The sequence below is a fragment of the Lynx canadensis genome, chromosome C1, assembly GCF_007474595.2.
Source record: "Lynx canadensis isolate LIC74 chromosome C1, mLynCan4.pri.v2, whole genome shotgun sequence".
Classification (NCBI taxonomy): domain Eukaryota; kingdom Metazoa; phylum Chordata; class Mammalia; order Carnivora; family Felidae; genus Lynx; species Lynx canadensis.
Genome location: NC_044310.1, coordinates 217,735,032 through 217,874,953, shown reverse-complemented (window position 1 = coordinate 217,874,953; position 139,922 = coordinate 217,735,032). Strand labels below are relative to the sequence as shown.

At 55.2% G+C, this 139,922-nt stretch overlaps 3 protein-coding genes and 1 long non-coding RNA gene across 6 annotated transcripts; 2 read left to right on the top strand and 2 right to left on the bottom strand.

Annotated features, from left to right (window-relative positions):
* Positions 1-20,992: 20,992 nt before the first annotated feature.
* Positions 20,993-50,274, top strand: RAB17 (RAB17, member RAS oncogene family). 2 transcript variants are annotated; one of them, XM_030326391.1, is made up of 6 exons: positions 20,993-21,329; positions 40,365-40,524; positions 46,192-46,343; positions 47,445-47,570; positions 49,175-49,268; positions 49,529-50,274. In XM_030326391.1, exons 2-6 carry the CDS (start codon positions 40,368-40,370, stop codon positions 49,639-49,641), a joined length of 642 nt encoding a protein of 213 aa, XP_030182251.1. In that variant the 5' UTR covers positions 20,993-21,329; positions 40,365-40,367; the 3' UTR covers positions 49,642-50,274. The 2 variants fall into 2 exon arrangements, with proteins under 2 accessions (XP_030182251.1, XP_030182250.1); XM_030326390.1 differs by lacking the exon at positions 20,993-21,329 and adding an exon at positions 33,336-33,553.
* A 6,297-nt stretch (positions 50,275-56,571) lies between these two features.
* PRLH (prolactin releasing hormone) lies at positions 56,572-57,202 on the bottom strand. The gene is made up of 2 exons (XM_030323790.1): positions 57,103-57,202; positions 56,572-56,702 (listed from the first exon to the last, which is right to left on the bottom strand). Exons 1-2 carry the CDS (start codon positions 57,200-57,202, stop codon positions 56,572-56,574), a joined length of 231 nt encoding a protein of 76 aa, XP_030179650.1.
* Positions 57,203-67,512: 10,310 nt separating this feature from the next.
* On the bottom strand, positions 67,513-112,873 carry MLPH (melanophilin). 2 transcript variants are annotated; one of them, XM_030326656.1, is made up of 16 exons: positions 112,730-112,873; positions 108,402-108,532; positions 93,584-93,805; positions 93,344-93,456; positions 90,694-90,732; positions 89,180-89,283; positions 87,891-88,007; positions 86,552-86,753; positions 84,338-84,480; positions 80,284-80,469; positions 79,851-80,006; positions 78,323-78,415; positions 77,707-77,784; positions 76,096-76,153; positions 73,941-74,041; positions 67,513-68,609 (listed from the first exon to the last, which is right to left on the bottom strand). In XM_030326656.1, exons 2-16 carry the CDS (start codon positions 108,509-108,511, stop codon positions 68,583-68,585), a joined length of 1,749 nt encoding a protein of 582 aa, XP_030182516.1. In that variant the 5' UTR covers positions 108,512-108,532; positions 112,730-112,873; the 3' UTR covers positions 67,513-68,582. The 2 variants fall into 2 exon arrangements, with proteins under 2 accessions (XP_030182516.1, XP_030182517.1); XM_030326657.1 differs by lacking the exon at positions 90,694-90,732.
* Positions 112,874-113,227: 354 nt separating this feature from the next.
* On the top strand, positions 113,228-135,492 carry LOC115521432. Its single transcript, XR_003971065.2, has 4 exons — positions 113,228-113,362; positions 116,054-116,104; positions 133,949-134,123; positions 134,783-135,492. It is a non-coding gene; the product is annotated as an uncharacterized LOC115521432 (long non-coding RNA).
* The last annotated feature ends 4,430 nt before the right edge of the window (positions 135,493-139,922 follow it).

Sequence of the window (139,922 nt, the reverse complement as noted above, 5' to 3'; positions counted from 1 at the left end):
ATGTCACCTCCTGGCCTTTGCCCAAATTGTTCTCATAATGTTTTAGTGCCTCATTCTCTGAGTGGATAGCCAAGGATCACCACACATCTGCAAGAGGCTTTAAGATAAAAGAGGCTGCAACAAAGGACAAAAAGAAACAGACCATAACGCAGCGGACAAAAAGAAGAAAAAAAGTTTTGGAGAAAACAACAATAACAAATTAATATCCTCAGAATGACAAGAAAAGGTGCTACATTTGAGAATCAGAGACAATGCCATAAAAAGGGAACCAAGAATAACAGCCAAAAAAAAAAAAAACCCACCTTTTTGAAATGAAATATAGAATAGATAAGTCTAGTAGAAGGAGTGGAAGAATACAGTTGAGTAATCTCCCACAAAGTATCACCAAGAGAAAAAAGCTAGAGAATGGGAATGAAAAGGAAGTTATTCTCAACAAAGGAGCTGCTGTAAAAGAGACAGAGGAAACGATGGAGAAGGGAAAATTCAGAACATTCCCCAGAATTTTAGGATACATGTTTTTCAGATCCAACGAACCCAATGAATGCTCAATATATGGGGGGCGGGGGGATCCAGAACGCTAAAGATCAAGAGAAGGTTCTAAAAGCTTCTAGAGAGTAAAAGCAGAGACCATACAAGATACTGAAAATACACAACGCATCAAAATTCTCAAAGCAATCCTGAAAGCTGGAATAAAATGGGAAAAAATTCTTAAATTATGGTAGAAAATAGCTTTTAATTTTACTTTCTTAGGAACTATTAGTTTATTTCATTGAAGAGGCAAGGCAGTCACATGGTTCCATGTCCAAAGTGTATGAAAAGTTACACTTGATAAATCTGCTTCCACTCACATCCACACTCCATTTGCTCTGCAGGCTTTGTTCACCCAAATGCGGAGAAATCCCCACCCTTCTCACATAAGGGACTGCGTGCTATTTTCGCTTTCTGCACATTGCTTCTTTCAGTTAACAATGCATGCTGGAAATAATTTCAAAGAATACATAGAGATCTTTGTCATTCTTTGGAGAATTATTTTTAACCTAGAACTCTACAGTCAGCCAAACTATCAGTCAAGTATGAGGGTAGAATAGTCCTTTTCGGACACGCGGACGCTTAGGAAGGGCCACCAAAGGACAAAGGACGCGTTCCAGCAAAATGAGATAGTAATGCAAGGAAGAAGACGATATAGAATCTGGCAAAGAGGGATCCAACAACAACTGAACAGCGGCAAGAGAAACGCAAAGAGTCGTGGTCAAGGGACATGACCAACGAGTCCTGAGAGCGCCCGGAGCAGACTAGGGGAGTGGACAGACATCTGGGGGAGGGGGTCGAGTCCCAGAAGAGAGAATGAAGGGGAAATGGTAGATGGTCTGGTTTGTTGAATCACACAGGAAATAGTATTGTGAGGGGCTCTGTCGAAAAGGTGTTGAAGAACTGGCTATGACAGACACGTAGATAGAAACGCAATTGAAAAAACCAAAAAAACAAATCATTAACTCCAGAAAAGGCAGAAAGCTGTCCAAGGACAGAAACGTTACAGCACCACACGGTGCGTGACATCACCGTCACCACCAGCCTCTCCTGCACCCGGGGCTCGTGCTGAGTGAGGTCTTCTCATGAAATAGCTCCTTTGCCCTCATAAACCCCTTGCGGGAGGTGCACTCGAAACTTTCCCACCTTATGTGCGGGGCACCTGGGCCACAAGGTGAAGTAACCACGGAGCACGTGGCAGGGCCAGGACTTGAGCCCAGGAATCTGACCCCAGTCGCATTATCCTCTTTAGCAGTCCGTTGTCCTACGACATAACCCCGAACACGACATGACTGTGGTGTGACAATGTGGAGGGAGGAGAGCGGGGCCCAACCCCCCTCTCCCCCCCAGCCAGGAAGCCGGCACTTAGTGTCCACGCTTGGAAAATCGATAGAGTGCACACGTGTATTATTTATAGACACGGAGCTAATCGCCAGATCATTCAGGGTCTTGTCAGGCCATTGAGAACTTGGCCTTGATGGGGTGATATGAGAAGCCGTTGGAGAGTTTTAATTAGAGAAGTGACATGATCTGACATATTTGAAAAGGATCACCCAGCTGCTGTGTGGAGAATGGCCTGAGAATGTGGGACACGGGTAAAACATAGATTACCTTCAATAAACACGACGGTTTAGGAGTCGAGACAATGCAAAAGGACAATGCAAAAGGAGGGGTAGCCGGGGGAGAAGAGTACCGACCCTCCCATGAAATGTCACGCCTGGTGGCCAGAGGTCAGCTGGGGACAAGAGTCCCAGAGATGGGAAGCGAGTGGGTGTGACTTCAGGACACCATGGGCAACGGGGCCTTGGCTGGAGCCAAGACATCGATCCAGGAAGTGGGGGCAGCCTGGGGGTCGAACTGGCACCTTCCTGGTTACCTTGGGCCGGTCCCTTAGCACCTCTGAGTCTGTCTCTGTCAAACAGAGACATACTCTAAACTCCGCTCCTGGGGTTTGATGTAACGATGGGGGAAGCTTCTGGGAGCATCTGGCAGCCCGCAGGCCTCACAAGCCACCTCCGCTCCCACCTCCGCCCTTCCCAATCCTGTTCCCTGACGAGGCGCACAATCCACAGCCTCGGCTGGAACCCGGGTCCCCTGGTTTCCCACCCGCCGGGCCATCTCTGTGTGTCACCCACATACAAGTCGCAGCCCCTAAGCGGGACGCCGGTGAATCACGAGAGTCGCCCAGAAAAGGGAGAGGGAGACAGCTGGCTCTCTGACAGAAATAGCTGTGGGGCGGGGCCCGCGAGCCATCGGGGACCCGCAGGCCCGTCCACAGCTGAGTTCCTGATCCCACGTCCGACCGGAACCACCTCGTTGGGACTCACCGAGACAGGCCACGGTCACGGGCTCAGTGTGTGCACCCCCTGACGGCCCAGACTTGGTGATGAAAATCCCCCCGGACGCCTGTCTTGTCACATTCCTGATGCCCTCTGCTGACAACCGGGGATGTGCGTGTCTGTCTCAGGAAGAGAAGCCCCGGAAGGGCCTGGGGTTACTCCTCAGCGGCCGCGTTAGAATTGGGGGTTCTTCCCGCGGGACAGCCTGTGCCGTGCCGGGCATCCGACCCCCTCGCCCCTTCCCACCCCCTGGAAGAAGGGGGCACGACAATGTCACCTGGGAAAAAGGCATGAGGGGGACAGTTCAAACGACAGGAAACAGGCTGTAGCAACAAGACCACGTTCGGGTAAACGCTGGGCTCGGTGTGGTCTCACCTGAGGGCAGGGGAGCGGAGCAAGGGGCCAGGGGTGTGTGTCAGGCCCGCTGGGCTCACTCCCGGACGGCACGGGCCCAGAGGAGCCAGAGGGAGGTGAGGCCCCAAACTGAGCCCGATTTCCAGGACCGTTCTGGAAAAGAACTTGTGTGCCCAACCCCCAGCTTGGCTTGAGGCTGGAGGAGAAAAGAGACAGGGTCCCTCAAGACAAGCGGACTTAGGAAGGCTATTTGGGGAAGCAAGGGGTGAGGGGGGCTGGGCAGCAAACTGAAAGGAGGATTTAGGATGAGAATATCCTGCATTTACAGAACTACCCAGAATGAAGCCCGGGGTTGTCCTAAGTTGGGGTCCCCGGAAGCAGAGCCTGAGACAGGGATTTGCATGTATCCACAGGCAGCAGAAGAGGGGTGAGGGGAGCTGCGGGGCAGGGGCAGGAGGAGGCCTCCGCGGGAGTGTGCCCTCAGCCCCGTCCCACGGGGAGCTCTGGAAGAGTTAGCTCCACCTTGAAGCAAGGGGAGGGGACACTGACACCCTCGGTCAACAGCTGCAGCTGCCCCAGGGGTGGGGGATGTCATACCCCCACCCTCACAGTGACTCCTATGTGGTCAGGGGCACCTTTCTAGTGAAGGGGCAGCTGTGAACCCCCAGGAGCCACACTCACAGGCCAGGGAGTCAACACCCCCCCCCCCCGATAAGAGGGATCTGAGCCCCTGTAGGCATCATGTGCCCAAGGGTCAGTCTCAGAGAAGAGGCTCTGGGGACAGTCAAGGAGAGGGCACCGTGCTGTGAGTGAGGAAGAGAAGGGGACAAGGGTCTGTGTGGCCGCAGGGGATGGCTCATTCACCGCCTTGGTGAAAGGGCCCCCAAGTCCATTTCTCATACAGCTTGCCTGTGATTTTTAAAAACCTTTCTTTCAGTGTTTATTTATTTTTGAGAGACAGAGAGAGGGAGAGACAGAGACAGAGACAGAGCTTGAGCGGGGGAGGGCAGAGAGAGAGGGAGACCCAGAATCCGAAGCAGGCTCCAGGCTCCGAGCCGTCAGCACAGAGCCCGACGTGGGGCTTGAACTCGTGAACCACGAGATCACGACCCGAGCCGAAGTCGGACACTCAGCCGGCTGAGCCCCGCAGGCGCCCCGATTTCCTTTTTCAATTTTTCTGTTGCTGTTATTCTCCTTTCGAGAGGATACTCTGAATTGCCCCAGGCACCTGGAGAGCAGTATCCTCTCCCTCAGCGGCAGGGCGCTGGGTGAGAATTTGGGATGCTACCAAAAGCCTTGAGCAGAATGTGAAACGCGGTAGGAGAGAAAAACAGAACTGCTTTCAAAACACCTTTCCCCAGGGTGTGAGAAGCACTGCTCCCGCCCTCAGTGGCGACGAGTGTCTCAAAGTGCTTCCTGGACCTTTTTCCTGACAACATCTTGCCCGAGGTCCACGTCAGGGACAAGCTAGTCGCGCTAATGCATCCACAGTGTTCAAAAGCTACAACTCCATTTACTAGCAACCCGCCTCGGCCGAAACCATAATGCATCTGAAACAGGAGTATGTCAACTGGCCCTGTGTCGGGTCACTGCTTCCGGCACGTACCCAGGAGGGTCCCAGCCCCTCGGCCGACCGGGCCCTGCCTGCCCGCTCTCCTTCCCGCACGGTGACCCTGCCAGTGGGCCTCAGGTCACCTCGGCCCAGAGCGCTCCTTTTTCTCCAGAGGGCACGTTCCTGGACACCCGGCCCACGTCCACCCACCCCCTGCCACCCGCTTAAACCCTCTCCAGTGTTCACTCAGGCCCCCTCGCCTCCCCAAGTGCCTCAGAGGCAGCCAACGTCCCCCGTTGCCAGGATGGGCCTGACGGGTCCTAAGGGAGGACTCCCCCCGCCCCCGCCCCACACACCCACGCACAGAGACTAGCGTGGGCTGCTGAGTCAACGGTCCTGGTCACACTTTGGCTCAGGAGCAGTCAGGAGGCCACGTGGAGATGTGTCACGGAAGATGCTTCTAGATCTCAAGAGAGAGACAGGGTGCGCGCTCACGGGGGGTGGGGGGGAAGTCTGGGAACACGGCAGCCAGTCCGCCAGGAGCAAGAGCCTGGAGATGAGGCCATCCGGAAGAGGACAGCCCAGCCTCAAGGTGCTGTGGAGACAAGGGGCCACTGGTGGGGCTGGCCAGGAGTCCGCACCGCAGCCGGCATGTTTCTTCTCGCGGAGGCCCGTCCAGGTCAGGGTTTCTGTCACTTCCAGAAAAACCTCAAAGTGCCATTTCCTCCGGGAAGCCGCCTCTGATTGCCATCCCCAGTCCCATCAGTAAACTGGAACTCTCATTTCCAGACTTTCAGTGCACAATATCCATGCCCTTGTAACGTCAGCTCTCTTCCTGTCTTCTGTTAGAGTTATTGCTCTACAGGTCAGGCCCCTTTCTGACCCAATTCTTTTTTTCTTTTTTTTTTTTAACGTTTTATCTATTTTTGAGACAGAGAGAGACAGAGCATGAACGGGGGCGGGGCAGAGAGAGGGGGAGACACAGAATCGGAAGCAGGCGCCAGGCTCCGAGCCGTCAGCCCAGAGCCCGACGCGGGGCTCGAACTCGCGGACCGCGAGATCGTGACCTGGCTGAAGTCGGACGCCCAACCGACCGCGCCACCCAGGCGCCCCATCTGACCCAATTCTTCGAGGGCAATTCCCTTCAGGTCATCCTTGAGTCCTACTCTCCCTGGGACAGAAGTCTGGAGAGCATGGCACGTATCTGCTGAATCGATGAGCAAATAAGAAGGAGCCAAACTTACGACACTTTTGTTAACTTTTAGCGCAAGTCTCAAGAACTCCGTGGTGAATAGATACTCGCCATTTGAATCCCGGTTTTAATTTCCACAGTTGGGCCCTTGAATTCAATTTGTAGCAAAACAGAAAACGTAGCACCTGCTTCTCCCAACATTACAGATACATGCCACTCGGCACTTGTAACAGCCCCATCTGTGGCTTTAATGGGAGGATAGGTGGGAAGATCTCACATTGACCTAGTTCCTCACCGACAGCCAAAGCGGACTTCTCCCCATTTCAGAGACGAGAAGACAGAGGCTGAAAGGGGTTGAGTAACTCACTTCCCTGGGATCACATAGCTCCTCCGGGGGGGAGGTGTGTGCGGTTTCACAGCCCAGGTCTGACGCCCAGGCCTGAACCTGTCACTGCCACCTGCGTCTCCCCGGCTGGGGGGCAGGACCACGGGTTCCCGGTCCTCAGGACCTCAAGGGTGTCAACGCAGGGGGCGTCCCCAGCTTTTCCTTCCAAACCAAAGCAGCAGATACCAGGCAGACCTGGCGAGCGCTCAGTCTTCTGTTCCTTTGTCCACAAGCAGCCGCGGAAAGACAAGGCCGAGACCACCAGTCCCCCCGGCCTCCCAGAGAACACTTGCTTGGTCTTTCGGTCAAACACACACATAAGTGACACTCCTCACAGCAGTGGGGATTATATTCAGGCTACTACTTTTGGCTAACGTCTTTATTTAGCCGAACGTACTTTAAGCTCCTGGTACCTCTTTTGTTTGTTAATTAATGCAACACACTCAGGAGCTTGTACCACACGCCTGACTCTGTGCGGAGCTCTGGGGATACAAAAGGGAGTGAGATACGGCCTGCCTGTGTGTCACCTCCTACAGGGAGAACAAATTATGCCGAGGCGAAGTGACCACCACACCAGGTGCAGGGAGGCAAGAGTGACAGGAGCCTGGGGGAGGCAGGGAGACTTCTGCCTGCCGTGATCTGGGTGGGCTCACAGAGGACACAAATCTCCAGTGGGTTTTCAGGCATGAAGAGGAGTTTGCCCGGAAAGCCCTTTTCCTTTTCACACAGAGGAAAACCAAAGTCTTTATCCATTTCGGTATTCAACCAACACCGCTGGATAGCCACGTGCGTATCAACGCCAAATCAGGTATTTGCAAACCGAAAACACCTAAGAACGGGTCATAGAGCCGACCTCAGTGAACAGCTGACAGAGGCAACCAGAGCCCGCAGCCTGAGTGGCTTGGGAGTTCTTCCACGTGAGGCCAGTGCTGTGCAGACTAAGTCCACATCCTAACAGAACCCTTGGGAGGGAGTACATGAGGGGGGGATGAACTGTACCTGCATATACAGTCTTCGTAGTTAGCATTTACACGGGACACAATCCCCAGGTAGCAAGTTTCTTTGTCACCGGGGCCCAGGGAACGGGCCCCCTTCCCCAGGGAGCTGCCGCCCGCCCATCTGCCCTGCAACTTTCCAGTGTCATTGGTTAGTTTAACCTAAAGGTTGGACCCTTGGGGGGAACGGCGCAGACGGGGACAGGCACACAGCGTCCCTTCATTTGCCACGCTTGAAGTTCATCACCAGCCGTTCCAATAAACTGCCCAGGAAACTTGGAGGAAAACCTCTCCCTGCGCCTGGACCCGCTTTCGGGCTCGATCCAGAGACAAGATTCACAGAGACCACGCTCATGCCCGAGCTGCACCTGCGTGTCAATCGACGGCCAGTGGTCGCGGACATGAACCAGGCCGTTTCGCCAGGGCCATGTGGCCTCCGGGGACCGTCCACCGGCCTCCGGGGTCGGCCCGCTCCACCCCCACGAGGCCGCGCGACCGAGCGGGGCGCTCGCTCCCCGACCCCGCGGGCCCGGGCGGTGGGGAGGGTCCTGAGCCGCCGGCCCCAGCGCCGCTCCCCGAGGGGGACCGCGGCCCCGGGCGTGGGGGAGGGGTCGGCGTCGCCGGTTCGTCCCCGGGGCCGGAGGACCCGCGCCCGGCCCGCGCCGCCGCGGACGGACCGAGCGACCCACCGACCCGGGCGCGACCGCCGCGGAGGCGCCCCCGGCCGCCCCCGGCCGCCCCCCGGCCCCCGGCCCCCGGCCCCCCCGGCCGCCTACCTCGCGCGCGATCTGGTTCAGCGCGTCGTCCTCCGCCGTCAGCCGCTCCCGGTTGGGGAGCCGCTTGCGCCCCGAGCCCTGCGTGCCCATGTCCATCGGCCGCGCCGCCCGCTGCCGCCGCTCGCGCCCCTCTCGGGCCGGCCCCGCTCCGCCCCTCCCTCCGCCGCGGCGTCATGGCGTCAGCGGGCGCGGGCCGGGGACGCGGGGACACGCCGGAGGGGGGCACACGGGGGCCGGGGGCGCGGGGACACGCCGGAGGAGGGGGGGGACACGCCGGAGGGGAGGGACACGGGGGGCCGGGGGCGCGGGGACACGCCGGAGGGGAGGGACACGGGGGCGCGGGGACACGCCGGAGGGGGGGACACGCCGGAGGGGAGGGACACGGGGGCTGGGGGAGCGGGGACACGCCGGAGGAGGGGGGGGACACGCCGGAGGGGAGGGACACGGGGGCCGGGGGCGCGGGGACACGCCGGAGGAGGGGGGACACGCCGGAGGGGAGGGACACGGGGGCTGGGGGAGCGGGGACACGCCGGAGGAGGGGGGGGACACGCCGGAGGGGAGGGACACGGGGGCCGGGGGCGCGGGGACACGCCGGACTGGATGGGGGGGCAGGCGGGGGCCGGGGTCGCGGGGACAGGGGCGCGGGAACCTGGCACGGGGTCTTGTGGGGACGCCATGTAGGACGGGGCCGGGGACGCTCCGGGATGGCGAGCATGGAGACAAACGGCAGTCCGGAATGGATGGCTGGGGTTACCCCGCGCAAGGACGCGGAGGTGACAGGGCTGGGGGCGGCGGCGGCGGGTAGAGGGGGCGAGGGACCAAGAAGGGTTCAGAGGCGCCGGGAGGCCCAGGGCCCCAGGCGGCACTGGAAGGTGAGCCCTGCTGGTGGTCGCGAGCGGCCCACTCCAGGGCAGTGGCTCCCGGTGGAGTTGGGACCTCTGCAGGGCTACTCCAGGGCGCGGAGGAACGCGGTTGCAGAGAAGGGTTTGGTGGCAGAGGAGTGCAGGGACCCGGGGTGGGGCGGTGGGAGGGGGCTCAGACAGGCCCCCCCCCCCATGAACTGGAGTCAGGCAGTCACAGATGGGGTAACAGGCAGGCTCTGGGGTCAGGTCCAGGGGTCCGGATCCAGCTCGCAGCTACCAGGCGGTGACTTTGGCCGGCCTCCTGGGCTTTGCAGCACATCCAGAATCATGGAGTTGATGTATAGGGTTCCTTCTGTGACCGCCCACTTCACTCCTGGGTCCCCAGCTGTTGACAAAGGGGTGAACTTACCTGAGCCTTACCTTCCACACTCTAAAAGTGGATTTTATTTTATTTTTTTTTTATTTTATTTTTTTTTTAATTTTTTTTCAACGTTTTTATTTATTTTTGGGACAGAGAGAGACAGAGCATGAACGGGGGAGGGGCAGAGAGAGAGGGAGACACAGAATCGGAAGCAGGCTCCAGGCTCCGAGCCATCCGCCCAGAGCCTGACGCGGGGCTCGAACTCACGGACCGCGAGATCGTGACCTGGCTGAAGTCGGACGCTTAACCACCTGCGCCACCCAGGCGCCCCTAAAAGTGGATTTTAAAATAAACTGGAGAATCAGAGAAGGTTTACAGAGCCGTTGCCTTTTTGTCTATGGTAACGATGCAAGTAACTGTTAGCTGTCGGTCCTGACTTAGCGAGTCCAAAAGTTACTGGTGTTTGCCTGTTTGGGTGTGGGGAGATCGTCAATGGGGCTAGGGAAGAATGGGAGGGAGGGGGCCGTATTGAAGTCACTTGTGTCCCTCCCCCAGCCAGAGCCCCACAGATAAGGACAGTTAACATTTTCGTATATGTCTCACCAGGTGACTGTGACCAGGTTGGTTTGGGTTCTTGAAGTACCATGGAAGCTGGACGGAGCAGGGAACGGAAAGGGGGTTCTGCAGTCCCAGGAAAGTCGATGAGGTTGTATCGCTGGGAAAAGCCAGTGAGGGGAGGACACAGGACAAGTGGGGACCGGCCCCAGGTGCTCAGGACACCTGAGTGGGCATGGGCGGGGTGAGCGCACAAGGCAGGCAAGGCAGGCGTTAGGGCTGTGACCTTGTTCTTTACTCGTATTCCCGGAGCTTGTGCACGCCTGACACGTCATAGGCACTGAAGAAGCGTCTGTTGATTGACTTTCCGGTGCCGTATTCCACCGCTTAGGACCCCATACTCCTTGGGTGACATGAACCCTGTTGGAGGAAACTATCTCTTGCTGTGCCCTGAGCCTTGCTGGAGGTGGCTCACCACTCCCCTCGCCCGTGACGCATTGCGATGACTCTGTGTCTTTGCTCAGCCTGGTTTTCAGCCCCATCTCTTTGCTCATTCGTTCGCCCACACCCGCTACCCGGCAGGTGCTGTGCTGGAGGCTGGAGCATAACTGTCAAGGACACAGACATGGACCCAGACATGTGCCGGAGGTACCCGGAAGTCCTTATCCCAAGCCACATTAAAGCCTCCTATGTCTCCTTTCTAGAGGAAGTCGTCCCAAGTTCCCAAGGCTGCCCCTACTTCCCTCACCATTCTTCATCAGAACTTTGAGCCGCTTTTTATTCCAGCACTTAAATTCTTCCGGAACGGTCTGTTGACCACGAGGAGGGCAGGCACAGACGGAGTCTCACTCACCTTTCTGTCCACACTGGGGATTGGATGTGCTGCTGGTTCAGTCATACTGGGAGCGTGTGGCTGAACTCCGGGAACTGAGTCTAGTTCCCAACACTCCTACTTCATTGTCCCAATTGGCTTTTTCCCAGAGACAGAGGACTCACTACCTTGCACTGGCCAAGAGGTGTTTCTGAACAGTCCCAGTCCCTGGACAGTGTTCTTAGACTCTGGGGTGAATTTTGTCCCCACTGCTCCTCCTCACCCCCGCCCAACCCCCACTCCTGAAAAGAACCACCTTTTGGAAATCTTCTGAACCAATGTTGTTGATCCTCGTCCAATGATGTCATAACTTCCAGACCTAGTCCAATGATGCCATGACCTCCCAGACCTTGTCCTATGATGTCATGACCTCCCAGCCCTACTCCTATGATGTCATGACCTCCCAGCCCTAGTCCTATGATGTCATGACCCCCCCAGCCCCAATCCTATGATGCCATGACCTCCCAGCCCCAGTCCTATGATGTCATGACCTGCCAGCCCTAGTCCTATGATGTTATGACCCCCAGACCGTGTCCTATGATGTCATGACTTCCCAGCCCTAGTCCTATGATGTCATGACCCCCCAGCCCTAGTCCTATGATGTCATGACCCCCCAGCCCTAGTCCTATGATGTCATGACCCCCCAGCCCTAGTCCTATGATGTCATGACCCCCCAGCCCTAGTCCTATGATGTCATGACCTCCCAGCCCTAGTCCTATGATGTCATGCCCTCCCAGACCTAGTCCATGTGCTTTTTCCAACTCTCTCTGGCGATGTGCTCCCAGACTGGCTGGTTGTCACTTTAGAATCAGTTTTTTTTTGTTGTTTTTTTTTTACCTTTAAGTGGAAATGCTACTACCTGCTTTGTCACGGTGGGAGCAGTCCATGTAAAGAGGTGTTTCAGGGTTTGACACACAGACAATCGATAAATAGTCCCTTCAGCTCCTGGGTCTGTATGAATGTTGGGCAGTAGTTTGTGCCAGGCGCGGCGGGGCAGGGGCAGGGACATTAGGCAGCTTTAAGGGTCTCCCCTGTTCTCTGGTGCCCCCTCAGAAGGAGATAGACTGCTACATGATCTCATCCAATCACGCTGAGCCCCAGGCTCGCTGAGAAGCTGGGACTCTCTCAGCCCTGGACCCTCGGCCTCTCCCGCGTGGTCATCCGGGAGCCTATTTCTACCGAGAAGATGAATTCTCCGTGGTTGTGCCACGACAGCCACCAAACCCTCCCCTGCAGCCCTTTTCCTACGTTCCTGCTCCGGGCGTTTGCACTACCCACGAGGGGTTGTCTCAGAGCAGGAGACAGAGAGCACCCATCACAGCTCCGGCGTCCAGGCCGAGAGAAGCAGTGTGGGCCGCCTGGAGGAAGAAGTTAACGAGCACTCTGGAGGCGGCCTCCAGCCCGCAGGGCCCTCCATGGGAGCTCATGTGGGCCAAGAGGTGACTCACTCCGCTCCGCTGGGCAAGACCTGCTTGTGGTTCTGCCCCAAATTTCTTTCACTCGTCCTCCGGCCTTGCCCCTCCAATGAACATGGGCCGGAGTGACCTCATGGCTAGAGAAAGGCTGCAGAGAATTCCAGCCCCTGACAGGGATGGCTTGAAAAACAGCGGACACAGCATGGAGCTGAAATCATGCTCGGAAGAGAGGCTGGCTGAGGTCAACTCGGGAGGTCAGCTGGCTGGTCTCCAGGGGCCGCTGGCCTTGATCTGTGTCTCTGCATCTCGTACACAGCATATCCCAGGTAGAACATTGGACCCGAACCCGCTTCCAACCCAGTTTTGCCATTTCCAGTTACTTTTTCATGTCTCTTGGACTCCTTCTTCTCCCCTAAGCTCAGGTTTACCCTTTCCTTCATCTCTGATGGTTTCTACCCCCCTTCTGCACCTGTGCTGACACTCCGTGGTCTGTCTGTACGAGGCTCATCTTATCTTTTTTTTAAAAATTTTTTTTTTTTTTTAACGTTTATTTATTTTTGGGACAGAGAGAGACAGAGCATGAACGGGGGAGGGGCAGAGAGAGAGGGAGACACAGAATCGGAAGCAGGCTCCAGGCTCTGAGCCATCAGCCCAGAGCCCGACGCGGGGCTCGAACTCACGGACCGCGAGATCGTGACCTGGCTGAAGTCGGACGCTTAACCGACTGCGCCACCCAGGCGCCCCAAGGCTCATCTTATCTTACGTGGGGATTACCTGCAGTGAATCGTTTCTAGGACTTGGGTGGGGCACACAAGACAGTCCATTGAGGTACAGGAAGAATATACTAGAACTTGTATAAATATGTATTTTTTATGTTTATTTATTTATTTTTGAGAGCGCGCGCGCGAGAGAGAGGGAAAATATGAGCAGGGGAGAGGCAGAGAGAGAGAGAGAGAGAGGGAGACAGAGAATCAGAGGATCCCGAACAGGCTCCATGCTGTTGGTGCAAAGCCCGACGTGGGGCTCAGTCCCATAAACCTGTGAGATCATGACCTGAGCCAAAATCAAGAGTCGGACACTTAACCAACTGAGCCACGCAGGTGCCCCTATGAATATGTACTTTCAACTAAAAATAAAAACGTGATATATCCAATATTAATTTGATTTTATGGCTCAACTGAACGAAGAGCCCCTATAGATTAATATTTGATACATAACCTCCCTTGAAGTGGCCACATGCCGTGTCACAGTGATATACAGGTGTCCCCAGGTGCTGGTGGTGACCTTCTCTCTACACAGGATCATTTTCAGAGTACTTTGATGTATTTGCGTTAGCAAGGTGAGATGGGTTTATGGATTACACAACCTAGTTTTAACCAAAACTCAAAGAGTAGATCAATGACTTCAAAGGATTTACGAGATGCCTCAAAAAATGATTCCCCCAAATCACAAACAAATAAGAAAATGAGATACACGTTTCTTACGCCAAGTGGGAGCTGTTCATTGACTTCAGTATAAGGGTCTTAAGATAGGATGAGAATCGGAAACAATGTGAAACGTGAATTTCCATTTCCTATCATTAATAATTTGCTTCATTTTTAAGTGATATTCTTCCTTGATTTACAAACTAATCGTGACAGATTATGAACAGAATTTAGACGTTAAAATATATAAATATTTATGGGGGTATTTAAAAACATTTAATGATTGAGTTCATGGTGAAAAAAAAAGTCTCGGTTCTAGACCAGTAAGTCTTGAATTTGGGGGGATCGTGAACTCCTTTGAGAATCTGATGACAGCTGGATTCCTACCCTCCCCACCAAAAGGCATGTGAATAGGAAATTTGAATACGATTTCAAGGCTGATACTTTGAAGCCGTCCTTGGCCATCTGACCCCCATTCCATCCTGTCCCCATTCAAGCCTTTTCTACGTACTAAAGCAGAATAATCTTCCGAAATACCCTTTTGTCATGTTGTATAACGCACATTCCAGAACAGCTCCCTAGGGGAGCTATTGCAGAAGGTCTGGAGTGTCCCGGTAGGTGTGAGGTTTCTCACTGCTAACGTATGACCACTGATAGCGGAAATGCCGAAGTTCATGAAAGTATTTGCTCTAAGTGATGTTACCATTGTAATATCATCCTCACTGAGTGCTACCCAGTGGCAGGAAGTTTGCACAAATGAGCACCTTGGTAGGAGGATGTCACGCCTGGGATAATTACATGCTGTGTGTCTCTGGGGAGAAAGCTGAGGGTGGCTGTCCTCCTGCACACAGCACCGGCTCCTTGGCCAGCCCTTCGAGCTCTGCCAGGAGAGCATTCCTGAGACCTGGGACCAAGGTGGCCTTTTCATAGCCGAGAGCCTTGTCCAGGGTCAGGGACCCATGGGTGCTCAGAAAATGTCTGTGGCTCGATGGTATAAAGAACCCTTGCATAAGGTGCCATATAAAAGAGGATGAGAAGACCGATTTCCTTTCTTCTTGTGGAAGAGCAGTACTGCAGGTGCTTACTGATGTGCGATGGAATCCATTTTCTCCTAGCATGGGATTTATTAGCTGTAATTCAGTTGGTTTTAAAAATAGGTGTCAGAGGGCTTTTGGCTTCTAGCAATGGAGATGAAGCTTATATCAAACCGACCTTCCTGCCGACAACAATTATAAACCTCAAACAAAATATAACATCAGTCATTCTCAGGCACTGGAGAGTAATCAAAGCAGGTAGAGACTGGAAAGGCTACAACCCTTGAAGCGAGGGAAGTCAGAGCAGTGACATTACTCCCCCAGAGGACATTCCCAGGCTTCGGGGTGCCCTGGGGATAGAACTGAGGACCGACGGCACTGAGGAATGAGATGTCAGAGGCGGGGGCTGCAAGTGCAGTGGGGAGTCGAGTGAGGAAGCCCCATAGAAGGGGGCTGCGTAGAGGACTGAGCCTCAGGATCTGCATGCTAACTTAATCAGAACCTGTGGCTGGGCCCTGAAGTAGGTGTGTGAAGTGAGACTCCGATACACCCCGAAGAAAGAAAGAACTGAAAGCCTGAGTTGAGGAGACATTCCTGCAGCTGCCTAGTGCTGGGGAGGTGAAGCAGGAATTCGAATCCTACAGAGATAGAGGGACGTGGCGATCACCCAGAGCCTTTCGCTGCAACTCCAGAGGGACTTACCTTAACAGTAAGACCACATACAAGGACTAAGGGATATGACAGGAAAATGAAAATAGACATCTCGGAACAAAGCCTAGAACTGAGTCTCAGCACATCAAGGCCATGTGTGGGATCAAGGCTAACTGTCTGCTCGAACCAAATCCAGTGCTCTTCAGAAGAAGATACTAGAATCCAGAGTCATGAGCACTGTCTCCAGCGCAAATGAAAAATTACTAGATACAAGAGGAAGCAAGAAAATGAGACTCATAGTCAAGAGGAAAGATAACCAGTCAGAAGGGACTCAAAGGTGCCCCCAATGATGAAATTAGCAGATGAGTCACATAAAATAACTATGAAGAACATGGATATAATGGATGAAGCAAGAGAGAATTTTAGGAAGGATTTGGGAATTCTAAAAATGGATCAGATAGAAATTGTAGGACTGGAAAATATAATATTTGCCACGAAAGATTCACTAAATAGTATTCAGAATAGATTGGCTAATGTAGAAGAAAGGATATGGAACTGGAGAAATGGTCAATAAAATTACCCAAACTGAGGAACAGAAAGAAAAAATATGAAAAAACGGATCCCAAGGTCAGGTCGCCACAGTGGTCAGCTGATTTTTAACAAAAGCACCAAGATAATTCAATGAAGACAGGAAAGTCTTTTTTTTAGTAACTGGGGCTGGAACCCCTGGATATCTAGAGGCAAAATAAAGCTTGACTCTTGCCTCACAATACACTCAATAATCAAATCCTAGTAGATTTCCAACCTAACCTTAAAAGCCAAATCTATAAACATTTTAGGAGAAAAATGGAAGAGAGAGAAACATTTGAGACCTTGGGGTAGGCAAACATTTCTTAGGTGGTATACAAAAGGCACTGATCATCGAATACAAGATTGATAGATGGGATTTCATCAAAAATTAAATATTTCTGCTTATTTAAAAATTCAATTATGAAAACGAAGAACATGGGCCAATCTGGGAGAAAATGTCCACAATCCACAGATGTGACAGAGTACTTCTATCTAGAACATATAAAGATTTCCTGCAAATCAGTAAGAAAGATATAAGTGGGTCCTTTAAATAATGGGGAAGAATTGTAGGAGACTGTACGGAGTTTTCTCAAAAAACTAAAAATAGAACTACTCTATGATCTAGTGGCTGCACTACTAGGCATTTACCCAAAGAATACAAAAACACTCATTTGAAAGCTACATGCACCCCTATGTTTATTGCAGCATTATTTACAACAGCCCAACTATGGAAAGAGCCTAAATGTCCACTGACTGATGAATGGATAAAGAAGTGGGGGCAGTTGGGTGGCTCAGTCGGATGAGCGTCTGACCTTGGCTCAGGTCATGATCTTGCAGTCCGTGAGTTCGAGCCCCACGTCGGTCTCTGTGCTGACAGCTCAGAGCCTGGAGCCTGCTTGGGATTCTGTGACTCCCTCTCTCTCTGCCCCTCCCCTGCTTGTGCTCTCTCTCTCTCTCTCCCCCTCTCAAATAAATAAATAAGCAAACAAATTTCTTGTCTAGTCCTACGCTAGTGTTTAAAAAAAAAAAGAAGTGGTATATATACACAATGGAATATTACTCGGTGATCGAAAAGAACGAAATCTTGCCTTTTGCAACAACATGGATGGAGCTGGAGAGTATTATGAGAAGTGAAGTAAGTCAGTTGGGAGAAAGATAAATACCGCGTGATCTCATTCCTGAGTGGAATTTTCAGAAACAAGACAAACGAGTGAGGAAAAAAGGAGAGAGAGGGGCAAACCAAGAAGCAGACTCTTAACTATAGAGAATAAATGGAGTACACTTTCGTGACGAAAAAAAGAAAATAAAATGATTTAAAACAACAAATAATGGGCAAGAGATTTGTAGATTGGCACAGACCCCTCCTTTAAGATCACGTACAAATGACCAAAAACCAGCGAGGGAGGTGCTCGGCTTCCTTATCTCCAAGGACATGCAAAATAAAGCCAAGTAATGTACCACTTTGCACACACTGGAAGGTCCACAGTGGAAAGGTCCGGCAAGCGTGCGTGTGGGTGAGGATGTTGAGTCCAGGGAAGTCTCGGACGCTGTCGGTGGGAGTGTAGAGTTCTACAGCCACTTTGGAGCGCTGTTCTTAGAAACATAGCCTGCCTGCCCTGTGATCCAGTCGTCACTCTCAGTGTTCGCCCAAGGGAGGTGGAAACGTGTCCACAAAAAGATGTGTACCAGAATATTCCTAACAGTCAAGAGCTGAAAACCAACCCAGTGCCCATCGGCAGGTGAATGGATAAGCCCGTTGAGGTTCCAGAGGTGACACCACTCAGCAGTGAAAAGTAACAAACCACATAGGCAGTAACGTGGGTGAGTCGCCAACACATTACGTTGAGTGAAAGAAGCCAGACTGGTCCCATTTCTGTGAAACATTGAAATGGTCCCATTTCAATGGGAAAACTTTGGTCCCATTTCTGTGAAATTCTAGAACAGCAACACTGAGCTGTGGGGATAGAAGTGAGAACAGTGACTGCTATCTGAGGTGGGGGATGGATTGACTACCAAGCGGCCCAAGGGGACCTTTTGGGGGAGATGGCCATGTCAGATACCTCCAGTGAGGCGGTTGCTACAAAGGGTGACCACCCCCCGCCAACCCTGTCCAGGTCACCTGGGAGGAGGGGCTTCCTGAGATGTCCGACTTTCAGTTTTAAAACAGGGATAGTCCCGGAAAAACTGAAACCAGATGGTCACCCCCCACCCCCGCCACGACATGCACCTATACATTTGTCATCCAACTTTTGCATGCACGTGGAAACACATCTACGCTTAAAATCCGTGCATCTTATTATGTGTAAGTTATACTTTAATCTGAAAAAAGAGTGTCTTAAAAGGGAAAACCACCAAACCAACGAACACAGAAGCTGGCAACAGAAGAGAGCGTTTGCCCTTTAGACATCAGGTCAAACTCAGTTTTAGTGCAATGACTTTGAAGGGACCACAACTTAAGGAGCTGCCCAGCACATCATCCATACGCATCACTTCCTCCAGGACACAGGGATGCTGGATGAACAAAGGGACCGTTGGTGTTCCGCCGAGGTGACACCGTCCCGGGGAGAGTTTAGGATCTTGGGTAGTCCCATCTGTTTCCTTCCTACCATTAGTTGTGGGGTCTCATCCCCCACGCGGTTTTCCTGCAGAAGGACCACTGGGAACATCAGGATGCCAAGAGAAGCAGGTGATTCGCCCACAGTGTCGGCTGGCTTGTTTAACCTGCCGTGAAATGAGTCTTGGAGCTCCCGCCACAACCCCCCCACCCCGCAACCGATTAGCCAATTAATCCCTGTTAGCGTTTGCACACCCAGGCAGAGCCGGGGTGTTCCGGGCTGTGTTTGGATTTGCCGTCGTCGTCCGTTTGGCGCGACTGTCTGGGCGATCTTAGGTGCGGGCTGGTTCCTGCGCAGTCTGGCGGGCCGTCCGTGCCCGCACATCTGGGGAGGCGTTTTGAGGGCGGAGTCGCCGTGCCCCTCCACTACGTCCGGGTTCCAGTTAGCTCATGCGGCCTTTCCCCTCCAAGGATCACTGTATTCCTGAGCAAAACACCGTCCTTATCAATTGCTCACCCCCGAGCCTCCAGAAGCGGAAATTGAGCACAGCTGTTTCAGATCTTTTTCATTATCACTAGAAGATGACTGCCATATTTTTGGCAGTGGCTTTAAAAGCACTCCGTGTCCTCAATTGGCCAATTTTTAAACCGTACAAACATCTCACCAAGTTTAGGTGATGCTGAATAATGCTCTGAGGACTTTCTCCTGGGTGGGGGGGGGGGGAAGTCAGTGGAAATTTCTGCACTTGAAGATGACAGTGACCAATCGAGAACACTCTGGAGGAGTCTTGCTCTGCCTGGTCCCGCTCTCAGCTGTAACAGCGCTCAGGGCTCCGGGCCAAGGCGAGGCCTCCCCGTCGGCACCCGATCTATTTTAGGAACATGAGAGAAAAATAGTTTGCCACTGACTCATTTGCATCCTGTGCTCAAGGTGAATTCTTTACATCCATTTCCCCCAAAGAACAGCCGATAAAATTCGGCTTTGTTTCGAGCAGAACAAAGATGATACGGTTTTCTTCCTAGGAAACGTTTTCCTGACTCCTAGTAAAATGCAATCCACAGCGCGAGACAGGGGCCTCGGAACAATGATCGCCAAAGTGGCCAGCCCTGCAGACTGTCCGGGGGAGTCCAGGGCCCATGACGCAGGTGCAGCAGAGAACCTACTGTGTGCACGGGAGAGAAGAGAAACGAGTGAGACCCAGTCCCTGTCCTCAGTGCCTCTCAAGGCAGCAAAAGGAGTTGAGGCATGAGTCGAGTACGTCGCCACCCTGCTCCAACGCAGCTTCTCACTGGACCATCAGGAAGGGACTCCTGCTTTGTGGATGGGTGTGATTTACTCCCACGGGAAGAAGCTGAAGCCAAGGAAGACCCAGGCGGGGAAGCTGTGCGTGGCTGCCTTGCTGTGACCTGGGCCTCACGGCCCCGATTTCCCCGCCCTAAGGACAAGAGCGTCAGGCTGTGAAGGGTAGCAACTTCTGCCATCCCCCAAATGCCTCTTTGGCATGAGGGTTATTCTGAGCCGATTATTTTAAGAAACAGTAGACACAGGAGAAGCGCAGAAAACAGGGTAGCAGTTGCTCCTTTGTAAGAGAAATTTGCATGTACACAGGACAGCTCTGGGTGTGGGGGTGGCTCCCTCTCTACCAGAAAGAGAAGAGACTCTAAACCACAAGAAACTCTGATCAGGGGACAAGGCGTCACTCAAATCTGCACAAGCTTATCCTGGTTTACTGTGCTTTTCCTGGTAACCTCCCCGTAACTGGACCCCCCGCGCCTTTCTGCCTTTTGTCTCTAGCTGAAGATGGCATTTCAGCCAGTGGCTTGAGCCACTCTTTTCTGGGTGTCTCCCGTGGATGCGTCTTAATCAACTTCCGTTTGCGTTTCTCTTGTCATTCTGTCTTGCATTGCAGGGCTCTCAGCCAAGGAATGCAGAAGGGTAGAGGGAAAATTCTTGTTTCTCCCCCACAACCATCTCTGTCCTCTCCGGAAACACCAGGCCTGTCACTCTGAGAAGGGGACTCAGGATCCTGGCTCAGCACCAGACCTTAGCTATTGACCAAGGCCCCTGGCTGCCCTGATGGGGCAGAAATGAGACACAGCTCCCAAGAGGAAGGAGGGGCCCTGGTCTTGGGGAGGAGAGGCGGGGTGAGAAGGGCAGGGACTGGGCCGAGGGACCGGCCAGAGCTGATCCCAGGAAGGAGGACCACCCTCCAGAACAGGCCCAGAGCCATGTCAGTGCCCGAGAGAGGCGAGCGAGAAAGAGACAACTCAGGTTGTCCTTCATTAGGTAAGCTGGTGTGAACCCCCGTGGGTGTGTGTGTGCACACGCGTGTGCAAGCAGGATACATCAATAACTTTCTGCTTCCCAGTCTTGGGCAAGAGCTTGCTTTTGCCTTTCTGGGTGGTCGATGAGTGCATTGTGGGGGAAACCATCAGCAGGCCGGGACTCAAATTATTTCAGTTCCTGAAGGACACGTGTCTTTCATTCATTCACTCACATGGCTGTTTAACTCTGCTAGGTCTTTTTCTTTTTTTTTCCTATTTACCCACCATGCACCTGTTCACTGACCAGTTCAATAACTATGTTCTGAAGGTCGTCCGGGAATGAGGCAGAGGGGTGGCCTCCTTTGGTGGAGTCCCAAGGGAAGCAAAGCCTTTCCCGGCATCCTTGAAGACCATCTTTGTCACTGTGGATGGTGGTGCCTCCTGTGGTTATTGGGGCTTTTACAGTTACCAGTCCTGGTGTAATCACAGAGCCTCCTGCTGTGGAATCTTACCCCAGCCTCTGTTTCCAGTTCTGCCCCCTGGGATGGGGTCTTCTGCATCCTGCCGTGTTCTGGGCCGCGGTCCTTAGGAGAAGACTTCTTCACAGCAAACCTGGAGAGGAAGAAAGGCCTGGAAGGGGATCAGGTACCTGCCTTCCCTTGCCTGGCTTCCAAACAGCGTTTCTTCCAGCGCATCCTGCGCTTCTGGCCCGGGGTGGGGGGGGGGGTGGGCCCTGAGTGCTCTGGGCGACTCTGACTGCCCTTCATGCTCTCAGGGGCTCACCATCTACTGTTATGGCAACATTCCTTGCATTGCTGTTGCGAGTGATGGAATTTATATTATGATTTACTTCTGCGAAGTTTCCTTTGGCCTTTTCAATCCACAGTAGGCTCCTCGAGGGCATTTCTGTGTGGCTGCAGGGCTCTCTGGCACAGTTCCGGGGGGCACGGGAAGGTTTTTGATAAATACTTAATGAAGGACAAGTTTGCAGATCTCTTGCGCAAAAGAACTGACGTGCTCACTCCATTCTGTGTTGGTCAGACTGCTCTTGGGGGTTTGGTCTCGTTCTGGGAGTACATTTATGTGGGCCATCGACAGAGTGTCCAGAAGGGCAAGTGGGGGAGGGGGCTTGGTGATGCGAAAAAGCTGAGTGGCGTGGCTGCTGGGAGGGCAGCAGGCATGGGTGCAGGGCACTCGTGCAGCACGAGCAAGGACGTTTTTAGCGCTGGGGCCTAAGGGGCACAAGGAGCCTCAGGGAGGGATACATGTCCAGGAGCACCTCAAGGAGGCCCTGGCACCAGGTCGGGTGGGTTCCCCCCACATGTGCTTCCTTACCACTAGTCCCGGGGCACATAATAGGCAGTTCACGAAAGATGCACTTAGGGTCCAGTAACTTTGGGAAATGCGGGTCGAAGTAAAGGTGAATGGGGAGGGGGGTGGTGCACAGCTCCCCCAGGGGACTCCTCGGGCAAATGGGATGGTTCACCGACTCCCCAAGAAGGGACTGCAGGGAGCGGTCCTTCCAAACGCAGCTGGCCGTGCAACACTGGTCCTAGGATCATATCACACGGGTCTAGAATTCACGGAGCCCGCTTTCGGAGCTAACAGAGCCCAGGGTCTGTTGGACAAGACGTGGGTCAAGGGCCCTGCCTGCCCGGCAAGGCTGCCACAGAGTGACTCAGCCCCCACGCCGGGTGCCCCACCTGGAGCTTTCTGTGGCTGTCTTAGTCCCTTCGGGCTGCTATAGCAGAGCAGCACCTTCATTTCCCACAGATCTGGAAGCTATGGAGTCCAAGATCAAGGTGCTGGCGGATTCCGTGTCTGGTGGAGGCCTGCTTCCCGGTTCAGGGACTTGCTGTGTCCTCAGTGGTGCAAGGGGCGGGGGAGTCTCTCCGGGGTTTCTTTTCCAAGGGCACTAATCCTATTCGCCAGGACTCGCCCTCACGCTCGTGCCTAATCTGCCCCCAAGGGCCCTGCTTCTGAATGCCATCAGATGGTGGGGGTGGGGAGGGATGGGGGCGCGGGGTTTCAACCCGTGGAATTTGCAGGGACGTATGAGCCGCTTCCGGAACAGCCACGGGTGTCTTTCCTGTCTGGGATCAGAATGCATTTTAGGTACATTTGCCCTGAGAAGTTGAAACAATATAAAACCAGACTGGTTGTCGTGTTTTGGAGTTTGTAGGCTGTGCACCGCACGAGTAATAATAATTACGTGATAATCATTTGAGTAACAGCCTTCGCTCAGTCTTTTGCTCAGACATTTGTTCACGTTCCCCACACCCCATCTGCCTCCCCTAGCGTCCCCCACCGTCGATGGCTCATGGGGATGGGAGTTTGGGGAGTTTGCGGGGTGATTGGCAGCCGGGCAGGGCTGGTCTCTCGTCCATCCCAGATCTGAGGGCTGCTGCGAGCACAGAGGGGCAGAGATGTCCCTGCTCTGGGCTTTGATGAGCAACCTCAGTAGATGTCTAATAAAATCCCTTCTATTCCTGGTAGCTTCAGTTAACTTCGTAACTTGCAGCCAAAAGAATGTTTTCAAAATACATTGGAGACAGTGGGGAAGCATCGGTCCCCTGCCCCTCCCTGGCTTCTGGTGGAATCCTTGGCGTCCTCTGGCTTCTAGAAGCATTTCCTCCATCTCGGCCTAACTTTCCCTTTTTGTAAGGACACCTGTTGTACTGGGCTAGGTCCCACTGTGATGACCTCACTTTAACCCGATTGCCGCTCTTTGGCCTCTATGTCCAAATGAGGTCTCATACGGAGGTACTGGGCATGAGCTTCAGCGTATGAATTCTGGGAGAGACGCAGTCCAACTCGTAACACCGTGGGCGTCATAAATCTTCACGAGAAGCTCGGCCAACATGCTTTTGGGGAGGTCTTTCTCTGCGAAAAGCGAACTGGGCGTTTGTTCAGGCCCAGTCCTTCGGGGGTTCCTGAACCAAGAGGAGGTCTTTGGACACTAAGTGTTAGTACTAGGTTGACGAGCATCCCCCAAATTTGTGTCCTAGGAGAACCAGGGGTTGCCAGGAACCACCAGAAACTAGGAGAGAAGCGTGGAACAGATTCCCTCTCAGAGCTTCTGGAAGGAACCAGTCTTATGGACACCTTGATTTCCGGGCCTCCAGGATTGTGGGGCAACACATTTCTCTTGTTTTAAGCCCTCAGTCCATGGTGATTTGTTACATCAGCCCCAGGAAACTAGTGCAGAGCTGAACCCAATGAGGGGTCTCTGAGAGGATAATCACCCGACATGGAACAGCGGACCGAGCCCAAGTCCTTCAGAGCTTGGCCCCGCGTGCTGCACGGATCATGCTGGGAGGCACCCCCATCTCTCCTGGGCCCCAGCTGACAGGGGCACGGAGTTTACCCCACAGAGATAACGGTTGTAACATGAGCACACACTCACTATGTCACTCGTTAGTTCCACGTGACTAACTAGGATGATCATGTTCTCTTGTGGGCACTTGGCCACAAGAGCAGAGACCAAGAAAGTGGACAGAAAGAAGGAACAGAAGGACAGCGGTGGGACTCTAGAGGGGCAGCAGATTATAATTTGGTCCCTGGAGGTGCAGCAAGTCCTGAATCACTTCAGCCCAGCCCCCATGAGACCTACTGCCAGGATCCCCCCCATCACTGAAATCCCTGTCAGTCTTTACGGCCGAAGAGCTGACAACATGGCGGCCTTGTGCCTACCCCTGGGCAGGGACTGGGGACCCTGCAGCCGGGGAAGGAGGGGCTAAGCTGGTGGTATAGAGTCTCCAGAGCGACGGCCACACCAGCGCCAGACGGGGGCCCCGATCTGGACGTCGCCTCCCCAGCCAGCAGCTGGTCCAGGGTTCCTCACCTCCCAGCAGCTCCCTCCTCCTGCTTTGCTGATAGGACAAGTTTGGCGGAAGCACCCGGAGGGATGGGCTCTCACCTCTCACCCCTGCAGCTGGGACGTCCAGCACTACTCTCTGTAGAGGGCCCGCCTGGCCCCTGCCTTGCCCTCCCTGACGGAGAGAAGAAAGTGCCGGTCAACCAGCACAGAGGGAGGGTCAGGCCATGGCCTTGGCATCTGACAGATGTGAGTTCGGAGACTGCTCTGTCCTTTGCAGGTTGTGGGACCCGCAGTAGGTCATTGACTTCTCTGAGCCTCGGTTCCTACATCTGTAAAAGATGAATAAAGCTGGGTCCAGAGCACGGGAGGTTGTGAGCAGTGAAGGACTGGGAATGTGCAAGACCCAGCACAGAGCCTGCCGTGGGATGAAGAAGTGGAGGTGACTTGGCCCTTGAAGGAAGGGACCTGTTCTGCATGAGATCGTGTTGATACGACTTCCCTCTGAGGGCCTCCCCACGTGCTCAGGGCAGGGCAACTAGAACTTACAGGTCTGAAGAGTCAAAGAATGCAGTTCAGGCTGCCAAGAATGGCTAGAAAATAAGGGGGAAAATCTTAGTGTACTGAGAGTCTTTGTCACGAAAGGGTGTTGGGTTTTGTAAATGCTTTTCTGCATCTACCGACTCGACCCTGTGATTTTTCTGTTTCAGCCTCTAAATGTAATGGATCACATTAACTGATTTTTGAATGTTAAACTAGCCTTGCATATGCGGGTTAAATCCCACTTAGTCGTCATGAATAATTCTTTTTATACATTGTTGAATTTGATTTGACAATATTTGTTGAGGACTTTTGTATCTGTTCATGAGAGATATTGATCTCTAGTTTTCTTTTTTTTTTAATGTTTATTTATTTTTGGGAGAGAGAGAGAGAGAGCGGAGGAGGGCAGAGAGAGAGGGAGACACAGAATGCAAAGCAGGCTCCAGGCTCTGAGCTGTCAGTGCAGAGCCTGATGCAGGGCTCGAACTCATGAACCGCGAGATCATGACCCAAGCCGAAGTTGGACGCTTAACCAACTGAACCACCCTCTAGTTTTCTTTTCTTGTAATGTCTTTGTCTGGTTTTGGTATTAAGGTAATGCTGGCCTCATAGAATGAGTTAAGAAGTATTCCCTCTACTTCTGTCCTCTGGAGGAGATTGTAGAGAACTGGTTTGATCTCTTCTTTCAATGTTTGGTAGAATTCACCAGTGAACGCATCCAGACCTGGTGCTTTCTGTTTTAGAAGGTTATTAATTACTGATTCAATTTCTTTGATAGACATAAGCCTATTCAGATGATTTCTTCTTGCGTGAGTTTTGGCGGATTGTGTCTTTCCAGGAACTGGTCCGTGTCATCCAGGTTATCACGTTGTGGGTATGGAGTTGCTCACAGTATTCCTTCATTATCCTTTTATTGTCCATGAGCCTGTAGTGATGTCCTCTTTCATTTCCAGTATTAATAATTTGTTTCCTCCCTCCTTTTTTTTTCTTAGCCTGGCTAGTGGCTTATTAATTTATTGATCTTCTCAAAGAACCGGTTTTTGGTTTCTTTGATTTTCTCTGTTGATTTCCTGTTTTCAGTTACATTGACATCTCCTCTAATTCTTATTCTTTCTTTTCTTCTGCTTACTTTGGAGTTAACTTGTTCTTCTTTTTCTAGTTTCCCAGGGTGGAGGCTTGGATGATTGATTTTAGATCTTTCTTCTTTTCTACTATGTGCGTTCACTGCTATCTATTTCCCTCTGAGTGCTGCTTTTGCTGCATCTAACAAATTTCGATAAGTTGTATTTTCATTTTCATTTAGTTCAAAACATTTTAAAGTTTCCTGTTAGATTTCTTCTTTGCCTCCTGCGTTATTTGGAAGTATGTTGTTGAATCTCCATGTATTTGGGGATTTTCCAGTTATCTTTCTATTACTGATTTCTAGGTTAATTTTGTTGAACTGAGAGCAGACACTGTATGACTTCTATTCTTTTAGGTTTGTGAAAGTGTGTTTGATGACTCAGGACGTGGTCTATCTTGGTGAGTGTTCCACGGGAGCTTGAGGAGAACATGTATTCTGCTGTTGTTGGGGAGAGGGATGAAATCTTAAAGAGAAGGGGGCCACAGAGGAGAGAGCCCCCAAATACTGCATCTTGATTGTCCTGAAATCCTTAGCTGATGTCTCAATGGTGCACACACACAGGTAAGACTGCAAGAAGCTTGGTGGCAAGTGTCACCTGTAGGGCGTGAAGAGCTGACAGGTCCTCAGCTCCTGCCCACTGTAGGGGAGACAGAGTGTGGAGTTCATGTTCTGCCACATAGAAGAGCTTGGTAGACGCCTTAGGCTTTCCATTGAGACCCCAGAAGGGCCTCAGTTTAGGAGCCAAGGCTATGTGCCAGGACTAATATTCACCCTAGGATCCATGGCAAATCAAAATAGGTCCCACCCCAACCAGGTGTGAAGCAAAATTCCCACAGGTTCGTGGTGATCCACCAATAATTGAACTGGCTGCTGAAAACAGGTCAACACTCTTCAAGGGTAAAGGAAATGAGACCCATGGTTAAGAGAAAAACAAAATAAAACAACCAATCAATAGAGACAGACCCACAAACAAACCAGATGTTGGAATTTGTGCACAAGAAGTTTAAAACACTCTGACAAATATGGTCAAGAATCCGTATGGAAAGAGAGATCATATAATAGGCAAAGAAGTGTGAATTTCAGAAGAGATACAGAAATTATAAAAAAAAGTACCCAATGGAAATCAGATAACTTACAATTATAATATAATATACTTTTTAAAAATGTTTATTCATTTTTGAGAGACAGAGCATGAGCAGGGGAGGAGCAGAGAGAGAGGGAGACACAGAATCTGAAGCAGGCTCCAGGCTCTGAGATGTCAGCCCAGAGCCCGATGTGGGGCTCAAACTCAATGACCGCAAGATCATGACCTCAGCCGAAGTCGGATGCTTAATTGACTGAGCCACCCAGGCACCTCTATAATATAATATACTTAAGAAATCAGTAAAAGAGAGAGAATGGAATACGACAAGTGCTTGATGCACTCCACAGAGATGGAAAAAAAGAACAAAGGAACAAAGAAGAGAGGGAACAAATGGAAAATGAACATCAAAATGGTAGACTGAAATAGAACCATATCATTAATTACATTAAAGCTAAATGGACCAGATACTCTAAATTAGAAGGCAGAGAGGAGAAAAATGTTAAGACTCAACTCTGTCTACTGTTTTCAGTACATGCACATGAAACATGAACATGCAGACAGGCTTGCCCACTTTGTTCTTGGGGGTCTGTACCCCCTTTACCTCTTCTCCAGCTCTATCCCTCTTCACTTGCACTCCCAAGTCAGCCCCCTAAGGCTGGGAATCAGACAGCCAGGAGAAAAAGTCCCGTGGAAGGCAGGGACTGGGGACCAAGCAGAGAAAGCGAAGCCAGAATCCCTTTTAGAAGGTGTGTGGTGGGGGGGGGGGGGCGCCTGGGTGGCTCAGTCGGTTAAGTGTCCGACTTCAGCGTGGGTCATGATCTCGTGATTTGTGAGTTCAAGCCCTGCGTCGGGCTCTGTGCTGACAGCTCGGAGCTTGGAGCCTGTTTCAGATTCTGTGTCTCCCTCTCTCTCTGACCCTCCTCCCGTTCATGCTCTGTCTCTCTCTGTCTCAAAAATTAACGTTAAAAAAAAAAAATTTAGAAGGTGTGTGGTGGGAAGGATGGGGAATGTGTTCATGCTAATGAGTTTTCCCCCATCATGGACTGTGCTCAGAACGTTTATTTATAAGTGGTGTGCTTGAAAGTTAAAACATGTTATTCCACTGAGACAAGACATGAGGCATAGGTTCTTAAGCCAGCCTACAACAGTCGATGTTTGACAGGCAGATTGCTCTATGCTTTCATCAAGCATGCCAAGGAAATGGTAGCTCATGTTGGATTAAATTAAGCTGGGTTAGAGGAAGTGTCAACGTCATGATGCTCAATCTCTGGGAACGTATGGAGTGTCTTCACGTATCCGGTCTTCTGTGTCTCTCATCAATTAATGTTTGGTAGTTTAATTCATTTTTATCTGGTTACTTTCTAAAAGTCTATCCTTAATAATATTATAGCCGATGTCCTTTTGGATTTTCTAAGTATAAAATTATCCATAAATAATGACATCCATCCTTCTTTCTTATGTTAATTATTTCTTTCTGTCTTGTTTTGTGTGTGTGTGTGTGTGTGTGTGTGTGTGGTGTTTTGGTTTTACTACCATAATGTGTGACCAAGGGAATTTAATGTCATGGAAAATAATAATAAAAGGAAAATTAATACAGGGGATACTTGTTCGGTCTTCTGTATTTAATTAAAATACTCCTACTGCTTTTCCATTAAGTGTGATGTTAGTTTTGACTTTAAAGGTAGGTCTTCCTGTCTTCAGAAATCCTTCCTTCTAATCAAGGAATTCTTCATATTAGGTTCATGGATGAACGGGTTTGATCCAGGAGTCTCCTGAAATCGTGGGTACAGAATTTTCTCTAAACGCTTACATGCAAAGATTGGTTCAACCAACACTTACCTGGTGACTGTTATGTGCCAGGCTTGTGCTAGGCCCTGAAGTTACAACAGTGAACAGAGCGGTTAAAAAATCCTGCCCTTAGGAATTTACAGTGTAGTCAGGGAGACAGCAATAGACAATAAGGAAAATATAAAACATGTGAGCCGCTGTGTCATGGAGAAAAATACCGCAAGGCCGAGGGGCAGGGAGTGCTTGGGTAGGTCGGTCAGAGAAAGAGTTGTGGGGAGGGGGCTATGAGAGCAGGCCCTGTTGTGGGCTGAATTGTGTGGTCCCCTGAAAGATGTGCCCACGTCTTAACCTATGGTACACGTGACTGTGACACTATTTGGCAAAAGAGTTTTTGCAGATGTCATTGAGTTAGGGATCTGGAGATGAGGTCATCCTGGATTAAGCGGTGGGTCCTAAATCCAAGGCCGGTGTCTTCGTGAGAAAAGGAGGCCCACAGAGGAGGCCCTGTGAGGACGAGGCAGGGACGGGCCTGATGCAGCCAAGGGACCCCGAGGGCTGCCAGCAGCCACCGCAAGTCAGGAGAAAGGCCGGGGACAGATCCTCCCTCAGAGGCTCTGGGAGGAAACACCTCTGCGAACTCCTTAATTTCGACTTCTAAGCTCCAGAACTATAAAAGAGTTAAGTCTGTGTTGTTTTAAGCCACCCAGTTTATGGTCGTTTGTTACAACGGCCACAGGAAGCGAACATGGCCTGAAGTGTGTCCGTCTGGGAGGAGAAATTTCCAGGTGGAAGGAACAGCAGCGCTAAAGGCCCTGGGAGCGTTTAGCCAGTGGAGAGCAGTAGAATGAGGGGAGGGGTCACGGACTAGGGAGGGGGACGGCATCCGTCGCTACCCAACTGCTCCCCGTCAGAAGGCCCTTCCTCTTCTTGCCGTTGGGCGAGTTTCTGGTCCCTCTTCGGTGAGTCCGGTGTTACCTCCCCGAAGGGTCTATCTTGACCCTTCCCCTTCCGTCTGGCCGGGGGAGCCTGCCTCTTCCGCTCGCACCCACTGCTCTGTTAGCACCTTGTCTGAACCTGGGGAGGCCGCCTCTCACCGGGCAGGCCCCTGTCCCGGCCTGTGGGGTCCTGGGTGCCTCGGGCCGGACTTTGCTTCTTTGCTCCTCTCTGCTCGGCCCAGCCTGGAAGTGAGCCAAGCACCGAACTGATTGCTGAGCTGAGGAATTTCACTCGGTGTTCAGAAATCCCTGCCGGAATTTTCCATTGAGATAAGCAAGGGTGAAGGTTTGGAGGCAAGGCAGACGGCCGTTTCTGCTTATCTCAGAGGCCTTAGGAGATAAGAACATTCTGGAAGACCCGTACCTCAGCCATCTAGCACACTGGGTCTGATCCTTAACTACAGGAAGCCCAAGAAGGAAGGGGACGCACCTCTTCCCCACAAACCCCCACGGCGGGGTCACTGGGCGCGTCTCCTGGAGAGATGTGGTAACAGTCTGGGCCACACCGGTGGCCTCTACACGAGGATTGGGGGCGGGGTGGGGGGTGCTGGGCAGGTCATTGGCAGTGTCTGCGACGAGCCCTGATAAGTGCTTCCAAAATCTCAGAGATGTTTCTGTGGCGGTGGGTCAGGCGTTCGCCACGTGACCCCAGGAAGGCAAACTGGTGGGACGTTACAGAAGGCTGGTTTGGATGCGAAAGAACCCACATGCAGGGGCTGCCTTGGGAAGCAGAAAATCCCCGGTCACTGCAGATGGCCGAGCAGAGTCTGAAGAATCGGTTGGCGGGGGTGTTACAGACGGTCTTCAGACACTAGCGGGGGGTTCAGACCAGATAATCTCCAGGGGCCCTTCCAGCTTCCAGATTCTATGATTTTGTATTTCTTTCCAAAGGGGAACACAGTAAGACCTCGGACTGCAAATTACCTGTTCTGTAAGACTTCCGCAGGACGGGCAAACGTTTCTAATAAATTTTAACCTGATAAACGAGTGGTCTTGCGACCCGAGCGGTACGTGATGCCGAACCCACATGATCACCCCTGAGCCAATGGTTCTTGAAATTCGCTTTGAAATACGAGTGCTTTGGATGACAAGTGTGTTTCCGGAACGAATTATGCTCGTAAACCAAGGTTTTACTGTATATGCCTGCGAATGTGGATGCTTGTACGTACGTACGTACGGCCCGATTCCGCGGCATGGCAAAGATTCCCTCTGCTGATGCGCGTGCACGAAAGTTGATAAAATGCCAAGAGAGAGAGCTCACAAGTTATACAGCTCCATCAAGATGATATTAACGGTGTCACAGAAGTGAATGACTTTGCCGTTTTTGCCTGATTTCCCACGGTCCGCCAGCAGTGTGCTAATGGGTAGATTTACTCTGGGTCAGTTGGGCAAGGTGTGCCCCCCTGTGTGGGCCTTAGCTCAGGCACTGGGGTAGGCAGGATTCTAGACTATCGGCCCATGGTGTCCACACCCCATGTAATCCCTTCCCCCTGAGGATGCCCAGGGCTGTCGATAGGATGGATGTCCCTCCTGAGTTAGGTGATGTTACATGGCAAATATGAAGGGTTTTTTGCAGATGCGATTAAGATCCCTTATCAGTTGACTTTGTGTTAACAAAAAGGAAGGTGTGCCTGGTGGGCCTTACCTAATCAGGCAAACCCTTTAAAAGAGGGTCTGGAAGTCAGAGAGACTCTCCTGCTGCCCTGGCAAAAGCAAGCTGGCATGTGTGACAGGGCCTGGGAGGGGGCCACATGACCAGGGCCAGCAGGTGGACCGTAAGAGCTGAGACGGGTCCTGGCTGACCGCCAGCAGGAACACGGGGCCTCAGTCCCGCAACAGCAAGGAGCTGAGTTCTGCCCACAACTGGCTCGGAAAGGACCTCGGGCTCCAGAAAGCCTGCGGCTGAGCCGACACCGTGACTGCAGCCTGGGAGACCCTCAGCAGAGGACCCAGTCGGCTGTGCGCACACCCCGGACCCGCGGAAACCGAGAGATGATAACCATGCTGGTGGCCGTCTGTCACAGAGCCTGGGACGAAGACACGGGCCCTGAGCCGGCCACTTGGGGCCCTCAGTAACAGAACCTCCGGGCAGCTGGATAGTCACATGGGGGCTGAACGGATTCCAAAAACCTCTTCTGTGGTGAGGGCCTGGCTTTGAAATCTATTGTCAGACCTCAGGCACAAGACTCCCTTTTTGGAGGTCGGATGCTGGTGATCAATGACCTTGTCTCTGCATTCCTGCCGTAAAACTGGGATTTACAACGCTCTCTCATTCTGTGCCCCCTTCCCCCCACCTGCAGGAAGGTGGACACTTCACCGTAAATGGGGACAAGCCCATCCCTGTTAAAAAAGAGAAGAAAAGCATCGTCATCAGTTTCAAAACTGGACCCTCCCCCGTATGGTTATATAGGCGGAACGGCACATCCTCCCCCGGACCTTTGGTTACTGGTCTGCAGGGGTGTGTGGGGGGGCGTGAAGGTGCCATTCACAGGCAGGGAGAGCTCCTGGGTCTCCAAAGTGGCAGGGCCCAGCCACGCTTGTTGGTGGGATCCAGGGAGGTGGCCACATCCCCAAGGAAATGATTGTGTGGAGGAAGGATCCCCCTGCCCCAGGGGCGGTGTGGGCACACCAGAAAGAAGCTGGTCCTGAAGGGGCGGTGTGAGGGGCTGACAGCAGGAGCCTGGCATAGTCGAACCCCCCCAACACAAGATCCCAGCACCCCGCGGGGCGTGGGGAATGTCTCCCGGCAGCTTACTGGGATGGGAGCCCCCTTCCATCCGTCCCTCCCGTTGCCGGGTCTTCTCGTCCTCTGGGAGGAGCAGTAGGGCTGAAGGGTGACAAAGCTGGGAGGGGGCGTTAGAGAAACACAGCCCCTCACCGCCCCCTACCCCCACCCGTAGCACCAGGATCTGGTTGTCTGACCCCAGGACCAGCCCCCCCTGGCTTGCCTCTGGTTCGGGGGCAGGGCCCCACAAGAGCTGGCTTCCAGCTGTTTGTGGCAGGAATAAGTTCATTGGACCAAAATACAGCCCTTTATTCCCTGAGCTTGAACTTTTGAGAGCAACAGAGAACCTGCAGCCCCCAGGAAGGACCAGGGGATCCTCAGCACTGAAAGGAGGGACAGAGAACAAAGCCTAGAGCTTCCCCCAGCTCCCCTGCGTTGAATGACAGCTCACACCTGCAGAGGCTTTATATCTGGCCCGCCCTGCCCCCACCCCAGGTGACACGGACCCTGGTGGACTTTGCCCTGGGATCCTCCCGGGAAGGGAGGAGGAAGGTTGACTTTGGAGCTGGAGGCGGGGTGGGGCTGGGCCCCGGGCTGCTGTTCTGACCTGTTTTCTGTTGGAGCAGGACCTCCGCCCCTCCCGGCCCTCCCACCTCCCACCGTCCCAGCCGCCTGGTGAGGGAAGCAAACCTTTCCCCAGGCCAGAGGACTGAGAGAGGGGAGGCAGGCAGAGGCCCTGCGGGACTGGTGATGACAAGCCGTCAGGCTTCCCGGGGGTGACCAGGCCCGGGGCACACGTGAGTCATTGTTTTCACTTCTGTGTGCTTTGTAGAGTGTGAGTGTGTGTGTGCGTGCGTGTGCAATGCTTGTCTCTGTGTGTGAGTGTCCGTGTGTCTGTGAGTGTCTGTGGGTCTGTGTATTTCGGTGTGTGTTTGTGTGTGCACACGTATGCACGTGTGTGAGTGTGTCTGTGACTTTGTCCTCGGGCACGTATCCAAAGGGCAAAGTGCCAGGTGACGAGTTTGTTCTTCTGACGACCAGAGGTGTTTGGATCCCCGTGGCCGGCGAGGTCAGGCTCCCAGAAGGGGCCTCCTGTCTAAATAGGGGCCCTTTGAGGGGCGCCTGGATGGCTCAGTTGGTTGAGCGTCTGACTCTGGCTCAGGTCATGATCTCACAGTTCGTGAGTTCGAGCCCCGCGTCCGGCTCTGTGCCGACAGCTCGGAGCCTGGAGCCTGCTTCGCATTCTGTGTCTCCCTCTCTCTCTGCTTCTCCCCTGCTCACAGTCTGTCTCTCAAAAATAAATAAAGACTAAAAAAATTAAATAGTGGCTCTTTGGGAAAATCCTAGACAGGCGTTCATCAGAAACTGCTGATGAGAGGAGCCCGTGAAGGGACCCATTTCAGATGACCTAGGTGCCCAGTTAGCACAGACTGGCGTCGGCATAACCAGCACGAAATCCCTGTGTTTTTTACACGCTGGGGCAGGGATGACACACACGGTGACGTCCTGCACGACAGACTCAGCAAATCAGACCCTTCCCCCAAATGCCCTCTCCCACCCCGAAAAAGGACTAGCTTGGGTTTGCAACCCTTTCTTTTTCCCTTTTGTGGAAAGGAGACAAGCGTAGAGAGTGTCTCTTCACCCTAATCATGAATATTTCATTCCTGAGAACATCTTTGTGTTTAGGAGGACTTCAAATAACCCCATCTTGATTAAATTCTAAAGGCTGGGTCAGAAGTCATAGTTTTAATTTTCTACGGAAATGTAGACACGAAAGTGCTTTCTGCAGCCTTATTCGTTACAGAGAAAACACTTCTGCCCAAGAAAAAGATCTCGCAGTTGGGAAATGGTTCAGCCAAGTGGAAAAGCTGTGAGAGTGTTCTGTGGGTCATTAAATGTCTGTATGCTGAATGCATGTAGAACATATGCAGCAATGTGAAAAGCTTCTTTTAATACATATTGCTTTGTTTAAGGGGAGGATACATGATTTCGTGTTAAAACTATGGGTTTTGGGGGGCGCCTGGGTGGCACAGTCGGTTAAGCGTCCGACTTCAGCCAGGTCACGATCTCGCGGTCCGGGAGTTCGAGCCCCGCGTCGGGCTCTGGGCTGATGGCTCAGAGCCTGGAGCCTGTTTCCGATTCTGTGTCTCCCTCTCTCTCTGCCCCTCCCCCGTTCATGCTCTGTCTCTCTCTGTCCCAAAAACAAATAAACGTTGAAAAAAAAATTAAAAAAAAAAAAAAAACTATGGGTTTTGGTTGGCTTGTCTTTAAGATTTGTAGAAAAGAAAGACAAGAAGACAATAGGCAAATGGCACTCCTGGTTATATTTAAGGATGTAGGATTACGGGGGATTTAATTTTTTTCCTATTGACAACGATGTGTTTATATTGATGGTGAAATACTATTTTATTTATTTTTTATTTTTTAAGTTTTTATTTATTTTGATAGGGAGAGCGAGCAGGGGAGGGGCAGAGAGAGAGAGAGAGAGAGAGAGAGAATCCCAATCACTACCCAATGGGGGGCTCCAACTCATGAACCATGAGATCATGATCTGAGCCGAAACCAAGAGTCAGACGCTGAACCAACTGAGTCACCCAGGCGCCCCGTGAAATACTATTTTTAAACAAAGCGATGTATCACCACCAAAGGAGTAAGATGCTGGAACGTGATATCGTGGTAATGGTGTATTCATTCATATTCCACCTGTTTTGATTCATGAGGACATGTTTGGGGCTGAAGATTTTCTAGACTTAAGAGCTTTATTAATCTGAGCGCATAAATAGCAAGGCAAACTTGAAGGGGTATCTTTACATACTCGAGAAGGCGTTGCCGTAGGTGTGTTAGAACTTTCTCCGTGCAGAATTCCAGTACAAATCAATGGGAGACCTGCTTCTAAGCAGGAGCCTTAAGTCCTTCCGGTTAGAAGCGAGGTGTTAGCTGGGGGGTGATGCAGAAAGCTTGGAAGTTGCATCCTTAAAAGTGTGTCTTTTTTCCAGCTTTGTTGGGGTGTAATTGACATCTGACACCTTGTGGGTTTAAGGCGGGCACCCCGTTAATTTGATACGTTTATGGATTGCGACAGGATGCCCAGCACGGTGTTAGCTGCCATCTCGTCCTGTCTCACAATTACTGTTTCTTTTTGGCACTGAGAACAGTGAAGATCTACCCTCTTGGGGACTTGCGAGTATACGATACAGTATCAGTAGCTAGGACCTCCGAGCGGTACATCGGATGCCCAGCCCTTGCTAACCTTGTAGCCGGAAGTTCGTACCCTTAGACTGACATCTTCCCATTGCCCGCCCCCAGCCCTTGGTGACCACCGTCCTGCTCTGTTTTTCAGAGGGTTTGCTATTGAGCTGACTGTCCTCAGCTACTGTCCTCAGTGAGTCCGGGCTGGTGGCTCCCTTGGGCAGGCTCAGTGCACCACCGTTTTGTTTTTTTTGTTAATGTTATTTTATTTATTTGAGAGAGGGAGTGAGCGGGGAAGGGGCAGAGCGAGAAGGAGAGAGAGAGGGAGAGAGAGAGAGCTCCAAGCAGTTCCACACTGTCAGTGCAGAGCCCGGTGCGGGGCTCGAACTCACAGACGGTGAGATCATGACCTGAGCCGAAACCAAGAGTCGGATGCTTAACCAACTGAACCACCCCCCCTCCCCCTGCCCCGGGCGCCCCTGCACCACTGTTCTCGAAGTGGGAAGCACGTGCTGGCACCCTCTGCAAGTGGCTGACACCACACCAGTGCCCAGGGAACCCAGGGTGAGTGTGAACACGGCCCGCTCCGGCTTCGAATTCTGTGTCTCTGTCTTAGAAAAGCTGCTGGGCCTCTCTGTAAGGTGGGGGTGACGCCAGGACCCCCCCGAGGCTTCCGGCTCAGCTTCAGTGGGACGCTCTATGCAGCCTGAGCCGGTCAGGGGCGTGTGGGCACGTCCGCCCTGCCCCTCCGTGGAGCTGGCCTCTTCGTTAGGCTTGGCTGCTCCTCCTATCACAGCCTCGTCCGAGTACCTGTGCAGGGTGACCGTGAAGCAAGGAACGGTCAGCTTTTCTTGGCCCCTCGGGGCTGAGCCCCCCGTATGGATCTTTTTCTACCTTTTTGTAGATACCCCAGGTCACCGCTTGGCAGGCTGCCTGGGGTTTGGCCGGCCGAGCAAACCGTGCAGTGTAAACAGCGCGTCTGTCCAATACGGCTTCTTGCCAAACCCTTCCTACGCGTGTCCATGAGGTATTTATTGAGCACCTACTATACGATCAACGAACACAGTCCTTGCTCTCATGAGAGGTTACAGCCTGGCGCATGCGAAAAGGTATTAATAAAATAATTATATCAAGTGCATCTCGGAAGTTCCAGTCCACTAGGGCGCCTGGGTGGCTCAGTTGGTTAAGTGTCTGACTCCGGCCCAGGTCATGATCTCGCAGTTCACGAGTTCGAGCCCCGTGTCGGGCTCTGTGCTGACAGCTCAGGGCCTGGAGCCTGCTTCGGATTCTGTGTCTCCCTCTCTCTCTGCCCCTCTCCTGCTTGTGCTCTGTCTCTCTCTCAAAAATAAATAAAAACATTAAAAATTTTTTTAAAGAATTAAAAAAAAAAAAGAAGTTCTAGTCCAGCAAGAGAGTGAAGTTGTTAAAAAATAATTCTTTGGGGCGCCTGGGTGGCGCAGTCGGTTAAGCGCCCGACTTCAACCAGGTCACGATCTCGCGGTCCGGGAGTTCGAGCCCCGCGTCAGGCTCTGGGCTGATGGCTCAGAGCCTGGAGACTGTTTCCGATTCTGTGTCTCCCTCTCTCTCTGCCCCTCTCCCGTTCATGCTCTGTCTCTCTCTGTCCCAAAAATAAATAAACGTTGAAAAAAAAATTAAAAAAAAAAATAATAATTCTTTGAGTTAAGGCAGAGTTACAAACTGAGATTAATTCAAGCTAGAAAAGGGACGGGGGACTGCAGGCCACATGATGGAAGAGACTTTTATCTGTTTTATTTACCTGCTGTTGGTGGGGACCGGATGTGATCAGGGGTGGCCGCTGAGGCAGGACAGAGGTCTGCTTCAGCTGGGACAGCGAGCCCTGAGCAGATGTAGTGGCTTTACCAGAAGCAAAGCCCCCAGTTTATCTGACAGCAGAGTGGATGCATAGTCAGTCTCCGGAAATATCTGAACTTTGAGACAATATCATTTTGTTACCTTTCGTGGTGATTCCATTCAGGATCCTGGGCTCTGATTTGCCACGTGGCTTGCAGAGTTGGAATCAAGCTACAGATTTTACTCCTGGGGGGCCCGGCTGACGTTTCAGCATCTCTCCTATTTTGTTCATGTTTATTTTGCGTTGGCTTTGAGTTTAGTCTTCGACTGATGGGTTTAGACCTAATGGGCTTAGGCTAACTGAGTTTAGACCGGTGGGTCAGAAATCTGCGGAAGGAACTGCATGGGTGGAGGGCTCTCGGAGAGGAGGACGGACCCTCCCGGGACCCTCGAGGGGCTGCCGTGTGTCTGGGTGTGAGGCGGCAGGAGTGGGCGGGGCTGGGCTGCCGTCCAGGCCGCTGTACCCCGAACCCACCCCCGGCTGATTCTCCACGGAGAGCCTGCTCCCGGCCAAGTCGCTCGCGTCCTGCCTCAAGTCCTAAGAAATTGTGCTCAGTCGAGGCGGGCATTTCGAAACACTGGTGCTTCGATGGGTCATTTGCCCCTTCCTGTGTGTTTGGATGGTACACGGCTACTCATTCCTCGGGTGTTCATGAAGCACCTACTGCGCGTGCTGCCCTGCCCCCAGCCCCGAAGAGAAAAGATAAAAACGACAGCAGCGGTTCTCAGCCTTGGCAGACACCGGGATCACTTGGGGAGCTTAAAAAAACAAAAACAAAAACAAAAACAAAAACACAAAAACCATGGGTGGAAAACTTGAAACGCTTTATTTTTCTAAACCTCCTCTGAAACGTCCTACGTTGACCCTGTAAGCATCATACTTGATGGAGAAACTCGTGAGTCCCATAGAAGATGGCACCTCACATGCCTCCCACGGTCCCCTGTCCCCAAGGGGCAGGAGCACCAGTGAACCCTTCTCTCCAGACCCGTAACCGCCCCCCCCACCCCCGTCACTTCTGCTTAGAACAGCCTTGTTAGTATTTCAGACCCAGCCCGGTTTGTGCTGAGACTTTGACATGCTTTTCCTCTTCTTCAAAATTCCTTCCCTTCCTCCCTTCCCATAACCCTTGGGGGTCTCCCTCCTCCCTACCATGTTAAGGAGGGAGCAGAGATGTTCCTAAGACTGCCTGCCAGGGGTGGCGGTCGATATTTTTTTTAGAAGAAGGTTTCTTCCTAGAAGCGCCCCGGATAATACACGGAGACAAAGTGGTGACCTTGGAATGCCACCAGTCTGTAGCTCCTCGTGAAACAGAGGGTCTGGCAACGTCTTCAGTGACCCCTAACATCACCGCGACAGCGCTTGGCCACTACTTGCCTTCTGAGGAAATGCAAGACTCACTCACGAAGCATCCTGGCCAAGAGATGGCCTGTATCTGATCAGATCTCTGTTCGGAAGCACCCAGCTCTAGGAAACACAGCATTCACGGGACACACTCAGTAACCACAGCGGAAGCAAACAGCCAAACCCAGACTGGAAAGTCGCAGGACAATCTGATCTCTTGAACAAATGAATTACAAAGAGAAAAAGATTCCCCGTACATGTACTGAGATTTGCGGATGAAACAACGAGGCGTCTGGGATTGGCTTCGGACCAATCTTTGGCGGGAGGGGGTTTGGGGACGTGAGTGAAGCAAGACTGGCCACAGCTCAGTGTGCAAATGCAGCACGGTGCGCGAGGACGGTCTCCATTCTACTGTGGCAGGTGCCCGAAGCTTTCTATACGGAAAAGATACACGTGGTTTGCCCAAATTTGTTTTGATCACAGAGCTGTTTTTCCTCCACGGCATATCTCTCTGGGTGCTGAGGCTTTAGACACAGTGGGAAGGACCAAAACGTCGAGGTCCTTGAGACACCAACTTTTTCTTTAGGTGGATAATTCTGAAACACCAACTTGAACCCGTGAGTCACAGAGACAGTACGTTGCCTCTCGGGTGTTTCAGATACTTTTTGGAATAAGTAATGGGTCTTTAAAAATTATTTATTATTTTTGTTAAAATTTTTTTTTAATGTTTATTTTTGAGAGAGAGAGAGAGAGAGAGAGCGAGAGCAGGGGAAGGGCAGAGAAAGAGGGAGACACAGAATCTGAAGCAGCTCCAGGCTCTGAGTGGTCAGCACAGAGCCCCACGCGGGGTTCGAACTGACGGACTGTGAGATCATGACCTGAGTCGAAGTCGGATGCTTAACCAACTGAGCCACCCGGGCGCCCCTAAGTAATGTTTTTTTTTTTTTTAAGTGAGAAGAATGGATTGAGGACAGTAAGCCCCTATGATAACTAGCCCCTATGATAACTATGGGTCCTGCTGGGCACTACCTGTACCCTTCCCAAACACGACCCCCAGCTAGTTCCTCACAACAGACCTGTCACCCGGGTACTGCTCACCCCACTCTACAGATGGGGAGACGGGGTTGCAGAGTGGGGCAGGGGTATCGACCCAGGCTGCCTCCGACTCATTCATTCGACCTCCTGCAAATGCTGTCTCTTTGCAGGGCATGGCGCAGGCGGGAGGTGTCCCCTGCCCCGGGGCTGCCCCGGGCCAGCCCCTCGTGTTCAAGCTGGTCCTCTTGGGAAGTAGCTCTGTGGGCAAGTCCAGCTTGGCTCTGCGGTACGTGAAGAATGACTTCAAGAGCATCCTGCCCACCGTGGGATGTAAGTGACATGGGACAGCACGCCCTTCCTTAGTCTGCTAGAGAAGCCAGGGCCGATGGCTCGGGTGCGGGCACTTCCCACGTTCCCCCCAGAGCCCCGGGTCGTGCCCAGCACCGCAGGGAGGGGACGAGGCCTGTGCTGGTCAGACACATGTGGAATCCAGAAGGCGGTCGGGTTTCAGCAAAGCAGGAGTCTGCAGGGGGTGGAGATTCGGGGTCAGGGCCTCGGGTCCCCAGGGGTTGGTGAGCGGGATTGTACCTGGTGGAGGGGGGAGCCCAGAGGAAGGCCCCCTAGGCCCTGCCACACACCCACCGGACGAGCTGGTCTCTCACCCTGCCTGGGTTCCCTCCTGCTGACGCTGTCCCCCTGGGGTGGCTTACAGGAGAATGGCTCCCTTTCGGCCCAGACTCGGTTTACCAGCCTGGCCTGGGTTGTGGGGGTGGGGGGCAGGGGGCGGGGTGGCAGGGGGGGAAGACCCTCTCACTGCACTTCTTGAAGAGGTGACATAGGTTACCCTACCTCTCAAGGGTAGGGGGCTTTGGAGCACCTGCCGGGCTGTCGGCCTCCTTCGCATCCTGCGAAGCATAGTCACTACGCTGTTATAATTACTGCATCAAAAGTCGATATTCCCACTTTTCAGACGAGGAGGTGGAGACGATCCTTCCTGTGGTGTACGTAAATGCAGTCCGTGTTGTACAAAATCCTTCTGAAGGCAGGGGCTTGCCTTTAACAAGAGAACTGGCTTTTGTTCTGGAGAGGGTGCGGGAGGAGCAGAGCCCCAGGGCGAGAGTGAGGGGCTCTCCTCCTCCGGGGCAGGTAGCTGGGACAATGACAGAGGTAGTGTGTGCTGGGGGGGGGGGGGGGGGGGATTGGCCTGCAGAAAACTTTCAATAAGTCTGACCTGAGTGACCAACACGTGGGTAAACGGCTTGTTGTCTCGTCTTGACATCATCTGTGCGGGGGGGGGGGGGGGGATATAAACGCCCCCCTGTGGTGGGCTCTCCCTGCAAGGCGGGCTTAAGGCTGTCTAAAGGCACCGATCACCATCTTGTGACTAAGGTCATCACCCACGCCCGCACTGCAGAGAGCAGAGTGGGACCAGGGGCTGGCTTGTCCAGGGTGCTGCTGCCTTCCGAGCATGCTGGCTTCAAGATACTTTACTCCAGGAGGGCCGGGGTCCCTGGGCCCCCCCCAGGGGTCTGGATCTGTTGGCGATCGCGTGCAGTGACCTGGCCGCAGAGGATGGCACAGGCTCTGGGTACCGCCCTCCGGAAAGGTGCCTGAGTCAGGACGGTGTTCTAGCTGTCTCACGGCAAGACCCCCATCCTTCCAACCAGGGGATTCTGGAGCCAGAGCGGTAACTGGGACAGACAGACTCATGTCCCCGAAGCAGAGCCAGAGTGGGAATCCCAAGTGAGCATAGTCTCCTGGGGGGGGGGGGCAGCCTGCTGAGGGGAGACCAGAAAAGCCCTGGTTCTCCTGGCCACCCCAGCCACCCCCAGCCACCTACCTGCGAGGCCCGGGTCCCACTTCAGGAGAGAGCTTAGTGGGGGAGGTGGAGGCTCCAAGTGGGAGTGTTGTGGCTGGGGGGCTTGAACCACAGAGAGCTCCCGAAGACCCCACCGGGGTCCCCACAGAGCGATCCCTCATCCTGGAGTCCCAACTGGCCGCAGCCTGGGGATTCTGGCCCATTTCCCCAGCCTGCACAGAGTGACATCTTTTGGAGAAATGCTGACATCTAGTGGTTGTGGGCGTATTCGCCCGCGGGTAGCAGTGCCTCTCGCGGGAAGGGAAAGGCGGCACGCATTCCCCACTGTCGCTGCTGAACCCTGGTGGCCCCGAGAAGGCATCCATTTCTCCTTCAACCGGGGCTCCGATGATGATGTTTATGAAAAAGGCAAACGCCACGAAGAGGCTCAGAGGAGTGAGTCAGCTGTTTGTTGACATTAGAAGGAGAGCGAGCACAACCACGTCCCTTATGTCAACGTTTGTAGAGACGCTTTTTAATCTGGGGCGATACCTTACAAGCCGGGCGCGCAGATGCGGGCAGTTCAGGGCACCAGCTTCCGGGAGCCTCCCCCCCCCCAGAGGGCGTGCAGCTGAGGCTGGGGCGTGGCCGAGGGGCGTGGCCGGAATCGTCCTTGGCTCTGGGGCACCTGTGTTGAGGTCTTGGGTGGGACCAGCCGTGGAGGAGGAGGTGGGGGAGGGGGGGTGGGGGAGGGGGAGGAGGCCTGGATTGTGCCCTGACGGGGCCACGATACGACACTGCGCAGGCGCCCCCGGCTCAGTCCATCCAAGGCCCGTGAAAATGTGCCAGTGTGTTCGAGAAACTGAAAATCCCCTGGGTTTTGGCCTGATCCCCCCCACCCCGCCACCTTGTTGCTAATATCATTTCAGGCAAAATCTCCAAGTCGGTCTGGATTCCCTGGAAGTTTACTTTTCAATCACTTTTTGGCTTTAGCTGTGATAATATAGACAATGCGGTCCGTGGGTTTCTGAACAAGTGATTAATGTGGGCTCTTCCTGGTTGGAACCCAGGGGTCCCTGGGGCCCAGGACTGGCAGGTTGCTCTGGATTCCATTCCTGGGGCCCCGAGGGAGCTTGTGTCTCTCTCCGGGGCAGATAAGGTTCTGGTCTCTGCAAGTATCCGGTTATTCGTGCCTGGTCATCACTTGGACTGAAACCCTCCTTGCAAATTGGTTGGGGTTGCACATGGATTTAAGCTCAACCGGGAGCCATCTTTTACAAAGTGGAGAAGGAAGGGGCGCCTGGGGGGCCCAGTCGGTCTAGCGTCCGACTTCGGCTCAGGTCACGATCTCACGGTTTGTGAGTTCGAGCCCCGCGTCGGGCTCTGTGCTCACAGCTCGGAGCCTGGAGCCTGCTTCGGATTCTGTGTCTCCCTCTCTCTCTGCCCCTCCCCCGCTCGTGCTCTGTCTCTCTCTCTCTCCTTCAAAAACAAATAAACATTCAAAAAACAAACAAAGTGGAGAAGGAAAAGATAAGGAGCTAGGCCTGCTGAAGAGTAGGCAGATCCGAGAGGCCCCTGGGGAAGCTGGCAGTGGGGTCTGCTTACATCACGCTCCATCCTGGCAATAGCCCCGTGAGGGCTGGGAGCCCTTCGTCCTACTATGGAAATAGGCTGCAGCTTTGTTCCACCCAGAGCTGTAGCCGCTCAGGCTGCCATAACAAACACCACCCACGGGGTGGCTTACACAGCAGCGATTTATTCTCACTGTCCTGGAGGCTGGCGTCTGAGGTCAGCGTGTAGGCCGGTAGGTTCTGTTTTGGAGCCTCTTCTCTGGGCTTGTGGGCACCTGCCGTCTGGCTGCTATCTTGCTGTGCGCTCATGTAGCCTTTCTTTGTGCTTGCATAGGAGGGAGGGAGAGGAGAGGGAGAGAGGGAGGGAAGGGAGAGGGAGAAAAGGAGAGAGAGGGAAGGTAGGGGGGAGAGGGAGGGAGGGAGGAAGGGGAGAGAAGGGGAGAGAGGGATGGTGGGGGGAGAGAGAGAGGGAGGGAGGGAGAGAGAGAGGGAGAGGGGGAAGGAGGGAGAGATCAAGCCTTCTGGATCTCTTCTCACAAGGTCATGATCCTACCATGGGGGCCCCACCCTCATGACCTGTTCTAGCCCTGACCACCTCTCAAAGGCCCTACCTCCTAACACCGTCTCTTTGTGGGTTAGGACTTCACCTATGAATTTTGGGAGGGGACACAAACATCCAGGCACAACACCTCGGAAGTTGATCTGACTTCCGGTTTGTGGACACGCAGGGCAATGCAGGCTGTGCGGGCAGAGGACGCCCGTTGGTGGGTTCTGTTAGGAGCCACCCCAAACTAGGTTCTCGTGTGAGAGAACTCTACCCGCGCTGCACTGAAAACCTCAGCCCAGACTCATCCCTTTTCCGGTGTCCGTAGCGGGTTGCATTGTCCCCCAAAAGATAAATCCACATCCCAATCCCCAGGGCCTGTGATTGTGGCCTTGTTTGGAAAAAGGGTGTTTGCAGCCGTGATTAGTTAAGGATGTTGGGATGGGATCATCCTGGATTTGGGGCCGGCCCTGAATCGGTGACAGATGTGCTCATAAGAACAGGAGAGAGAGAGAACAGGAGAGAGGGAGCGAGCACAGAGTCACAGAGGGAGGGCCCTGTGGAGACACAGGCAGAGATGGGGTGACGTGTCTCCAAGCTGGGGAATGCCAGCAGGTGCCAGAAGCCGGGAGAGAGGCAAGGAAACAAGTCTCGGAGATTCCAGAAGGGGCCAACCCCGGTGCCAGCTTGATTTTAGACCTCTGGCCTCCAGGGCGGGAAGAACGAACGTCTGTTGTTCTGAGCTACCCAGTTAGCGGTAATTATTATGGCAGCTCCGGGAACGGACGCACTTGGCCTGGCAGTGACAGTTTTAATATCAAACACGCGGTTGTGTTTGCCAGTATCCCCTAACGGGTCCGAAACCCGGCCTGGGGTCTGGGCAGGCCAGCAGTTCCGCCTAGAGCCTCCTCCCTGCTCTGGACACGGCCTCCCCGGCCCCTCCCAGCCCCTCCCTCCAGTTCTGGAGAGGACACAGCAGCACACCTTGGTGTCACCAATTTTATTTACTTACTTATAAAGTTTATTTATTTCGTGAGGGGCGGGGGGAGAATCCCAAGCAGGCTCCGTGCTGTCAGCACAGAGCCTGATGTGGGGCTCGATCCCACGAGCCCTGAGACCACAAACGGAGCCGAAATCAAGAGGCGGACGCTTAACTGACTGAGCCACCCCGCTGAACAACTATTTTCAGACCTCACCGCTTCGGCAAGTAAAGCTCAGAGTTAAAAGTCCAACGGGAGGCAGATTTCCCAGTGTGTAGAATGAAGGGTTTGGGGCAGGTAGGTCCTTCGCTGCATGTAACTATCAAGCAGGGATGGGAATGAATACGGGTCCCTGTTCACTGGCTCCAGGGCGACAGGTGAGAACACAGAAGTCCACCTGTGCCACCAGGGGTGTGTGTGTGTGTGAGGAGCACAGGTTGGCTGCTAGAGACCCGTCCTCGGGAAGGGGGGGGGCACTCAGCAGAAGCCCTTGAAGGCTGATTGTTGCCTGAAGACCTCGGCAGACACCCGGGCGGCCAGAGGAACGACGCCCAGCGGGGCCCTCAGGGAAGGGAGGTCGGCAGGGAGGGGCGTCGACGAGGCCAGAAGGTCAGCGGGAGGCAGGAGGGACTTGGGGGACGACTGATGTGGTCGTGAGCACCTCTCGGCCAGGTTGGTCTGGTCACTGAGCGGCCGGTGGGGCGGGGGTGCGGACGGTTCTAGAGGTCCCCGGGGCTCAGCTGCATCGCTGGAAGCCCACTGGGACGTGCCGGACCCCTGGTTGTCAGAGGTCCCCAGATGTGGGGAGGCCCAGGCCCAGAGGTCCTTCCACGTCACGCCGTCCGGAGGACTTTGTCTTTGGGCCCCGAGAGCCCATCTTCCCGCCCGGAGCCTCTGCGGAATCTGCGAAGGGTCCACGGCAACTTGTAACGCTTTTCCTTTCGTGGAAGCCGCCGTCTTCCGGGAGAGGGGGTCGCTCGGCCTTCCCGACGGTGACTCGGCCAGCTGTCTCTCTGGTCCCAGGGCTCGCGACGGCCCGGCCCGAGCTGGGTGTGGGGGGAGACCCCGTCCTGTGGGCGAAGCTGTCCCGGGCTTCTGTTCCAGGCGCGTTCTTCACGAAGGAGCTGGAGTCGGGCGCCGTGGCTGTGAAGCTGGAGATCTGGGACACGGCCGGCCAGGAGAAGTACCACAGCGTCTGCCGCTTGTACTTCAGGGGCGCCAGTGGGGCCATCTTGGTGTACGACATCACCAGGAGGGTGAGGCTCCCCCCGGGCGCGTCCCCACCCGCCTTCGCGAGGCACCTGCTTCCTTGTGCTCCCGGGCACGGGGACGCTAGCTTCTGAGGGCTTTCTGTGACCGGCCCGCGCTGGTGCTTTATGGTAAAACCACCACAGCCGGTAGAAAACGCTTAATGAAAGTCTGTCCCTTCCTCCAGGAAGCCCTCACTGATAACCCCTGCTCCTCCTGCATGGTTGAGTTTGTGCCCCTCCGTGGTCCTCTCAGAACCCCACACAGAGCACCCCCGTCTACTGCTCATGGTTCCTTGGGTGCCCGCCGAATTGGTGAGGGGTGTTGTTGCGGAAATAGTATGCGGCCCCTGGCTGTACGTCCCCCACAGTGTCATCTCGGTGGCTACTAAGTACGTGAGCAGGTGCTTAGAGCAGGAGGAGGGAAGGGAGCTGAGAGGAGGGGCACCTGACTCAGCCTGGGGTTGGGAGACTTCCTGCAGGGAGGGAGGGAAAAGTGGGGATTAGCCTGTTGGGGGTGAGGCTGGGCACGGGGGTGCAGTGGGCGGGTGAGCAGGAAGGGAAGACGGTCCTTAGTGAGAGAGCAGAGACCCAGAGACCGTGGGGTGAGGGCGGGGAGGGAGACGGGTCGGGCTGGGGAACGGGAGGCCGCCCACCTGAGCAGCTCAGCGGCAGGGAGGGGAGAGGGGCAGCGTGGGGCCCAGGGCAGGCCCCCCCCACCCCCAGGCCTGGTCTCCGGGGTCCCGAAGTTAGGATCAGGTGATAGCCACGCCCCCAAACTCTCCTGCACGGAGTGGTCCCGGAGGGCACCCAGGAGTGAGGGGCCCGAGGCCTGACCCCGAACAGCCCGCAGCCTCCAGACTCGGGCCCTGTGGGGAGAGGAAGGAGCTGTGGTATGACCCGGGCCCCGAAGCCAGAAGACCGGGCCGCCCCGCCTCAGGGGACAGAGCAGCCCTCCGGGGGGTCTGTCGTCTGGCCGACTGGACGGTGGGTGCTTCCACGCAGCGTGGCCGTGGACATCTGCATTGCCACACCCGCATGTCTCTGCTGGGAGAGCCGATGAAGAGCACCCGTGAGATTTGTGTGGCGTCCATGTTTTTTCTTCGTTAGGATTCCTTCTGCAAAGCCCAGCAGTGGCTGCAGGACCTCGAGAGGGAGGCGCCCCCGGGGGAGGTCGTGGTGATGCTGGTTGGCAACAAGACGGACGTCGGCGAGCGGCGGGAGGTGACGTTCCAGGTAGCGCTTGGGACTGGGTTGTGTCACTCCCCAAGGTGGACACGACCACTCGCGACCCAGTCTCCCATCCACCCGCGTGCACACCACACCTGCACGCACGTCACAGACACTCATATATACTTCCTACTTGAATGTCCCTTTTGGGCAAAGATTTCTGATCTTTCCTGGAAAAGTCAGGCCTAGCGATGGTTGTTCGCTACATGTGGGGAGGCCCAGGCCAGCCCTTCTGGAAGGGGGTGGGGGGACCCGTGTGGCCGGCCTCCAAGGACCCCGGCCGGGTTAGCCAGGCTCACGAAGAAACCGTGGCCTTTCCTGCCCCTTCATCCCGGGCTGAGTTATGTGGGTGTTCGATCAATGATTGAAAAAGAGATAAGTGAAAAAATCCAGATTTCCTTGCTAGGAACCGAGCAAGGGCTAGAAACTAAAGACAGCCATAGTTGGGGTGCCTGGGAGGCTTAGTCAGTTAAGCGTCCGACTTCAGCTCAGATCATGATCTCGGCATTCCTGGGTTCAAGCCCCACGTTGGGCTCTGTGCCGACAGCAGAGAGCCTGATGTGGGGCTTGAACTCACGAACCACAAGATCATGACCTGAGCCCAAGTCAAACACTTAACCGACTGAGCAACCCAGGCGCCCCCAATTTTCATTTGAGAGAGAGAGAGAGAGAGAGATTGTGAGTGGGGGAGAGGGGCAGAGGGAGAGAGAGAGAGTGGGGTTCGATGCATCCCACAACCCTGGGATCATGACCTGAGCCAAAATCGAGAGTCAGATGCTCAACTGACTGAGCCATCCAGGTGCCCCTGGCTTTCATTTTAAAATAATTCCAGGATTACAAAAAAGTGGTGCAGAAGTACCACAAAAAGTTCCTGTCTGCCCTTCGCCCAGCCTTCCCGAACACTAACGTCTCGCAAAAACACAGAGCAGTGAGCAAATCAGGAAATGGACATTCACGCAATACTAAGTCCACACCTTGCTCACATTGTATCAGTGCCCCCCTAACACCCTGATGCGTCGCTCCCCGCAGTACTCACCCGTGTGGAGAGTGAGGGGGGACCCCCAGAAGGAGGGCTCAGCTCGGCTCGGCTTCCACATTTCCTGCCTTCTCACTTGCCTGGCCCTACATCAGAGCCCACGGGTGCAGGAGAGACGTGTGGGCAGGGAGCCGCCAGCTTCCCCTGGTGGCTCAGGCTCTGCTGGGAGGGGAGCCCTCCCCCTGCGAGGGCCTCCCCGCCTCCCCGCCTCCCCGGCCCTGGGCCCCCGCAGGAGAGAACCGAAACACAGAATTGGAAGTCACTGGTCTTGGGTCTTAGAAGGCAACTGAGTATTCCTAGGGAAGAGACTTTCTTTTCCTTAAAAAAATTATTTTTAAGTTTATTTCTGTATTTTGAAAAGGAGAGCATGAGCAGGGGAGGGGTCGAGAGAGAGGGAGAGAGAGAATCCCGAGCAGGCTCCACGCCGTCAGCGCGGAGCCTGATGTGGGGCTTGATCTCAAGAACTATGAGATCATGACTTGAGAAAAAAATCAAGAGTTGGGCGCTCCACGGACTGAGCCACCCCGGTGCCCCGGGGAAAGTCTTTTTGTAAATTTGCGGCCACTTCCCTCAGGAAGGGAAAGAGTTTGCGGAGAGCAAGAAGTTGCTGTTCATGGAGGCCTCGGCCAAACTGAACCACCAGGTGACTGAGGTCTTTAGCACCATAGGTGAGTGGTGGGGCCCCCAGGAGAGCAGGGGTGGTGGTGATGGTGGGGGAGGGGAGTCATCACTGCCTCTGCTTTCTGGCGTCCTGGGACCCGACAGAATGTCTCCGGGGGCTGGAGGGTGAGCAGGATTGCCAGGGGCCTGGACTTCATGGCTCTGGGTAACCGTCAGGGAGGACGGGGTCCCGGGACTGCCCCGCGTGCAGGGTGCATGCCAGGCCGCGGGCCTCCGCTCCCAGACCACCCTCCTCTGTCCTTCACAGCCCGAGAGCTGCTGCAGAGAGAAGACAGGAAGAAGGCCCAGCCGCAGAGGGGAGATGCAGGGCTGGCTCTGAAGGGGGCACCTGCCGGGCAGGCCGGATGCTGTGCCCACTAACAGCAGCCGCGCCAGGAAGCCCGGCTCCGGCTGCCCCTTGGGGTGAGCCACTGCCACGGCCACGTACTCTGATTCCCCCTGAAGCGGGCGTGTTGCCGAGTCCTAGAGGTTCTGGAAGCCGGCATCCTTGAGCCTTACCACTTCTCAAAGCCGGCGGGAATCATTCAGGAGAGGAGCCAGTGACAACGGGCTCCCAGGGGTGATGAGGGAAATTGTCCCCTTTTAGGGTTTGTGGGCCTTGGCACGGGGAAGCTGGACTTTAACATTTACCAAGGGACGAAAACGTTTCAAAGCAGTCGCTCTGTTTCTGCCCCCAGCACACTTTGTACATCCGCTTCGTTAAAAACAAAACAAAACAAAACAAAACAAAAAAACCAACAAGGAACTTTCCAAACATAAAGATGAGAAAAAGAAAAAAACACCTCCCTGGTTCCCGTAAGATGAAAGTCATACAGCCTCGCAAATACTTAAAACATAAGATAAAAATCTGTAACTTCCTGGAATGTTCTTTGCCGTGATGACTCGTAATTCTTTATGTAAAGGCGTATATGACTCTGCTCTTCCTTGTGAGGATCGTGTGTCCCGGGCAGATGTCCTCACTCGGGTTCCAATAAAACTCTTTTCTCTTTAAAATTTTTGGCCCCGTGTTGATGGGGTGGGGGTGGGGGTGTCAGCTCTGCCTCAGCAGACGGTGATTCCAGATTCCCTGGGACAGGTGCACCCGCCCCTCCCTGAATTCTCGTCCCCTCAGCTGCCTCGCTACCCAGCGTAGGGTGAAGCAGGCCAGGGGACGACAAGGACTGGAAACCCCGGGCTGGACGGGGCGCTGTCCGGGGCTGGGCCCGCCTGGTTTGGGGAGCTGTGAGAGGAGGGGGCAGGCCCGGACAGGGGTGGCGGTGCTGGGAGGAGATGGGGTGTGGACTATGGGGCTGCGTCCACGTCCTGCCTCTCAGGGCCGTGGCCCAGGGAGGGACAGAACCCAAGGGTGGGGTTGGGGCCCCAGGCCCCTCCCCCTCTCTTTTCCCGGCTCTGAGTTTCACCAGGTGATGCTTGTGCCCTGTGAGCCTGACTCTCGGCCTGTGGTGTAAGTTTTGCAGCTTATATGTCTTCAAACATGGAACCGCGTTCTCTAACCTGGCGGTTAGAGAGTTTGCAAGTTGGGGTTTGTCATGGCACGTGGACAGGAGGTGGTGCGTGAATGAGGAGGCGGGCCCATGCACAGGCTGTGACGGAGGAGGCCCAGGACACCTCTCCGGTGGTGACACATCACGTGTTCACCTCCTTACTGCCCGCCTTCAGGGGGAGGCCCCGATGGCCCTTCTGGGAGCTCAACCCTGATGTCAAGGTGGCTATTTTACTGTGGGGGGGAGGGGTGGTGTTGGTTTCATCCTTGTCCCTGGGACTGTGATTAGCTAGTCTGAAATTTTAAGTATTAAGACACTGTTGTCCCCCTGGAAAGGGTGGCCTTGCTGTATTGACTATGAGGGTCAACAGCAGGACCAAGGTCACGCTGACTCTGAATTCGTGACATCTGCAAAGGGTGTGGCAGCATTTCTAGGGGCTTCTCTGGAATTGCTCTCATCCACCTGCATGGGGACGTCCTCCCAGCCCCAGGCCCGGACCTCTGTGGGGGCCCAGTGCATAAGGAACCCCGGCAGCAGACTGACCAGGACACGGAGCCAGGCACTGGCTGGGACCCGTCCACATGAGGTCACCTCAGCCTGGCAGTATCCTGCCAAGGGTCAGGGCTCCCCACGAGGATCCCTTCTAGGTTCTGGCGGCTGGTCCCGCCCTCATCCAGCAGGCCTGGGACCCCCTGCATTCCAACCTCGTGATCCTAACTGGAAGGAGCTGGGCCCAGGCAGACCCAGCATCTGTTCTGGGGAGGTGGGGACAGCCCAGGTGTCCCACGGATTCAGGCCTTCCTGATGTACATTCTCCAAGAGCTTCTCATGGATCTTTCTAGACTAAAGCAGATTTCACAAGGCTTCCCTTGTCATGATCTTTGAGAAAAGCTAAAAGGCAAATACAGAAAACAATAGCCTTGGAGAGGGCCTGCTTCCTTGATTTCCACTCACGTTATTTTTTTTTCTTGAATAATTTCATCCGTGACAGTGTCTGTGGTCAAGTTGCCCGGTTTCTCATGATTATTCCCGCGTAGATGAAACATGTAAAGTGTGAGTCCCTGGGGTGCCAGTCCCTGGGGTCCCCTTCCCCCTCTGCTCCCCCCATCTTCCCTGCTGTAGCAGGGCTGGGGACCCCTGTGCCAACCTGACCAGATCCCCCTTGGAGGCCACAGGAGGCCGAGGTCACCCCTGGCCACTAGATGGCATTCCAGCATCGCTTAAGGCAGACCCCGCTGCTCGAGGGCACAGGGTCTGGGTATTCGCTGCTAAATGCCAGGCTTTCAGAGACATTTCTCATGAGTTGATTGATGCGATGGGAAGTGGCAAAATGAAGGAGATATTTGTAGGATACCCATGTGTCTATACCTATTCCCTCCTGTTTTGTCTAGTGAGTATCACTGTGCTAGAATTTATTATTAAAACGTATCCTTGGACTTCTTTCCACCAAGCATCCTTCCATGGTGTCCTAGGCTGGATGAGGTGCATTGTGGTCCTGGAGCTCAGCTCCCCATCACCCAGGATGTGACTGCACCTTTCCCTCTCCTTTGCCCCACTAGGCGGGTGGCTCAACCCTGCTATGGAATGACCTGGGAGCCTCCACAAGCAGCAGCCCTTGCCCCCCGCAGGCTCTGGTTAAATCGGTCTGTGGTGCAGCTTGGGCCCTGGTTCCCGGGAGATTTGAGCCTCCCAGGCGAACCTAATATTCTGGCAAGCTGGAGAACCGCCCGAGGGCAGAGGTTCTAGCCGTCCTTTTCCTATGGGGCGCTCGGTGCCTGGTACAACATCTGACACCCTCCAGGCGCTCAACAAACGTGTGCCCGGCAAGAGGATAGAGATGGGTTTTCCCCCGAGATCTAAAGGAAAGACAGGCTTTCCAAAACCAGCTTCCACCACAATGACGGGTGGAAGGGCTCTGTATCTGTGCTCCGCCCACCTGATCTCAGCCCCATCCTGAAACCTGAGACTGGGGTGGGGGGCAATGTACGCAGGGAGATGCACCCATGGGGTCGGCAGGCATCCCCGGCGGAGTCCCAGGAATACCAGTTCCCTTGTGCGATGGCTTCTGGTCCTGACAATGTGGGAACAAAGGCAAATGAAAAGTTGAATTTCCTTACTGCCTACAGCCCACTGACAAGTCCTTGAGACAGGCAGTGACCTTCCTCTGGGGGCTTTGCCCGGATGATGACACTTTGCTATGGGCAAAAGGCAAATTTAGCTTAACGTTATCCTTACCCACCCCGTCCCCGCCCCCAGGATCCCGTGAGTCTATATTAACATATAAAAATTCCTTTAGAAACTTCCTTTATCTCTGCCTCCCGAGATATATGTTGGCAATCATCCTCCAAGCTTCTGGCCCTTGATAGCCATCTGAAGGGTCTCCTGACAGTTTGTACTCAACGGCAATAAATGACGTTTCCCTAGCAAGAGCCAGCCCCTCAAAGTCCTGGACACCTTGCTTCCAAAATACCTTAGAGACTTGCGCTGTCCCTAACCCCCTCCCAAGCTGAAGGTGTATAATCAGTGACCTGCCACAACCCCAAGGCAGCTGTTTCTGCCCACAGTTCCTGTCCCTTTTGCACCAAAGATGTCTCAAGAATTCTTTCTTGACCGTCAGCTCCGGACCCCTACTGCTCTCAAACCCCATCACTGAGGGATGCCGGCCTGTGAGCCCACTGTCCTGCTTGTAGCCTGGGAAGCTGCTCCCGCCCCACTTAGCCTGAGTTTGGACCTGGGTCCTCTCTGGAGCCTGTATGTGTGCACGCCTACGGTGATGGAGGCAGGAGACTCAGAGGGTTGGTAAGTGGCCTCCCCTTACCGCTGTCCTGCCCCTGAAGGTACCCTTTCCCTGTCTTCTGTTTCCTCGGGATGCATCTCCTCCAACCCCACTGGAAGAGTTCCCCGGGCCCTGTTAACAAGACAACCACAAGGCCATAATGGAACCACTGAAGGCCCTGTTAATACTTAACCCAACCGCGGTTTCCACTCCCTCTGGAATGTAACCTTTAACCTGCCAAATTGGAATTTCCTGGAGGCCATCCTCTGCAAGACCCCTTCCCCCTTAGGAGGGCGACCTTGCCTAAACAATGCTAATAAATCCCTTAAAAAAAAAAAAAAGAACCTTCTCTCTGTCCTTAAAATCTTTCCTTTTCTGCACCTGGGCAGAGCATGTCTACCGGCTGGACTGAATGCTGCCCGATTCAGGGGTTGCTTAAGAAAGCCAATTAGGTCTTCAAATGTTTGAATTTTGTCTTTTAACAGCCCAGAGGGGTCGACTCAGGGACTTCTTCTTTCTTTAAAAATTATTCCTTTCTTGGGGTTCCCACTGGGCCAAACTGAGACAATTGAAGCATCTAATATTATTTGTAAGGTGTTGAACAAAAAGAGAGAGGGAGAGAGAGAGAGAGAGACCTCCTTTAGAAGAATCCAGCTAATAAATGTGGAAGGAATTGGAGAATCTCCATTGTGTGACCCACCGGTGAGGTCATTTGCTTCCCAGCAGGGATGTTCAGTGGGTGTATAAATCACTGGTGGGGGCGGGGGGGGGGGCGGTGCTGGGCACACAGGGCTGGTATGTCAGGCACACGGTGAGCAGGGGGGAGACCCCTTACGGTGGAGATCCCCGCCTCTAGGCCAGGGTCACACGGAGGGACACAGCAGGAGGAGGGACATAGTGCTGGTGCCCACAGCAAGTGACTGAATCCAGCTGAGGCGCTCGATCTGCCTCTCAGACCACAGGAAATTCAGGGACAGAACAAGGGAACACACCTCAACAAACCAGATCATTCTACAGGATGACGCATCTGGGCTCTTGAGAGACTCAGTGTCAAGACAAAATAAGAAGGCCAGGGGCTAACAAGCAATACCTAACTATGACAGTGAATTTAGATCGCAGCCTGCTTTCAACAAAAAGAAAGAAAAAAGGACAGCAAGACTTTCTGGCCATACTTGGGGATTTTTGACTATGGACTGAAAACCAGGTGATATTATGGAGTTAGTAGAAAATGTTTTAGGCACGGTCGTTTTGTGGTTATGCAGGATACTGTCCTCATTTTGAGGAGCAACGTGCTGAAATATCTAGGGGAAATGTCACGATGTTTACAACTTACTTCCAGATGGTGGGCGGGGAGAGAGAGAGAGAGAGAGAGGAAGAGAAAGCAAATACATAAAATAAAAAGTGTTGATTCTAAGAGAGGGTGTGTGGGATGCTCCTTAGATTACCTTTTGAACTTTCCTGTGTGTTTAAAAACTTTCATAAAAAGTTGCAGGAAGCATAATCTCCCGCCTCTCCATCCCTCTGGGCACAGAAGGTGTGTTAGTGGCCCAGGGCTGCCCTACCGGAGCACCGCAGTCTGGAGCCCATGGGCACACCGCTGTGTTTCCGTGCAAACTCTTTTTTTTTTTTTTTTTTAAAGGGTGTAATTTAGCGGCGTGAGCACATTTACAGGGTCTGCAAGCAGGCCCTCGGTCCAGCTCCAAGACGTTTTCATGTCTGTCAAGCAGTTACCCTGGCAACCGGCAGTCTGCTCTCTGTCTCCCTTCCGCACATTTCATAGAAATCTGATCATACGCTACGTGGACTTTCGCGCCTTCCACTTGGCGTCTCGTTTTCGAGGACCCGAGCTGTGGCATCGGCAGAACCCCGGTCCTTTTTATGGCTGAGTCCTAACGTGCTGTGTGGATCGACTGCACTTCATCTGTTCGTGTGTCACTTTCTGAGCATCTGCTGGGACCTGCTTTCCTGACTGCGCCCCGTCCCAGGCCTGGTCCAGCACCTGTTCCGGGGAGCGGTCCTGGCCCTGCCTCCTCCCTGTGTCTGGTGAGCCCTGGACCTCCCTCCCTCGAAATGGAGCAGGGACGGCTGGGGTCTGGGGGCCTGCGGGCCTGCTCTGCGGCCTCCTGGGTGTGGACGGATGGAAATCTGGCAGTCAAGGTGGGCTCCCGAGACCCTGAAAGGGTGCAGACGGCGGCCCGCGTGCTCTGGGTTTGGAAGTGGCTGCCTGTTAAGCCCGTCCCCACCACCCTCCTCCCTGCACGCCGGGGTGGGGTGGGCCTTGGGGAAGGGGTTTACACCGAACACCACACCGTGTTGGCCTGCAAGCAGGTGCTGTGACTACCTGAGCTGTGGAGTGAGGTGGGTGTTCCTGTCCAGGGGTATTCAGATGGGGACACTGAGGCTCAGAGTTAAGGGCTGGGCTCAGTTGCCCAGTTCGTGGGGGTGTGGCTCTGGCACCGAGGCAAGCTCCTCTGAGGCAGGACGTAGGACATCTTGGCGCGATTTGGCACGGGCAGCAAAGGGACGCGGTGCAGTTCATTTAGGTTCTAACCACACTGGTGGTTAGAAACAAGCAGCTCACGCTTGTCTTTCTCCTCTGAGTGCAAGCAAACAAGGGAGGTGAAAGCGACTGGGCTCAGAGAAGACGGGTCACGGGGAGGGGCTGTGCCGCCCGCCCCTGGGGGCCTCCTGCACCGCGTGGTGCAGTGTGCAGCCTGGACAGCCACTCAGAGACGCTCGGGTGGAGGGCGCTATGGGCCGCAGGTGACCCCGGAAGGTCCCAGCTCCCCTACCCAGTGCTGGGTGCCTTCAGGCGAGTCACGGAGCCTCTGGGCTGCTGGACTCCGAGCGTCCTTCTAGGCTACTGTCCCTCGAGGGAAGACAGCTTCCAGTTTGCCACCACAAAGATGCAACTAAACAAGGCCAGCTGCTTTTATTAGGATTGAAGGGAAAGGAGCCATGGAGGGGGGTGGGGGGAGGCTCCTGGAATCATGTCTTCCTGCGCCGGGCTGTCCCCCATCCCCAGAGGGCTCAGCGCCTCCTTTCAGGGGGGAGCAGCCTGGCCGGTTCACGACATCCCGGGGGGGCTGCTGTCCTCCGGCCGAAGCGGCCCACGGGCCTGATCCTGCGGCCCGCGTACCAGGCGGGATCGATGTCAGGGTCTGGGAAGGAGAGAGCGAGAGCTTGTGCGCGGGCGTCCGCGGTGCGTCCCCTGGCACGTGCGTGCCGTCTGTCCCCGCAGTTGGCAGGCCAGGTCACTTCTGGGTAGTGGGCAGCTTTGGGAAATGGGAACTCAAGCTACGCAGCCACCCCTTCCTCCCCCCCCCCCCCCACAGGGTCTCGTGCCAGGGGCGGGGAAAGCCAATGAGCCCCTCAACTGTGTGCTGCGCGCGGCGGCAGGGGCGCTGGGAAGCAGGTGACCGGGCCACTCCCTGGAAAGGCCTGGCGAGCAACAGGCCGCACGCCTCCCAGGGCAGGGGCACTCGTGGTGAGCCACGGTTCCTGGGGGTGGAGGGGGGTGGGGCGGGTGAAGGAGGCTGATGCCCAGGGTCGGGCACTCACTGCGGATCTCCATGGAGTGCGGGTGGGTTTGGCTCGCAGCCCCCCGCAGGGCCAGTCCCAGCAGCAGCAGGCCCAGCAGCCAGGCCTGCAAAGCCTTCATCCCTCGGCTCCGGGCTCAGGGCCGGCTGGAGGCGGGATCCCACCCGGGAGGGCACGACCTGGGCGCAGGGCAGGAGCAAAGTTACGTTACACACGCGGCAGGGCGAGCGGCCACAGAGGTGGGAGCCTTAGAGAACGCGAGCGCGGCGTGCGCGAGCGAGAGGGCGTGTGCACGCGCATGTGAGTGTAGGTGCGCGCGAGCGCATGCGTGGGACCGCGCGCCTGTGTAGGACACAAGAGTGCGCGCGTGCGGTCACAGGCCCGTGCACGTGTGAAGCGTGGGGTGCGCGCGCAGCCGCCCTCCGCCGTGAGCCGCTCTGAGCCGCGCTGGAGCCACACCGGGCTCTTTGCAAAGCGCGTCGCCCTCCCGGGGGCCTCATTCTGTGCAGCGAGCCTTACGTGAGGCCAGCACGCGTGTGTCAGCCTCTGACGGGCTCAGACCCGTTTGCACCACCCCCGTGTCATCGGAAGGAACCGGGGAGGTGTACACGCCGTGGGTGTAGAGAGGTGGGCTGTCTGGGAACGGCCCCGGTCTGTCTGTCTGTGTCAGGGAGCCGGAGGGACTGGAGCTCTCTGTACCGCTGTGTGCACCCTGTGCACACAGGCAGGGGGGGCAGAGGCGAGCAGGGTGTGGGGAACTGGCCCCCAGGGTTGCTGCAGAGGCCCTGGGCGCAGGGGGCGGCTTGCCTGCCGGGGACGTGGCCGGGGGCTGGGGGGTCCCCGGCGCAGGCTGCTTTCCCTCACTCAGCCCAGGACTTCCCGGCACCCAGTCCATCGTGTCCCCACAGGTCAGCTGGTGGTCGGGCTGTGGAAGAGTGCTCTGGCACCCTGCCATCGTCGGGGGACCTGGCCCTCCTCCCGCACGTGCCCCCACCCTCGGCACTTGGTGGGGGCATCGGAAGGCGCCTGAGCACCCTGTGTGTTCCAGGGAGGACCCCTCTGCCGACCTTGACTTTCCAGGTTGCCCAAGCCCCGTGGAAAGCGCTCTTGGTCTGAGAGATTTAAAATGCCCACCTCTCTGTTGGGGTGTCACACGCGGGGTGGGAATTGGAGGACACGGAGGTGCCACCACGAAAGCAGAGTAATGTAGAGACCCATCCGGACGGGCTGGGCTGTTGCTGCCCCTCTGGGCGGGACCCAGGGCGGTGGCTGGCCTCATAGGAGGGGTAGGACGCGTCCTGGCCCCTGGTCCCCAAGGACCTGCTTCTCTTCCGCCTGGAGATTCTTGCCTCCAGCCCACTGGGTTTCCTGCTCCGCATTGCCACAGGGGCGCAGGGACAATTCTGCCCTTTGTCTCTACTGTGGCCAATGCTGGAGCATCGGAGCTGGGCAGGTGGGTGCCCCTCAGACACACAAACCCCTGGTTGCAGGGAGACCCTCCCGCCCCAGCCCTACAGGGAGGAGAGTGACAAGGAAGGGGCACAGAGAAACAGGGTGGGGGTGGGGTGGGTACTCACCGTGGGTCCCCACGAGCGTGCTGCGCGCGGCGGTGACCCAGGCAGGGCCGGCTCACCCCCTTTTATAACCCGAGGAGGAAGCAGCCCACCCCCCAGCTGCTCCCCCCCCCACCGCCTCAACCGCATCCCCCTCCCTCCCAGGGTGGCATCGGGACAGAGTCTCCCTTTTTCTTTTCTTTCTTCTATTTTTTTTTTTTTTTAAACTCATCAGCGACGTGATTTGTCCCTTCCTGGGTTATATAATCTCATTTGGGTCGAGTGGTTTTAAAACACATTAGCCTTCCTTCTTCACACCGGCCTTTGGGCTGATGGCAAAGTCTGTGCCACGGGCGGGGCAGTGTGGGAGCACTGCGGTCACAGAAGGGTGACGGGAGAGTCTGCCGGGGCCTGACCCCGCTTCCCAGGCCTCAGTCCCCGTCTGTCCCCCACCTGCGGGGCCTTCACAGCTGCATTCATCACATGCAAACCAGTGCCGTCCTGTTTCTGTAACACACAGAATGCTTCCTCCCAGGCTTTCCAGTTTCCGTCACTACTGCTTAGAATGAGCAAGTTTACTGTGATTATAAAAGAAATGTATTAACTTTCACTATAAAATAAGAAACAAGTTTGTAGTAAAAAACTGTTTTGAAAGTTTATTTATTTTGAGAGAGCGAGCGAGCGAGAGAGAGAGCAAGCGCAGGGGAAGGGCAGAGAGAGGAGAGAGACAGAATCCCTAGCAGTCTCCTTGCTGTCAGTGCGGAGCCGGACATGGGGCTCCAACTCAGGGACCCAGGGATCACAACCTGAGCTGAAGTCAAGATTCAGAGGCTTAACCAGCAAGCCTCCCAGGCTTCCCCACTGGCTGTTTCCAGGCACCCCTACTAGCTGGATTTGCTGTGCTAATACTTAGGATTTTTCTTGTCTGTTGTGTTCGATTCTCCTTTCTCACACGGTCTTTGTTCTGTTTTGAGGCTAAGGTTTTGCTAACCTTACAAAAGAGGAGGGGCCCTTCCCCCTTTCCTTTGTTCTGTGAAGGAGTTTGAGGAAGGACACGAGTTTGGGGCTGTTTGGGGGAGGGAGAGGGCAGGGCTTGGTGCCGATAAGAGGGGAGAGTGGGGGGGTGGGGGCTGGGGTCATGGGTGGGGGGGCTTCCTGGCTCCAGAGCTTGGTGGGCTGAGACAGGAGCCCTGGGGACAGGGAAATGAGTTCAGTGGCGGCAGGGAAATGAGTTCAGTGGCGGCAGGTGTTTGTGGACCCTGAGGGACGGCCCTGCGGCTGCTTTGTGCGTCCAGAGCTCCTCAGTGGGGCCTCGGCCACGGCGGGAACAGGAACATGCGTGTGAACAGAGCGAACGGCTGGGCAGAGGGTGAGCTCACCGGGGAGGAGCGGGGAGTGGGGAGGAGGGCAGAGAAGGGACGGGATTGGGCAGCAGGAGGAACCCAGGGATCAGCCCAGGGGAGGAGGCTTGAGCGCAGAGGGGTGGGTGTGAGGGCGCCTCCCCACGGGGCCCTTTGCTGGGCCGGCTGTGAATGATGCCCCATCCTGTCCTTTAACTGCCCTGCACACGAGAATTCAAACCCCTCCGCTGTCCCGGCCCCCCTGCTTCTCCGACACACTCTTGTCTGCCGGGGGTCGGCAAACCTTTTCTGCAATGGGCCAGACGGTGAACATATCCGGCTTTGTGGGCCGGGGTCTGTGTTGTAGCTGCAGGTGAACTGAACCTGAATAGCTAGGGCTGGGCACCTGCAGGGCTGTTTCACAAAACCAGGCTGCTGGCTGGATTGGGCCCCCGGGACGCAGTCAGCTGCCCCCTGTATTTCTACGGGGCACATTACTCATTATAGGTGTGGGCCAATGGTCCACCATCGAGGGAGGCCCTCGGGCCCTGGTGGGGAGACCATAGTCCGATTTATGAATCCCACGTGTATGAGGTCGCTGGGTCACTTGCACGGGATCAAATGACCTGCTCCCCTGCTAGTCGAGGCAGATCCCGCCCTAGGCTGGCAGCACCTATGAGAGACATGGCCCTGCTCGCTCCGTCACTTTGTGTCTGGAAGATGACTGTGACCACTCTAGGGAAATAGAACTGGGGCTGAAAAGCCCGCCGAGAGGTTCACGGTCAAGAGGGAAGCCTCAGAAACGTCATAGGGGCATGGCTGCCCCTGGGCCTCCCTGGCTCTGCCCTCCCTTCCTGAGGCTGGGTCTTGTGTCCCTCTGTCCTGATGGAAAGTGCTGTGCGTGGCTCATACACTCGCCATCTCACCTGGGCTGGTTTGAGTGGGTTCTGCTCCTTGCAATGAAAGGAACCGCACACTGGGGGGACCCTCATGAGCGGACCCCTCTCTTGGAGTGAACTTGATGGCTTTGAATTCTTGGAACTCTTACCCTCAACCAAGTGGGTTCCCGGGCATACTCAGAAGGGAGCACGGTGGTGGGTAGCTGTTTGTGGTTTTGGTGTTTGGACCATGATGGTGCAGTGGGTTGAAGAGTGTCCCTCAGAAATTCACGTCAACCAGGAATCTCAGAATGTGACCTTGGAAATAAGATCTTTGCAGGTGCAGATGGAATCACGTTAAGATGAGGTCGTGCTGGAGTGAGGTGAGCCCTAAATCCAGTCCCTGGCATCCTTAGAAGAAGAGGAGGGACACACGGAGACACCAGGAGAAGGTGCTGTGAAGACAGAGGCAGAGACAAGCCAGGGACAGGTGGAGGCCACCGGAAGCTGGGGCAGAGGATGGCACGGATCCTCCCTCAGAGCTTTCAGAAGGATCCGGCCCTGCCGGCACCTTGACCTTGGCCTTTGGCCTCCTGAGCTGTGAGAGAACACGTTTCTGTCATCCTCAGCCACCTTGCTTCTGGTACTTTGTTACATCAGCCCCAGGAAATGAATGCAGGAGTCCGTAAGCGTGTCTGAGTGACTGATGAAATATTTCTTCTAGTCTTTGTGGTTTTGGCCCGTGTTTCTTAAACGTGGGCTCCTTCTGGAGTCCTGGAAAAATGGTGCCCAATCTGATTGCAAGGAGGTGGCCGTGGGGACTGGGAGCCACCAGAGTCCTAGCTGCAGAATGACCACGGTGTGTGTGTGTGTGTGGGGGGGGGGGGCTCCAGTCACTAGCAAAGCTGCTTCTGATGCAGAAGTTTTCTGAAAATCCAAATTCTTGAGGACTTTTTAAAAATTATTTATTTTTACAAAATTTTTTTTAAATGTTTATTTTTATTTTTGAGAATGAGAGACAGTCAGAGGGTGAGCAGTGGTGGGGCAGAGAGAGAGGGAGACACAGAATCCGAAGCAGGCTCCAGGCTCCGAGCTGTCAGCACAGAGCCCGATGCCGGGCTCGAACTCGTCAAATGCAAGATCATGACCTGAGCTGAAGTCAGACACTCAACTGACTGAGCCACCCAGGCACCCCAATCAATTGCATTTTTAAAAAATTTTTATTTTTTTTGGGAGACAGAGCACAAATGGGGAGGGGCAGAGAGAGAGGGAGACACAGAATCCGAAGCAGGCTCTGAGCTCCAAGCTGTCAGCACAGAGCTCGACTTGGGGCTTGAACTCATGAACTGCAAGGTCATGACCTGAACCGAAGTCGGGCGCTTAACTGACTGAGCCACCTAGGCGTCCCTCTTGAGAACATTTTAAAGGACTCATCTTTAATTTAGAAAGCTGTTTCCCAGGTCTGTGTCAGGGAAATACCGCTCCCAAGAGCTGAGGTCAAGTTTTAGTGAGAGATGAGCGGTGGTGGGCGTGTCTTCCTCCCCGAGGGGACAGTGGCTCTGGGAACTCTGGCATCGCACTTATCATCATCGGAAATGACGTTCTCCATTGCTTGTATGTGACTCCCATCCAACTGGTTTCTGGGTATCCGGTGTGGGAAATATCAGACGTGGCTTTTTTAAACATTTTTTTTTCAACGTTTATTTATTTTTGGGACAGAGAGAGACAGAGCATGAACGGGGGAGGGGCAGAGAGAGAGGGAGACACAGAATCGGAAACAGGCTCCAGGCTCCGAGCCATCAGCCCAGAGCCTGACGCGGGGCTCGAACTCACGGACCGCGAGATCGTGACCCGGCTGAAGTCGGGCGCTTAACCGACTGCGCCACCCAGGCGCCCCCAGACGTGGCTTTTATGTAGGAACTATGCCTTAGTCAGGGTTCTCCAGAGAAATGGAACGAAGTGTGTGTGTGTGTGTGTGTGTGTGTGTGTAGAGAGAGAGAGTTTAAGGAACTAATGCGATTGTGGGGTTGGCAAGTCTGGAATCTACATGGCAAGATGACAGGCTGGGGACCCAGGGAAGAGACGATGTTGCAGCTGGAATTGGAAGGCAGCGCTGAGGCAGAATTCTCTCTTTCTCGGGGGACCTCCTTCTTTCTCTCTTAAGGCCTTCAACTGATTGGATGAGGCCCACCCACACTATGGAGGAGAATCTGCTTTACTCAAAGGCCGCTAATTGTACATGTTAACCACATCTAAAAAAGCATCACAGCGACATGTAGACTGGTGTTTGGCCAAAAGTCTGGGCTCCAGGGCCTAGCCAAGTTGGCACCTAAAATTAGCCATAGCCATGGGGCAACATCTGCAGAGGGCTTCATCTCCTTGCCAGTAAACTAACCTGCAGGAGTTTTAAGTTGAGAGCAAATATACGGATGGACGTCTGGAGAAATGAGCAGGGTTGCTGGTTGAGAGATGATGCTCTCTGTTCTTGTTTCCGTAGCTTATCCGCGTTTTCTGTTTTCTTCCCAACAAACACTGAGATAGCTCGTACTGCTAATAGTATTAGTAATGATCTAATAATAATTCTGTGCAAAAACAACTTTGGTGCCACAGGTCTCGTGAGCACGCTTAGAAGTCACTCGGCCGGCTCGCGTGCGGGCTGTGGAGCGTCTGGGGACCAGAAGCCAAGTGCACAGGGATCCTATTGTGCCTTCGGGGTGGGTCTCCGGCCCCCGGTGAAGCGGCTTCTTCCACACAGTGCTGCTGACACAGAAATCGCTACTGGCTAGAGCACCGCCGTGGAAGACCACTGACCTGGGGTGGTTCGGGCCGATGCGCTGGGGCAATCGCCTGGAAGGTCATACCCTTCGCCGGGCATCTGGCAGGAACTGAGCATAAGTGGCTCTCTGGGCCTGGACCGCCATGTGTTGGGCGCTAGGTGATCTGAGCAGAGGGCCTCATGCTGCCTATTCTAAGCTCACTTTAAACCATGAAGGATCCAGGGCACCTGGGTGGCTCAGTCGGTCGAGCGTCCGACTTCGGCTCAGGTCATGATCTCGCGGTTTGTGAGCTCGAGCCTGAGTCGGGCTCTGTGCCGACAGCTCGGAGCCTGGAGCCTGCCTCGGGTTCTGTGTCTCCCTCTCTCTCTGCCCCTCCCCAGCTCATGCTCTGTCTCTCTCTCTCTCTCTCTCTCTCTCTCTGTCAAAAATAAATAAACATTAAAAAGAAAATAAACTACAAGATCTGCACATTCAGCTCCTCATGATGCTTCTTTTCTTTTCTCTGATAAAGAAGACCGTTGGAGAATAAAACTCTGGAGAAATATTTTACTTTTTTATTTAAGTAGGCTTCATGCCCAGCTTGGGGCTTAAACTCACGGCCCCGAGATCAAGAGTCACATGCTCTACCGACTGAGCGCCCCCGGAGAGATGTTTTCAACGCTAGCTCTAATACCCACTTGGAGTTGTAATGAAACCACAGACTCGTCTCGCTCTTGGTTGGAAGCAGCTGAACACCAGGGTCCCTGGTCGCCCACCTCCCCGTAATCAGCTTCCAGGAAAGGTGCTTCTGGAATGACCGTCTGCTAGGAAAGGGACTCGGGAAAGCTCTTTCAAAGAATGGAATTTATTATATGAAAACGACCACCTCTTATTTGCTGCCACGGGGAGCCAGCACTCAGCTGTCGGCGTGGGCACCCAGCGAGCTCTGTGGATTCGACACCAGTCTGGGGAGAGTCCCACTGCGAGGGGGCAGGAAGCGCTTCCCTTGGTCAGCCCTTGGGGACACAGCTGACTTTCGTCTCTGCCCCCCGTTTGACTCCCAGGGAAGCCCTGCCCCCAAGCAGGGCTGCGGCCTCGGGGCTCTGTCTGGAGTGAGCCACAGCGTTACCCCTGGAAAGGCCAGCACGGAGTGGGCAGTTCGGGGGCACTTTGAAATTGTAACCGTGGTGACAGCCACAGGGAGCCTCCCCTCTCTGCGCGTGGGGAACGCTGGTCCTACTCAGGCTGTCCACGTGCCACTGCCTCTGGGGGGGGGCGGTCAGTCGTGCCTGGGAGCCTCCTGGAAACCGGCGGTCTGGTGGCTCCGTGGCCGTTCCTGGGTGCTGTGCCGGCTGCCGTGGACTCCACGGGCGTGGGCCTGCTTGTGCCCGAGCCCCCAGGTCACTGCTCGGTGAGGTCACATGCACAGCCATTGTTCCTGAAGCTTTTCTACCACGTCTGGGCAGGCTGGGCCGTGGCCACTCGATGCACTCAATGCACCGTCTACCCCCTCCCGGTCCCCCTTCCCTGAACTGGTGGGACAGGAGGTTTACTTGCACAGAGTGGGTCCTCTGGCCTTGAGTGGGGCAGTGAGTGCCAAGTGTCCTGCTGCTGGGTGACATGAGAACAGTCACGGGGGGGGGGATTCTATGAGGATGGGGGCACAGAGGACAAGGGGGAGTGTGTGGCAAAGCCAGTGGACGGGACGGGGAGGACGCCTGTTGTCCATGCTCCTGGTCGCTCTTGGAAGTGAAGCGTGTGCCTGAGCCCAGGGCTCCCTGGGAGGCTGGGAGGAGGCCGTTCACAGGAGTGTGTGCCGTGACCTTCTGCTTTCCCCGTGCTCTCTCTTAGGGTCTGGCCGGGGGAGGGGGGGTGTTCCACTGATCTCTGTCAGCGTGATTATAATTTAGCTACAGTGGGCTGAATGGTGGCTCCCCAGACTCCTATCCTAACTCCTAGAACCTGTGGATGTGACCCTATTTGGAAAACGGGTCCTTGCACGTGTATTTAGGGTAAAGATCTCCAGATGAGATTACCCTGGATAATCGAGCTGGGTCCTAAGTCCAAGGGCAAGCGTCCTCATGAGAGAAGGGCAGAGGGAGACTTGGGAGACCCAGAAGGCCTCGTGAGTCCTTCCCGTGAAGGGTCAGATGGTATACACTCAACTCTGTTTCTGCAGCACAAAAGCGACACAGACAATAAGGTGGCAGGTGGGCGTGGCCAGGTTTGTGGACCGAGGCCTAGAGGCTGGGCAGGGGACCTGAGGAAGGAGGAGCTTTGGAGAAAAGAGGCGGGGCCGGCTTGCCTTGGACAGGGGTCCCCCAAACCCCCAAACCGACAGGCCTGGCGGATCCCAGGCTGGGGCTTGTTTGGAAGGCACGGGGATCCCTGTAGTGAGGTTCACGGCCACCCTTCTGACTCCCGGGCTGCCCCCACGCACGGCACGTGGAGTGGCTGGGGCTCTCTGGGGACGCGAGTTCGTTCACAAGTCACAACGAAGGTCTCGGTAGAGTAACAGAGCACTGGCCACGGAAGCGAGAGCAGAGACAGCACGGATACGACAGGATACAGCTGTAGACTAAGCACACGGATTTGTCACGAGACGAGGGACAAGATCCAGGCGTCGTGGAAAAGAACCGAGTGGCAGTCTTTGGCATAAAGGTATACTCCCAACAGCCAGGTTCTCCCGACAGAATGTGGGGGTGAAGGAGAAGACAGCCCCAAGCCCTGGAGTGAGCTGCTGGAAGGCTGGGGTGGGCATTACTGGGCACAGCAAGGGGCTGGGGGCGGTGAGGCCAAGTTCGGCCGGAAGGGGGACTCTGAGAAGCTGGAGGAGGGGGTGGCTGGTCTCCGGTGTGGAATTGGCTGCACTTCCAGCCCACAGGTGCGCAGAGCCGTGGGGCTTGATGGGGGCTGGAGAGGAGCTTTGGAGGGGTGGAGGGACCGGTGCTGGGGGCTGGGAGGACGCCCGCCAGGTCTGCACAGGTCGCCGGGCCTCTGTGGTGCCGCTGAGTGAATGAGTGAATGAGTACGTGCTCTCGCTCTGATGGCGCTCGAGTCGGCAGTGGAGGAACGAACGTGGCTAATAAAGCCCTCCGGTAGGAACAAGTAGTACCTGGGACCCTTTGTCCCTATTACACGAACGCTCGGGGACACACGGCTGGCAGACCGTCTCTTCTCTAACTCCTAGGAACTCACGTTGACTTTGATTTACTTTGTGGATAAGGAGAGGTGTACCCCCCCCCCCAAATTGATCTCCTTTCATATGTAGGAAGCTTTTAATCATTTTTAGCACTGAATTAGGAGCTACGTATTTGCACCAGCTTCCATCCAGAGAAGGGGCCTAACGTCTGTCTTTTCTACAGACCCCAGCATAACCTGAAGCCCAGTCATTCAAATTGATTTCTGAAACCCGCGGGCGGGCCTGGGGACGGCGTGAGCTCTGCGGCCGCCGCCTTTGGGCTCAGTGGAAACACAGAGCTGGCGGTCCAGGGTCCGCACGGCGGTGGGTGGGGGTGGGACTCTGACCCCCGTCAGGTCAGAAGACAGGCTCGCCTGCTCCCCTCTGTTCTCCACCTGCCTTTCGTTCCCTTCCGTCCCCGAGCAGTTTAAGAGAGAAAAGTTCAAGCTGGCCCAAAGTCACTTTAGAAAGCATCACGTGGTAGCCTCTAGCTCCCAGGGCAGGCTGCCTCACACACAGGGCTCAGTGTCCCCTTCTGCAAAATGGGCTTAAAAGCGGGGCGCCTGGGTGGCCCGGTCGGTGAAGTGTCCAACTCTGGATGTCAGCTCAGGTCACGATCGCACAGTTGGTGGGATCGAGCTCCACGTGGGGCCTTGCGATAACAGCGCGGAGCCTGCTTGGGATTCTCTCTCACTCTCTCTCTCTCTCTCTCTCTGCCCCTCCCCAACTCATGTTCTCTCTCTTTCTCACAAAATAAATAAACCTAAAGAAATGGGCTTAAATTTAACCCAAGGAGTAAAGAGTCTCTGGGAAGCATGTAATGATGCTCAGTTGGGGGGGGTGCCATTACCATTACTATGTTCCAAGGCAGCCCCGAGGGTCCCAGTGGGCTCCCCTTAAAGCTGGATAAGCCACACAGATGCCCAGAAGTAACCCCGAATCCCAGGCTGTCCTGGTGGAGGAGCACTCGGAGCTCACCTACGAGACTGACGACAGGTGGGCAGCAGGCATCACTAAGCGGTCCTGCTCCCCTGTCCCACTGGATGCCACCGCAGGAGTGGCAGTGCCGGCTGGAACCCGCCGTCCTGCCTGTCTAGAGCCCCAGCGTCCACCTCTCCAGCAGGTCCTCTGTACCTGCACTTGGACATCGATCAGATGCTCACCAGCTACCACGTGCTTGCTCTGCCCTTGACCCCAGTGGAATTTCTCCTGGTCTGTGAGCCACAGATGAACTTGCAGAATAGGTGTGAGGGGCGGGGGGCGGGGATCAATCCCTCTCTGTCAGCTGGCCATGAGTTCAGTCACTTGCCTTGACGCCCAATTTCCTTGTCTGACTGCACACGCGCGCACACACACGCACACACACACACCTGCTCGTGCTCCGGTACGGTGTGGGGCACACACATAGCAAGTGCTACGCGGAGCCAGCCCTTTACTGTCCCAGCCAGCAGGGAAAGGGCTGAAAGATGACACTGAGAACATTCTACTCTGTGTCCTTCAAAAAGTTGAACACGGTCCTAAAGGAAAGAGTGTCAGCTTAGATGTTTCTCACGGATCAGAGCCGGCCGGCAGGGGTGGTGTCAGAGGGCGTCAGGGAACGTGGGTGAATAGCTGAAGGTCTGATGACGGCAGTCCCCCCGCAGGTGGGGTTCCATTATGGACGCTGTTCCGTCGCGTCTCTCCACTGGACTGAGTGCAGCACAAAGTGCACGGCAGGCGGAGGAACGTGACGGCTGAGGTGGAGGGAAAGCGGGGGCCCTGGGGTCGCTCCGTCCTCTTCTGACAACCCCCCTTCAGGGCCGCTGGGTCATCACGGGTTTCTGCGAAGCACAAATACGTGTAGGCGTGGCTGTGCACAGCTGGGTGTACACACATACATGTTCGCACAGGCATGCACACACATGCACACACACGAGAGTGCACACAGACATACAAGCGTGGGCACACGTGCACAGACATATGAGCACGTACACACGCACAGATGCATGAGCGTGCGCAGACGTGCAGAGGAGTGCACTCATGCAGACACACGAGGGTACACACACACAATACACATGAGCATGCATACAGATACAGACGTATGATCACGCACAGACACAAGCGTGCACACACGAGCATGCACACACGTAGACACATGAACATGCACACACACGCGCGGCACACATGCACAGACACACTAGTGTGCACACACAGGCACATGAGCACACACAGACATATGAGCACGCACAGACACACGAGCGTGCAGACATACGACACACACATACACAGACACACAAACACGCACATATGCACACACAGGAGCATGCACACAAGACACATGAGCGTGTACACACGCACAGACATGCTGGCATGCACACAAGACACACAAGCACGCACACGCATAGACACATCAACGCGCACACAAGACACATGAGCGTGTGCACATGCACAGGCATGCCAGTGTGCATACACACAGACACATGAGTGTGCACCTAAGACACACGAGCGTGCACACAAGCACAGACATACAAGTGTGCACACACAGGCATATGAGCACACACGTGCACAGACACACAAGCGTGCACACGCGAGCATGCACACACATAGACACATGAACATGCACACACACGTGCGGCACACATGCAGACACACTAGTGTGCACACACACAGGCACATGAGCACACACACACGCACAGACATATGAGCACGCACAGACACATGAGCGTGCACACATATGAGCACACACATGCACACACAAGCACGCACATATGCACACACATGAGCGTGCACACAAGACACACGAGCGTGTACACACGCACAGACATGCCGGCGTGCACACAAGACACACAAGCACGCACACGCAGACACATCAGTGTGCACACAAGACATACGAGCGTGTGCACACGCACAGACACACGAGTGCGCACATAAGACACATGAGCGGGCACACACAGAGTGTACACAAGACACATGAACATGTAGTCAATCCCCTTGGGGGTTTTTACACAACTTGTCTACCTCTGTTTCCCCAGCTCTGAAGCTGGGTCAGTGGCACTGGCCTCTCATCAAAGGGGGTGAGTGGACGGAAAGTATCTGAAAACTTGAGGCTCGGAAATACAGGGAGGTGTATTCTAATTTGAAAGCATTTAGGTTTTCAATCCCTGTTGGCAAGTTTCTTATTAATGGTTATCAGCCCTCCGTCGGGGACGGCCATGCTCCAGCCACAGTCCCGATGCCTCCTTCTGGTGAAGGTGGGGCCCACGGGGTGCCTCCGTTCTTTGTCATTGTCCCTACACACGGCCCCGTCCCCCCGTTGGTGCGGCTTAATGACAGCCATATCACCCCCATCCCCGTCTGCCAGCACGAGGCTCACACAGTTAGGGACAGCCTTATCCCTGTATTGGGGTATCGCTATCACAAGAGGCTTTGAAATTCTTTTTAAAAGCCAGAGTCCATGGAGAGAATAAGTCACCGGTGGGAGGTGGGGGTGCAGAGCCATCTGGGCCTTGACTGTGACCACTGGCACCCACTCATCACGTCCATCCCCAGGACGTGGGCGTGGCCTTGAGGTCCCAAGAGATCAGCTTTTCTGAGCTGTGACAGTGCCATGTTTGCGATGTGCCCCTGGGGTCGCCTTGACCTCTCTCCCACAGACCTGGGGACAGCCTGACCCCAGCATCTGTACATGCGGTTTGCTGAATGACCTTTACAGCACTGGTAAGCCGGTGGGGCTATGAGGACAGTGTTCTCACTGTCTCCTGGACACTCCGTTCCCCCAAGTGTCCTGTTTCGTGGAGGGTCCCCTCCCCCTCCCCCGAATGTCCTGTCTCGTGGATGGTCCCCTCCCCCGAGTGTCCTGTCTCGTGGATGGTCCCCTCCCCCTCCCCCGAGTGTCCTGTCTTGTGGAGGGTCCCCTCGCCCGAGTGTCCTGTCTCAAGGATGGTCCCCTCGCCCGAGTGTCCTGTCTCGTGGATGGTCCCCTCGCCCGAGTGTCCTGTCTCGTGGATGGTCCCCTCCCCCGAGTGTCCTGTCTCAAGGATGGTCCCCTCCCCCTCCCCTGAGTGTCCTGTCTCGTGGAGGGTCCCCTCGGGTGTCCTGTCTCGTGGATGGTCCCCTTCCCTGAGTGTCCTGTCTCATGGAGGGTGCCCTCCCCCGAGGGTCCTGTCTCGTGGAGGGTCCCCTTGCCTGAGTGTCCTGTGTCGTGGATGGTCCCCTCCCCTGAGTGTCCCGTCTCGTGGAGGGTCCCCTCCCCCGAGGGTCCTGTCTTGTGGAGGGTCCCCTTGCCCGAGTGTCCTGTCTCAAGGATGGTCCCCTCCCGAGTGTCCTGTCTTGTGGATGGTCCTCTCCCCCTCCCCCAAGTGTCCTGTCTCATGGAGGGTCCCCTCCCCAGAGTTTCCTGTCTCGTGGATGGTCCCCTCCCCCTCCCCTGAGTGTCCTGTCTTGTGGATGGTCCCCTTCCATGAGTGTCCTGTCTCATGGAGGGTCCCCTCCCCCGAGTGTCCTGTCTCATAGAGGGTCCCCTCCCCCTCCCCTAAGTGTCCTGTCTCATGGATGGTCCCCTCCCCCGAGTGTCCTGTCTCGTGGAAGGTCTCCTCCCCCTCCCCTGGGTGTCCTGTCTCGTGGAGGGTCCCCTTGCCTGAGTGTCCTGTCTCATGGATGGTCCCCTCCCCCGAGTGTCCTGTCTCGTGGAAGGTCCCCTCCCCCTCCCCCTCCCCTGGGTGTCCTGTCTCGTGGATGGTCCCCTTGCCCGAGTGTCCTGTCTCATGGATGGTCCCCTCCCGAGTGTCCTGTCTTGTGGAGGGTCCCCTCCCCCAAGTGTCCTGTCTCATGGAGGGTCCCCTCCCCCGAGTGTCCTGTCTCGTGGATGGTCCCCTCCCCCGAGGGTCCTGTCTCGTGGATGGTCCCCTCCCCCTCCCCCGAGTGTCCTGTCTCGTGGATGGTCCCCTCGCCCGAGTGTCCTGTCTCGTGGATGGTCCCCTTGCCCGAGTGTCCTATCTCGTGGATGGTCCCCTCCCCCGAGTGTCCTGTCTTGTGGATGGTCCCCTCCCCCGAGTGTCCTGTCTCAAGGATGGTCCCCTCCCCCTCCCCCGAGTGTCCTGTCTCGTGGATGGTCCCCTCCCCCGAGTGTCCTGTCTCGTGGATGGTCCCTTCCCCCGAGTGTCCTGTCTCGTGGATGGTCCCCTCCCCCTCCCCCGAGTGTCCTGTCTTGTGGAGGGTCCCCTCGCCTGAGTGTCCTGTCTCAAGGATGGTCCCCTCCCGAGTGTCCTGTCTTGTGGAGGGTCCCCTCCCCCAAGTGTCCTGTCTCATGGAGGGTCCCCTCCCCCGAGTGTCCTGTCTCGTGGATGGTCCCCTCCCCCGAGGGTCCTGTCTCGTGGATGGTCCCCTCCCCCTCCCCCGAGTGTCCTGTCTCGTGGATGGTCCCCTCCCCCTCCCCCGAGTGTCCTGTCTCGTGGAGGGTCCCCTCGGGTGTCCTGTCTCGTGGATGGTCCCCTCCCCCGAGTGTCCTGTCTCATGGAGGGTCCCCTCCCCCGAGTGTCCTGTCTCGTGGAAGGTCCCCTCCCCCGAGTGTCCTGTCTCGTGGAGGGTCCCCTCCCCCTCCCCCGAGGGTCCTGTCTTGTGGAGGGTCCCTTGTCCGAGTGTCCTGTCTCAAGGATGGTCCCCTCCCCCGAGGGTCCTGTCTCGTGGATGGTCCCCTCCCCCTCCCCCGAGTGTCCTCTGTCGTGGATGGTCCCCTCCCCCGAGTGTCCTGTCTTGTGGATGGTCCCCTCCCCGAGTGTCCTGTCTCGTGGATGGTCCCCTCCCCCGAGTGTCCTGTGTCATGGATGGTCCCCTCCCCCGAGTGTCCTGTCTCGTGGAGGGTCCCCTCCCCCGAGTGTCCTGTCTCGTGGAGGGTCCCCTCCCCCGAGTGTCCTGTCTCGTGGATGGTCCCCTCCCCCGAGTGTCCTGTGTCATGGAGGGTCCCCTCCCCCGAGTGTCCTGTCTCGTGGAGTGTCCCCTTCCCCGAGTGTCCTGTCTCATGGAAGGTCCCCTCCCCCTCCCCCGGGTGTCCTGTCTCGTCGATGGTCCCCTCGCTCGAGTGTCCTATCTTGTGGATGGTTCCCTCTCCCTCCCCTAAGTGTCCTGTCTCATGGATGGTCCCCTCCCCCGAGTGTCCTGTCTCATGGATGGTCCCCTCCCCCGAGTGTCCTGTCTCATGGAGGGTCCCCTCCCCCTCCCCTAAGTGTCCTGTCTCATGGATGGTCCCCTCCCCGAGTGTCCTGTCTCGTGGAGGGTCCCCTCCCCCTCCCCTGGGTGTCCTGTCTCGTGGAGGGTCCCCTACCCCTACCCCGAGTGTCCTGTCTCATGGATGGTCCCCTCCCCCGAGTGTCCTGTCTCGTGGAAGGTCCCCTCCCCCTCCCCTGGGTGTCCTGTCTCGTGGAGGGTCCCCTCCCCCGAGGGTCCTGTCTCGTGGATGGTCCCCTCCCCCGAGTGTCCTGTCTCATGGATGGTCCCCTCCCCTGAGTGTCCTGTCTCATGGAGGGTCCCCTCCCCCTCCCCTAAGTGTCCTGTCTCATGGATGGTCCCCTCCCCCGAGTGTCCTGTCTCGTGGAGGGTCCCCTCCCCCTCCCCTGGGTGTCCTGTCTCGTGGAGGGTCCCCTACCCCTACCCCGAGTGTCCTGTCTCATGGATGGTCCCCTCCCCTGAGTGTCCTGTCTCATGGAGGGTCCCCTCCCCCTCCCCTAAGTGTCCTGTCTCATGGATGGTCCCCTCCCCCGAGTGTCCTGTCTCGTGGAAGGTCCCCTCCCCCTCCCCTGGGTGTCCTGTCTCGTGGAAGGTCCCCTCCCCCTCCCCCGAGTGTCCTGTCTCGTGGACGGTCCCCTTCCCTGACTATCCTCACTGTCTTGTGGATGGTTCCCTCCTCTGAGTGTCCTCACTGTCTCGTGGACGGTCCCCTCCCCTGAGTGTCCTTTCTCCATGGATGGTCCCCTTCCCCGAGCTGAGACCCATCCCTGGGTAGGCAGAGACCCTTATCATCGGTGTATTCTGGTACCTTTAAGAAACCGTGTTCAACTTTCCTTTAAATTTTTGCTGGTTTTACTGCACTTGTCAGTTTATCCCTGTTTTCTTTGCTCCGCAGTCTTAACGTCAATCTGTAAATCTGACAGGCCTCAGGAAGCAAGGTCAAAGCTTACTGCAAAGCTGTGGTTGGCCACTCCCTTCCTGCTGTTGGGGTTTCTCTGCGTCAGGGATCCGCGGTACGCTGACTGCCGGTCAAAGGAGTCGCCAGCCTTATCTTTGGGGGAAACAGAGGCACGTCAGCAGGTGTGCAACAATTCAGTCCAATTCTTTCTCCCTTGCCTTGGAGCGAGCACTAAAGCCCCACCTCACCAGGGCTCCAGAGACTGCCACTGCCTCTCCTTTAGTTCCGTGATGTGACACGGGCTGCGGGGGTCTCAGGACCCCGCCCCTCAGAGCGAGGCATTTGGGGTCACACCCTAGTGAACTGTTTGCGTGCGTGGCCACAGCGAGCAGAGCCCGGGGGTGGGCAGGCAGCCCCCCTTCCTCGCTGGCAGGTGTGGCGTGGGCCCCGCCTGGCACACTGCACCTGTTCCTCAGGGGTGTGGGGGGCACGTCCCCTCTTCCCAGCCCCGAGTTCCGGGACATCGAGGCGGCAGCTTGAGATCAGCCCCGGGGGAGGTGTTCACACCAGGGAAATCGGCAGATGCTGCAAAGGGTTCTGGGTGGTGGCTTGTTCGTTGGCAGGGGGCTGGCGAACCCGTCCATGGTTCCGTGCTGGGCAGAGGGCGTGTGGCCTGGCTTTGCCACACGTCCCTGCTCTGGGACCAAACTCCACCGAGGGAGTTGCTAAGCCAGCAATCCCAACTCCGGGGCGGTGAGGACACACGTGGCCCTTCCCATCTGTCACTGCAGGCGTGGGGACCTGCGGCCCGCGCGGGGGTGGCCCTCTGGCAGAGGGCGAGAAGCCCCCCGCCGGGGCTGGCCGCGGTGGCAGGCGAGTAGCCTCAGCTTCAGGGGGCCCGGCGGCGAGGTGCCCTGGGCTGGGACTGGTGAGAGGCCTCTGACCGACAAGGGGCTCATCGCTCGTCCCCCTGCTGGAAACGTGGGCCTCCACTTGGGTTGTAGCCTTGAGACCTGCTGGGAGCGCCCCCAGCGTCAGCGCACCCGGGAACCTCCCGCTGGCCCCGTGGCAGGTGGTGTCTCTGGCAAAGTCCATCACGTGGCCGGTGGCTCTGAGTCGGGGATTCGCCTCAAAGGACCTCGGGACCCACCGTGTCTCTGGACTGACCTGCCTGTGTCTGGGGAGCTCTGGGGCGGAAGGAGGGGGCCGGCACGGAGGTGAGCTGGGTGCAAACACGGACGCTCAAAGTCGTGCCCGAGGAGGTGGAGGAGAACGTCCTGGGAGGAGGCACTGCGCTTGGCCTGGAAGGGCTTCGGAAGGTGGAGGCGGGTGGGAAAGGAAGAGAGCGCCCCAGGCAGAAAGCCCGGCCCAGGCAAAGGCACGGAGGCGTGTGTTTGCACGGGGAGCTCCGAACCCCACGTGTGGCTATGAGGTGTGTGTTGTCCAGTGTGGAGGAAAGCGCTCCCAGGGCTCCCGTGTGGGACAGGCAGTGAGGGTCTGGAAGCCCGTGCTAAGTAATCCCACCCATTCTGTGGGCAGGTGGGAGCCAACGATTGTTCCGGAGCAGAGCAGGAACGGAAAAAGAGCCTGGGCTGGGACCACGGCTACGACAGGGCTGTAATGATGGAGTGGTGAGGACAGAGCTCAGATGCAGGGATAACAGGGGACGCCACGGTGGCGAAGGGACTCAAATGGCAGTGGAGGGACTGGACCCTGACAGGGGGAGGGGGCCGCTTTCTTCTGGTGGCCCGCGCTCAGGCTGCAAGGGGAGCAACGGACGAGTATACGATTCCCCGAGAGCCCGGCCACGTGCTGTGGATGGGGCAGCCAGGCTTTCCATCCTGTTCCATCTGGAACAAGGTTGATGTCCTAGTCACCATGGAGACATCAAGGGCGGCTAAGGTATGTTCTGTGCTTTGCATAAGGAGGTGGGGGGGTTGAGCACAGCATTAGAGCAATTCACAGGGCAACACCCCCCCCCCCCACCTCTGCATGCTCAACCAGCAAATTCCAGTTATCCAGAACACCAACCCACTGGAGTGCTCCCCGACGGTGGCCGGAATGGCCCCGGGAGTGTCCCAGGCACAGGGACATGGGATGCCGTGTCCCCCGGATGACACAGAAATGCAGAACTCGCACTGGCCACTTTCACGGCCCTGAGCTCACCTCCCAGGCCCACGGGGACCGGGGAAGCCACTAACCCTTACCTTGACTTTTTGGGGGATTACTGAACTTCCTTCTCAGAAGGTAGGGTGCAGTCATCACCTGGAAGAAAGAAGACGTCTCTGGGCTTCGCGAAATTGCTGTAATTCTCAGCCGCACCGGGAGCCAAATTTGGACTTTTTATCATTCTCCCAGATTCTAGAGAATCGGGTCAGCCGTCTCCTGTTCTCAGGCAGCATCTGAACTTCCGTCGTATTAATATACATGGTGTCAGTACACAAAGCACCAAACTCCCGAGTATAAAAGAGAGGTTTATGCTTGTCAACTGTGGGCGGACAGTAGGGAGGGCACACGTCTCAGCCACGTAGACCTGGGTTCACATCCAGGCACCACCCCCACCCCCGTGGTGTGGACGACTTGCGTGTCCTCTCTGGACTCATCTGGAAACCGGGCCAGCGGCCCCTTCTCGGGGACCCTGGAAGATGAACTGTTCCTCACGGCTGGGGGCCCCCACACCTTCCCTTCCGTCCCACCTTCCTGTTGACTGCCTCTCTGCCCGGGGATCGTCCACTCCCCGTTTTGCCCCCTTCGGGCACGAGCAGTTGGCCTGGCTCCCCCGGAAATATTCCTAGAATCTGGCACCCTGGGATTCTGCCTGGCTCCTTCCGTGGGCTGCCCCCGGAGACCCACCGCAGAGGCCTTCGGGGCCGGGCTTCCCTGGGCAGATCGGGAAGGATCCAAGAAGAGGGAGGGAGGTCAGGGCCGGGAGGCCTGGGCTGAGACCCCCTCTGTCACCTACGGTCTGTGTGATCTCAGTCACAGATGTCAACCTCCCTGAGCTTCTGTTTGCTCATTGCTATGACAGGGTGAACACCAGTGTCTACTCACCAGCTTTGTGAACGTCACTTGGAAGGAGGGGAAAAACGCTGTTCCCAACTGTGAAAAGCTACCCGGTGTCACCGTTACGATAAACAGAAGCGACTGGATGTTCCCTACGGCTCCTAGCGGGCGGCAGGCAGGGCTGGGAGCAGGTACCATACTTTCTGGGGCACTGAGGGTGGCAGCCGCACCCCTACACCCAGGAGATCTGGCTCCCTCCCAGGCCGGCCCCTCCCCTGCATGCTGCAGCTGTTAATGGTGCCATCGTCGCCCACGGTCCTGGTCCCTGGGCCACTGCACACACACACACACACACACACACACACACACACGCACACACGGGCTTCTGCTGCTCCCGCCGCTGAGTCGGCACCTGCCTCCCCTAGACGCCGGCCCGTCCCCAGGCCGCTGGAACCCGCCGGCCTGCGCGGGGCCTGGGAGAAGAGCCCAGAATGGATGTCGTCCATGACGGTCGGGCCCTGCACAGGAGACTGTGCTGCGTTACTCCGAGCTGAGGACCCCTTGCGTGGGGTCTGTCACCGTGGGAGGTTTGCTTTGTGTTTCCCTCTCTGTCCCACCCTCCCGCGCCCCAGCTGGGTGTTCCTGGGTTTCCCCAACAAACACGTCAACGCTCACCCTTTCTCAGCACGCGCCTCTGAGGAAGCCACCCTGAGGGACTGGCCGAGAAAGCAAGCTCTGTGTGGCTCAGCCCCACCACTCCCTGGAACCTTCTGGAAAAAGCTGTGCCGACCTCTTACTCTTGGAACGACACATACCTTGACCTCATCCGAAGGCTCCGCGTTTGGATCCTTAGGGGTCTGGCCCAATCTCCCAACGGGTCGGGGAAGAAATATCTGTGGAGGACGAGGGAGAGGCCTGTACCTGATTACTGCTTATCTGACCCCTGTCACAGGAGGGCTGGAGGCCGGAGGGACCGAAGGACAGGATGCCTGTTCTCTGTAAACACTCGGCCCATCAGCAAACCACCCCCCCCACCCCCACACACCCCCCTGCACCACCCCTGCACCCTGCCAAAGTAAAACACAGAGTGGCTGGTTAGCGTTGAATTTCAGACAAACGACGAATGTTTGTTTATAAGAATGTTTCAAATATTGCACGGGATGTACTTACACTAGAAAATGATGTGTCCTTTATCTGAAGTTCAGGTGCACTGGGCGTCCTGTATCTTCCCTGCAGTGGGACCTAGGGCCCTCCCCGGCCCGTCCTCCGCTGGCCTGCCAGGTGTCCCCACTGCTGGGACCCGCCTGGAAACCCCAGCTGGGATCTGGGGAGGAGGCCATTGGCCCCAGACCTGCCCTGCCGTCCCCAGCCGTCTGCTCCCGTCACAGCCAGCTGGGCGCAGACCTGCGGACTCTGGCCCCCCGCACTCACCGGGAGGTTGGACCTCCGCTGGGGCTTTCCCGAGGGTCTCACCGAGAGCCCGGCAGCCTGCAAGGCGGCAATCTTGGACTTGATGTTAGAAACCTGGGGGACAAAGGACAGGCACATTATTCTGATGTGCCAACCCAATGTCCCAGCCCGGGTAGAGCAGCTGCTGATTCACTGGTTTTGTTGTCTCCCCTCAAGAGGCGCTTCCTGGGGTCCCGTTGTCATTCATCTTGCAGGGCCATCGGGAGGGGGCTGGTGTTCCTTGTAGGTCACTCCAGGCAGGAGCAGGGGGGCTCTGGACCTTTCCTGGCACATCAGGGAGCTTGGCTCCCACAGGGATGGAAGGAGCAGCAGTGACCAGGGACCGTGTCACCGCAGCCCTACGGGACGGGGCTACATTTTACGGGCAAAGGCTTGGCTGGCGTCGGGCAGAGTCTGCCTTCCTGGCATCATTTCAAATCACCCCCCGACCCCAGCTCTCACACCAGCCAGAAGAAACTTCTGGAAACAGAAACAAGGCCCCATTGCCCCTGTTCTGATCCCTCCAACAGCTCTCTGGAATCTGCTCTCCTCTCAGACCTGCCTCCCACCCCCGCCCCCTCGCTCCCTCTGCCCCAGGCTCAGGGTTCCACTGCTGATTCCTGAACATGCCAAGTCCGACAGCACCCCAGGACCTTTGCACGTATGCGCTGCCTTCTTCTTCTAACATCCCTTCCTGAGCAGCCCACCTGACCGCTCTGCCGGGCTACCGTCACTTCCTGCCTGCACGGCTCTCTTCGTGAACTGAGTTCCTCCATCACTGGCCTGTCCTCTGTCCCCACCTGCTACAGGCGTAAGCTCCATGAAGACAGAGGCCCCATCTAAGAATGTTACAGCTGTGTCTTTTGTGTTCTACACAACGCCCGCCACATTCAGGAGTTTGAAAGCTGTTTGCCGGGCAAGAAGGAATAAAAGAATACAGTCGTTGGGCTGACCTGGCCCCCTAATGTGCACAGCTCTGGGGACACGCCCCATCCTCCTGGGCCTGGAGAGCACTTGCTGATGAGCAGAAGTGCTGGCTCCTCTTGTAGCCTGAGGGGGAGACCCTCTCTTCCCTGCCGGCCCCCAGGGGGAGGGCAGAGCGGAGCCCGGTCACCTTGCCGTCTCTGGGAGGCCCCGGCTCTGCCCTTTGACCTTTGTACGCTACGGACACAACCCTCACCCAACTCAAGCCCTGGCCCCATGCTCAGGCTCACGGGATGACCCTCGGGTGACAGTCTGGTCCTGAGCCCCATGGCTGTCCTGAGCCTGCTTCTAGAGAAGCCCCTCCTCCTGGGAAGCCCCTCCTCCAGCATCTTTCTAAGGGTGGAAAACCCTGCCTGCCTCTCTCCAAGGCAAACGGGATGGCGGCCAGGGTAGTGCCCTGGGTGATTCCCACAGAAACCCCCGAGCTCCTCTTCTGGAGCTCGGGTGGATGTCCTCGGCTGCCAGACCTTCAGGGCCCATCACTATCCCTCCTGGGGAGCCGCCCGCCCCTGGGGCTAGTGGCTACCTCACTCTCCACCTGCTGAACCTCGGAGGCCGTCACGGCCACTCTGTCTTCCAGCTCCAGCAGCTCCTGGTCCGTGGTTCTGCCGGGCTGCATGAGTTCCTGAGGACCCCGGGGGCTTGTTTCCCGTCTGGACGTTTGGCCCGCAGCCACGAGCACCTAGGAGAGGGGAGCACGGAACATGACCACCAGCGGGAGAGACCGCAGGGCTCTCCCCAAGACGGGCCCAGGCTTACGACACTCTTTTCCCCTGAACTCAGAGCTGATTGGCCAGCGGGGGCTGGGTCCCCCGTGCAGCTCTTGCTGGGGCCCAGTGCCCACCGGGGTGGGGGGGGGGGTGGCTTCCTGCCTGGGGTGGGCCAGTGGCTTGGTTACAAACCCTTGACTCCTGACTCCACCTCTGCCCAGGTCTTGCCAAGCCCTCGGGTGGCCTCACCTCTGGGGCTGCCCCGGGGAGGTCCTCGATGGAGGTTTTCCCGTTCAGTCCTGCCTCTTCCTCCTTGCTCCCCTCCTCCTCGGACGAGGCCCCCTGGTCACTGATGTGGCTGGTCATCTCCTCCAGCTTCCTCTTTAGGGTCTCTTCTTCTCTGTCGGCGTCTGTGGGCTGGTGGCCGGTGAGATGCTGAAATGCACAAGTGGATCTGTGTTCAGTTGGTCCCCTGTGTGCACCGTGCTCAGAGGCAGGGCTCTGGGAGAGGTCTCCGTCCACGCTCCAGAAGAGCCTGTCCGCAGTGCCCGTGCTGGGGGGCCAGTCCCGGCCCTCAGGAAGCAGGCTGTCAGGGTAGGAGGGCACTCCCAGCGATCCTGCCACCACCCACGCCAAAGACCCACGATGTGTGAACTAGACATTGAGCTTTCCTTCGTGGACATTTTCACCACGGGAGGACGCTTCTTCCCTCTAGCCCCAAATCAGGTCCCCAAGCCGAGGGGGTGGCCGGGGGACACAGTCCGGTCTCACCAGGCACCCATCACGGCACAAATTCCTGAGCAGCGGAAGGCCAGCTAAGGCCGCCATCCGTGACGTGAGCTGGGAAGGGTAGGCACGAAGCCCATTTTGACACAGAAAGTTCTGGAACACCAAGAGAAAGCTGGGAGCGGTCCCAGCAGAGAGGGTAAGGGGGTGAGCACAGCAGGGGAGGTGACAAATTCAGCAAGACCAGGAAGCTGCATCTGAAGGGCGTCTGACACGGCCCCGCCGCTCCCCATCCGCACAGGAAGGCGCCAATGAATTACGCCAGGTTGCTTGACCTGAAAGTCGTCAGCTGGCCAGAGCCGGGGTCACTGCGGGCCAGGAGGGACCACTAACACCTGAAACAACTAAAAACACAACTTCCTCGTCCCCTGAGTCACCAGCCTCCTGAGTCACCAGAGTCTCTTAGCTCCCAGACCAGGACCCGAGAAAATCAATCCTTCGGTTTTCCTCCAAGCCCAGCCTCCGCGTCCTTCCGGCCATTATCTCCTCCGTGGCTCACCTGGTTTTAAAAGGGACATTTAAGAGGCACTTGTGGAGTGGGAAGGTGCTTTTGCTTTGTGGGGCAGGTCATTAGTTTGGTGTCCACGGCAGTGCCGCGGGCTCCAAGCAGCCAAAGCTGCCCGGAAGAGAGCGGAAAGCTGAGCGACACAAGGCAAGGGTCTCGGTTAGGATTCGGCCCTCAGTCTGAGTGGCGGCTGGTGACGGAGCCCCCCTCTGGTGGCACTGGGTGGCCGGAGGCGTGATGGATACGGGGAGGCGGGGGCAGTGTTCACAGACAGCTCGTCTCCCCGAGAGCAGCGTGCGTGGGACACGTCCTGCCACCGCACGCCCCAAGAAGAGTCCTGACGCCATCATGGTCTAACGTCACCTCCAGAGTGGCAAAGAGAGAAAAGCACCCAAGACGAGTTGGAAAGTTCTCATCTGGGGCTGGGGGGCAGCAGGGAGCCACGGAGAGGCCGGAAGGCCGCGGCCGGGATCTGAGGGCCCAGGGCTGCTCTGAGCAGGGCCCTGGCGGCATCCGGGCTCCCGAGGCAGGAGGAGGTAGGGAGGCATCCAGGACAGCGTGGACACCATAACTGTAACACCACTCTGGTCTTCCATCTGGTGTGGACGGCCGCCGGCCCCTTCCCGGAACCCCTGTGGGACGCCCTCTTCTCAGGTACTCGTGAGGGACCCCCACGAGGCTGGTGTGGCGTCGTCCTTTCTGCCCAAAGCAGCAGCTGCTTGGCCGGCGGCCTCCGCCCCTGTGTGAGCTCCAGCTGTCGGCCTTACCACGTTTCGTGGACACATACGGACATAAAGCTCGGCACGGACGCCTGGTGCTTTCAACTCGGAGGCAACAAAACCGAAATTCGCAATTTATAAACACAACGCAGACACAGGCCGTGGATTAAAATGGAACCACCACAATTTGGCACCCGTGAGGCTTCTGCGGGGAAACCGAGTCAGATTCTGCAGCCTGTGCCCAGCATCAGGGGCCTCGAGGCTGGGTTTGGGGAGTGGGGGCTCGCACCCCACCACGGGGAGGCGTGGGGGTGCATGCCGGGGCTGTGGTTTCCCGGCTTTCCGGATCTCAGCCCCACGGAGGCGCCCTTCACACCCATGCTGGCCTTCTCTTGGCGTGAGCAATTCTTTACAGAAGGCCCTCCCTGAATATCCCTCATCCAGAAAGTCTTGACCTTGAATACAGGACAGAGACAGGCACCAGAGCACAACAGGACATGCCGATGAACCCCAGGACGCATCATGCTCGAGGACTCTGGGCACCCCAGGGCGTGTCTGTGAGTCTGGGTTCAGGAACAATGCTCTGGGGGCAGGCAGGCGCGGGGGGTCCTGCAGCGGCTCTCACACGGTCCCCTGAAAGAGTCTGTCCCAGGCTTTTACCCACAGGCCGGGCCCCCTGCCCTTTGCACCAGCTCTGTGAGCAGCCGGTCGCCTTTACGTGAAGATTCAGGGGAAGGGAGATGTCGCTCAAAGTGGAGTCAGTGGAAATAAGTGAAGACAGGAAATTCCAGAGATGAGCTAGAGGAACGAAATGGGGGATAATTCAAGGATTCAAGGAGGCACAAAGGACGGCCGGCCCTGGGAGGGCTAGAGACCAGCGCGTGTGTGTTCCTGCAAGTTCCCACAGTCGTTAAATTAAAAACTGACTGAAAGGAGGCAATTCTAGTCTGTATCCCACTGTCTTCTGATCCGGCTCCTCTGCCCGCTGTGGTCCTGCCACACGGGACGGCCCCTGCCCTGGCCTCACTCCCCCCTCCACCACCATCCCCCCCGGCCCTCCCGGGGCCAAGCCTTGGTCTGGTCAAAGGTCACTCCCTTGAGCCAGTGTTTTCCTTGCTATTCCGGAGGGAAGCTGGCCGGAGGCATCCCCGACCCCTCAAACCTCCCTGGGGGAGGGTCCCAGGAGGAGCTCTGTGCCATGCATCATGGTGCACGGGAGGCTGAACCAGCACTCATCCTGGCTCCTGCAAATGTGCCTGCGACGGGCCTGGGCTGAGCTACAGTTCAGAGTTCTCCATCCCGAGTGGGGGCCCTTCTCCTACTCAACCTGCCTCTGGGCTCCTCAGTTACAAAACGGCCCGGCCTCACGATTTCACCCGTAGCAGTCGAGACCTTATCAGGATCATTGATGAGTCTTTATCAACCTAGCGGTCACGACGGCCTCATATAAAGCATTGTTGCCTTTCCCCCCAGTTAAGTGTACCTGCTCAAACCGAAATCAGTGGTCTGTAAGCGGGATCATGGTTTGAATTCCGCGAAGGAAACCTGGGTACTCACAGGAATCTTGTGACCGATTTTATAAATCAGGGCTTGCAGCGTGAGTGAGTCGCACTCATTCAACAGGCGCCAAGTGTTGTAAGTTACATTTTCTTAAAAGCTGCATAAAGTCTGCTAAAGGCATAAATCGACGGATTATTTCCTCCTCTTATAAATGACATAATACTTAATATGGTGCATAGTAAACATTTTCATCACAAGGAATCAAGTACTGGGACACCTGGTGGCTCAGCTGGTTAAGTGTCTGACTTCGGCTCAGGTCATGATCTCACAGTCTGTGAGTTTGAGCCCCGCGTCGAGCTCTGTGCTGACAGCTCGGAGCCTGGAGCCTGCTTCCGATTCTGTCTCCCTCTCTCTCTGCCCCTACCCCACTCATTCTCTCTCTCTCTCTCTCTCTCTAAAAAATAAACACACATTGGGGTGCCTGGGTGGCTCAGTCAGTTAAGCGTCCGACTTCGGCTCAGGCCATGATCTCGTGGTCCGTGAGTTCGAGCCCCGCGTCGGGCTCTGTGCTGACAGCTCGGAGCCTGGAGCCTGCTTCCGATTCTGTGTCTCCCTCCCTCTCTGCCCCTCCTCCACTCATGCTCTGTTTCTGTCTCTCTCAAAATCAAATAAACGTTAAAAAAAATTAAAATGAAATATCAGAAGCTTTGATTCCTCTGCCGTGACTTGGTGTGAAGGTAAAAAGCCTCCATCCACAGCGACGGCAAGAACGGATCCGTCCCAGCTGCCTTACCTGGCTCTCAGCCGGGGCGCAGTCCCTCCACGTGAGGCTCTGGGAGGCCACACCGTCAGCCCCGGTGTCCTCGTCATCGGAGGTGCCTTCGTCAGCCGGGTACCGGGAGGAGAGTCGCTCACTACTGCTGATGACGCCTGGACCTTTGGAGTGACAGTGGGTTCGAATTATTTGTGGTGAAAAGCCGAAAGCCGGTGGACACGTTTTTCCCAATAAGAGGTCAAAGAAACCGAAGACGTGACCGCCGCCCCCTGAGGTCAGGGAGCGGAGTGCCTGAAATCAAAGTAAGAGTGGGGCTCGTTGCGCGTCCTCTCGCAAGGAGCTTCAGGCCCCTCGCAGTGACGCCGGGAGAGGAGGAAGCCAGGTCCGCAAAGCAGCAGGCGGGGGATGATTACAGCACACCCCTGTCCACGTCCCTGGAGGGTGGCACACGTGGGTCCTGGGGAGTTTCCCCAAGCAGAGGAGGCATCAGAAGTCTTTCCACATTGGGCACTCCGGGCCGTTTCTCCTGCTAGACTCTTGGAGGGCAGGGATCACCTGGGTGTCCGGCCGTGCTTGTCCTGGGCTCCAGCCGTGGGGGGAAGCTCGCCGTCCCCACCGCCTCACCCACGGCCCCAGGCAGCCTGGACGGCACCACACGCGGCCACGCGAGGTGCGTTCAGGGTTGACCAGCCCGGAGGCACGGCGGGAGCGGCTCTGCAGGGCCCCACGGGTGCCGTGAGCTCTTCCGAGAACCTGAGTGAGCCTGGGGAGAGGGTCCCCGAGCTCCAGCGAGACTCCAGTGCAGGGAACACGCGGGTTTTAGCCTGGGACACCGTGTGCTGAGGACACAGTGAGGCCGTGCCTGGACTCCGCCCACAGTGAGATTTCCAGCCGGTGTGTTGGTGACGATTTGCTGTGTGGTAACACTTAGTGGACACGACCGTCTCTTTTCCGCCTACAACCGTGCCGCGCGTTGGGCACGCGCCCCTCTTGGCCACGAGGAAACGGAGTCACGATGGCTAAGCGGGTTGATGAGGTGGCAGCACATCTCACCTCAGGTGATGCACCTGCAGGCCGTGATGTGCTCCCAACGCAACGCGGCCGATCAAACTCCGGTACGTCCCGTGAGCTGCTCCCCGGTTAAGGGACGGGGTGCAAATTGTGTGTTAGCACCAGTCAAATAGAGCAACTATTGGTCAGGAACGCCGGGGGCTTGAGCTCAGCGCGGACGGTCTCCCTCGGCCTCTCCTTCCCCGCCCGCCGCCCCGCGTGCTCGGGGAGGCCAGGGATCACGGGGCAGGGGAAGGGACACCACGTCTGTGCAAGTCCCCATCCTACGACCTGTTCAATGTAGATACATTTATTCACTGATTAGAGGGAACAATGCCTCCCAAATGCCTCCCGCATCCTAATCGGCCTGCAGACCATGAGATTATGTCCCTGTAATATAATGAGAAGGGAAAACGGAAAAAGGACCTATTTCCTGGCAGACGGTGTGTTAACCACATTTCCCCGGCAGCTGGCCCCACGCCGCGGCCACGTGGGGGCTCATTAGCAGGAAGGCCGCGCGGCCACCGTGATCTCATTTGCTGCGACATCAGTAGGGGGTCTCAACTCCTGAACCCACACGCCCACAGGGCACAGGAAAAGACGGCGATTCAGGATTTCATTACGAAGCGAACTGTCTGACAACGAAATTACACTGAGCAAATCCAGGTTCTGGGCATGTACAGACCTCCTGAGTCACAGCTGGGAGCCAACAGTGGGCCAGGGGAAGCAGTGCCCCAGTGGAGCCTGTGCCACCGTCCCCGAGTGTACCAACCATCCCCAAGTGGACTCTTGGTCCCCAAGTGTACCATCGGTCTCCAGGTTTGGAGCTGCCCTGTTCTTTGGTCAGGATTGTTGGTCCAGGTGACCAGTGATCCTAATCATTTCAGGGAAACGTGCGTGTCCCTACCCCAAGCCAGGTCCATATCCTCCCTAAAAGGCGTCAGGGTTAGAGCTGTGTGGCCAGTTGAGGCGTTAATGCTGGGTATTCTGAGCGTTACGAGAGAAGCACCCAGCCCGGAGGAGGCCGGTGTTGATGGCGTTAGCCGGGACTGGCCGTGCTGGACAATCACGGGGAAGGAAGGAGTTGCTACAAACTGGCCAGTGTGTCTGCAGGAATCAGGACCTCGAGGCAGGTCTTTACCTTCCCCTCCCCCACCTGCACACCCCAGCCAGGGCACCTACCGGGTGTGACAGCCAACCCCAGGGCTGTTGTGCAGGACTGTCTGGGGAAGCGGGGCTCAGTGAGGGTGTCCTGTCTGGCAGCTGAGAGGCTGTTTGTCTGCTCTTCTGGATGAGAGTGGCGTCCAGGGGCACCGGCATCAGCCTCTTCCAGGACCACAGCCTCCTGGGAGGTGTCCTTGGCACGGGGTTCACCTGTGAGGGCCTGAGCACACAGGACCCCCCGGTTGCGGGACGTTTCACCAGGAGGGGGCTGCTCCTTGGCATGGGGGTCTTTCCAGTCCCGGTCTTGGGGGTGTCCACACATCATCCGACTGACCGCACGCTAGACAGCCATCTGCTATGCCCCCTTCCAACTCAGTTCCCTTCGATTTCAGAAATTCTGCCAAAACCATTTATTGCCCACTCTGTATCATGTGTCCATGGAAGGTTGGGGCTCCCGATGCCCTGACCCCTCATCACACAAGGGAACTGAAACCCATTTGACAGCCTCGGGGGCTCTGACCCTCCTAGAGATGGAACCCTTGAGAATACGGATGGGGAAGTTATCTTTTTTGGGGGCGGGTGCATTTTTCTAACTGCGTGCACCTTAATACTCCTAGAAGGCCGGGGGGCAAGAGTGAGTGCGGGCAGGGCTCCCAGGTGGCCCCTTGGCTGCAACCCCAACACTCTCCCTTCCTCTCCCTTCCTCAGGCGGCAGAGGGTTCTCTCTGCTGTGCCGTCACCCCAAGGGAACCAAGGTGCTGAGGACTTCGGGAAGCCACGTGCCCCAGCCCCTTTCCAGCTGGAGGGGGGCAGGAAGGAAGCAGTCCTCAGGCCCTGGAGGCCACGGGAAACGGAGACGGCAGCGGCTGGTCCTGTGGCCGGAGCAGGACCTGGGGCCCAGAGACCTCTGGGGTGCCGGCTCCCTGCCCTGCTGTCCTCTCCCCCAAAGCAGTCTGAAGATCAGCCGGGGCAGGTGCGTCCCTGCCCCAGCTCTGGCCTGGTACCTCCAGATGGATGTCCAGGCACACGTCAGGCCCGGACTCCAGGGCAGAAGCCGTTCTCCTGGCCCTCCCAAGTCACGGGGTTTCTGCCTTACTTCTGGGACAAGCAGCCTGCCCGAATTCCCTCGGCCCCTTCGTCTGTCCAGCCTTAGTTCCCATCCTGCACTCCACTTGCCCAAGCTGCCAGCCCCGTCTCTGCAGAGACCCTGGGCCCCCTCCCCAACTCTCCCCTGGCCTGTTGTGCCCTGATACTGGCTGTGGTCATCGGACTCCTTCCCAGAGTGCCCTCCCCCACCTACCCCCCCGGGGCCCCGAGTGGCCGGGAAGGACGGGGGCAGAAATGAGAGCCCACTGACCTGCAGGCTGTCTGTGGCCATCGGGACCGGGGACAGATATGGGGGGTGACCGCAGGACTGAGTCGAGCCATCAGAGTCTGCCTCAAAGTCCAAGCCGTGAATGGAGAGGCGCTTTTTCTGAGCAGGTGTAGACACGGGCAAGAAGGGGGGAGTCAGGGTCGGCCTGACAGAGAGGACGGGGGCCCCCTCAGCCCTGGGGTGGGAGCCTCCATGGGCATATGTCCACCTCCCTCACCAGAAACAGACCCAAAGGAGCTCCAAGGCCACGCCAAGGGGCCCAGAGCGCCTTTACCCGATCCCGCGAGACCTGCTTCCTCAGCATCTCCTAGAGGAGCAGGAGAGGTATTCGGCTGCTCAGAAGTGCTGAGGACACAGGCCCCGGAGCACCGCGGCCCTAGGGTGTGGGGCGGGCAGGCAGTCTGCTTGAGGGCCGACAGGTGCCTCTCTCCCTTGGGAGGTGTCGGGGCGGGGGGGGGGGGGGGGGAGGCTCAGACAAATGAGGGGCACCTGCTGTGGGGGTGCAGAGGCGGGGAGAGTTCCATGCTGTTCAGATGAAGGGCATACGTCTACCGAAATCCTCCCTCACAATGATCTTGATCCTTTAAAGGTATTGTATAGGGAATATTCCAGACACTGGCTGGTGCTCTTTAAGCTCAGGACGAGGCAGGAACACAGTGTTCTCACTGTAGACTGGCCAGACGTGTCCAGTGTCATATCTCAAAGACCCTGGCCTCCTCCCCGTGGCTCCATCACTGTCCCCCTGCCCCAACCTGCTCCCCTTCGGTCATCCCACCCAGATGCTTCTCTATCACCAAAACTAACTGAAAAATAAGTTGCTGTTCTCAAGACAGAAACAAACACCAACAAAGGCAAGGCTCGTGGTTAGCTTTTAAATAGAGGCAGAAGTGTTCACAGAGGGGAGTCTAAAGGGGCCTTGCTTCCCTCAAAGATGCAAAGGCCGCCTTGGGAGACACCAGCGCGCCCTCTGGGACCCCTGCCTGCCCTGACAACCTGACACGCGGGCCCCCGGGGCCCTGACCCGCGGGCCAAGCAGGCTTCGCGGCAGCCTCTGCCTACCCCGCAGCCTGCCCCCGGGGTTTCTGATGGTGACACCACATGGTGAAAGCACGCTCTCATTTGCTGCTCAGTGTCTCACGGACCGTCTGGGCATGGCAGAGGGGGCAGGCTCTCCGTGCTCCTGCTGGAGTGGAGAGCACTGAGATTTTTAGGAAAAATCTGAGCCCAAGGCTCCAGGTGGAGGAGGGGTGGGGTGACTGGGGAAGACTTACTTTGCTCCCAAGGGGTTGGGCCTGGGCCACTGTGTCCAGTTCTCCATCCTCTTCTGTCTGCTCACTGTCTCCACTTCCCTCTCCAGGGCTTGGCTCAGGCCCACCTGCAGTGGATACCGGCATGAGTCCACCCAGGGAGGGGAAGATGGGGGCAAACCATCCATCCACCCACCCACCCGCCCATCCATCCACCCACCCACCTGCCCATCCATCCACCCATCCCACCTGCCCATCTACCACCCCCCCACCCATCCATCCATCCACCCACCCACCCACCTACCCATCTGTCCACCCACCCACCCTCCTACCCATCCACCTGCCCACCTGCCCATCTAGCAGCCATCCACACACCCATCCATCTACCTACCCACTCATCCATCCATTCTCCATTCATCCATCCATCCACCCATCCATCCACCCACCCACTGTGACACTTCCAGGCAAGGCCATCTGCTGGCCTTACAAAGACCTAGCCAAGCATCAGTTAGAACTGGTCTGAATCTCAGCAGAAAGCTATCATTCTGCATCAATTTTGTCGAGGGTCACCCCTACAAACCCATTCATCGGTTCCCTCTTGGGCAATCGGAATCACTGATGCTTGTGGTGGGTGAAGGAGGACTCTAGCTACGTCATGTTTTCTCAGATGGACTGCTTCACCCACAATCAGTCCATCTGCTTGTCTGCAGGCGTCAGACACAATTGGGACGGAGGTGAGCCTCAGCCCCGGGGCTCCCACCCCTCCTTTCTCGGCCCCCCAGACCCCCTGTTTCACCTGAGCACCCAGGTGGCCCCCTGTCAAGACCTCTTCCCCCTCTTCTCCTGCTCACCCTGGCCTGGCCTGCCCCTCTAGGCCACCAGAGAGGGATCCAGGAAATGGGCCCTGGGGTGGATCACCCGCCGTCTCTCAGGGGCCACAAGGGCCGGCACTGGGTGCTTAGGCCTGTGGGACCTGGCCCAGCACGTGCTGCCCTGCACGCCCCCACCCCGTATCCTGGCCCTCAGCCCCTGGGCCTTTGGGTGCGGGGAGGACTCAAGTGCAAGCAAGCAGTGAATTGCACATATCTGCAAGCGCCCTGCAAGCCCTTCTCTGCCCCCCTCAGAACTCAGAACCGCGCAGTCGGCAGACTGGGTGATTATTTTCGATTCTCTGGGCAGTGGCAGTCTTGAGGGAATGCACCCCAAACTGCCAGACAGAAGACGGAGGGATGAACGCTATCTGCACTACGGGAATGTAGAAGTGCTTCCTGGAGGCCTGTGTGTGTGTGTGTGTGTGTGTGTGTGTGTGTGACATCCCCCCCCCACCCCGCCGGACTGAATATGAACAGGATCTCTGTGCCCCTGTTTGTTACCAACTCCTTCCATCCCTCTCTCCACCTGGGACAAGGGTTTGAGCGACTTTAACCCATCTCCAGAGATCGAGTCATTCTTAATAAAACCCAAGGAAGAGATTTCTCGACCGCTCTCGATAGCGGGGTGGAAACAAAAGTAAAGCCATGTGAGCACGAAGGACTTACTGTGGAGGTCAGGTGAGTCACGTGCCCTGTCAGGCAAACCTACAGCCAAAGAAAAGGCTCTGAGAAACACAGACACCCTCCGGAGACTGTGTGCTGAAGGATGGGGTTTCCTGTCATTTCCTTCCTGGCCCTGGGACCGTCTCCCGCAGCATCTGCCCATCCTGATGTGGGGGACTCGGGAAAACACCCCCATTGCTCTGCGGAGCAGAGCACCCCCCCAGTGGCTGAAACACCCCCATTGCTCTGTGGATTCCCTGGGAGAAGACCCCCCAGTGGCCCCCACCAGCTCACCAGTCATTAACTTCAATCGTTTCTATTTTTTTCCAGTTTGACCGCTTAAAAAAACCCACAAAGACACAACCTTCCTTCCCTGCACCCTCTCTGACTCAGTGTGCTGGGCTCCCAGGCGCCCAGCAGGGAGAATGCACCCTGGGCATCCCTCCGGGGGACCTGAGATGCCCCTCTCTGGGGATGGCAGCCACTGGGAGCCGGGGTTCCTGTTGCCCGACAGCGCCACCTGGTGGCCGTCGGTGGTGACTACTTTGAAACTGGCAGGTTACTTGGGGTGTTGGCTCCAGCAGCTGGGGACGCTGGCCGGGCATCAGAATCCCCACAGCCTTTCACACAACACAGATTCCTGAGCCCACCCGGCCCCTGGAAATCCGCACCTCTCAGGGTGAGGCCAGGTCCCCAGGGGTTCTAACGCGGTGGCCTGCGGTTTCCTCTGTGAGCAGGGCCGCCTCTGGGCTTGAGGGTCTCAAATGCTTTGCAGTGTGGCTTTCGGCCCTGCTTCCTGTGGTTCTCACCCGTGAGCCCTGTCAACCTCCTTCACCTGCCAAGCCGGCTCCTGGCTGGCCAAGGGGGCATGGGGTCATGGGCTTTACTGATGGGCTCCAGCCTGAGACACAGATACGGCCTTGAGAAGCAGTGGGAGGGCAGAGGGAGATGAGGAAGGGCCTTCAAGGATTGGGCGCCTTCCTGTGCCACCTCGGTCACATCTGTTGTCTCGGCATAGTTATCCACAAAGTCTCCTTTTACTCATGAAAATGTTCTTATTTGAATGATTCATCATATGCCTCCCTCCCCAAGAAGCCCCCTCACCCCACGGTCCACTGTTCCCGGTGCTACAAGTCATTCCGAGTGAGGGTGCCTCGGGGTGGTCCCCGTCCTAAATTCAGGAGTGTGCTAAGATGCCTCAGAAACACCTCAGTGGACGCCCAAGCGCTCTGGGGGTGGCTGTGCCCAACGTCAGGTCCTGCCTACCAGCGTGGGGCTTTATAGGACACAGACACAAGTAAGACCTCTCCCCAGAAGGCCTGGGAGGAGACACCTCCAATCCAAGCAGCACAGAACCTGCCCCCGATGTGCCTCCTGCCCTAGGGCCCTTGCCTCGCGGTCCCCCAGATGGAGACATTCAAGACGCCCAGCCTGCCCCCCCTCCCCACCCCCAGCCTGGTGAGCTCTCCCAGCCTGAAGCCTTGGCCAGGCTTAATGGCGGAGCCTGGGATTCAAGTGGCAGCGAATGACAGCGACAAGGCACGCTCCCTGCAAACACTGCTTAATTATCTCCGCTCAAGTTCAACTTCCAAACTTCAACCTTCCCCTGAAATGATCTCCCTTTTCAAACACCCTAAAGGTGGACAAGACCGGTGAACCCACCTGTCAGGTTTGGTGTAAGATCACAGTATGGATTTCAAGTTCATTATGAAATAATACTTGGCGGGGGGGGGGGGGGCGCCTGGAGGGCTCCGTCGGTTAAGCATCCGACTTCGGCTCAGGTCATGATCTCTCAGTTTGTGAGTTTGAGCCCCGTGTCCGGCCCTGTGCTGACAGCTCGGAGCCTGGAGCCTGCTTCGGATGCTGTGTCTCCCTCTCTCTCTGCCCCTCCCTGCTTGTTCTCTCTCTCTCTCTCTCTCAATCTCTCAAAAATAAATAAACATTAAAAAAATTATTAAAAAGAAATGGGACTTCCAGGTGCCTGGGTAGCTCAGTCAGTTAATCATCTGACTTCGGCTCAAGTCATGATCTCCCTGTTCCCAAGTTCAAGCCCCACGTGGGGCTCTGTGCTGACAGCTCAAGCCTGGAGCCTACTTCAGATTCTGTGTCTCCCCCTCTCTCTTCCCCTCCCCCTCTCATGCTCTGTCTCTCTCTGTCTCAGAAATAAATAAATGTTAAAAAAATGAAATAAATACTTGGATTCAAAATATGAAAGCACACCATTGAGTTAGAACAAATTTCTTTAAGTCTTGATAAACACCCGACTCCCAGGGAATGTGTGTGGAAAGAGGGAGTCTCGGCCCCAAACCAGACGCCCAGGGAGGAGGGGTCTGGAGAACACAAGTGCCTTATTATTCGATTAGCCACCGAGGTTCAGAATCTTTGGCTCTGAGTTCTCAACCTGCTAGGAAGCACTGGAAAAATATGACTTCAAAGAGTGGGGGGTGTGAATAGCATGCAGGACTTCCCAGGGGGCCAGGCCAGGGGGGTGCAGAAGTTTGCACCACACGAAAAGCAGCCAGTTTCACAGAAAATACCCGAAATGCACGGACAGGTGCACACACATACATTCCAAAGGATCTGCTGGGTCCGGAAACATTACGACACGCCTGGGAACAGAAAAGAGCCCCCCCGAGACAGGTACTCTCCTCACCTCCACCCTGCAGCCGCCCGCACAGGGACCGGATCACTTTGGCACTCCCGAACCGCTTGAAGCGGGCTCTCAGGTGCCCGTAGTACCACTCCAGTGAGCCCATCTTCACAACCCTGCGGACACACGGAGCTCAGGCCCACGGCCCCGCCCACCCTTTCTTCGGCCAGCCCCTCTGAGGGGACGTGTCGGGCCCTGAAACCCACAGGGTCACCTGGACCCCAGGCACCCGCCCCGGCTCACCTGGCCAGGTGGCAGGGGTCACAGAGCCAGCCCTCCTCCTCCGGGTGGGCGTGGCTACAGTCTTGGCAGGTGAAGAGGTGACAGTCCAGGCATTGCCTCTTGGGGGCCACGAGGAGCCGGTAGGGCTGCAGGCAGCGGGCGCAATGGGTCTCATTCAGGTGGGCCGCATCCGAGAGCAGCTCCCTCTGGGAGCTCTCTTTCTTAATCCTGTCCTTCAATCCCCTAAGGAAGATATCAGACACAAGAACTATATTAGACACCTTGTCCTTGCAACAGGTTTTACACGCCTGCACGCGTGTGTGTGCAAACACACACACACACACACACACACACACACGGGAACTTTCTCATACGCAGAGAAAAGTGACCCCAACTCGGGTAAAGGCACCCACGGGCAGCCTTTACTCTCTGCCGTGGGAGCTCCACGATCCCACTCTCTCCCGACGGGGGAGCCCAGCAGGCCAGTCTGAGTAGGCTGCAACAGAAACACCTGATTCTTTTTTTTTTTTTTTCAACGTTTATTTTTTTTTTTATTTTTGGGACAGAGAGAGACAGAGCACGAACGGGGGAGGGGCAGAGAGAGAGGGAGACACAGAATCGGAAACAGGCTCCAGGCTCCGAGCCATCAGCCCAGAGCCCGACGCGGGGCTCGAACTCACGGACCACGAGATCGTGACCTGAGCTGAAGTCGGACGCTCAACCGACTGCGCCACCCAGGCGCCCCTGAAACACCTGATTCTTAAAGAAATGAAACCGCATTTAAACATATCTGTGACTGTTCACAATTGTACAAACTTTCAGGCTGCGTACCCGTGACTTTCATCCAGTGCCAAAGGGCCAAGAACCATAAAGGCTCGGGATCACAGGCTGGGACAGCTGTCACCTGCCCGCGCAACCTCACACAACTCATAACGGAAAGATGGACAGGAGGTCCTGAACTCCAGGTTTGAGCTGGGGCCCGCGGACCCTGGAGCTTTTCTGCTGCACAGCGTGGAGCTCGGAGACCGTGTTCGGGCTCCCTGCTTCACCGGACGACGGTGAGCCTGCAGTCGTCACCACTGGGTGTCCAGCCTTCCTTGGAAGAGGCGAGGTTGGTAGCTTTGGGGAGCCCCGCAGGGCCAGGGGGAGTCCTGGGAGTGTAGCCGGTCAGGCCACGCAGTTACTTAGAACCAATCAGTCGCACAGGCTAAGAGGAGGCTAGAGAAGAGAGAAAAATCCAAGCGGTTCACGGCAGAAGCCACAGAGAAGGCAGAGATCAAGCTCATCAGGGGGGCGAGCCTGGCGCTCCTCTCCGTGAGGGCCTGGCCGCTCACACCTACTCTGTGTGCCGGCCCGACCTGACGGACGGTCACACCTGCTCCACACGCCAGCCTGAGCTAATGGCCCTGCGTGGAGGACACCACCAGGTAAGTGGGGGTTGGGCTGCGACCCTACTGAGAAAGTGACAGGTCACTGCACTCTCCCTAGGAGGTCACACAGGGTTCAGCTGCGTCGACAAGGTAGACTTTGCCTCACAGAGACAAGTACAGGCGCCTGACGCCAGGAGGGGAGGGCCAACCCTCCTCCACTTCCACTTGGACTGTATCTGCAACAGTCAGAAAATCTAGAGGCCACCCTGTGTCCCTCTCCTACTGACTGCCCGTCATTCTCTATCCAGGCAGAACTACCTCCCAGCACGGCAGGAAGAAAGATGAGGACATGTGAGGCACCGTGTGTCCCAGGATGCAAAGTCCCCTGAAATAAGAGCCCCAGGGGTGGTGGCTGGAGACAGACAGTGCCAACTATGGGGGAAGGGACAATTATACTCTGCCTCAGATTCTCTAAAACATAACTTCTCTTCTTCATAGCTGGACAGCAGGAAAGGAGAGAAGGGGAGAGCCCAGGCTGGTCCAGCACAGTGACCCCAGCTGGCTCCTGCCGGCTGCAGGGCAATCACCCTGACCCGGAGCCGCACAGGGAGGAGGTGGGCGGGGCCAGGCCAAAGCACACAGGATGCTCATTGCAAACACGGGGTTGACCAGATGTCCCTCCACTATGGGTGCCTCGGCAGACGTAAGTCTAAGTCACCGCCAGGAAGAAAAGACACCCTGAGTGCGACGGTCGGAAACAGAAGACAACTTGAAACAAGTGTGTTTGGCACGTTCACTGGGATTGAGAGAGAGGAGGGGATAAAGAAGGAACCAGGCTGAGATGGAAAGACCACAGGCTATGTTCACCGAGGTGGGGAAGAGACGGCCAAAATAAAGACGGGAAGGAATGAAGACGGACGGTGGGGAGGAAGACGGGCAGAATTACCACCGGAGCTTACGAAGCCCAAAGATTTCGACCGGTGGCCCTCAAGGCGGGGTCCGGGAGCCTCTGGAAGTACCCAAGACCCTTTCAAAGGGTTCACAAGGCCAAAATTATTTTAGTAATGATGCTGAAATGCTATTCCTCTTGTTTGCTCTCTGACGCCTGCAGTGGCCGTAGAAAAGCAATGATGGCCAAACAGCTAGGACCTCAGCACGAGTCAAGGCAGAGGGACAAACTGTACAAATTGCCATTCCAGTCTTTGTCACGGAAGTAAAGGAGAGCATGTCTTTGATGAAGTGTGTCCTGATGAAAGGCAAGTGCTCGATGCTACAATGACAGGTATTCAACTAATTACACCTTGACCCTTGAGCACGTGTCTTTTTAATATTCTGCATGAATGGAGAGACGGGACGCACACACAGGAAGCGTTTCTGCTACATCCTGAAACACCACCAAGGTCCTGATGGGGGAAGCAGGCACTCGCCGGACTTCCAACGGGAGCTAGAAGCTTTTTTCACGGGACATCACTTTTACTTAAAAGAACAACTGAAAGAGAAACTATTCTGACTTGGGCGTTCGCCAGACATTTTCTTAGGAATGAACAGAGGGAGCCCGTCACCTCGAGGAAACAAGTGACAGTCTTTGTGGTCAATGACAAAATTCAAGCTTTCAAGCACAAAGAAGGATCTTGGGAGATTTATGTCTGCCGCCATGAGTTTGATGGTGTCCAACGCTAATGTTTATTTATTTATTTATTTATTTATTTATTTTTGCTAATGTTTTTTTAGAGGTTGCTGATGACATCAGTGGTGACGGAGTCAATGTGATTCCTTTGGGTATATAATGAGATGTGTCACCAGAAGCTGCATACTGTGCAAGAACACTACACATGGATAAAAGATTCACTTTGAGTGCAAGACAGATCAATGGATTTTACTGTAAAAGGGAGGGAAAAGTTCACTGATATGGTTTCAGATTCCACCGTGCAACCTCCTTTAAGAAATTACTAGTTGTGGGGCTCCTGGGTGGCTCGGTCAGTTGAGCGTCCGACTTCGGCTCAGGTCATGGTCTCGTGGTTCGCGGGTTCGAGGCCCGTGTCGGGCTCTGTGCTGACAGCTTAGACCCTGGAACCTGCTTCTGATTCTGTGTCTCCCTCTCTCTCTGCCCCTCTGCTATTCTCTCTCTCAAAAATAAATAAACCTTAAAATTTTTTTTAAAAATTACCCATTTGTTGTGTTTCCATGTAGAATCAAAACACAATGTTCATAATCATCTAGCTATTGAAACACCCCTCTTTTTTCCAAATATACATTTGGAGGAGGCCAGATTTTCTTCAAATTCCTCAGCCAAGACAACATACTACAATGCACTGAAAACAGAAGCAGATATGAGAATCCAACCATCTCCTCTTACACCAGACACTGAAGGGATTTCCAAAAATATAGAACATGCCAGGGGCACCTGGGTGGCTCAGTCGGTTGAGCGTCCGACTTCGGCTCAGGTCATGATCTCACGGCTGGTGGGTTTGAGCCCCACACTGGGCTCCGTGCTGACAGCTCAGAGCCTGAAGCCTGTTTCAGATTCTGTGTCTCCCTCTTTCTCTGCCCCGCCCCCACTCATGCTCTGTCTCTCTCTCTCTCAAAAAATAAACATTAAAAAAAATTTTAAAAATATAGAACGTGCCAGACTTCTCATTTGCTACGGAAAAAGTTATTGTTCATAAAAAAATGTTATTTATGTTAACACATACGGGGTTTACTGTTGTTATTTAAGCGAATGAATGAATATTTTTTAAATGTCTGGTTTCAATTTCTGATAGGGTAAATATTGACATGAATAACCCACATGAACAGAAGCTCTTGGGGGTTTCTCTATAATTTAAGAATGTAAAGGGGACCCTGAGGCCAAAATACTTGAGAACGGCGGACTTGGAAGCAAGTTTGCTGCCCCAGACGCAGAGAAAAGGGCTAAAGGGATGGGAACGAGGAGGAGGAGGAGGGCAGAGGTGGAAACAGGGATGGATGGAGTAGGAGATTAGCAGAGGGGTGTCTGGGGACCAGAAGCCCACAGCCGACTTCCAGCCCCCTCTGAGACACCAACGTCAAGTGCTCTCTGCAAGACAGGCTGAGGGTCCTCTGAGGACAAGGTGGAGGGGGCGGGGTCTGGTGCAAGGAAAGCCCTTTCAAGACAGGGCAGGGCAGGGAAGTCCCCTCTTGGCAATGACCGGGCGTGGAAGGGAGAAGGGCTGGAGGCGACGCCAAGAGGTCAGCACTATCTGTCCTTGCTCTCCTCCTCTCGGGGGGAGTCCGGAGGGGAGCGTGGTGGAAATGTGTGAGTACCGGGGACAGCCAGGACCCAGGGGCTGGTGGTGCGCCCTCCAGGTCCGCTAGGGAGGAGCACACCGTGGCCACAGCACCAACGTCCCACAGCAGCCACTAAAAGAGGGATGGGCTCGGACCAGTGCTCCGCTCTCTGCCTCTTGGGCCGGGCGGTCCTTAGCCTGTGCCCCTGCAGGGTGGCACGAGGTGCCGAGGGACCAGGGGACTGGCAGTCTGGGGGCTGGGGCGGAGAGGGGTTGATGGCTGGGATCGGGGATCCCAGCAGCGGGTGTCAGCCGTGCCCGACGCTGGGACAATTCACACACGAGTGATGGTCCCGATCCTGGAAGCAGACCTGACCCTCTGCTCCGTCACAGGGACCAGCAAGGAGCCAGGAGACAGTGGGCGGAGTCGAGACCCCAGCAGTGCTGTCACGCTGGGGGCCAGGAGCCGCTCCCCCCACACCCACTGCTGCCCTGGCCACAAGCAGGGGCTGTGGGGATGCGGGACTCGGAAGGAGAAGACTGAGCCGCGAAGAGTCCGTCCGTGTAAGTGAGCAGAGTCTCGGAAACTGGAAACCGACAGGCTGAAGCCATCTCCTGCCCCAGCGGTGGGGACTCATGGGCAATCTTGGACGGGTACTAAACGGACTGCTTTTCTCGGCACGGCCTGGTTGGCTGTGAGTCCTGACCAAGCTGCGGAGACAGTGATCACCGGAAGAACACGCAAGTCTCCCGGCCAGGAGACAAGGAGGATCCGGGCCTTCAGGTGAGGAGTTGCTGGCCTGTAGACCGCACAGGGGCAGGCTGCCGGCACCGCTCGGTTCCGACGAAGCGGGCTCGCTCTCGGGGAACGTGGGTGGGCTGGCAGGTGGCTTCTCTGCAAGGCCGAGAGAGAGAGAGAGAGAGAGAGAGAGAGCTAGCAGCAATGGGCCAGCTTCCTGTTGCTGCTGTCGCAAATTCCCACACATCTCGTGGCTTAAAATAACACCTTCTCTTCATTTGATGGCTCCGAAGGTCAGAAGCCTGACGTGGGTGTCACTGGGCCCAAATCAAGCTGCTGGCAGGACGGAATCCTTCCGGGAGGCCGTGGGGGAGAATCTGTCCTTGTGCTCTTTCCAGCGTCCAGAGGGCACGTCGCGGGCCCGCGGCCCCGTCCTCCACCTTCAGAGCCCGTGTGGCAGGGGGGCTCCTCCCCACGGTGGAGCACTCTGGCTCTCGTGCTGTCCTGCCTCCCTTCCTTCCACCTGCCGGCCCCCTTCTGATCACCCTGGGCCATGCGGGTCATCCAGGACCGTCTCCCCAGGTCCAGGCCAGCTGACTGGAGGCCTTAATGGCCTCTGCAACCTAATCTTCCTTTGGCACACGGCCGGACACGCTCACGGATTCGGGGGATCAGCACGTGGGCGTCTTTGGCGGGGGAGGGTGTTATCCCACCAAAATTCCAAAGGGGAAGTGTGAGCAGAGGTCTCCCTCCTGGCTGAGAGATTCCCGATCGCCAGTTCCACGGGCCACGCCTCTCCGGAGAACGTAACCTGCAGACGCGCCCCCCACGGAGAGACGGGTCCCAGGGGTGACCCTAAGAATGGGGCGTGGGGGCCCGAAGGCACCACTGAGTCGCAGACTCAAGAGGCGAAATTCTTGGAGGTGTGGCTCCCAAACGCAGCGTGACCGTCCCACACAACTGAGGAAAGAGACCGTGTTGTGCAACGGTAACTGAAGAGCGGATACGGGGCTCGAAAGTCCCGATTATGGGAAGGAGTATCGGGAATGATAGGGAACGAGAACAGAAACTTGCTAACGTCCCGTGCAGTCCTTGGAAGAGAGCGGCCACAGGACGACCAACGGGACGAGGAGGAAATCCTTGCGGCCACGTGAGCCACGGGCCCCGAGTGTCACGGGAGCCTCGGCAGTGGTCTCGGTCGGTCTGGGGTGCCAGGGGGCCCGGCTGGGGGCACACTTCACGTTCCTTGGTGGCAGTATCTCCAAAGCGAGCCACGAAAGCTCACGTCTCACGCAGGGAGAACTTTCAGAGAGGATCTCAGGAGCCCTGGTCTGTTTGCGGAAACAGCAATCCACAACCCCACCTGTTTGCCTTCCTGGGGAACGTTCGCAGGCCTAATATTTGATTTTCGGGCTGTGCCCTTTGAAACAGGGTGTTCTATTTAGGTAAGCTCCGTCCTCACCCAGGGGCATGAGTCACTGTGCTGAGCACTCTTGTGCCCCCAGGGCTTTCGGATTACCCAACCCTTCCCACCCCGGACACAGCTGCGAGGCCACTCCGGGCGGATCTGCGGGAAGGTCCTCATAGGAGCACAGCAGACGGCAGGCTCTCCGGCAGGGAGTGCGGGCTCCGGATGCCACACGCAGGCTCGCCATCCTCTCCCCTGCGCGCATCCGTGGGGTCCAGGACGCGGGTGTCCACAGGACTGGCTCTTCCCCAGATGGAGCGAGCGAAAGAGCGGGGCCACTACCTGGAGGTTTACGTGGGTGCTACTCCGTACCGATGCGACATCAAAAAATATCGTGTATCTTGCCTGTAGCTAACGTTCTCAACACCCGAATAACGGGAACAAACGGCGAACACGGAGAGGACCGATGGTACAGACCGACACCCAGCAAGACGTCCCCTCCCCCCGATATTCCCATGGCTATAAAGATTCCTGGACATTCTTCACAGCCGGGAGACCTGGCCCATTCCCAGTGTCCTCCCCTGCGAACGGGGATAACAGTAAGAGCCACATGGCAGGCTTGTCCGGGGAGTAACCGATGTAACTCAGTGCACATTCATAATGATCCGTGCGCAAAGACAGCTTTTGAGTCTTTCCGTGGTCAGGTACTGTGCTGGGCGCTAGTGACAAAATGGAGCCCTCCCTGGGCTGAGACATGGGTGGGGAGGCCAACTCTAACTCAACAAGTACGTGACTCATATGGATTCAGACGGGCCCTAAGTGCTGTGGAGGGAGATCCAGGAGGCTACGCAGAAAGAAGTGGCACTGGGAGGGTGGTGGCTATTTTAGAAAGGGCAATCCAGGGAGGCCTCTCTGAGGAGGTGACATCGGAGAAGGGACGTGAGGGAGGCAGCAATAGGAGGAAAGGAGCTTCCTGGGGGCCACAGAGAGAAAGACAACAGGGCAGGGAGGGCGGAGGGGAGACGTCCAGCAGAGGTGGTGGTGAGCCACAGCTGGGATTGATCTTGAGGGCTGAGCCAACAGGGCGTGCTGAGGCACGGAATGTGGGACGAGGGGAAGGAGCCAACCGTGATCCCTGGGCACCAGACCTCAGCAACCAGGCTGTTTCCGAGATGGGGAAGTGGGGGCCTTGGGTGAGTCGAGACCTGCCTTAGGCACGCTGGATTAGAGATGCTGGTTAGACCCCGGGCCAAGGTGCTCAGTGGGCATTCGTCCCCATGTGTCACAGGTTCAGAGGCAAGTTCTCGGCGGAGGGCATCACTTCGGGGCTTGTTGTCTAGACCTGCACTGTCCAATATGGCAGCCACTAGGCACGTGTGGCTATTTTAGTTACAATGAAGAAAAGGAAGACAAAGCTGGTTCCCCGGCTGCACGAGCCCATTTCAAGTGCTTAACAGGTGCGGAGGCTGGAGTGCAGAGGGAGGCCAGCGGCTCATTCTGTGGGACAGTGCTGGTCTAGAGGGCATTAGAGCCACAGTGCAGTGAACACCACTCGGGGAGCGAGTGTGCACAGAGGTGAGAAGGGGTGGGGGCCCCGGACCCTCTGAAAGGGAATACTGGGGGGTCCAGGAAGATCAGCAAAGGAAACAGAAGGGGCTGGACCCCACGACACGAGTGGGCAGCAAGAAAAAGCTCAGTGGGTACGGAGCCTCCGTTACTGCTAGAATTTTCTATGCATTTTTTAAAAAGTGAAATGTCAGGGAGCCTGGGTGGCTCAGTCAGTTAAGTGTCCAACTTGTGATTTCGGCTCAGGTCACGATCTCACGGTTCATGGGTTCGAGCCCCGTGTCGGGCTCTGTGCTGACAGCTCAAAGCCTGGAGCCTGCTTCAGATTCGGTGTCTCCTTCTCTCTCTGTCCCTCCCCTGCTCGGGCGTTCTCTCCCTCTCTTTCTCTCTCTCTCAAATAAACAAACATTAAAATTAAAAAAAAAAATCACGATATGCTTTTTCCACATAACCAAAGCTTATAATTTTGGACATTCGGGTCTTAGTTCTTGGCTCTTATGATCCTTGCTGTGAGGAATAGCTTCTCCTAATTCTTTCTGTAGGATGACTTTTCACAGGTTCAAAGGGTGAACACACATTTTGGGCTTTTGCTACGTGATGCCAGCCAGACTGGCCTCTGCAAAGGTCAACTTTATCCCTCTCTTTGTGCATTTGCCTGAACCCTTTAGCCAGGCTGCAGACTGGGAGTCTCATTCATCTTTGGAAATATGTGAAAACAATGTATTTTGTTTAGTTTGTATTTCTATCGTCATGCTTTTAGCTATTGCTTTGTGTTTATTGGTTACGTGCACTTTTTAGCTGGTGAATTTCCTGTTCGTATTCTTTTCCTATTTCATTGGGCTCTTCATGGCTTTCTAATTTGGAAAACTTATGTATCTTTCTGATATTATGAAGCTCCTTATACATCGAGGATATGAATTGTCGCCATTTCTGTTCAATTGTTTCTTCTAACTTTTTAAACATTAAAATTTTCAAAAAAATTTTTTTTTCTTTTAAAATTCACATATAGGGCGCCTGGGTGGCTTAGTTGGTTGAGCGTCCGACTTCAGCTCAGGTCACGATCTCACGGTTCGTGAGTTCGAGCCCCACGTCAGGCTCTGGGCTGATGGCTCAGAGCCTGGAGCCTGCTTCTGATTCTGTGTCTCCCTCTCTCTCTGCCCCTCCCCCCATTCATGCTCTGTCTCTCTCTGACTCAAAAATAAACATTAAAAAAAATTAAAAAAAAAAAAGAAAAAAATAAAATTAACATATATATAATGCATATACTTAGTCGATACTAAGTTCATAGACCAATACTAAGTTCATATTTACCTCTATTCTGTTCCAGGAATCTTCATAGTTGCATGTTTTATATTTTTAACAAATCAATTACAAATCTCACGGAGGTTAAACCTCACCCGTGGTCAACTGTCCCTAAAGTAACCTTTCCCACTGCTACAAAATGTTACCTTTACTGTACTAGAAATTGTTACACATACTTTGCTGTGTTTTAGACCTTTCCATGTCGTTTCCTTGATGACAGCCATGGAGAACCGATTTATTTTCATTAATGTAGCACTGAAATAAATTATCTCACGGAACGAGGTCCTTCTTACTATTTTTACGTCCTTGTTCCTCCATACCATTCTCTCACGTTCCCCAACCTGCCGCGGGGATTTGACTGGGGTTACAATTCACTGATTCCTCTGCAGTATGATGCTTGCACCACTTAGAACGTATGGTCTCACTTGCTATTTATTTAAAATTTTTGCATGCTGCTCAATAATGTTTTGTGCTACTCGTCATACCGCATTTGCACATTTCTGATACGTGTACTCTAGGTACCTCATGTTTTTATCATAAATAGAATTTTTTTCTATATATTTTCTTATTATTTTTGGTGTCTAAGAGGGGGACACCGATTTTCTTCTACATTCTTTTGTAATTAGGCAGGCTACTAAATTCTCTTTTTTCTTTGTCTTTCAGAGAACTTGGGTTTTCACACCTGTAGATAATAGCTCTGTTTTGCTATCTTCTCTAATCGCATTGGCTAGCGTATCAACAATGATAAATTAGTGGTGATGAGTGGTGCCGACAGAAATCCTTTTCTTGTTTCTAACATTAATCTATCCTGATGGCTATTCTTTGGGGGATATTTTTATCATGTTAAGAAAGAATTTTTATTTCCACTTTACTAATTAAAAAAAAAAATGACTGGAAAGAGCACACTACCAAACACTCCTCGGTGGCACTGAGATAATTCTAAGTTTTGTCTCCCTGACAGTCATGAAGGCTCACGGCCCAAGCCCTGCCCCAGGTAGCAGACTTAGCATAAGGGGGGCCGTTGTCTCACACAAGCGTCCGCCATGTTTGAAGGCTCAAAGTTCATCCACAGGAAGACACACATCCTCGTTATAGCCCAACGCTCAGGACTCGATGGTAGGAAACAGGTAGTATGTGAAATCTATCCTAAAGCACCTTTCTGATGCCAATGGTGTGAACACCCTGACTTTGTAGATCTTCGAATTTCCCACTCTTTGGGATGCAGCAGCACGTCCTGAAGGGAAGCCAGGAATGACGTGACACCCTCACCCTGTATGGTAAACACGGCCCTCCCCAGTCCCTGGTCCCATACGCCACCCTCAGGGGGCGACTTCTGCGTGCCTGCGGCTAAGTCAGAGATGGCGTGGCCTCCACCTTCCTTCTAGTCGATTCTGAGGGAAGCCGTCTGTGTCGTCTATTTGGAAGGCCACCTCAGGAGCTTCGGGCTGAGGCAGCGGCCAAAGTCCTTCACCCCTTGCCTCTCACAGCTGGGACGGGCTCTGTCTTCCCCACGGGGCTGTGAGTGTCCTCACCTCAGGCTGGGGAGGGTCAGGCCCAGCGAGGGACCGGGGGCTTCAGTGTTTGGGGGACACTCTACTACCTGTGGGTGTTACTGAAACCAGTCTCAGAGCCACGTGGGACTTCGTCCTCCCCATATCGGGGATCTTCAGCCTGGCCCTGCCCCAGCATCCCCGACAACGGGTTGGTACTCCCACGTCTGGGGACAGGTCTGCCTGGCACACGTTCCCATTAACTTGTAAACATTGAAAGAAATATTCCTGCTGTTGTCTTCAAATTGGTCTATTCGGTGGACTGCTTGTTTAGCAAAGCGCCCCTTGGCAGGTCTGCTCCTGGGGAATCAGGCCCACACACTGTGCCCACCTGAGGCACATTCAGGGCAGGAGAATTCTTTCCCTTTAGCGAACATGCCTGTTTCTTGGTTTCATAATTCTTCCCCCATGGGCTCTGTTCTGTCGGCCCCTGTGGCGGGTTCCTCCAGCTCTGCCGTCCGGCCGGCCGGCATCTCTTTGGGAGAATGGCAAAGACATCAGAAACCCATCTGAGCGACCCCCGAGCTGCCACCCACCTGGTGGTCATTGGAGGACTGGTTTCTCAGCTCGGCCCAGGACTGATTCACAGATCAGAGAACCAGAGTGAGGCGTGTTAGCTAACGGCTCTGTAGAACGAGTTCTGGCGTCGGGAACCCAGAGTGTTTATGCTGTGCTGCTTGTAGCATTTCTAAGCAGAATTGCCCGTCTGGGCAGAACTCGAACCCATGGGTTCTGACCTCACGGTGCTCATCACGTCTACCTGCCTCGAGACCTCGCGCCTGGGTCCTGCGGCACCCCGGGGTCAGGGGACACTGGAGGAAAGGTTCCTCACGGACAGAAGCAGCTTTACTCTTTGCGGCATGTTTAACGATGCTGTGAACGTCCTGCTTTTGCATTAACATCCTAATTTTGTATTTGAGGCAAAACCATCAAATACGATAAGAAATGTAAAAACCCTTCCCTCCCTGCACCCCCTGAAACGACTCTTTTCTTCCCAAACGTGATCACCTGCTAGATCCGGCCATGGTAGTGCCATTTGGGCGTCCCTGCCCTTGACCTAATGTTACTTGGACACAAACTTTCCACACCGCTGCATGCTTGCATTTCTGGGAGAGACACAACCTCCCACTGCATTAACGTTCCCTGTACAACCTCCCCCTGTCTGATGTCTGATGGGGGATGTTTAAGAATCCCGTCCCCAACCACAAGGCAGACGGAGTAGACACGGCAGAACGGGCCAGTCCCCCAACACGCCCTGCCTCCCACTCCCCACCCTGGCCCTTTCTGAGCAGACGGCTTTGGGCACCTCCTGACGAGGAGACAGGAGGTTGCCCTGACCATAACTGGCCCGGGGACCTGGCCTGAGCTACAGGCTGTGCGCCGGAGAGGGGGTGACACAGCCCACATCCTTGTAGGAGCCTTCTGGTTCTGACAGTGTGGAGAGGTCCCCGGGCCCGTTTCCTCTTCGCAATGCGAAATGACCAAAGGAGTAGGAAGATAAGGAAGGACGGATGTCAGAAGGGACTCACCTTCGTGCAAGAAACACAGGGATTTCTGCAAAACCCACCTCAGCCGTCTAGATGAAGGAGGAGCTGCCCAGCTCATGGGTCTCTGGGAAAGGGGGTGCCTCTTGGGACCTGGCCCGCGGGGTCCTCCCTCTGCTCCCTGGGGAGCTGGGCTCCCCTCCTGTCCCATTTATCTGTGTTTCTGTACACATTTAAAATAAAAGTTGCCAACAGCTGAGCTGCCTGGAGGCAGTGTTTGGTCCCTCCCCGGGGAAGAGGGCGCTGTGAACGGGAAAGGCTGGGCTGGTTTTGCTGGTATAGGCATCGTGGGCCTCGGCAGAGCCAGGCGGCCGGGCTGGGGCAGGTGGGTGCAAAGCTCCGACCCCTGCTTGGTACTCGGAAGTCGGGTCAGGTCAAGGCCGGCTGTGGCCCCGGTGTCAGGTCTCATGTGGGTGGGTGAGCGGCTGACAATCCCCGGAGGCCAGCAGGGTGGAAGTGTCTTAGCCACAAAAGCCCAGGGGGTGACCCGGGAGCCCAGGGCAGGATGGAGGGCAGGGGGCTGCACAGAGAAACAGCTGGAAGCCTGGGCAGCACTGACCCGGACCCCTCCCCACAGACCCTGGGGGCGCCGATCAGAAACACGCTTGTTTCTGTTCGTGCCTTGTCTGTTTCTCGTGGCCTTTGTCCCGTGTCCGGACCTAGAGTTCCTCCCAGCCCCGGTCTGTCTCTGTCATCTCGGGGGCCCTGCCTTCCTCTCTGGATCCCCTCCTGCGGGGTCTCCTCCTGTCTGGTGCCTAAACACCGGGGGCAGCTGAATAATGCTTCTCCCGCATGAAAAACGGCACGTTCCTGGTTCCCAGGTGTAAACATGTCACCTCACATGGCAGAAGAGGCCATGCCAAGTGAAGGATCTTAGGCGGGAGGTTGCCCTGGATTATCTGGGTGGGCCCTGTGTCATCACGGGTCTGTATAAGGGACAGAGGGAGAAGGGGAGGAGAGCAGAGTCGGGGGCTGTGGAAGACGCCGTGATGAAGGTCCTGAAGACAGGCAGGGCTGGGGGGAGGGGGCTCGGGAAGCCGGAAAAGGCAAGGACACAGACTCTCCCCTGGAGCTTCTAGAAGGAACGCAAACCCGCCGACACCTTGACTGGAAGACTTCTGACCTCCAGAACCACGGGACATTGGTGCATTTGAAGCCACTAGACTTGTGGCAACTGTAGCGGCCCCAGGAAACGGATTGAATATCATCTACCGGTGACAATGCCACCATCCCTTCTGGGCTCGCGGCCAGCACGCGTGGAGCCCTCTTGTCCGCCGGGCATCCGACAGGCAACCTAACCCCCGTGTCCGAACCCTCTCCTGGTTTCCCCCAGACCTGCTCCACCTCGCTGCACCTTCCGGGTCACTCAGGCCACGAGTCGCCCTCGTCACCCCCACTTGCAGTTGTGGGCAGACTGGCTGGTTCTGCCCTCCCGGTACATTTGGCCGCGTCCCGGGGGCCCACAGCCGGCAGGGCAGAAGCCGGCTCTCGTTGCAGCCTCACCCCTGCCTGCACCGCTCTCCCAGACACGTTCTTGCCCCCCCTCCCCTCGCCAGGAGTCCTTGCCCCCGTGTCTCCTCGACAGGCCTTCCAGCCACCCGGCACCAGGAAAGTCTCGTAAGCAAGCACACCGCACAGCTAAGCCTTAGAGCTGGGGGAGGAGTAGATAATGGCAGACGGTGTTGGCTCAGTCCATGGCCACCCGTTGGGGGATGGGGTCCCCCCCCAACACACTGGAAAGAAAGACAAACTCAGCCTCGATGCTAAAACCCCTCCAGCCTGACATCCGGGTGTTTCCGTATTTTATCACCTTCACCCTGCCCTGCCACGGTTGAAGCATCTCCTGGCTCAGGAGACGGGACCCGAAGCTGGACCAGGATGAACTAAAAGTATTCAGGGCACAGTGGGACGCACCGGAATGCAGGCTGGGGAGTCGGATCCCCTCACTTTAATTATGAGGAAACTGAGCCCAGACAGCAGGACGTTTCCCAGCGTCCGGCTTCCCATCCGGTGTCCTGCCCCCCGAGCTCCCTGCTGTCTGCTCACCCCCAGCGTCCCGGGGAGGCCCCCCCTCCAGGGGACACCGGAGGGACGGGCTCGGCCTCATACACTCACCCCAGCCTTTCCTCTTCTTTCCTTCTCAGATCAAAGTCCCGCTGAACCACTTCCCAGATGTGCTTGGCCTCGTCGTCCGTGAGCTTGGAAAGATCCAGTTTTTTCCCCATCTCTGCCTGTCAGGATCACACCTGGAATAAGACAGGATAGAAATGGACTCTGATTTGTTTCACAGGGGGTTAATTATGACAAGTGACTATCACCCAAACAGCATCTAAAATGAAAATTTCCTCAGAGGTCCTATGGCGCTCAACTAAAATATTCCCTGACTTGTGCCTTAAATTGGTGAAAAATAATTTACTAATTAAAAAAAGGTTTTAACGTTTACTCATTTTTGAGAGAGCGCAAGCGGAGAGGAGGACAGAGAGGGTGACGGAGAGGGGGACGGAGAGGGAGACACAGAATCCGAAGCAGGCTCCAGGCTCCGAGCTGTCAGCACAGAGCCCGATGCGGGGCTCGAACTCGTGAATCGCGAGATCATGACCTGAGCTGAAGTCAGACACTCAACCAACTGAGCCACCCGGGCACCCCAATTTCTTAAAATTTTTCTTGCACCAAACCCTCAGTATTTCCACCCTCAAGCACAATGCTGGCTGTGAATGGTGCGTCCAGAAGTCGCCCTGATATGCCAGAGTCATTCAGACTATATTCACTTATGGTTGAATTTAGATTTTGGACAAGAAAACGTGAAAACAAAATTCACTGCTGTTTCCCTAGAACCCATAGTTTCTGGTTTTTAAAAACTTGGATGAAAAAGTTCTTTTTTGATAGATGACTGAAGTTTATTCTTTTTTTTTTTTTTGCCATTTTTGAAAAAAAAATTGTATCATAAGAAGCACATTCATTGAAGCTCTGTTTTCAGAGCAGATGAGAGAGAGCTGTGACTGTCAGCTGACTAGTTACCACTCTGTCTCCTCTCCGAAGGGACACAATTCCGGGCTTCCTGGAAGACGGCGAGGGGGGAGGCAGCAAAGCAAAACAAAAGGAAAGTAGCACGCTTTTCGCACCTAAGTATCTTAGAGCATGGTCAGTGGCCGGTCAGCGGATGGACGGGAGGCCACCACTTAGTCAAGAGCTGCCCCCTCAGCCCCAGAGGCTGGGGACGTGTCTCCCCCCGGCCCCCTTCCCCACCTGTTCCTTCTTTCCAAAGCTTCTTGCTCGTAACGATGGCTTGGTTTCCCAGCTTGGATAGCAAAGATCACCAAGGTCGGGGGGACCAGATGCATGCTGGACCCAGTGGGTCTGGGCACCTGTGATGAGGGGGGTGCCTGCCGAGGGGGTCAGGCCTCAGGAGCAGCTGAGATGTGAACAGGGAGACCAGCAGGCAGAGGGTGGCCGGTGGCCCCACCTGCTTCTACAGAAAGTGTGACCTAACAACTTCCAGAACGTGCCAGTCATGACCCTGAGTTATTAAGGGAAGTGACCTGTGTTCGCTATGCAGTGTTTACTAAAACCAGAGCTGGGGGCGCCTGGGTGGCGCAGTCGGTTAAGCGTCCGACTTCAGCCAGGTCACGATCTCGCGGTCTGTGAGTTCGAGCCCCGCGTCAGGCTCTGGGCTGATGGCTCGGAGCCTGGAGCCTGTTTCCGATTCTGTGTCTTCCTCTCTCTCTGCCCCTCCCCCGTTCATGCTCTGTCTCTCTCTGTCCCAAAAATAAATAAACGTTGAAAAAAAAAAATTTAAAACCAGAGCTGATGTGATAACAGACCTTGAATAACATACACCCGGCATAGCTAAACCAACAACAGGTGCTTCGCTCCCAGTCCGACGTCACCTGAAAGATTTTACTCTGATGCTTACGTTCAGCTCGGACCCAGCTTCCAAGGGAGCCGGTGGGTGGGGGGGAGAGGGGTACAGGGAGGGGAGGGAAGGAAGACAAAGTCCCAAGTTCAGATTCGCCCGTAGGGAGGCAGTGGCGGCGGGGGGCGGGGGGGTGGATCCCCAGGGGAGCGTGTTCCCAGCATGGCCAGGGATTGAGAGCCAGTGGCCCACGACACGGGTCTTTATCTACTGTGACCGAATCTTCCCATGTAGTGAATTAATGACATGGAGAGGCTTTTCATGCTTTTTGAAAACTATGTTTAAAAAGTTACCTTAAATTGAACGGAGGGTATGTTTGAGTTTAGCGTTTAAAACGCACATCCCACAAGTCCCTGTCGTCCGGAGCACCCGCCCTGGCTTGGCTCCGGCTGGGACACGGATGCGGGCTGTCCCTCAGCCAGACACAGCCACACCGTGGGACCCCCCCCCCCCCCCCCGCCGGGCTCACTGGAGGGGATGGCCTTTCAGCCAGCGATCTCCTCTCCCATCACTACACACCGTGCTGGCTCGCCCCGACCCCGATCTGCTCCCGGAACCCCTCCACCCGCAGCAGTCACGGGGAAGCATGAGGGCAGAAGGCTAACGCAGGGGCGGGGTGGTGGGGGGACCTCCCAGGGCACGTGTGTTGGGGCGGGCGGATTCCACCAGGCTCCTAGTTCTGTCTCAGAGCCGATCACTCCTGGTCACGAGGTTCCCAAACGAAATGCTTTCAGTTTTGCCCGTCCCACTGCTCGGATTTAATCACAGTCTTAATCTCTGAGACCGTTAGCCCTCCCGAACCGGTTCGGAGTGACAGTGGAGAAAAGCCATTAGGGCAAGGAGGTTGACCAGTTGCAAAGACAGCGGAATGGGTCTTATAAAGTGGATACCCCAGATGCAGGCCACTGAATTCCGATGGCGTGTCGGTCTCTGTCTGCTAAAGAACTGAGTTCACGTTCTGGCCAAATCAAAGGGAAGTCCGGGCCGGGGTTCCGCCCACACGACACTTGGCTTGACCACCTGTGGGGTCAGCTGCCCTCGGAGCCTTGGAGCACAATGGCGATTGGGAGTGGTCACCCGCCTGAGCGAATAAAACTGGAAAGCAAGTCAAAGGTTCTCAGCAAATGCCCAGCTACCAAAGGCAGGAGTGCTCCCTGACTCACGGTCAAGGCTGAGCTGGTGCGTCTGCTGATAAAGGTGCAGGCACGTTCCTGAGCGCAGGTGGAGGTGCCCACTCGGGGGCCCCGCGTGTTAACCTTGTCTGTCTCTCAGCACCACCCTCACGCTGGCTGGTGTCGTTACTCCCGCGGGCAGGACTTGCTGTCCATTTGCAACCAGCAAAGCCCCAGCCCTCGTCGGCTGCAAAGTGGCGCATTTCCATCCAGAAGCTTCCCCCGACCCCTGCTCAAGGGGCACCAGGCACAAGTTGCCCCAGCAGGAACCGCGCTGGGTGGCACTCTAGCTTGCCTGCCCACCTGCCCGTCCTCTCTGCTCTCTCAGGTCCCTGGGAAGTCGTTGGCAATCCTCACATATACCCGGACATGGGTTCTGCATGTCCGGCTGAAGCCTCAGCTCTAGTGTCCACAGCAAGCACGGGTCCCAGGGCGAGGCTGTGGGAGAGGACAGGGCCAGGAGCCGGGAGCCGGCTTCCTGTCTCAGTTCAGGCACCAGCTGGCCTCCTCCCTGGGCCTCAGCTCTGCGGGCTCCATAGCCATAACCGGTGCCTGCCACGGGCTAGTGGGCCTCACCTCCCCCACCACCATTGCAACCTCTCAGAAGGAAAGAAGATTTTTACAAAACACACCACATAGAAAAAGAAAATGTAAAAGCCCGACCCAACTGAAAATGGAGGTTTCAACATCTGCTTAAGGTTAGTAGGAAACCGGGGTCCAAGTCTACGTAGGGAGCTCTAGTGGATTTCTACGGGAGGCTGAGCTCAGGCCAGGAGCTAACGTCCCATAGTGGGACCTGGGCCGGCTACGCCCAATGTCCATCACCCACGGACCCTTCCCCACATCTCTGCAGCAGGTGGATGGGCGGTGGGGGCGGGTGAGGAGGGGGGCTGTTGGCAAACAGAAGGTGATTTGGTTGTGATAAAGCTGGGGCTTTGCCGGAGCCCAGAGGAAGGCCAGGACCCTTCTCCCATGGCGAAACATCACCCGGCTCTGTGCCCCCAAATCGGCACCGCAGTGCAGAGGTCAGTCTTTGATCAGCTAGCCTCGGGCCCCTGGGCATCCAGCCTTGGGTCTCCCGGGTTGACCGCAGCCTCAGCCCCACTGGCCCGCGGACCCGCGGCAGGGCTCTGGGTGAAACCACTCTTTTGTCCAAAATGGGCTCGCTGAGAACCCAGGCCGGTCTGATCAGGGTGGAAAGGGAGCGCCCCCCCCCTCCCCTCACTAGCCGGGACAAAGACCTGGGAGCCGCTGGGGGCCGGTGGGGCTGCACACGTCACCGCGGACTCTCCCTACGCCCGGTCCCCAGTCCTGGGCGCCACACCGGCCTCCACATGCCCCCTTCTGACGGCACTCACCGGCTCCTTTCTAGGGGTGTGCAGGCCCTGGCCCGGCCCCCGGGGCTGCTCTTTCCGGTCCTGCGAGGGAAAAGAAGGCGACAAGGCAGGGTGTCGGGTCCGGGCACACTGGGGCCAGGCGGTATAGGCCAGGCGGGGCGTTGAGCGCAGGGGGCCAGGCAGGGCGCGGGGCGCCGGGCACGGGGCACCTGACCTGCAAGGGTGGCCGGGCTCGGACCACAGCCGGGTGGGGCCCGCCTGGGTCACGAGGGCCGAGCCCCGCCCCGCCCAGCTCCGGGTGCGCCTCCGGGTGCCGCGCGAAGGGCGCAGGCGCTGAAGGCGCAGGTGCAGAGGCTCGCCCCCGACTCCGCGCCCCAAGCCACCCTCCGGGACAAAGGTGGCGGCGGGGAGGGGGAGGGTTGAGCCCACACCGGGAGTTGCGGCGACTCTGCCGGGGCGACGCGGCTGCGGCGGCCCGGCCCTGGGCGCCACGACCCGCTTGTCTGAACGCGCCCTCGGAGCGCGCGGGACTTTGAACTGCCATCCCAATGCTGCAGGCGAACGCAATTTCCTCCGGCTTTACCGGCAGGCGAACCGAGGCTTAGGAAAGAGCCTTACCGAAAGCCACCCCCTAATAAATGGGAATGCCAACTGGTAAGCGGGACCGGGGGCCCAGGGCTTCGTCGCGCGGGTCCTGTGCCGCTGGCCGCCCTCCATCCTGCCCGGCCTCGGGGCGCGGCTGGGCCGGGAAGCCCACAGCGCCAGGAGCCCCGCGCGGGGAGCGCACCCGGGGCTTTGCCTACCGAGGACAGTCCCGCGGGTCGCACAGCCGCGGCTGGGGGCGGAGTCAGCAGACGGGGCGCGCAGACCAGACGAGGTGCCTTCGGAGGACGCAGTGGAGGGGACCCCTCCTCCGAGCTCCCCGCACCCTCCCCGCCAGGACCCCGCGCGCGCGCTCAGGGGCGCTTCGAGTTCCGGTTCCAAGCGCCGCCACCAGCCCCGGCCCCCGCCGGTCCTTGGGAACTCGCGGGGACAATTAGGGAAGCTCCCAACTTCCCTCTGTCTTCCGGAGTTGGGCGCATCAGAGCGCTCCCCCCTCCACCGTCTCTCTTATCCTTAAAAAATTCTGAAATGAAAAGTACACCGCCCCCTGCGCCAGGAGGTACCTTTGAAACTCAGTTTCCTTATCTGCAAAATGGGGGTAGGATGAGTAATAGATACAGAATGGATGCAGTTAGGTGAACAGATACTATCGTCTCCATACAGAAGAGGAAACTAAACCTTGTAGGAACACTGGGAAGTCACATTAGGTATGATTCGTAAGGAGTTTTCAGAAGCCACAAATTGCGACCCCGGTTAGAGTGGTTGGTTACCTGGCTGTGCCCACGAAGCACCGCAAGTGAATTTGGGTATTTCAGGCGCTTGGGCTCCATTAGGATAGGAACCCTCCCCAAACATCATCAACTGGTGTGTGGGGGTGGGGGGCGTGAGGGGGGGGGAGGGGGGGCGTGGGGGGGGTGCAAACCCTGGAAATAATTGCAACTTATAAGCCAGTTTCCACAGCCCATATGAGCCGGTTCTTACGTTTTTCATTTCCTTACCACATATTTTGCTATTTCTTGTAAAGTGAATAAATCCTTTAAAAGTTGGCATCGGGACTGTAAGTTCCTTAAGGGCAGAAGGGTGTTTTTTTCAATGTTATTTTTTATACTTTATTTTAATTGGTGGGTTTTTAAACATGCACAGTAGTGATACTTGGTGACACATGATAAAGAGTCGTGGTAAAGGACATAAACGGCATAAAATGAAAAGTCAGATTTGCCCCTGTTTCTGCTCCCGACCCCGCTCCTCAAAGGCAATTATTGCTAATGGTGTCTTGTGTATTGTTCCGGAATTACTGTGGTTGTGGGAAAGGACATAGACTCTGGATCCAATTGCAAGATTGGACCCCCAACTGGGTGTATTCCCTTCTAGCTGTGATATCCTGGGCATGTTATTCCCCACCCCCCTCGGGGAGCTCACTTCTCTGTCTACATGGTGGGGATAGCAATGGGATCCACATAGTTGGTGGTTCTGAATCAATATACATAAAGCGCTTGGATGACACCTGCCACATGGTGAATATTTGGTAAACATTAACTGCTACTGCTATAGACCCAATTCATTCTTCAAAAAAAAATTTTTTTTAACATTTATTCATTTTTGAGAGACCGAGAAAGACAGAGTACGAGTCGCAGAGGGGCAGAGAGAGACACACACACAGAATCCGAAGCGGGATCCAGGCTCTGAGGTGTCAGCACAGAGCCCGAGGCGGGGCTTGAACCCACAAACTGTGAGATAATGGCCTGAGCCAAAGTTGGGTGCTCAACCGACCGAGCCACCCAGGTGTCCCCCAAATTCATTCTTTTTAATTGTTGCAGAGTATTCATTGCATGAGTTTATCGTAATTATTTTACCATTCTCCTATTGATGGACAGCCAATGTTTGATTTTTTGCTATGTAAAAAAATTCTGTCATGTAGATATTGTAGACAATACTTCATATCATTGACATATTTATAATGATACAAAATATTGTACATACATACATATCATGGTACATACATACTTATACCGATATATTTATAGAATAAAATCCTAAAATTGAATCGTGGAGTCAAAGAATGTATGCAATTTTTACAAGGAAACTCTAGAATTAAAAAAATTTTTAATTGTAGAAACAATCTCAAAATTAGAGAAATTTGCAACTATCGCACAAAGATCTCCTCCCCTCCATTTGTGAGTTGATGACATGATTTTTCTTTAGTCTGTATTTTATACAAACAAGGGCAATTTCCTCCCAAACTGGTCTAACCGGCAAAATCGTGATCCATTGCCGTATCTCCTCACGAGAACCCTTCCAAATTCCGCCATTCGTCTCAATAATATCTTTTGGAGCATAGGATCCAGTTGAGAATACCTTGGTTTCCTACTTTAGCTATTTAGGGGAAACCAGGAGAGGACAGGGAAGCAAAGAGAGAGAGCTCAGCAGTGGCGTTTGGTGAGTTCTGGCTGGGATCTTGGGGCTCGGTTGTTTGTCCTCACCCAACATTCTTGCCTTATCTGGGCCTCACCTTTGGGACTCCGCCCACCCCCACCCCTTGCCAGCTTCTCAGGGCTCCCAGCGTGCCCTTGGTGGTACCCTCTGGATCCCTGACATTTTGCTCCTGCCCCTGTGACTGTCCTTCCTTGTTCACTTGCTTGGGGCTGGCTTTCTCCTTCTCAGCGCTCTGTGGTTCAATCCTATCTCTTGGTTGATTGATCGATCGATTGACAGAGTTGACCAACAATGTCCTGTTCGTTTCAGGTGTACGACACAGGGATTCCACAATTCTATGCATGATGCTGTGCTCACCACGTAAGTGAAGTTATCACCTGTCCCCCTACAAGGCTATTACAATAGTGTGACTGTACCCCCATCCCCGTGACTAACTTATTTTCTAACTGGACCTTTGTACCTCTCACTCCCCTTCCCCCGTTGGCCCATCTCCCTATCCCCTCCCCTCTGGCAACAACCAGTTTGTCCTCTGCCTTTGTGAGTCTGTTCCTGTTTTGCTTCTTCATCCGTTCTGTTTAAATTCCGAATCTAGTGAAAGCCCATGGTATTTGTGTCGTGCTGTCTGACTGATGTCCCTTAGCATAGTACCCTCTAGGTCCATCCGTGTTGTCACAAGTGGCAAGCTGTCATGCCTTTTTATGGCTCGTTGTCTGTCTACACCACTTTGCAGAAATCCATCTCAAGTCTTGATGGACACTTGGGTTGCTTCCGTATCTTGGCTATTGTCGATAATGCTGCAGTAAACTTAGGGGTGCCTGTATCTTTCCGAACTAGTGTTTTCTGTCTCTTAGAGACAGAGAAGGGGCGGTGCATACCTGAGGTCACACAGTGGGTTAGGGACAGCTTACCTCTCTAGCAGTGAGCTGCTCACCGAGCCATCAGACTCTTCTGCAATCTGGTTGATGGGTGGACACCAGAGGGCAGTAGAGGCCTCCTCCCCACCTTGTCTTAGGGGTGGCTGTCTGGAGACCCTGCCTTTGCTGGGACGTTGGGGCAGGCATGACAGGCAGGGAAGCATTAGGGTCTGGGCCATTCCCGCAGGAAGCTCAACATGGAAGACGGCCTTCAGAAAAGGATCCTTGAATTTCACAGTTGGGGAGACCCCGCCTCTCCAGGGCAAGAGCCACGCAGGCAAGTTTCGCTGAAGCCTGGGCTTGGGCTGAGCCTGATCTCTGCTCATAGATGGGGGGCTCCAGGGGGAAGGAGGTCCGCGGCCTACCAGGGAGCACCCTACAGCATCTCCGCGGTGGCAGGGTCCAGGATTTGTGCTGAAAGGCTGGCTGTCCCCAACCCACAGCCCTCTCCCGGGTCCTCTAGCTCGCTGCAGGCAGCCGTTAAAATCCTTCCCTCGCTCTCCCCTGTCTAAATCCTCTGGGCCAGGTCGGCATTGGGTTAGCAAGAGGCAACTGAATTTTGGAGGTGAACTTACAGGAGGCTGAACGCATACGAAACGGGGCCCCAAACCCCAGCCATGTCCAGGAAACCACCTGTATGTTACAGGAAAACATGTTCTCATCAGGTACCGAATGACTTCATTTTTCTTTTACGAATCTGAGAAGTTGGGGAAAATCCCATTTTTTGGAAGCACTCTTTGGGCTCTGTGGTTGTGGGGACCGGGCAGGGAATCGTTTCGAGGCAGTGTCACCTGACGCTGCTTCAGTCAGCTCTTCAGTGCACAGGGCCCCGTGACTGCCCCCCACCCCCCACATTTGGGGACACACACTGACCCTGACCTCTGTGACACACCTGTTTGCTGTCTCCGAGCTGTCCCACCCTCCCCGCCTTGCTCTCTGAGCTCCAGCCCTGGATGGCTCCCCTCCCCTCCCCTCCCCTGGTCTGGTCTTTCTCCCTTTTTCATTCCCAGCTCAACACCCCTCCCTCTGAAAAGCATTTTCTGGGCGTCCAGCCCTCCCCACATGGGGTGCCCTTATTCCCTGCACGTTCCTGCAGAACCACCCCTATGTAGTTTACCTGCCATGTGTGTGGGGACCTGGCTCACGTCTGGGCTCCCCTGTTCCAGTCTCTGAGGGTACTAGGACCCGCATGTTCACTCTGATGTGCCTGGTGCACAGTAGGTCTTTGAGAACTATTTGTTGAATAAACCGGTAGTCAGAATGATGTTTTGGTGATGTCCTTGATTTTTAAGAAAGATTTTATTTAAATTCCAGTGAGTTAGCCTACAGCGTAATATCCGTCTCAGGTATGCAATGTAGTGATTCAACACTTTGCTACGATACCCAGTGCTCATCACGACAGGTGCACTCCTTAATCCCCAGCACCTGTTTCCCTGATCCCTCCCCCCCCTCCCCCCCCACTACCCACACCTCCCCTCTGGCTACCAGCAGGGTGTTCTGTGTGGTTAAGAGTCTGTTTCTTGGTTTGCCTCTCTCTCTTCTTTCCCCCCTGTGCTCATTTGTTTAGTTTCTTAAATTCCGCATGTGAGTGAAATCAAATGGTGTCTGTCTTTCTCCGACTTATTTCACTTAGCGTGATGCCCTCCAGCTCCATCCGTGTCATTGCCGACGATGACGCCTTGGTTGTTAACTTTGACTGATGGGCATTTTCCAAACAGAGCTCTGCCCCTACCACCCAGTGCCCACGACACCCTCCTGGGGAAAGGGGTCTGCTGGGAAGGGGCCAACATTCTCCTCTTGCTTCTGCCGCCACCCCCCCCCCCCCAGCCCTTATAGTGTTGGGAGATCCCGGGCCCCAACCCAGCTCAGCCTCCTCCTCCTCTATCTTGAGTTGGGCCGAGGTCGTCCTTGCTTTCTCTCCCCAGGAAGGAGGTCAGAGGGCAAGAAACAGTTTCCTTCTACCCAAAGCCGGACAGGATTTCATTTGCCTGTTCCTACCCCGTGTTCAAGGGCTCAGAAACGTAGGATTCGCAAATTCGTTTAGGCAACGCGCTTTTCCTCATCGGAACATGTAAGGAATTAGATTTTGATATTGCTGAGAGGAAGCTCTAAGCAGCCGGAGAGGCCCAGGCCGAAGAGAGAGGGAAGTCGCCCGAGGAACGAAGCCCGTGACTCTAAAACCGCCAGACCGCTCAGGCTTTCGGGGTTCTGGAAGCTTCAGGTCATGTGAGGCACGGGCCAGTGAACACTTGCCTTTCCCTGGACGAGTTCAGTTAGGGGCTCTTGCTACCAGGGGTTCAGGCCCGGAGCAGAAATGGTTCGAACGGAAGGGAAAGAATCCGGGCCATGTGGTTGCATTCTCTATCTCGTGCCAAGACCCCCTTCCGCAGGGAGGAGGGCCGGTCCTCCCTGAAGACCCGCCGAGTGCCGGGCAGCGTGGGTGCCTGACCACCCGCGTCTCCTGTGCGGGGCGCCTGCTGGCACCACCTGGGCTGAGCAGGTGAGGAAGCCCAGACGCCGGGCCAGTTGTCACCGTCAGAGAGGGGAGACCAGATTGAAGCGCAGCCCAGCGGGGCACCAGCACCGCAGGGGAGGCCACCTGCGCCCGGGCAGCGCGGCCAGAGGAACAGACCCGGACGTCAAAGCCAGAGCCTCTCTGCGGCTCACCTGCCGGAGCAAAGCGCAGGGGCGGCCTGGGGAGCCCCTGACCGTGCACCACGAGGCATCCGGTGGCCGTGATCCCCCCTTCCCGCGTCACCATGGTTACATCAGGCGCCCCAACTCTCCCCACCCACGTCCACACTTCGGAGTGACCTAATTTCAGTCTCGACCGCATGAGCTGCAGTTCATACTTCACATTACACTCTTGTAACGAACGTTCCCGAACATCGGCCGTGTGGCTAATCTGTCACCCGCTGGCTCCCCTGAACCGCTGCCCCCGAACCTCCTCAGGTCATCCCGCCGCCAGCCAGCAAGGGCTCCGAGGTCAGGGCCAACCGGAGAGCGAGCCAGAGCCAGGAGCAAGAGCCCCGCGGCCCCTCACTCCATCCTCCCTCCACTCTGCAGCCCACCCTGTGCCCACTCACCCTCGCCCCACCCTCCCCTATGCCCATGCTCACCCGTCTTCACGTGAACCAGCCACCTGCACCCCAAAGCCAGGTCACATGCCCAGCCCCCTCTCCCAGAGCTCCTGAACCCCAAGCCCAGTTGGGCACACTTGTTTCCTGGAGCACAGATGTGCCTTCGGTCCAGGGCGGAAACCTGATGCCCACCTGCTTCTGTGCCTTGCCTTTCGAACTCCACCCTTCCCAAGTTAACCTTCCAAACTGGCTCAGATCCCCCTGCCCAGGAGTGTGGGCTAGGTCACTGCTTTTGAAATTATAATTATTATTTTTTAATGTTTATTTATTTATTTTGAGAGAGACAGAGAGAGAGAGAGAAGGAGACAGAGAATCCCAAGCAATCTTTGCGCATTAGTGTGGAGCCCGATAGCAGGGCTCAATCCCATGACCCCAGGATCATGACTGATGGGAAATCAAGAGTCCGACGCTCAACTGACTGAGCCACACAGGCACTCCTGAAATTAGTTTTGTAAATGCAGTTCAGGGTTTCGGAGACACTCGATTAGAATTTTCAGGTATTTAAAGTCATTTAAAAACTGTAATACAGACCTAATGCAACCTAACTCTAACCCTAACCCTAACCCTAACCCTAACCCTAACCCTAACACAAACCTGAGAAGTAAATGGCAGGTACAGGTGTCTCTCAGGACATACTGGGAAAGCCAGAGGGCCTCCAGGTGATGCTGTTGAAAGAAATCCGTATCTCTTGACACCTTTGGGCAGCCTGTGCTGATAATCAGACCCAGCTTTTAATAGTAAGGGTGCCAGTGGAGGGTTTCCAGATTAAATTCGGGCTGCCTAGTTAAATTTCAATTTTAGGTTAACAGCAAACAGTTGTTTTTTTCCCCAAGTATAAGTATGTTCTAAATATTTCACGAGACATACTTATTTTTACTAAAATGTTCGCTCTTTTTCTGAAATTCGGGTTTCACGGGACAGCTGATACCGATATCTGGCAAATGTGTGCCACAGCTACAGAGGGAATGCCCTGAATAGGTTTTCTGTGGTGCAGCCAGGGCCTTCATAGGGCAGTGGTGGCGTCCTGGGACGGGGATGTTTGGGTGGATGAGTCTGAGTTTGAACACCCAGATTCCCCAGAACTCTCTGAGCGTGAAGAAGCAGCCTCTGGTCCAGTTGGTGCCTGGACATCAGCTTCACCCGACGTAGCTGTCCGACAACAGGATGCCATTCTCAAGACCTGTCCCCGTCTGTCCTTCTTTCCTCTAGGCCAGCAACGAGGGCCAGGTGTCAGCGAAGCCCAAGTGAGGAAACAAAATTCCTGCTCTGGGCATAAACGGCATCTTCGCGGATGGGAGCGCAGGTCCCGGCTTGTATATGTCACTGAGCGACAGAAGAAATGTGTGGGGCAGACTGGAAGATAATGAACTGGGTTTATTGATTTGGCAGAGTGTGGCCGTGTCTCAGGATCTGACCTCCCAGCAGGCATACTTGGGAGTTATCCAGATGCTGTAGGTGAGGTGTCGTGCTGAGGCTGTCTCTCTAGAGTGTCGAGAAAGAGCGGAGAGGGTTTGGGGAAGTAGAGATGCGGGAAGGAATCCATCATGTGAGGCTGAAGCCTCTATCACTTGACTGTGTTCCCCGGGAGGCCCAGAGGACACTTCTCTCGCCAAGACAGTAGGGAACACGCCTATGAGGAGTGGTTTTGCATTTCTGGGCAACTCAGTACTGGCTGTGCTCAATGCTGTCAATGTTGACAGTAGATTATGCCGTGGAACTTCACTCCCTAGTGTCAAGGGGTGCCAGGATCGTCAAACAGAGTTTAGGTGGAGGTGCTCAACCGTCAGAGGCAAGGCGGGCAGAGTTGCCATAATGGCAGAAAATCCAGAAAGGCGACCACGGCCCCTTGGCCCATTGGTATCTATGGGGCTGGCTAATAGACCATGGTATTCCTCGGGACGCAAAAGACGAGGTTCCAGCTAGGACATTGCTGGGTTGGTCTATGCGGAAGAAGCCAGGAACTAGTAAAAACAGAAGGCTGCTATCAGGTGCTGCAATGAAAAATCAGAATCCCCTCCAGTTTCCAGATCGAAACTAGTTTTCAGACCCAGAGCCCCCTGATCCAAGGAGAAGCCGGGCCCCTGGAGGACAGACCTTGCAAGGTCATTACAATATATGCCGTGAACATCCCACATTCCTTCCCCCGGAGGGACCTATGGCTGTTTGGCAGAGTAACTGTGTACTGGGTGAAGGAAGATGCTTGGCCTTAGGAGGGTGACTGGATGCCGACTCTGGGCCGACACTCGTCAGGGAGCCTCCACACTGTCATCAGGAAAGAGGATCCGGAGTGAGTTTGCTTTCACATAGGAAGAAAGTAGCGTCTCCTCTCTGCTGTCTCGGGGCGATCCTAACTCTCTGATCGGCGTCTTCATAGAATCCTCAGGAACCTTGAGCATGCTTGTCCCACGTACTGATGTTTTCCTAATTCGACCTGGCACATCGGGAGCGGCAGGGAGGCTGGCTGCCCGGGTAGGACATGAGTATCAGGGACTGGAGGCAAATCCTGTAAGACTGGGGGTGCGCAACTTTGGGGGGATTTTTAGGGGTCCAGTGATCTAGAGCGGGCTGGGACATGCCTTCTCGGTCACGGCAAGATATTCCCTTCGCGATCCCCAGGACAGACACAGAGCCACCAGCATTAGACGCAACTCTGGATTTTGGAGGCAGCAGATGCCTCACGTGGGAATAGGGCTCCAGTCCAGTTAGCAAGTGACCTGGAAGGCTGACAGGTTTGAGCCGGGCTGCGAGCACGGGAGGGTGCTGAGCAGGTCCGGGCAGTGGTGCGAGCCTCTCTGGTTGGTCAGGGAACCAGAGGAAGGAAGATGGGAAGATCCGAGACGAGGAGCCACGTGTCTCTCCCAGGATCCAAGATGGGAGTGGGCACCACGTTTGCGTTTTTATCTCAGATCAGTGCTCACCAGAGGCCGTCCCCTGCAGAGGAGACGCTGAGGCAGTGGGTGTGCTGGGGACTCATCCTCCGTCAGAGGCCAGCCTCTGTCCCTGGTCACCTGGAGGTCTGCCCCGTGGGTCCAGCAGCACGGGCTTCCTCTCGCCAAGGCTGATCTTACTTTATCCGACTGACGATGAGCCCTTTATCCGGAACCATCCCCTGAGAAGACCAGCCAGCCCCGTGGAACTATTTGGGGGTATTTAGTGTGTATTTGGGGGTATTTAGTGGGACCTGGTGAGAGAAGATTTGGAACGTGTGGTTGGTTATAAAGGACTTAGGATTTTGATTCTGGAAAAATGATGCTGGACTTCCTTTCCCCGGTTCCTCTATTCTAAAAATAACCTGACCCCCTGAAAATGATTTTGACTTCACCGTGGACAAAGCATAGGCTGCAAGAAGGTGGAGGCCGGAGATCTCGGGGCCCAAGGAATGATGTTCGCTGGGTTTTCATTTTATCTGGGTGCCAGAAAGACCTGTAGTCAGAACCTCCAACAGGCAGAGATGAAAAGAAAATCTCAAAAAGCCTACTTTCTCTGGCCAAGAGGCTGGGAAAGGGGAACCCAACAGAGACTCAGTGAACAGCCCCAGCCCCGCTCAGCCACCGGGCTGCAGCAGGCCGGCCGATCTGGGAGCAGCCGCGACTGTCCGGGCCCCTCCACAGACGGACCCCCGGGGGCCCGCCTGCCTGCCGCCGCAGGAGCCATGTGTCTCACTGCCCTCCGCCTGGTGATGTAAGGACACCCGGGCCCAGTGACCTCTGCCCCCGGCGACCACACCTGCAGGGACGGAGCCGCAGCCCCAGCAGCACGGGAAGAATGAAGCAGACCTAAATGACACAGCGTGTGTTCCAAAAACTAAGCCGTCCTTGGAGCTGACGCCCGCAAGTTCGACCTCAACGGAAGCCGGGCGATTATCTGCTGAAATACATTTTGTTGGGATCAAGTCTCCTAACACGATAACCAGAATGTCTAGGACACAGCACGAAATCCCCACCATACCGAGATCCAGGGATGCCTCTGGGACGGGTGGCAGTGACTCCCAGCAGGTGGGACTACGTGGATGAATCCAAGGTCGGAAGGACCTGAACGCAGTTCAGTTCCTGAACGCAGCTGTCGTAAACATGCTTCATAAATCGGTGTCAGAGAAATGCTTTCATTTCACATCGAGGACAGTCGATTACAAATCATCGGTCTATAAAAGCACCAACAGTCCGAATTAGGACACACCCTAGCTGTGTCATCTCGGAGGAGACTGTCAGCCTCACTGTGCTGCAAGGCTGGGGTCGGTTCATTGAGTGCCAGGTGCTCTTCTGTAGGATTTACCCCCGTGGTCACAATCCATACACACAGCCTCCCACGAGGAAGGTACCAGAGCTGTCCCCATGTGAGAGGGCACTAAATGGAGGGGCGGGCGTTGTCTAAGATGCACAGTACTTACCAGGTGGAACAGGAATGCACCTGCCCTACCTTCCTGGCACCTGGCTCCATTCGAGGATTTTAAAGACCCTTAGGACGGTGCTCATCACACGGGGACGTCTGTCCTCCCTGCCTCTCCTCCCTGCGTTCTCACCGTGGGTCTGTCTTTGCCGAGGGCTGGATGCATCCTCCAGGGCTGATCCCCGACAGCGGCAGGACTGGCACACAGCCTCCTGCCCCGGATGGCAGCTTGGGGAGGGACAGAGGGAGCCCTGCTCTAAAGGGGTGGGCATGCAGGGACGGAGCCGTCATCCTGCTAAGGCCAGCTGGCGTGGGGGCCCACACTCCTGCCCGTGGTGGCCTCAGCTTGCCCACATTTAACCCTGGGACTCTTTCCCAGCTCTGGCGTCTGGGCTCAGAGGGCACAGGCGAGCCTTCAACAGAATTCTGTGCAGCGTGGATGGGTCCCCCTGCGGCTGGAATGAGGGCCCGGTGCTGAGCGATGAGATTTCCAATGCAGTGTGGATGCCTTCTCTCACTAGCCCAACTCCCTCCCCTGTACCCACCTCCCCCTCCGGGTACCCTCCCCCAATCCAGGCCTGGCTGGGGCCTCAAGGCTTTCCTCTGGCCAACAAGTTTCCAGGGAGTTTAACTTCAATGCAGAATTAAAGGCAGGGATGTGGTTTCTGCTGGAGGGTGAGCCCCTCACAAGCATGCAGGCACCCCACCGTCGCACATCAGCCCCTTGGGTGGGGCTGCATGTGGCCCCTGTGGCCCCCGCCCCTGGAGGAGCCCGGCAGCAACAGAGAAACCCCGGAATGCTGGCCCTCTGCTCTCCAGTCCTTCCTTGTGGACTCCCGGGGGCCCTGACTCCTTGGAACACAGGGCCCCCAGCCTCATGCCCTTTTACTGGGAGACTCTCGTCACAAGCCACACTGTTATGGGGGATCAGTGGCGACTAGGACCTGTAAACCCAGAATATTGGACATATTAGGTGGCCCTACTCTTCCTCCCTCCCAATTGTGTGATTCAAAATAAAACCAAACTATAGATAAGTTATGGAAATTTAGCACTGGGCCCTCCAGCCAAGTGGCTTCTTTTTTTTTTTTAATGTTTATTTATTTTTGAGAGAGAGAGAGAGAGAGAGAGATCACAAGGGGGACGGGGTGCAGAGAGAGAGGGAGACACAGAATGGGAAGCAGGTTCCAGACTCTGAGCTGTCAGCACAGAGCCTGATGTGGGGCTCGAACTCACGAACCGTGAGATTGTGACCTGAGCCGAAGTCGGACGCTTTACTGACTGAGCCACCCAGGTGCCCCCAAGCCAAGTGTTTTTATCCACAGTAGTTACTTGAATGCCTTTTTGTTTCGTTCTGTTTTGTTTTTAATAGCAAATTAAAAAAGAAGTCTCATCTCCCGGTGCCCCTGCCTAGCTGGTCGGTGGTCTAAGTCCCCTTGATTTGGCCCCTCGGAGTCACTTCTCAGCAGGCTGTCGTCTGGGACCTGCTGCTAACTCCATCAACCCCTTGCATCACTTGACTTTTTGATCCCGGAGTGCAGCTAAGGGAGTCCTGGGCCTTCAGAGGGTGGGGGCGGGGGAATGGGCCTTCTGGGATTTCCCTCTGTCCTCAAGTACAGGGTCAAGATCCCCGGCCCAGTGCCTTCACAGCCCCAGGACCTCGAGGCCTGCAGATGCCTCCAGGGACCCACCCACAGCTGCCTGGGGCTGTTGCATTCAGAGCTGTACCCTCTTTCCCAACCCCAATTAGCAGCTACTTCTAGGAAGACCCAACCTCCAACGACTCCCTTTCTGACCCGAACCACCCCCGCCCGGGGAGGCCCGGTCCCTGCCTCCCTCCATGGGGCAGACCCTGGAGGGGCATCCCATCTGGCCACAGCTGTAGGGCGGGGACAGTGAGTGGGCGGGTGGCCCCGGGGGGCGGGGGGGGGGGGCCTGGAGGGGAGAAGGGGCGAGACGCTATTTCTAATTCTCAGGATGTGAAGGCGTGGGATCTGGGCTTGCCATTTCCCAGGAAACAATGGGAAGCTGGCTGTCTCTGTTGGCAGGTTAGTCATGTCATGGGTTGTGTGGTTTCTGGCGTGGGGCCGGACCACTGTGGCTGTTGGAACACGTGTCCCGGGCTCCAGGCTCCGCTCTATGGAGCGAGGGCTCCGTACAGACTCTGGGAAGGGCTCCTTCTCGCCGCCCGATCACGCCCAGCATCTCCTACCTGCGGGGGCTTCCCTGGTGGGTTTGCGTCCTCTGGTGTCGTCACTCAGCCTAACTAACCCACAGCAAGTCTGAGCCGGGGCGGCTCTGGGACCTCTGTCCCCACACCCTGGGTTTTGTGCTGTCTGGTCTCCCCTGCAGGACTTGGTAACCTAAGGGCTCCCGGCCTGAGCACAAAGCCCGGGCTCTCTTATCCTGGCCTCACGGGGGCTCCAGGCTGTGCACCCCAGGGGCCTCCCTGAGTGCCTTCTCCCTGCCGGCCAGGGGCTGGGCAGGACACCACCCCCTCTCCAGGCAGAGGTGTGGGCGGAGTTAAGGGAACCAGGGAGGGAGGCTGAGTTGCTCCTGGAGCCTGTCACAGAGAAAGCCATTTGCCACCTTAGGCCTTAAGGGGCAGAGGAGGGAGTGGTTTCCGGACGTGGCTGGCAGAGCCGCTGTGCCTGCAGCACTGTGGGGTAGGGCACAGCGAGGGCCATGAGCGGGGAGGCAGGGGGGTAAGGACCACGGCCCGGCTCCCCGCGCTCCGGGTCCCGGCTGGCGCCCATCATCGGCTGAGCCCACGCGGAAGCCAGAAGGCAGGGCCTCAGCACGTGTGGGCAGCAGAGGTCAGAGTCTGGGACACACGGCAGGATGCAGGGGGTGGGAGGGCCTCCGGAGGGGCAGACGGGGGTCCTGCACGAGATCGCCCCACGTGGCCCTGGGCTTCTGAGTTCCAGCAACCCTCTCGGTCCCCCCCGGATCCTCGGGGGCCCTCATGAGCAGCGGCTGGTGAACTGAGAGGTTGCTGCCTGAATCCCAGGCACCTGACCAGCCTGGCCACGTGAGCTCCCGGGCAGTCGCTCTGGGAGCAGCCTCCAGGGCCTGCCCCGGGCCCAGCTGACGGTCACTTGCTCCTGCTACACATCAAGTGACGGCCATGTGATGTTCAGTGGCTCCCAGACTCTGAGCCTTTAAACCACGCACGGCCCTGTGCTTAGTGTCACTTACATGATCTCAGTCCCCACAGCACTCCTGCGGAGGGTAAGCACTGCTCAACACAGCCCCGTTTTATGGGTCACGAAACTGAGGCTCGGACAGGATGAGTGCCAGTTAAGTGACTTTCCAGAAGCCACTGGGCAGCGTGGGTGGAGCTGGGGTTCCCACTCAGGCCTGTCTCGGAGCGAGCATGGGCTCCGGGCCTCGGTGATCCTTGGAAAGTTGATGGCTGAAGGCAACTCTACTGATCCCGAATTTGGTGACGATGGGGCCAGGCCCCTGGGCGGGAGTCACCCTGGGCTCCGTCAGGCATCAGGACTCCACGTCTGCCTCTCTAATACCCTCCCCTCCAAGACCCTCTTTCCGCTCTCCCACCACAGCCTGACCCGGCCCCAGCACCCGGGGCCTGGAACGTACCCCCTAGAGAGATTCCCAGTGCTGCCTTACTCATCCCTGCAGCCAAATGACTCACCTCTCTGCTAGGGAGCTTTTGGCACGCACATCTCATTAGCCTTCCCTGTTCCCTGGGGCCCTGAGTCCTTCGGCTGCGTGGCCTGGTGCTCCGGGGCTCCGTCCGAGCCCCGCTTTGCACCCTGTCCTTTCCACACGCTCAGACTCTGACCCTGCAGTGCTGAGCCCCCATGCGGGTCTTCCCTCCGCCTCAGGCTGGCGGCAACTCTGGCCTTGGCACGTAGCAGGTGCACGTAGCAGGAGCACCACCCTTCAGGAGCTCGGGAGGGACAGCAGCACACAGGTCTGACCCTGACGTCTAAGCCAGCCAGTGACTCCTCCCGGAATGGAGGAAAGAACCAGCGTCCCCAAGGGCCCGTGCCGCAGGAGCCCGATGACTCTGTCCGCCTCTGTCCAACAGCTTCACCGGGCTGGGATCCCGGGAGAGCTTCCTTCTGGGCCTGGGCGCCCTCAGCCCCCACCCTTTAGGGACAGGCTCCCTGGTGCCCGAACAGCAGGCTGGTTTCTGCTGCCCTCTGCTGCCCTCCGTTGGCCGGAGTGGGTTACTGAGGCTGACCCTGCACGCCTGGAGCCCCGGGTCGGGTGGGGGGTGCTCGGGTCGGTGAGCACAGGTCAAGAGCGACCACACATACTTGGGCCTCAACACCAGCCCCGCGGCATACCCCCATCGGCGTGACGAGCCCATCTGCCCCGACCCGGAGCCCACAGTGAGCCTAAGCAACCCTCCCCACCCACTGTGAGGAGCTTGGGCGGCTGTGAGCCTGCCCATCTTGTCTCCGTTAGGGTCTGAGGCACCTAGAAGAAGGCAGATTTCTCCTGAGCAGACCTAAGGGGCATGCTCTAGTGCTTTAACGTTTAGGCTCTTTTGCTAAATGGCTTGCCACGTCTTTAGGTGTCCAGTTTCAAGTTGCTGGTCTTTGGAATCTTACAACGTCTCTGCTTGATTTCCCAGGCAGAACGATTTCAGACGTCTGGATGCTAGAGTCAGCAGCGGTTCGGCCAAAAACATCCCCTGTGTCAAATCTGGAACCACGTTTGCCAGCCTGGGAAGCGAGCCTCTTGGGAGAGCTTCCCCAGTCAGGTGGTGAGAGCCCCTCAGGTGCATCTGTGTGTCCCTGCACACGAGTGCAGAGCCCTGGTGGGGCAGCCGGGGCGGCTCTGTCCCCAGTGCTGCTCAGATTTGGGCACTCGTGCCCTCTGCCACCGTCAGACAAGGGGGGCCGGGAGCTGAGCAGAAGCTTACTTGTGGAGACGAGTTGGTTCCATAAGACCCAGAGAAGATGACAGAATTCCATAGTCATGCCTCTTTCAGATCTCGTGGGAAGCATTTCTAGTACTCTAATGTGTTCCTTTCCTTTGGTACCGTGAGTGTTGATCAAAGCTGACTCCCCGTTTCTGGCCTTTCTAAAGATTTCCCCCCATGGTCTCAGTTGTTTTGAGTTAAGGAGACTCTTCACTAGTATGAACTAGCTTCGTCGTCTCCTTCCTTCCTTCCCTCCCCCATCACTCCCTGTCTCCCCCCCCCCCATCTATCTACTACTTGTATTAGCCTGCTTGGGCTGGTATAACAAAAGAGCATAGTCTGAGTGGCTCAAACAGCAGAAATCTCTTTTTGAATAGTTTTGGAGGCCAGAAGTCCAAAACCAAGGTCTTGGTTGATTCTTGGAGAGAATTTCCTTCCTGGCTTCAGATAGTTGCCTTCTTGCTGTGTCCTCACATGGCCTTCATGTGGCCTTACCTCACTCTGTGTGTGTGTGTGTGTGGTGTGTGTGTGTGTGTGTGTGTGTGAGAGAGAGAGAGAGAGAGAGAGATGTGGTCTCTTTCTTCTCATAGGGACACCAATCCTATTACATCAGAGCCCCTACCCTGACGACCTCATGAAAATTTAGGAACCTCCCTATAAGTCCAATATCCAAATATAGTCATACTGAGGAGAGTGATTAGGGCTCAGCATATAAATTTTGGGGCGACAATTTCAGTCCCACATCACTACTCCTTTTTATAAGCTAAGAATAAAGTACAGCATTCAAATAATTGCCCCCCTCCCCAAGTCTCCAGGTTAAAATACCTCAGATGCAGGTTGCTGTTAGTTGAGACAAGAGGTTTCATCACACAAGAATGGGAATTTTTAGGGAACAGCTGGTTTATAAGAATCCAGACATGCAGTGACAGCAATATGGCACCAACACAAACTGTAGGCCAAGGGCAACCAGCTCAAAGTCAGCCCTGGGCCCCTGTCTTGGTTTGTGTCCCCTAGAAGGAGACCCTGAGCACATTTGATGCAAATAATTTATTTTCAGAAGCCACCCCAGGGAAGCACCTGCAGGGTGAGTGGGAAATGTAGGACAAGGAATTGAGGTGAAAGAGTATATGATCAAGATGTTTGCCCCCATGGGCAGCTGGAGCCCATGCCTGCCTGGAGACGGGAAGGCAGGAGAGATCAGACCTCTGAGTTATTCCATCCTGGGTTGAGGAGGATGAGGTTTTATCTATCAGTTCCCTGCCCCTTGTGGATTGAGGCTCCTATTTTCAGGAAAGATGCCTCAGACACAGAGTCTTGGGGTTACCAATAAGTAGCCTCCAGTAATGGCTCCATGTGCACAAAAATGTGGCACTGAGCATCCCTCTGGTATAATTCCTTTAAGTGCTCTGTGTCTTGGGGTTGGTCTAGCCCAATGGCAGGACCTTTACCAAAACTTCCTGCCCTGTGTGCCAATCTCCAGCATGTGACTAAAGCCCTACTCCACCACCACCCCGTGGGAGTGGGAATCCTGCTGAGCCTTTCCCATCCTCCTCCTTGCTCAAGAATTGGCTTAGCTCAGGACCTTCTGTGTTACTTTCCTGACTCTCACTTGTGTCCCATCTCCGGTGAGATCTTCAAAGTATGTGAAAGAAGTTAAAGAGAAATTTAGTTCAAATTTATTATTATTTTTTAAAGAATGGGTTATGATGTTAGGGTCATGATATAGCTACGGTAATCAAGACTGTATGAAATTGCCACAGGGAAAGACTCACAGGTCAATAGAACAAATGGAGAACCCAGAAATAGATCCACACGCGTATGCCCAACTGATACTTGTCAAAGGTGTGAGAGCAGCCCAATGAAGGAAGGCGAGCCTTTGCAACAAATGGTGTGAAAGCCAATGGACATCTGTGGGCAAAGAGATGATCTTCAACCTAAATCTCACATGTTACACAAAACTCAACTCAAAATGAATCACAGACTTAAATGTAAAATATAAAATGACTAAATGTTTATGAAAAAAATATTTTAAACCAGGCCTAAGTGAAGAGTTAGTTGTTTGACTTGACACCAAAAGAAAGAAAGGAAAAGGGGGGCACCTGGGTGGCTCAGTCAGTTAAGCGTCTGACTCTTGGCTTCAGCTCAGGTCATGATCTCATGATTTGTGGGATCGAGCCCCATGTCAGATTCTGTGCTCACAGTGCAGAGCCTGCTTGGGATTCTCTCTCTCTCTGCCTGTCCCCCAACTTGCATGCTTGCTAGCTCTCCTTCTCTCTCAGAATAAATAAATAAATAAATAAATAAATAAATAAATAAATATTAAAAACAGAAAAAAAAGAATAGAAAGACAAGAAAAAAATGGATAAATGGGATAAATGGGACTGCATCAAAACTAAAAACTCTTGCTCTGTGAAAGAATCTGTTAAGAGGCTAAAAAGAAAAGCAACCCACCGGGGGAACATACTTGCAACAAAGGATTAGTATCTAGAATATATAAAGAACTCTTAAAAGTCAACAGTGAAACAAACTAAAACCCAAACAATCCAATTAGAAAATGGGTTAAAGGCATGAACAGACATGTCACCAAACAGGACACACAGATAGTAAATGAGCACGTGAAAAGATGCTCAGCATTAGTCATGAGGCGAATGCAAAAGAAAACCACAAATGACATATTTCTACCTGTAAGAATAGCTAAAACAAAAAATTGTGGTATCATCAAATGCTGGCAGGGACGAGGAACAACTAGGCCACTTAAGCTTGCTCGCGGAGATGTAAGAGGGTGTAACCCCTCTGGAAAAGAATACGGCGGTATCTATCTATAAGACTAAACATGCCCTTACCATATAGCCCTGCAATTGCACCATTGGGCATTTCTTCCAGAAATTGGAAAACTCGTGTTCACACACAAAATCTGTATACAAACGTTCATAGAAGCCTTATTTGTATTAGTCCTAAGCTGGGAATAACTCAGTGTCCTTCAGGAGGTGAAATGTTAAACCAACTCATGCGTTGATATCTTGAAATACTTCCCAGCAATAAGAAGGCACAAGCCGTTGGTACACATAAAGACCTGGGCTAGGTCTTAAGGGAATCATGCTGCATGAAAAAAGTTAGCCTCCAAACATCACAAATTGCGTGATTCCATGTAAATAGCATTGCTGCGATAAATTTGTAGCAGCGGATAGACGAGTGGTTGCCAGGTTATGGAGGGGGACAGGGAGGAGGCTGTGGCTACAAAAGGGATCCTGTGATGGAACTGGTCTGCCTCCTCAGCGTGGTGGGGGTCACACGAATCTGTACGTGTGATAAAGTTGCACAGAACTAAACACACGCTCACACACACGCACACGCACATGAGTACATACGTAACTGGTAAATCTGAATAAGGTCGGCGAATTGTAGCAAGATCACTCTCTTGGTCTTGGTACTGTTCTATCGTCATACAAGATGCTGCCTTTGATGGAAGCTGGGTAAAGGACATCTGGGTCTCTTTGTAGTATTTCTTAACAGCTACATGTGATTCTACCATTACCCGAAAGGAAAATATTAAAACAATGAACGAGTTGCAGAGAAATGAAACCTGGTGACAGCAGGGCAGGACATCGTTGTCTACAACCAGAAATAATGCAAACATCTGTCAACAGGTGGCTGGGTACACAAAGTGGGGTAATTCGTGAAAGGGAATGCTAGCGTATCCTCAGTAAAAATGACAAACCGATGATACGCAGAGCAATCTGAGTGACTCTCAAAGACATGATGCTGAATGAAAGAAGTCGGACACAAAAGCGAACAGGGTAGAATCAGCTTCCATTGATAGGAAACTCTGGAGTAGAGAAATCCGATTTGGTTTGGGTAAGCAGTTGTCTGGTGCTGAGGGTGGAGGTTGACTAATAAGAGGCACAGGGGGCCCTTTTGGAGGTGATGGAAACGTTTTATATCCTCATTGAGGTGGTGGCTACGTTGTAATTCATCAAGATGTACTCTTCATATACATAGGTGTATACATTCATCAAAAATCACTGAAATGTGCATTTAAAGAAGCACATTTTATTGGCTATAAATTATAACTGATGACAAAGGTTTTAAGTCTGAGCGGGAGTGTTTCAGTCCAGCGGCTAGAGCTGGTTCTGGTCGTCAGTTTTAGAGCACAGTTTCTCGTGTCCCAGTTGACAACTGGATGAGATTTATCTCTTAAAACATTTCTCTGCATTTAACTGATTTCAGATGGGCCCCAACCATCCCATCCACTATGACCCATGTGATTAATCACTAACTTAAAAGTCCCCATGGAGGGGCACCTGGGCGGCTCAGTGGGTTAAGCATCTCACTTTGGCTCAGGTCATGATCTCATGACCTGTGAGTTCGAGCCCCCCATCGGGCTCTGTGCTGACAACTCGGAGCCTGCTTCAGATTCGCTCTCTCTCTCTCTCTCTCTCTCTCTCTCTCTCTCTCTCTCCCCTCCCCTGTTCACGCTCTGTCTCTCCCTCTCTCAAAAATGAATAAACATTAAAAAAATTTAAAAACCAGAGGAGGGGCTTGCTGTTGTGGATATGGAGCCATACCACTTGGGTCTCCCTTCAAGGAAGAACTTTCTGGAAAGTGGGTGAGTTTGTGGGGAAGCCTCCAGCTGCAACACCTTTAGGACCCTGAAGGGGTGTGTGGGCCAAGGCTTCTCCTTGTCAGCAGCTCCCGGAAGGTTCTGGGCACAGTGGAGGATAGAGGCTGGTCCTTCCTACCCCCGCGGGACCTTCTGAGGGCTGGTACATGCGACCCTTTTCCTCCTGGCTGGTGTCAGATAGCCTCCATCATGGTGGTTCTGAGGCTGTCTCCTCCTCTACAGCCCCCTCCCCTCCTTCTTTCACAGGTGTTGTCCACAACAAGGATCTCGTGTCGTGGCCTGTGCCTCCCGGAAGACCGAGGGTCACAGATGTACTAACCTCTTGTTTCAGCCTGGACCCAATCAAGACAGTAGAATCCACGTTGCTGATTTCAGATAGAGGACGCGATGCAGGGAAGTGTTTCCACGGTGATGGAGGGAGGTAAGGGGTGAAATACAGAATGGTAAGGCAATCAAGACATCGACAAGAGCAGGAAGTCACGGTCCCCTCTAGGACTAGAGGGTCAAAGGGAGGAGGAGGAGGTGTTTCTGGAGCCCAGGATCTCCGGCCACCTGATAGATGCTGGAGTCACTTCAGGCATGTCAGGTAGGAGACGAGACCCCAGAAGGATGACTGGCGGGTCCCTTCTAGTGCAGTTGGGGACCACCTAAAACAGAGAGAGGGAAGTAGAAACGCCCAAATCCCTCTCCTGCCTGTCGGCCTCTACCGGTGTCTCTGCCTGCACCCACAAGCTAGAAGACGACAGGACCTGGGAATCCTACCTATTTCCCTTAAATCAGAGCAGAGGCAGGAAAAGTCAGGATACGAATCTGAAAGGAGCCGGGACATCTTCCAAGACCTCATCCCTGCTAATCTGCCCGGAGCCTCATTACGAGTCTATGTAGATGGTGGCTGGAGGGACGGATAGACGGGTGGGTACGCGATAAAGCAAATACCGCGAATTATTAATGGCGGAACCTAGGTGGTGGAGATATGGACATTCGCTGTAATATTCTTTCACCCTTCCTGTATGTTTGAACATTTTCATAATGATGCATTACTGAAACAAAAGGACCCTCCTTAACATTTTCATCTTTCAGGAGGAAGAGGCAGGTGACTTTCTCGGTTCCCCGTTTCTCCCCGAGCCTGGTTACACGGCCCTTTCTCCATGCTGAGAGAAGAACGAGGGGCAGGGTGGCCCCCACAGATGTGCATTCGGGTCTCTCTCAGTGGGGCTGGAGGCTGCACGGCCAGGGGTGGGCTTCAGTCTGTGACATGCCACGGGTGGTTCTCCCATTGCTTGACAACTTTTGAATCAGTCACTCACATTGAAAAATCTGGAAAATCTCATAAAAATCCCCAATCTCCAACCTCTCTTTGAAAGTGGAGATCCACCAGCCCTGGGCCTGCATTTCCCCACTGCAGCAGGTGAATGGAGCGCATCCAGCTCGATCGTGCCCTCTCCTGTCCGCCACGGCCTCCGCTGCTCCCTCTTCCATCATCCCTGGCCCACTTTGCTCACTTTGATTTCCTGGCTGGTCCCTGAAAGCCTTTGCACTTAGGCCACTGGATTCATCAGAACACTTACATTTTATAATGCGCTTTTTACAACTCCTGATTTGAGGCCACATTCCTCAAGCTGCATTAATCCACGAAGCCCCTTTGTGACTTGCTGTTTCCAGGTACCGGCCCCCTCTATTTGCTTAAAACTTTAAAATGTGTTCTTTTATAAAGTAAAGGCCTATTTTTTTATGTTTCCTCAGCAGTAATCCCCATAAAACCAAGAGTTTGGTGTACTCAGCAGGGTTCCTTCCCAATAAAATAAAACGTGCTTGTTCCGAAAGCCTCAGGATCGTCTCTTGCGCTCGGTGGCACGTGGGTTCCACTCCAGGCCACGCCGACTGAATTTTGCTGAGGCTGATTGCCAGAGAGACTGACCCTGCTTCGCTCACTCTCTGGCGGGGCCTTCCCTGAAGTACACTTTCCCCATCCCTGGCCATTTGTCCTCCTGGGGACCCAGGTTGTCTTCCACGCGACTCTGAAACCCAGAGTACATGACATGGCTTCTGAAGTCCTTCCCTCTCCAAGAGCTGCCTGGTGCTTGCCCCTCCTGAGTTCTTCATCATTAGTGCTTGCTTGGATTTCAGTACGCCTTCAGTTTGCTTAAGTACATCCAGATTGATCCAGAAGAACCTTAACAAGTTCAAACTGTAAGTTCTTCTTCAGGGGTGGGGTGTGTGGTGTGAGGTAGGATCCTGTGGAAGAGGTGGACAGGGGCTGGGGCTGGGAGGGTTTGCTCTGCTACACTAAGGATCTGTTGAGGTCCTTGACTATTAATGATTTCCCTCTCAAGTAACCTCATTACTTGTAGAAATTATCATGTTATTCCAACAAAGTTGGAAAGAACTATAACCACATCAACAGCAAGAACACCGCCCACATTTACTGAATGCTTACCACGAGCCCAGTGCGCACATGATTTAATTTAACGGTCACAAGAACACTACGAGGGAGCTAATACGACTTTGGCCACCTTACAGATGAGGAACGTGACATTCAGAGAGGTTAAGTAACATGACTAATGCCCCACAGCTGGTAAACGATGGAGCCAGCCATCCAAGCCAGGTCCATTCGACACCCATGTCCACACTCTTGACTTGCTGCTTACAGGCATTTGACACTGAGTCATTTCCTGTTCATTTGATGAGTTAATCCCAATGCCTTCCACCTTCGCTTATAGGTCAAGTGGTTTTGTTGTTTTTGGATTTCTCTCTGGTTTCTCCACCTTTGTACTAATACGGCACCCTGAATTGGGCACAGTGTAGTGAAAAGGCTACACAAATCAACTTGCCCAATGTGGTCAATTCTGCCTCCCACAATGATACTGTGTGTTCTCCCCCACTAGGTGGGAACCAGCAGGGACACACCAGCAGCCTCCACCCTGGAGAGGAATGAGTTCCTCTCCATTCTGGCCAATACTACAAAATACTCTGTAAAGAGGACAGGAGACTGCTGTCCTGAAGTTCTTAAGACTTCATCTTCTGTAGCTTAGTCATGCCGACTGAGTCTTAGAGCCTGGAGGGCCCAGAGATTCTGTGGTCTCCACACCCAGCCCAGGAGCAAGCAGGAGGCTGGGGAGGTCACACTGCCTCCGGCAGAGGCTGTCACCATTTACACACCCACCCGCAGTGAATGGGAGTCTGCTTGTGCCCACTGACACAGGGACCATCCTTAGAGGACACAGAAGATGGGGCAGAGGCCATGAGGGCTTACCAAATAGTTACCTGCTCCTCCCCATTTCCAAGCTTTCCTTGCAGTCATGCTGGGGTCATAGGACTAGTTCTGGCTGATGTGCAGAGGGATTTAGAAGTCACTGTACTTTCTCCAGCTCTCTCCCTTTCTCTCTTTTCCTCTGTCATGCTGACTTTGAAGTCCACAAATTTCAAATGATGTTATCTAGTCCTGCTGAGGACTGTGACCTGAATGAATGTGGTCACTAGTCTTCAAAGATGGCCTCACTGAGCCATACCTCCTAGTGTCCACATCTGTTTTAGTTTGTTTGAGCTGCTATAACAAAATACTCCAGTCTGGGTGACTTATAAATGACAGATATTTATTTCTTACAGTTCTGGAGGCTGGAAAGTCCAAGATCAAGGCACTGGCAGATTCAGTGTTTGATGAGAGCTTTGTGCTTCATAGATAGCTCTCTTATATAGAGGTGTCCCCCCTCCCCCATGGTGGAACAGGTGAGGAAGCTCTCTGGGGTCTTTTTTATAAGGGTACTAATCCCACTCATGAGGGTTCTACCTCATGACCTAATCACCTCTCAAGGGCCCTACCACCAAAACCATCACACAAGGGATGAGATGGTTAGCATAGTGATATCCTTGTGTAGTGCCCTCCCATACTGACTATGGGCTGGTCCTCTGACTCCCTTGAATCAACAGAATGTGGCATAAGTGATGGTCATTTAGGGATCCAAGTCCTAAGCAGGCCTGGCAGCTGATGTTTTCCCACTTGGGGAGCCCTGAGATGCCACATGAGAAGTCCAGCTACCCTGTTGACCTTACTAAGTAAACGGGGTGACGCCTGGGGCTACATGGAGAGAGAAAGGTACTCAGCTGTTTCAGTGTTCCAGCGGAGTCCACTGTCCTGCCCATTCCTCTCAAGGGGCCAGACATCTGAGGGAGCCATTCCAGCTCAGTCGAGGCCCTTGATGACAATATCCCCAGCCAACATCATGTGGAGGAGAAAAACCACCTGAGTCCAGTCAACACTCAGAATCATGGTTCCTGTTTCGAGCCACTGAATCTTGGAATGGTTTGCACACAGCAGTAGATATCCAATACAGTGAAAGAGAGGACACTCTGGCCACTGTGACTTGAAGGTTTGTCTGTTGGAGCAGCTGGTGTTTATTTTCCTGACTATAACAGATGATGGCTCAAAAGACCAGGAAAGAGAGAGCAGGTCCTGAATTCCGGTGAAGGAGTGAGACCGAGAGGGCATGAAGAAACACCAGAACACATTCTCATCACCTGAATGATGAAATGGGGAGTCTGAGAGTTCAAGCCTGTGCCGCAAGGGCAGGGGCCGGAGACCCAGGAGGAGGAACAGACTATTTGGGGAAGGAAACAAGAGAAAGAGAGTATTCTAGTTTGGGACTTAAGGTGCTAGTGAGACCACAGTAGGAAAATAACCATTGGGCATAGTAAACTTCACTTTGTTGCTCAGGTAAGAAATCAAGGCCAGAAATGAGAGCTGACCCTGTGGGATAATGATGCCCATAGAGAGGGGAGAAAGGGAGAACTGGGCTGAAGGATAGTCATGGAGAACATCTCCATGGAAATGGCACCTGAGGGGCCAGCAGTCAGGGAAGGAGACTAAGGAAGGAGACTAAGGAAGAGGTGGCACAAAGAGATGATTCCTCAGAGCTGGAGTCAGAGAATTTCAATGACTGGGTGGGAGTCAATGGCATCAAAGCCTATGGCAGTGCTAAGCAGTGGGGGGCCCTGAGAAGAGGCCTTTGGACTCAAGCCAGAGACAATGGTGAAGGAAAAGAAGACAGAATTCTTTTGATCTTCATACCTTCATTCATCCATCAGTCCATCTCTCTGTCATCTATCCATCCATCTACTCATCTACCTATCCATCCACCCACCCACCCATCCAATCATCCATCTACACATTATCCACCCATCCATCCATCCATCCATCTCTCTGTCAACCAATCTACCCATCCATCTGTCCATCCATCCATCCATCCATCCATGTGTCCATCTATCTACCCATCCATCTGTCCATCCATCCATCCATCCATCCATCCATCCATCTCTCTGTCAACCTATCTACCCATCCATCTGTCTGTCCATCTGTTCATCCATCCATCCATCCATCCATCCATCCATCCATGTGTCAACCTATCTACCCATCCATCTGTCCATCCATCCATCCATCCATCCATCCATCCATCCATGTGTCAACCTATCTACCCATCCATCTGTCCATCCATCCATCCATCCATCCATCCATCCATCCATCCATGTGTCCATCTATCTACCCATCCATCTGTCTGCCCATCTGTCCATCCATCCATCCATCCATCCATCCATCCACCAATCCTTGTTAGAGACTGCGACAGGCCAGGCATGGGTATCATTTTAGGGTAAAACAGATGCGGTCCTGCCCTTTGTTGGAAACACTTAGCAAAGTCCCTCAAATCCTGAAACACTCAGATTTCATAATCAAGTTCTCTTTTGCACATGAAGAAGGTAACTGCAGTTTTTCCCCCAAGCTCTTGTTTGGGGCCAAGCCCTGTAACTTGTGCTCTGTATCCTTGCTGTCACTTCATTGTCCCGACAGCAACAACGTAAGGTGGGAACTGTTCAGAGGTGAACTGACCGGGGCTAAGGGAGTTTACAGATCTTGCCAGAGCACAAGGGGTGCTGGTGCTCACACCAAAAGCCAATGGCCACCAAGTCTCACTGCCCCGTCCCATACTCCTGAGGCTGCTGTCACTCATCACCCGGCCCTCCCCAGTTCTGGCCCTGCCTTGACCTGCTCTGGACATCAGAATTTATTTTCTCACAGAGTCAATGCAGAGGTGATATGAAGGCGGTAATGTACTTCCATACACTATCGGGGAAGAGACGGCTGTGGGTTAACTTTACGACCAACGGGCATAATTTCTATGGGAAAGTACATGTCAGGCTCCAAACGGCTGACTTGGAAAGACAACCCTGG

What these genes read in the sequence shown, in the direction of transcription:
- RAB17 (XM_030326391.1), top strand. Translation starts at nt 40,368, where the DNA reads ATGGCGCAGGCGGGAGGTGTCCCCTGCCCCGGGGCTGCCCCGGGCCAG. An exon ending in CATCCTGCCCACCGTGGGAT is followed by an intron (nt 40,525 to 46,191) that starts GTAAGTGACATG and finishes CTTCTGTTCCAG; the next exon opens with GCGCGTTCTTCACGAAGGAG. An exon ending in TGTACGACATCACCAGGAGG is followed by an intron (nt 46,344 to 47,444) that starts GTGAGGCTCCCC and finishes TTTCTTCGTTAG; the next exon opens with GATTCCTTCTGCAAAGCCCA.
- PRLH (XM_030323790.1), bottom strand. Translation starts at nt 57,202, where the DNA reads ATGAAGGCTTTGCAGGCCTGGCTGCTGGGCCTGCTGCTGCTGGGACTG. An exon ending in GCACTCCATGGAGATCCGCA is followed by an intron (nt 56,703 to 57,102) that starts GTGAGTGCCCGA and finishes TCTCCTTCCCAG; the next exon opens with ACCCTGACATCGATCCCGCC.
- MLPH (XM_030326656.1), bottom strand. Translation starts at nt 108,511, where the DNA reads ATGGGGAAAAAACTGGATCTTTCCAAGCTCACGGACGACGAGGCCAAG. An exon ending in CGGGCGGCTGCAGGGTGGAG is followed by an intron (nt 90,733 to 93,343) that starts GTGAGGAGAGTA and finishes CTTTGGCTGTAG; the next exon opens with GTTTGCCTGACAGGGCACGT. An exon ending in AGCCTTCGGATGAGGTCAAG is followed by an intron (nt 76,154 to 77,706) that starts GTATGTGTCGTT and finishes TCTTTCTTCCAG; the next exon opens with GTGATGACTGCACCCTACCT.